At 64.9% G+C, this 136,928-nt stretch overlaps 4 protein-coding genes across 6 annotated transcripts in view; all 4 read right to left on the bottom strand.

Moving 5' to 3' along the window:
- Positions 1–334: 334 nt before the first annotated feature.
- Positions 335–18,095, bottom strand: PARVG (parvin gamma). The gene is made up of 13 exons (XM_045834947.1): positions 17,683–18,095; positions 15,959–16,053; positions 14,802–14,866; positions 13,430–13,532; positions 12,413–12,556; positions 11,551–11,666; positions 9,981–10,036; positions 9,489–9,511; positions 7,104–7,162; positions 6,859–6,927; positions 5,174–5,275; positions 831–903; positions 335–559 (listed from the first exon to the last, which is right to left on the bottom strand). The coding sequence occupies exons 2-13, from the start codon at positions 16,038–16,040 to the stop codon at positions 450–452; spliced, it is 1,002 nt and encodes a 333-aa protein (XP_045690903.1). The 5' UTR covers positions 16,041–16,053; positions 17,683–18,095; the 3' UTR covers positions 335–449.
- Positions 18,096–21,228: 3,133 nt separating this feature from the next.
- Positions 21,229–91,006, bottom strand: PARVB (parvin beta). Of its 2 annotated transcripts, none has more exons than XM_045834888.1 (13): positions 90,783–91,006; positions 55,405–55,494; positions 52,901–52,971; positions 47,421–47,523; positions 45,803–45,943; positions 44,605–44,720; positions 41,817–41,875; positions 40,030–40,049; positions 33,918–33,979; positions 31,211–31,279; positions 26,166–26,267; positions 23,399–23,471; positions 21,229–22,078 (listed from the first exon to the last, which is right to left on the bottom strand). In XM_045834888.1, exons 1-13 carry the CDS (start codon positions 90,895–90,897, stop codon positions 22,002–22,004), a joined length of 1,098 nt encoding a protein of 365 aa, XP_045690844.1. In that variant the 5' UTR covers positions 90,898–91,006; the 3' UTR covers positions 21,229–22,001. The 2 variants fall into 2 exon arrangements, with proteins under 2 accessions (XP_045690844.1, XP_045690845.1); XM_045834889.1 differs by lacking the exon at positions 90,783–91,006 and adding an exon at positions 70,939–70,963.
- Positions 91,007–107,151: 16,145 nt separating this feature from the next.
- Positions 107,152–126,752, bottom strand: SAMM50 (SAMM50 sorting and assembly machinery component). The gene is made up of 15 exons (XM_045835153.1): positions 126,562–126,752; positions 122,622–122,732; positions 120,850–120,951; positions 119,036–119,123; positions 116,841–116,947; positions 116,142–116,272; positions 115,849–115,936; positions 115,194–115,322; positions 114,606–114,677; positions 113,819–113,905; positions 113,524–113,594; positions 111,924–111,991; positions 110,642–110,788; positions 109,870–110,011; positions 107,152–107,360 (listed from the first exon to the last, which is right to left on the bottom strand). The coding sequence occupies exons 1-15, from the start codon at positions 126,580–126,582 to the stop codon at positions 107,315–107,317; spliced, it is 1,410 nt and encodes a 469-aa protein (XP_045691109.1). The 5' UTR covers positions 126,583–126,752; the 3' UTR covers positions 107,152–107,314.
- A 5,127-nt stretch (positions 126,753–131,879) lies between these two features.
- PNPLA3 (patatin like phospholipase domain containing 3) overlaps positions 131,880–136,928 on the bottom strand; it is an 11,939-nt gene continuing 6,890 nt past the window's right edge. The window contains exons 5-8 of one of the 2 annotated variants that reach the window (XM_045835170.1): positions 136,414–136,474; positions 134,737–134,955; positions 133,811–133,872; positions 131,880–132,819 (exon numbers count right to left, since the gene is read on the bottom strand). In XM_045835170.1, coding sequence (XP_045691126.1) covers positions 132,799–132,819; positions 133,811–133,872; positions 134,737–134,955; positions 136,414–136,474 — 363 coding nt within the window. In that variant the 3' untranslated portion in view covers positions 131,880–132,798. Of the gene's footprint in view, positions 132,820–133,739; positions 133,873–134,736; positions 134,956–136,413; positions 136,475–136,928 lie in introns of both variants that reach the window. The other variant, XM_045835169.1, reaches the window with a different exon arrangement.

Here is a 136,928-nt window from a genome sequence, read left to right on the forward strand (position 1 = left end):
CTCCGGCCATGGGATGGTGATGCGGGCGCTGTCACCCCAGGCGGCGGCAGCTGAGTGTGGGCAGGCCGGGGCCTCTGGCCGCCAGCCCTGATACCTGAGAGCCCCTTCTGCCCACAGAGCAGACCCTCCAACCCCAGGCAAGGTCCCGTGGCGGCGGGGCTCTGGCTTCCCCAGGGGGGACGGCACCTCCCACACCCAGCCCCACGGGGAGCGAGGCGGCGAGCTGGGTCAGCAAATGTTCACGCACATGTGATGGCCCCTCCCGGGACCCTGGCAGGCGCCCAAGTCCCTCCCAGACATACATCTGTTAGAATAAACCGAGTGAGGCCAGGGGTCGGCTCAAAACAGACCCGCTCCTGGCGGGTTTACATAGTCAGACAGACAGAAACAGGATACAGGGGTGGGGGGCTCCAGCTGGGCAGAGCAGCAGCTTTGGGAGGGGCAGTTGGTTAACTTGGGGGCCCGCGGGGCATCCTGTCCGTGCCTTCTCTCAGCTTGTGCTTGCGGAACAGGCTGTAGAGGACCCGAAGCATGCTCTTGGAGTCCTTGTTCACGATGGCTGCGGTCAGAGGAGAGGGGGGAGGCCGGTCGGGCCTGGGCAGGGCAGGGGAGGGGCCGCCCCCTCACCCCACAGACCCACCTTCCCACCCTGCTTGGGACCCAGGGGCTTCCCAGGACGCGGGGCTTCTGTGCTAACTCCCGAAACCCCGGGCAGACCCGGCAGTCGGTCATGCATGCGCGGCCTGAGTTCCCCGGGACCGCTCCGTGCACCCCGCCCAGGGCTGGCTGCGCAGGGGACCGGCCGGAGCCCCGCGGGGCCGCACACACACCTTCGGCGCTGACGGGCTGGTCGAGCAGGCCCTCGGTCTTCAGCAGCTCCAGGGCCAGGGTGACGTTGTGCACCTGTCATGACGAGACCCCATCAGATGCTGTCAAAACGAGGCCACCCCGGTCCAGGCCCGCCCCTCACCCATGACATCCGTCACACATCAGGGAGGCCGCCTCTGGCAGTGATGCGGTCATCCCCGAGGAGGACAGCCTGCCTGGGGGTCAGGGAAGGCTTCCCGGTGGAGGTGGTGCCTGGAGGTAAGGCCACCAGGGCAGGGGACTTGGCCGGGGGTAGAAGCATGGGTTTGCCCTGACCTCTTCTGAGGTTACCCCTGACCCCGAGGCCACAGGTCCCCTCAGCACCAGCTCAGTTGCAGGGGCAAAGCACAGATGAGGAAACCAAGGCTCCTTATGGCTAAGGGGCTAATCTGTACTGACGAGACAGAAAGTGCTAGAAGTAGGTCTGTGTCACTCAGACACCTGTGCAAAGCAGGGCGGAGCTGGAGGGACTGCCTCTGCCCAGGGCAGGGGGCCTCAGTCCAGCTCGGTCACTGGGCGACCCCGAGCAAGCCGCTCGCCCCCAGGCCTCCCCTGCTCCCCTGCAGGGCGGGGTTACCACCACAGCCCCCACACCTCGGTACAGGACACGGCGTGGGGAGCCCCGTCATCCTGGGCTCAGAGCAGACCCTCCGCTGGGGAGCGGTCACCTCCCTCGACACATCTGGCCTCTCCCTGGGCCTCCGATGCCGCCAGACGGAGCCCACCCTCTGTGTGGGGCGGCAGCCGGAGCCGTAGGGAGAGGGTGGGGGCGTGGGACGAGCGAGGTCTACAGCTGGCCATGCCCCCGACTCACTGGGGCCTCAAGCACGTCCTTCCTTCGATGGTCTCGGCCACCCGAAAGGTCCACTGTGGGGGCTGGACATCCCAGACAGGTGGCCAGCCATCCCAGCCCCGCAGCCCACTTCCAACATGCCAGGCAGTTCCCATGGCAACCCAGCCAGGCGCCTGGAGGCCCAGGTGGCAGCGTGGTGGACGGAGCCGGCAGGCCCATGCAGGGTCCGGCCCCGCCCAGGCCGCCTCCGGTCACCTGGTGGGTCTGGTCTGGGCAGGAGGGGTCCTGAGAGCTGGGTGGGACCTCCGTGCATCGGCCCCCACCAGGTCGACGAAAGTCACAGGTCAGACGAGGCCCACACCCTGGCTGGGCCTCAGGCCCCCACCTGTTCCCGGGAAACAGCCCACCTTCCAGCTGGGTCACCTTCCAGCTGGGTCTTTGGACTCAGCCTGGAGCCGGCACCTGCCGTCCAAGGGGTCTCTGACGGACGGGACTCGAAGGCACCGCACGAGATCTGGAGGTGGGGCCAGGAAGGCACGGCGGGGGCCCGGCCTCAGCTAAGGCTGCCCCGCACGTCCCTGGGGTGGGGGCTCCTACAAGGGCCCGCGGGTGGGACGGGTGGGGGTGCTCAAAGCCCCCGAGAAAAGACGAACCCCGAGGGAGATGGGGGCACCGGGCAGAGTCCGGGGAGTATCTTCCGCCCGCCCCCGCGGGCTCCTGCTGCGTCCCGGGGCGCAGGGCTGGTGTCCCCCCGGCAGCTGGCTCAGCGCGGGGCTGCCCGGTGCCAGAAGCCGGCCCTTCCTTGGGGCCTGGCAGGCACGGAGAGCAGGTCCTTCTCCACTGGGGACGGTTGGCGTGGGAGCACCAGAGGGACAGAGTGGCTGAGCCGGGGTTGGTCCAGGACGGGAGAGGGTGCGGGAGCGGCAGGGAGGTCCCCTCTACGGTTGGCCGGTCAAGAAGAAGAAACAAGCTGCCAGAGGTGGCCACACCTCTGGGGACGGAAGTGCATCTTCGCGTGACCAGATCCGAGTCCGCCCCCCACCCCATGCTGTAGCTGTGTCCCTGAGTCTTCTCCTTGGACAGGAAGCTTCTGGAAAACGAGCATCGCCATTGCTCTCGTCCACATCCTCAAGGACGCACAGAATGTCAGGTCAGAGCAAGAAGGAGCCACGGGAGCGCTGGCCTCACAGCCCCACCTCTGACCTCTGACGGCAGGAGCCGGGCAGGGGTAGAGGCGGGAAAGTGTCTCCGCCCACCCTCGGGGGAGGGGCGGGAGATGCTGGCGTCAACAGAGCAGCTGGACGTCCCCGCCCGCAGGCCTCCACGGAGCCTCGGACACATCACGACCCTTCGCGACGGCGCGTGTTCTCCCGCGCTGTTTCACCGTCGGGCCCGTCTGTCCGAGCCTCTCGGGAGACCACTGTCCGGGAGACACGCGGTCCACTCGTGCATTTCCGAAGTAGCGATGGAGCGTGGACTCCGCCCTGGCCTGGCCGCGGGCAGCGCTGAGCTGCTCCGGCCCCTGCAGCCGGTGCCTGGAGGGTCGCTGCTAGCGCCGCCCCAGCAGGGCCATGCGCGCTCCCTGCTCCCGTGGGTCGCTCCGGCTGCCGCTCCTCCTCAACGGCGCGCTGCCCGAAGCGGGCGGAGCTGCCCGGGCTCCGGAACCGTCTCTCGCCAGGCTCTGCCCACAGCATCGTTTTCCTCCCGCGCACCGTGGGACGGGATGGAGGTGAAAATGCTGAGCTCCGCCTCGGAGCCGAGGGGAGGTCCCGACCCAGGCGGGAGGAGGCGTCCGTCCTCGGGGGACAGTGTTAACTGCGCGTGGGCGGCAGCGAACGCTTCCCGGCTCCCGTGCTGTGGTTTCCGCGGGGCAGACGGTCTGTCTCCTCCCTCCGACCCCGACAACGGCGATCTTGCTATCAGCAAGGAAGGTCTGAGAAGGACAGACCCGACTTCCCCAGGCCACTCTGCCGGCGGGCGTCCCGCCTTCTGAAGGGCTCTCGCCCTGCCCCCCTTACTATGGCTGCTATGCTCAGCACATCTGTCACAGGTCCCCGCGGCTGGGTCTCCAGGAACCTGCTGCCCACATGCATGCACGCCCCGGGGGCAGTGCTAAAGCAGCTGCCTCTTTCCCCCACGTTGACTGACGTGGCTGGTCTTCGGCAGCTGGTTCCAAAACCATGGATTTGGCCAGTAGGCTGCATGGGGACGTTTGCCCCAGCTTGTAACTGGGGCTGGGAAGTGCACAAGATATTGAGCATGGGTCTAGAGGTCCCCTCGACACCCGGGTCACAAAGCAGGGGCCCCTGAGCTGTTCTGGGGCTCAGCCCGCATGCGTCCTGGCCCGGTCCTTCCGCCTCCTTCTCGCACGGCTCACGGGTCAGGGTCCCGTCTCCCGGATGCAGGGCTGGCACCGCGGTCTCAGCCTCAGCGTGGGTCCCCCTGAGGCCCCACGCTGGCCCGGCAGCGTGGAGGGCCAGCCTCCTTCTCAGCCACAGGGAGGCTCCGTGCCTCCACCCCCTTCGGGGTTCCCCCCGAAGGAAGGAAGCAAAGGGTGAGGCAGGTCTGGCTTCGGGGACAGACGAGCCTGGACGCCACTCTGGCCTCTGCCCGAACCAGCCATGTGCTCCCTGGACCCCTCACCGGACCCCCTGCACTCGGTTCCCGCCTACGGAGACGGGCAGGGGACAGTCCCTGCTGACCGCAGAGGCCGGCTTGCAGGGGGTCAGTGATCGCACCCAGCAGGCCTGTGGGGGAGCCCGCGTGGGCCCCGATTCGGCGCCCACACACTTTGCAGGGCCCTCCCGTATCCCCACCAAGGCCGCGGGGCCTGCTCTGGCCGAGACCGTGAGGCCAGCCCCCGCCACAGGGGTGAGCCGCAGACAACCGCCCCGAACACTGGTGCTTCGGTCCACCGCTGAGCCCCTGCCAACACTGCGCCCTCCCCCCGGGGTCCCCGCCGCAGCTGACTGTGTGGACCACATCCTCATCCATGTCACAAGCCACCCACCCCTTACGCAACGACTTCCCTGATGTCTTCAGGTCACACGAGCCGCCCTTCCCTCAGATCCCTCGCTGGCCCACGCGCAACGAGCCAGCACGCCTCCCCGGGGCCCCAGAAGGCCGCGCATCGTTGAGAGGTTGCAAAAGCAGGCCCGGCATGGCATTGGCTCTGGGGCCCCCGCAGCGCAGGGCCTGACCCCAAGCAGAGCCTCCCGGAACGAGGGACGAGGTGCATGGTGGGTGGGTGGACAGGTGGGCGGGTGGATGGACGGATGGGCAGGTGAGTGAACAGGAGGAAGGGGGAAGGGGTGAAAGGATTGGGTGGACGGGCGGACGGGCACGTCGGCGGAGCAGGGGGAGGGGGGGTTGGCAGACACACGGGCACACGGACTTCCTCTCTGAGCTGCCCTTCACCCGGAGGTGACCGGACAAGGGCGGGCCGTGCCGGTGCCGTCCCTGGGCCCGCTCAGAAGCAGATCTTTGGAACCAGGAGTATCTCTGGCAACTCACCATTTCTGCAGGAGAGTTGGGCGTGAGGTGGAATTCCTTCAGGTGCAGGAAGAAGCCTTCCAGCTGTCCGATCAGCAAGAGTAAGATGACTCCATCTGCCAACTACAAGGGGGGCGGGTCTGGAGGGGAGGCACGTGGCCGGCCAGGGGACCCTGCTCTGCCTCTCAGGCCGAGTGGGCCCGTGGAGGTCACGCAGCCTCTCTGGGCCTCAGCGTCCTCCTTGGGAAAGGCGGCCAGCACCCTGACCTTGAAGCCTCGCCGTGGATGCCGGCCTCGGCGAGCACAGAGCGGCTGCCGGAGGCCTGGCACCTAGTCCGCGCCCAGTGAGAGGAGCTGCGGCCTGCGCCGGGGAGCCTGCCTCCTCTCATCCTGCCGACCCCCCACATCCCAGCGGCGCCGGCGAAAGCGGAGTTCAGTGCTGCCATCCTCCGAACACTGTGGTGTCACCGGGGGAAGGAGAAAGATGACACAGGCTGACTAGCAAGGTGCCCTGTTCGCACTCGAGTGCGATGTAATGAAACGCAAATTCATTACGCCCGGCACGTCCCCGGGGCACACGGTCATGATCTCATTCATCCCTTGCGGTTCCGTGAGGTTGGCCTCCTTGTACCCGTTTTAAGAGAAGAGGAGCCTGAGGTTCGGAGAAGGCCAGGCCCCGGGGCGCACAGCCAGCGTGGAGGTGTCCTCAGAGCCCGGGGCAACACGTGTCCCTCCGCTGGCTCCACCCTGCCGTGTCCCCACACCACACCCCACGGACTTCCCCTGTGGCCACCGTGTGAGGGGGTGATGAGCACAAACTCTGGCCTCAGCGGGCTGGGGTTCAAATCCCTGTGTGACCCAGGATGAGTTCATCAACCTCTCTGGGCCTCCATGCGCTCATCTGTGAAACCGGAGAGCACCAGTTCCCAGCTCAGGGCGTGTTGGGAGGCCTCTAGGAGATGAGGTCTGTGACGTGCTTCGCTTGGGGACTGGCACATAGTGAGGGCTTTGCTGGCTTCAGCTGCCAGGCCCCGGAGGCGAGTGCCCTCCGACCTCGCTGGCTGACGTCAGGGTGTGTCTGAGAAGTCGGCAGCTCCGGCTGAGATTGCCGGAAGCCGTTCAGTCCCCCTGGGGCCGGACCGGACCTCTCCACCCCGGCCACGCTGCGGAAGCACAGCCCAGGCGGCCAACACCTGCCCCTCCCCCCAGCGCCACGCTGGCAACATGCCTCTCGGCCCTCCCGATGCCCGTGTCGAGGGAACATGCGTGGTGCAGGTCCTCCCCAGGACGATTTGGTGCGTGTCAGCTCACGGCCTCGGGGTGGTGTTGGCACCTGCCGCGCCAGCACCCACGCAAACCTCACCAACACTGTGGCATGCACATGACACAGGCAACGCACACGTGCTTTGAGTCTAGTGTGTGCCCGTCTACAGTTAATCTCGAAAAACTAGCTGAAAGTGCTCATGTCACCGTGAAAAGTAAGGCCAGCATTGAGGGGCCCCTCTACAGTGGGACCCCCACAGTGTCCCTGGCTGGCGACGCTGCCTGCCAGCCACACCCCTGGTTGGAGAGGAGGACCCCAAGGCCCTGAGGGGTGACACCCCCACCCCACCCCCGGCTGCACATGGTGGGCGGCTCCCAGTGCCCTGTGGGCCTCTTCCCTGACAGCTGTCCCTGCCCCGGGCGCCCCGCGGCCGAGCCCCTACCTGCGTGTCCAGGTCCTGCACGGACAGGCCCAGGCCCTCCATCTTCTGGTTGATGAAGGTCACGATGGCCTGCCCACGGAAGAACGCAGACCCCAGGCTCAGGCGTGAGGCCTCCCCGCGTCGGGGACCAGGAACCCTGCCCGTCCCCGCACAGCACCCAGCAGGAGCGGCCTGGGGCCCAGTTTCTTGCACCCGAGGCCGAGGCAGGGGGGAGGCGGGCGGTGGAGCTCTCTGCTCTCTCTCACCTCTTTCACGGCCTTCACTTTCTCCGGCGCCAGCTTGAACAATTCATCAAAGACGTCTTCTGCAGACAGACCCAATAAACACCTCATTACAATGCTGTTATCTTGGAGCCAAACAGGGGCTTTTTTCCACAAGTTTCTCTGAGTAATCGGTCCAGAGGGAACTACAGTTTTAGCTTAAAGGTCTTGAATTTAAAAACAGGCCTGGGTCCCAAGTCACCGCTTCCCTGGCTGGGGGGCTAGGGGGCGATCGTCGCCCCTCTCTGGGCGTTGGTTTCCTCGCCTGCAAAGGGTGGCCCACTGTACCCACCAGGCAGGGCAGTAGTTGCAGGGATCGGAGCGGGCCTGGAGGCTGGGCACGCAGCCGAGCCTCAGCGAACGGCCCTCTTTCCCGCGCGGGTGGACGCCCGGCGCTGCGTGCGTTCGGCTGCCACCCCTCCCAGCTCCCAGCTCCCTGCTCCACCCACACGTCCTCGGGGGCTGCCACAGGCGGTGAGCGGGGGTCAGGTCCAGACTGACACTCGGCCTGCAAGTCCCCTCGTCTGTGGTGGCAGAACAAGGGCACGGAGCTCTCCCAGGTGCCCGGTCCTGCAGCTCAAAGACGGCCAGCGCCCTCAGTGGCGGCGCCACCCCGTGGGGTCTGGGAGCCGACCGGCATCTTGGCGGCTCGGGCTCCGGTCCAGCCTCAGACGCCGTCTCTGCACGACCACCTACACTGTCACCGTCCTCGGACGTCACCCTCCCTGGTGCCCGGTGCCCGGGCTCTGAGCGCACACGGTGGGCAGGAGAACGGCCTTGGGTTCCGCCTCTCAGCAGCCGTGCGCCCGCAAGCGAGTCACCGCTTCCCTGCGCCTGCCTGTCCCTTTGGTAGCAGACGTGGAAGAGGGGCACCGGCGGGTTCGTGCCGTCGAAAAGCCCCGTCAACCGGTAACCACAGTGCAGACACCAGTGTCCCTCCTGCCCTGCGGCCGGGGAGACTGTCACTGAAGGAGCCGGGAGCGGGAGGCAAGGGTGTGCTCGGGAGACACGGGCCGGGACACGGAGAATGCGCTGGACGTGGTTGGCAGCAGGCCCTGCCCTGCGTCCCTGCCCCTTACCGGGCGGCCCGTCTCCATGCTGCCCCTGAGCAAACTGGGCTCCGTGGGCAACCCCACGGGTCCTCACGCGGCCCTCCACACACACACACACACACGCACACGCACACGCACACGCGCAGGCAGGCAGTGCTGCGCCTCCCCTCACCTCCCTCCCCCGCCAGCCTCCCTCTGCCCGTCCTGAGAGGCCCCTTGTGGGGTTTATCTCCATCTCTGCAGGCGAGGTGCCCCTCAGAGGACCCCCTGCCCGTACCGTCTGTGTCCTGGGTGGGGAGGAGTCAGGGAGGAAACATAATGTTAGGGTGGATGAGTGGATGCATGGATGCATGGATGGATGGATGGACAGATAAACATTATAGGTGGATGGTGGATATATGGATGGTGGATAGTGGGATGGGTGGGTGGGTGGATGAAGAGATGAAGAGCTGGCCTGGCCGGCTGACTGAGGAAGGAAGGGAGGAGGGAAGGAAGGAAGGAAGGAAGAAGGGAGGAAGGAAGGAAGAAGGGAGGAAGGAAGGAAGGAAGGAAGAAGGGAGGAAAGAAGGAAGGAGGAAGGAAGGAAGGGAGGGAGGAAGGAAGGGAGGAAAGGGCTGGGTCAGTCCGTCGACTGGTGACGGGCTCTGTCACAAGAGCAGCAGCCACACTGCGGAACAACCACCGTGAAGCGCTCACACTATGTGCTAAACGCACGTACAGACCTAACAGGTGGGTGCCCTTATTGACCCCGTTTCGCAGGCGAGGGGACTGAAGCACAGGCGGACTGCGGGATTGCCCAGGTTCACGCGGCTGATAGATGGGGAACCGGTGTTTGGACCCAGGCCTTCTGCCCCAGAGCCCGCACACCGCACAGCCCCACCACCCTGCACCCACAGGAGCAGAGCCACGGGGAGGAGCAGCCAGGCCCACGCCAAGACAGGCAGGAAGGGGCACAAAGCGGCCAGAAGAAAAGCCCAAGCCACAAACGCAGGCCACAGAGGAAATGGGGGAGGACACCCAGAAATGAACCCCTCGTGGTTTTAACATAGGGGGCCCCAACCCCCAGGCCGCAGACCAGGGTGGCCCCATTAGGGACCCAGGGACCAGGCCGCACAGCGGGGGGTGAGCGGCGGGGCCAGCGAGGGAGGACTCCCATTCAGGTGCCCCCCGCCTGAGCCCCACCCCCTGTGCCCCTCCCGCCCAGCCCGTGGAAAAATCGTCTCCCCCAAAACCTGCCCCCGGTGCCACGCAGGCTGGGCACCGCTGTCTGAACGCGCATCGGACACAAACCGCTTTGCTCGAGCCACGGAGTACTCACTTGCGGGCCGGTCCGTGTCCGCGCTGACGGGCAGACGGTGGGGGAGAAAAGGGCGAACATGTCGTTAAAGACAACTTGACACGTACAATTTTTTCACGTGACGGGCCCGGGCCCGGGCCCTGGCGAGGGGGACGGCAGAGCTGGCTGTCGCGTCCCCGGCGGCTCTGTCGCGGGAGGGCGCCCTCCCCCGGGGCCCCTGCACCCGCGCGGGTCTGGGTTCGGTTCTTCTGGGGGTGGCCCCTCTAGGTCGGGGGGCGGGAGTGTCTAACACGGCCAATAAAGTGCACAAATCCTATGTTTACAGCATGGGTGCTTGTGCACACCTGTGTGATCCTCACCCTCAGGGAGGTACGGAACCTTCCCGGCACCGCCGGGTGTGCCCTCCTGTCCACCCATGGGCCCCCCCACGGGGCGGGGAGGACAGGCGGAGCGTGAGCACCCCCACCCCGAAGGCCAGGCAGGTCCGCCCCCGCGCCTGGGCCCGCCCCTCACCTGCACTCGGTGAGCTGCTCCACGGACTTCTCCGACTTCAGGCCGCTCTTGGTGCTCTGAGGGGGGAGAGAGGGGAAGGAGCAGCGGCCCCAGGAAACTCGGGGCCCCCTGCCTGCTGCTCAGCCTTGTGGGGGCCCGAGCAGTCCAGAGGACCCCAGGCGGCCCCGCTGCAGTGTCCCTCTGGACCTCCCGGGCAATCTCGGCACGGTGGTCCGGCTGACGGTCCTTCTTCCACGGGCCCCGGGCCCACGAGGACTAGGACCGAGTCTGCCTTGTTCCCCAAGTGTCCCCAGAGTCTTGCCCGGTGCCTGGCTCAGGGAGCTCGACAACTACACCGATCTGAATAGTGAATGAGTACGAGTGGGTGGATGGATGATGGATGGATGGGTGGATGGACGGACAGATGGACTAGTGGATGGATGGATGGGTGGATGGGTGGGTGGGTGGATGGATGGATGGATGGGTGGATGGATGGGTGGGTGGATGGATGGATAGATGGGTGGATGGATGGGTGGATGGGTGGATGGATGGGTGGATGGATGGACAGATGGACTAGTGGATAGATGGATGGGTGGATGGATGGATGGGTGGGTGGATGGATGGATGGATGGGTGGATGGATGGATGGATGGATGGGTGGATGGGTGGATGGATGGGTGGATGGATGAGTGGATGGATGAGTGGATGGATGAGTGGATGGATGGATGGATGGATGGGTGGGTGGATGGGTGGGTGGGTGGATGGGTGGATGGACGGACAAGTAGATGGGGGGATGGATGAGTAACTGAACGAGTGAAGACATGGAGTCCCCTCCAACTTACAGAAGGAGCATAAACAAAGCTTATGACACTGCTCGGTGGATCACTCTAATGAATGGTTTTGAGAGAAGCAGGAATCACTCAGTTGGGGGAGGCTGCATTGGCGCACTCTGTCGGGTCACGTTACAGGCGTGCCCCGGGCTGGGACGCGGGCTGCTCCCTGGGCACCCGGAGCCTGGGGGCCGGGGGGGACGGGGGGCAGACGAGGCCCCATCTGCGGCACTGAGTCTGAGAGACAGGTTCTCGGCTTCGGACCCCTTGCCCTCACCCCGGCACGAGCCACGCACACAGCAGACAGAGCACCCCTCGGGGTGGACGGTCCTCCCGGGACCGTCATCACAGCCATCGGCTAGTGGACGAGAGACCATGCCGAGGACAGTGGTTAGGACTCGGTGGCGTCAGGGCTCCCAAAGGCCACGGACAGATGGCCACTGACGGCCCACGGGATGTGACCGCCAGCAGCCGGGACCTTCATAACGCCCGCCGGCAGGGGCCACCTGCTGATGCGAGTCACCAACCTCCGCATGGCCCCTCTGGGTCCCTGCCGCCTCCCCTGGCATCTCGGCATCCCCCCCAAGCCCCGCAGCTCCAGCTCCCGCCCGGCACCCGCTGCTGCCCCGCTGGGGTTGCACAGTTCCCACGGTTTTCGGGAGCACACTTGGCTCCTCCCCCTCCCCCGCAGCACCCCCAATCCAGAGGGCAATGAGGGGGACCCAGGAAGCTCGCTCCACGCAGTGAGCCCCCTCACCTTACCTCCAGGGTGATCACCTCCACCTGGACGTCGGTGGGGAGGGGCAGGCTGGGCCGGAAGCGCTTGGCCAGAGCCACGAGGAGGCGCAGGGTGGCCAGCAGGTCCTTGTTGAAGACGGCTGGGAGGGGAGAGGGACTCGAGGTCACAGCTGAGGGACCACCCATACCTGGGACCCCAGGGGGGTCTCCCTATCGTCACGACAACCCTCTGCAGACCACGGAGATGGGTGTCCAGCCTGCCGGAGAGCAGAGGCCTGGAGATCGACACTCAGACCTGACACAGCACCCTGGGCCCCGGGGACCCCACCTCTGCGAACGCAGCCGGCCCGGGCACAGCCCCCCGGGGGCCAGGGTCAGGCAGGGAGGTGCTCTCCAGAGCGCGGTCTGCTACCACGGAAAACAACCTCGCGTCCTGTCCTACGGCGGGGACACCGGCTGGACAAATGGCTAGATTGAAGCCAAGTGTGACTTGAACAGGTCACCAGTGTCAACACTGGTCAGCCCTGGAGGGGCCGGCCCTGCAGAGGTAACCGAAGCAAGTGTGTGTGGGAGGGGGCTGGGGGGGCCCTCTCGCAGGGCCGTGGGCGGGCCATGGGCCGTGGGACTCTGTGAGCGGCGGCCGTGCCTCGGACCAGACCGTGCACCGCCCTCGTGCCGTGTCGCTGCCGTGACGCCCTCGGGGAGGGCCCGTGTGCTCCTCAGCTGGGAGCTGACTGTGCACCTGCCTGCGGCTCTGCCCCCTTCCAAGCCCCCAGGCCGTGCCCTCACCGTGCCTGGCAGATAAAGGAGAAGCCGCCCCCACTCCGAAGGAAGGCCCCAGGCCCCCCCGCCCCACCCTGCCCTCTGCTCCTCCGAGCCCAGGTACCGTCCACGCTCCACTTGAGTGGCTGCTTGTCGTCCCCCTGCAGGCTGCGGTTGGTGGCCTCCAGCACGGCCTCCAGCTTGCGCCTCTGGCTCATGGCGGTCAAGGCGATCTCCTCCACCTCCAGCTTGGTCCCCGCCAGCTTCTCTGAGTTTGGGAAGGGGCCGTGGAGGGCAGTGAGGGCAGGAGAAGGGGAGAGAGGGGGAGGGGAGACAGAGTTTGGGGCCCTGCGGGGCAGGGGGGGCACAGCCAGGGCACCTCCTCCCAGAGGCAGAGCCTGGCTCTGACCCCGGCCCACCTGGGCAGACCAGGTGTGGGACGGGAGCAAGCCCCGCCCCTCACTTTGACCACTCCCGTGCCCGCCCCCAGCTGCCCTAACTTCCTTTCTGCAGGGCAGTGTTAAAGTGCACCCCCCGCTTTCTTCACCGGGAGACCTTGGACGAGAGCCCCGGTTTGCTCCTCCGTGAAACGGGGACAGTAACCTCACGGGGCTGTTCCGGGGATTAGCCCCACCTGCTCCGCAGGAGGGGTTCAGGCAGCCTCAGCCGGGGCTGTGGGACTGTTCCCGAGCCCCCTTGGTAAACGGCGGCTGTCGGCTCGCCAAGGACCAGAATCAGACCCACGGGCCCCCCAGCACCTCCTGGCTTTGTGCAGAAGGCAGACCGTGGGCCAACTCGACCTCACACCAGCAAAGGGAGACAGAGGGCAGGTGGGGAAGGCCCGGGGGCCAAGAAGCCCCCTGAGGGGGCTTTCTGGGCCAGAGCTGCTGGGCCATCGCTCAGCTTGCCATACCTCCAGCGGCCGGGGTGGCGTGGCAGCCCCGGGCCCACGCGGGTTTGTTTGGTATCCCCGGCAGCCTACAAACGGCAAGCACTACATGGGTGCTCGCGAGGTGGAAAGTCCAAGATTTGGCAGAAACGAAGCAGGAACTGGGGCCCCGAGCTGAGCCACAGCGGGGGATGAGGCTGGGCGAAGAGCTCACCTGCAGGGAGCAGGTGGGGGGCGGGGGCTGCCACTCACGGAAAAGGTGGTGCAGGATGAGCCCATCGAACAGGTCCTCCTCCAGGCTCCGGACCACAATGTGTTCGGGCAGGAGCTCGGCGTTGATCCACTCCATCAGCACCTGCGGGCCCCCAGAGGCTGCTGGCCCGGGGCCCCTTGCCCCTGGCCCCTCACCTTGCACAGCACTGCCCTCATCCTGGAATGCCCTCTTCCCACCTGCCAACTGCCACCCATCCTTCAAGGGCAGGTCCGACGTCACCTCCTCTAGGAAGCCCTCCCAGATCTCTCAAGCTGAGTTCAGGCCTGCTCTAGGCTTCTGAAGCCCCTCTGCTTCTCTCTACCACAGCCCTGGGCGCCAGGGGGCTGTTGTGGGTCCTGTGTAAGGTGTTAGCAATACAGGGCTGCCGGCGTCCCCTCCCAGGCCCCGACCTTCACCACTGTGGGCACAACGGCTGCGGCTCCCCTGGAGGCCAGCCCCGCTCTGGCCGTGCTCCTCCTCCCCGGGCAGGCACTGTCTGCGGTGCTGCCCACACTGGCCTCCAGCAGACCCAACCTCCTGAGGCGGCTACCACCTGCTCCGTCACTCACCCTGGGGGCGGGGCCTCTTCTCCCACCTTACTTCCCTACTTCCCTTGTCACCTGTGATTGTCACCTCCCAGCTCAATGGCCTGCACCCACGTCCTCATGTCGGGACCAGAGTTTGGAGGAGCCCAAGACAAGACAGCATGTCGGCCCCCTGCCAGGTTTTCCAGAAGGGACCATGCGGGGTCCACTCAGTGTCCCGGTGCCCGACAGGGGACAGGTGGGAGGAGGGAGCGGGAAAACGGGAGGGAGGGGAGAAGGGAGGGCTGGAAAATGGGCCACAGACCCTCTGGGTGTGGAGGCGGTGCCGAGCGGGAACCCCCCTGGAGGGGGCAACAGGCAGGCCGGGTGGAGCCCGGCGGAGTCGGGCAGAGGAAGACGGGTCCCTGAGCCTGCGCACTGCTGGTCCTGCAGCCTGGGATGGAGCCGCGCACTGGGCGACGCCCCTTCCTGCCTGTCCGCCAGCTGCCTGTGGCCGTGGGGAGCTGAGCGAGCGAAGGAGCCCAAGCTTTGGGCTGATGGCCTGGGCCGAGCCCCAGCTCTGCTGCCAGCAGCCACGTGTCCCCCATGGGTCAGCTCGCCTCTGAGCTTTGGTGTCCCCTCCCTGGGATGCCGGGGACTGCAAATCCCTCTCGGTCCCAAGAGGCTTGCTGGGATCGTGTATATAGAGGTATACAGTCAGTGCTCAATAAATGTGCCTCCATGGAGCCGTTCCACAGGTGTCTGGGGGCCTGGGGTCAGAGGGGCAGGCTGGCCTGCCGTCCCCACCCCAAGAAGACGAAAGGAAGGTTCAAAGAGGTTGCCTTACCTTTTGCAATTCTTCAAATTTGGGGTCCTGCCGGGAAGTGGGGGGCAGGAATTTCTTCTTTTCTCCTGGAAGCAGAGGCAAGCGTGACGTGTGTCTATGGACCCAGAGGGGCTGCAGCAGCTGTCTCCCTGCAGGCCACCGGTCCACCTGTCCCCTTGACCACAGGGGGACTCGGTTCTGCGGCTTCGCACACGGGCGCACACGGGTGCACACATGAGCACAAAAGTAGTCACACACAGTCACCCCCACACACCAAGGCACACACAGGCACCTAGGACACACAGCGACACACACCCACAGATGCACACAGACACACAGACATGTGTACACATAGACACACACCTGCACACACACAGCATAGACTCAGGCACACATGCACTTGCACACAGAGACATGCCAACACACCTGCACACACACTGCACACAGACACATTGACACACCTACACACACACCAGAGACACAGACGTGTGTGCTTGTACACACAGACATGCTGACACAGACCTGCACACACACGCCACAGAGATATACACCAACACACACCACACAGACTCAGGCACACATGCACTTGCACACACACAGAGACACACACCTGCGCACACACACTGCACACAGACACACCGACACACACCTGCACGCACACACCATAGACAACACACACTGACACACACCTGCATGCACACACACCACAGACACAGACACACACTCACACACACAGACATGCCAACACACACCTGCATGCACACCACACAGAAACTCAGACCAGAGGTCAGATCTGTGCCCAGACTGCGTGTGACGCTCCGTGCCTCGGTTTCCCCGCTTATACAAAGGCGGTGAGAGCACACCCCCTCGATGAGACAGAGGAGATGCTGCCTGCAAGACGTGCTTGACGCCTCAGCACCCTCCTCCTCAGCGTCCCCATGAGCCTGGAGCTGGGCAGGGATGAGGGCCATGAGGATAACTGCGGAAGGTTCCAGAAGCACAGAGGGGGTGTCAAGTATAAAACGAGAGGTGTAGGCAGGGGCCGAACAGAATGGGTGCTCGGTTGCAATTTGGAAAGAGAGCACGTTCCCGGGCACAGCCTGCTTGGTTCTGCGATGCGGACCCTCCCCCTCCGCCCTCCGTGACCCCCACCCCACCCAGCCCCCCTGGGCACACACCTTGTAGGAGCTCTTCCTGCGCCACCTGCGAGCCCTCCCTGTTAGGGAACTGCAGCAGGAGGTAGAGGGAGTCGTTATCCATTCTCCTTGCAGTCCTGGGGGCGCAGGGGACAGAGGGCGTCACTGTCTGCGGAGCCCCCAACCCGCTCTGTGTTATTTCTTCCAGACCAGGGGGCAGGGGGCAGGGTGGGGCTGGCTCTGGCAGACAGGTCACCGTGCCGCCTAGGCAAGGGGTCAGGGCCCCCGAGGGCAGCAGGCAGCCAGGACTCCGGGTGGGAGAAGGCACTTGGCGAGGGCACCGCCGAGCACGGGGGCCAGGGCACCCCCAGCTGGGCACAGAGCAGCCGGCCCACCCTGCCCCTGCAGCACAGGAAGCCCCCAACATACACCCCCCCCCCAGGGCACCCACAGTCAGGACAAAGGGGGCGGCCACTCCTCAGAGCTTGACCAATCCAGGAACCCCTGAGCCTAAGGGGGAGATCTGGGGGCCTGTGGGGGAACATGCGGATGGGTGTTACCCACAGACCCTGAGCCTGCGGTGTGGGGTGCGGGGCCCCAGCCCCAGACAGCAGGGCACAGAGCAGCACCTCCAGCCCGAGTGCCACTGCCCAATGGGCTGGGTCCTCACTCCAGCCTGAGCGCTCAGGGATGGCCTGGCCCAGCCGGGTCTCCAATTCCGACCAAGGCTCCCTGCAGTGGGGCTCCTTCTCGGGTGGTTTGGGGGTCTCCCACTCATGACAGCACCCACAGAGTGTACACGACCTCCATCTCGGGGGGGGGGGCGGGGCGCCAGCTCACACCAGGCCCAGCCGGGCCTCCTTCCTGTTCCCCTCCCGACTTCCTCTCCTGCTCGCGGGCAGCCCTGCCTCCGTCCTTCCCTCTCCTGCCCGGGTCCTCCCCGAGTTCCCAACCCTGACAGGCATCTGGGGCCCAGGCGCCCCGTGGCTGGGCGGTGGTCAGGTCCAGCCCCAGCGGCAGGGCCCCAGAGTTGTGCTCAGAGGCCTCCACGGGGCCAAAGGCCCCACACCCCCCTCCCAACCACGTTGCACTAGCAGCCGGCCTGGGGCACCCAGGGGCCGTCCTGTCCTGAAGTGTGGGGGGTGGGGCGGGAAGAACACTGTTGCTGGGCTGGCCCTGTCCCCTGCACCCACAAGCCCCCTCTTGGGCCCTGGGGCCTGGTGCGAAGGCTGCGGCCAGAGAGGAGGAGGGAGGCAGGCCTGGGCCTCGGGGAGCCCAGCTTCCAGGCCGGCTCTTCCTCACTCCGGCTGTGTGACCCCGGGCAGACACCCTCCCTGCTCTGGTCCTGACGCTTCTTTACAGTGAGGGGCCGGGCTGCATGCCGGCCAGAGGCGGCCCAGTGGCCATCAGCAGCCCGGGCAGTCCCTTCTCTACCTGGGCCTCAGTTTCTCCCTCTGAAGACTCGGGGTGGACGAGGCCCAGGGGAGAAGCTGTGGCGAACAGAATCGGTTCACCTGGACACGCGAAGAGGCAGAGCCCTCCCGCCCCTCTGGGCCTCCGGGCAGGAGGGGGTGGCCCCTCTCAGCATTGGGGGACAGTGTTGGGGGTGGGGGGCCACTTTGCCGGCTCCCTCTGCGGAGACTGGGCTCTCTGGGGTCAGTTCCCACGGCCCCTGGGGCCCTCCCTGTGTGAGCTCGGACTCCCAAGCACTGGGGACACACAGACTCTCGGGGCCCAGACTCTCGGGGCCGAGATGAGGGACTCACCTGGCTGCTTCCTCCGCGCAAGGAAACCAGGGCCACGGAGCTGAAACAGCGGCCCGGGCTCCGCGCAGAAGCAGGTTCCGGGTTCCCTAGGTCAGCAGGGGGCTGCAGGGCCCCAGGAGGCAGGGGCCTGGCGCTCACTTCCTCCAGGCTGGGCCGAGGCTTCTGCAGGGCCCCTGGGCCGGCTGCGGCCGCTTCCTCCCGCGGGGCTGCAGGCCTGGTGCCTCCAGAGCCGCCACTGCAGGCCCGCCCGAGAGCCCTGCCCGGGAGCCCACGACCCGGCCACACCTCCCGGCCCCCTGGGCGCCTCGAGAGCAACTCAAATTTAATGTTTCTTCTTCCTTTTCCCGCCCCCCACCGCACAAACCCAGCCTGCTCCTCCCCCTCCCCCAGGCTTCTTGTCTCCAGACAGCAGCGCCAGCCACCCCGCCATGAGGCCACGGGGTGGAAGTCAGCTTCCCCCAGCCCCCACCTGGCCGGGGCCCCTCCCCCTCCCCTGGGCCCCACAGGAGCCCCCTGCTGGAGCTCCTGGCTGCCAGCTTCTTCCACACCCTAACTCCCACCCACGTTGTTCTCCACAAGCAACCAGAGGACCTGCTTCTCGACCCAACTCACTTGAAACCCACCAATGGCGTCCAATAGCTCTTAAAATAAATCCACCAGCCCTGGCCGAGTAGCTCAGTCGGTTAGAGCATTTTCCTGCTATGCCAAGGTTGCAGGTTCGATCCCCAGTCAGGGCACATGCACAAATCAACCAAGGAATGCCTAAGTTAAGTGGAACAACAAATGGATGTTTCTGTCTCTTCCTTCCTCCCTTCCTTTTTTCTCTCTCTAAAAAAAATCAATAAAATTTTTAAAAAGCCCAAAGAACAGAAAAACGCAGTCTGCACAACCCAGCCCTGGCCTGCCAGCTCTGTCTCCTGGCCCCTCCCGCCCTCAGGCCCAGCCAGGCTGACCCCCTGCTGTTCTTCCTTGACCTCGCCCCGTGCCTGTCCCTCTGCGTCAGGGTCCCCACACTGGCGGTGAGGACGCAGGATGAGGCAAAAGGAGGCCCGTGGCCCCGGCTGTGCGCCACCCTGCCCGGGGCCGAGGCTGCTTGTGCTTCAGTGTCACACCCGAGAGCTCAGAAAAGAGCGGTCTTGGGCTTCGACCCCTCAGTGTGCGGTGTGTGCAGAGCGGCGGGGAGCCCCGGGGGAGCCCCTAGCACCTGGGGCCGCAGGGCTCTGGGAGCTGAAGGTCAGGCGCAGGACCTGACCCCGAGCCCGAGGATCACCGCGCAGCCCAAAGGGCCAGCCTCGCCCGTGACGGGCAGGGCGTCACGCCGTGGGGGGAGAGAGGGACTCTGAGACTGGGATCGTGGCCTGCGGAGAAGTCCAGGGCCCCCACATGGATCATGGTGCCGGGGAGGCAGCCCCGCCCCCACGTCGGACGGGGGTAGGGGGTGGGGCGTGGGGGGGCTCTCCCCTGCCAGGAAGCTCCACAACGACCCCCTCTGAGGCACCCACGCCGGGCGAGGGGACGCCAGTTCCTCTGGCCCCCACCCCTGTCCTCCCTCCCAGCCCCCGGACTTAAAGGACGGCCAGTTCCAGCAGACAAGCACCAAGTTAAACCGGAGAGAACCGGAGGCTTGTGTCTTTCCAAAAACGCTGCAGACGCTCGCTCCTTTCTGTCGGCACGAAACAGCGAACCGAGTGCGGAGAGGGCTGCAGGCTGGGAGAGCCGGGGAGAGGACCCCCGGCCCGGACGGGCCGCGCTCGTGACAGCGACGCCCTCGCTGCGGGGTCCGTCTGAGGCCCGGGGCACCGGTGGGAAGGGCGGGACGACGCTGCTCCCCCAGGCGGCTGCTGAGCGTGGACTTGGCGTCGGCCTGCACCGAGCGGAAATGGGCTGTTCACACAGGAGGTCTGCCATCCGTGGCCTCTCCCCGGGCCGCTGCAGACTCCGCTGAGGGCAAGTGGCCATGTAATTAACGTCACCGTGGTTCCCCGGATGCTGGCCACTCGCAGGGGACCCTGACGGAAGCGGAGACCCCCACCCTCCACTGGCAGACGCCCCCTGCGGAGGGGGTGGCTGCACTCGAGGCCCTCCTGAGTGCGTGCTGGTCACGCCAAGGCGTCCACACAGGAGAAAGGGGACAAAACAACGTCTCCAAAAGACAGAGGATTACGGGGTGCAGGGCCCGCCTCCACTCCACGTCAACCCAAAGCCCTCCCTTGGCCCGCGTCCTTCTGCAGAAGGTCCTGACGCGCCCCTTGGACAGCTCCAGCTGCTCTTGGGCCACTCCCTGGGCCCCTGCCTCCCCCAGCGACCCTGGGGACCGCATACATGCGTGTCTCTCTCTCTCCCTGTGGAGCACAGGCAGTGGCCTGGCTGTGTCACAGGGCCACACAGACCCTCGGAGAATGTCCCCTGAACAGGAGCGACCCGAAGGTGCGGGAGGGTCAGGGGCTGACGCTGGCCCACGAGAACCGGCAGTGCTCCGTCCTGGTCCGTATTCGCAGAGGCCCCTCCCAGCAAAGCACAGATTGGCACAGGCCGCTCGGTGTCCCTCGCCCTCCGGCCGGAGCAGCATCTCCCGTGGCCGGTGCCGCTGGACGCCGGCAGCCCCTGTTCCGGTCAGGGACGGGGCAGAAGGGCCGCCTGCCCCACACTGTTCTTCGTGACCACTCACCCACCGCTGAGACCGCCATCTGTCTGTCCCCCCTCTGCCCACCCAGGGCTGGGCGCTGGCTCCTGCTGGGTGGGGATCAGCGGGGTCACGGGGCCCAGCCCCTGGCCCTGAGCGGGCACAACCAGTGACCACCAAACAGAGGCGGCAGCGGCCCGCGCTCACGGGCTCCGTGTCGGGTGAACCTCCCGCTCTGCCCGCCCCACACGGGGCTCCCCTCACGCGCGTCCCTGGCCCAGGAGCCGTCCGGGCCCGCTGGCCCACAGCCCGCGCACGAAGGGCCGGCTTCCTGCCGTCGCCAGGCAGGCCGGGTCAACAACACGCCAGGGTTTGAGTGGCTTTTATTTAACATCCAGAAATCCAAAGTAAACATGGCTTGAAACGATTCAGGAGACAGTGGCGCGCTGGCACCCCCGGGGGCGGGAAAGGAGGTGGCGGCTTTGACTCAGCAGAGCTCCGTGTGGCACCCAATGAGGACAGGCACGCTGCGCTCTGGGTTCGGTGCTGCGGTCGTCCAGGGGAGACGGGGCTCCAGGCGGGCGCCCCGAGGCAGTGGGGGCCGTCACAGATGCACCCACAGAGGAGGACACAGACAGGAACTGCACCCTCGGCCCCGTGGAGCCCTACCCCGCTCCCACTGAGTTCCTGCGGACCGGGGTCCCTCTCCAAAAACACTCAGTTCCCTGAAAACGTGCACCCCAGAACTTTCCAGAATTAAGGAAAGTTTTTCTGCTACCCCAAGAAGACACCCCACTTCCCTGACCCCCGGAACTCAAGCCCATGGGGACGATGGGTTGATTGATCATGCAGAAGGCTCCGTCCCCACAGCAGAGCCCCCCCCCACCCCAACTCCGGGCCCCACCCAGGCCCTCCCAGGCCCTCCCAGGACCCCCCGCCGAGGCCCTGCGGTGGACGCTGACCCACACAGGGACGTGGGAGGAGGACAGTGAGCCTCCCACAGCTCCCTGGGGGTCCTCCGGGGTGTGCGGAAGGCACGCCCTCACCTGTGCGCCAACAAGAACGCAAATAATTTGGATAATGGGTCACACCCTCCTCCGGAGCCTCGGCCTCACGCAGTCAGCCGGCAGGAGGTGGCCACCTGGGTGCTGAGGTGGGACAGGACACGCCCCCGGGCCGGCTCCCGCCCAGCCCAGCCCCACGGCAAGAAACACAGTCATTCCTTCCACGCGTCCGTCCCTCCCTGTGGGCAGCTGCTGGCTGCTCATCCGGGTCATAGACGCCGGGGCAACGAGGAAAGGAAAATGACCCAGGGCGTCTGGGGAGGGGGGACTCGGGGGAAGGCTCCTGCCGCGGCAGAAGCGCTTTGCACCAGACAGGCCCCCTTCCGAGGACAGCCCTCCCGGGAGGGGCCGCCTGGCCCGCCACAGGCTGCTGCGGCCCCAGCGGCGCCGCTGTCCGAGGGGCGCGGGGTGCCCCCCCCGGGGGCCTGAGGGGTTGTTTGGTTCCGGCTTCGTTGGCTTTTCCCTGCTCGTGTTCCGATCCAGGCCGACAACCTGACTCAGCTCCCGGAGGAGCCCCCGGTGCGGGAGCCGGGAGCCCCGAGTTCAGATCACGCGGAAAGGAGGTCGGCCGGAGGGCGGGGGTGGGGGGCGGAACTGCAGGCCGTGGGGAGGGCGGGGGCGCCCCGCCGAGCTCACTCCATGCTCTTGTACTTGGTAAACAGGTTGTAGAGGACCCGCAGGGTGGACTTGAGGTCCAGGTTCACCACGTCTGCAGAAGGAAACGGGGGGCCGTGTACGGGGCGGCCGAGCTCACGGGGAGCCCTGCACTTGGGGGGGGGGTTCAGGGCCGGGTGGCCCGCCCACGGCTGAGCACCGCCGCATCCGGTCGCCGGGGACGGTCTGGGCAGCACTGTCCTCAGACACGGGCCTCCGCGAGAGCCCCCGGCCACCTCCGTGGGGTGCGCCCCTGCAGCGGCCAGGACAGGTGCCCCTTCGTCCCCTCTAGGGTCGTCACCAGGACGAGAGTGACGGCCGATGACACCCACATGGGGTGGGGTCGACAACAGCCAAGGACACTCGCAGGGGACCAAACGGTCACCGGCTAACCTGTGCCTGCGGCGGGGTCAGGCGTCCAGCGGGGGCGGGGTGGCGGCCACTGTCCTGCCCTGCAAGTTTGGGCGCATAGCCTGGCCCACCCCAGGACGCTTTGGGGATGACAGCTGGGGCCCAGGCAGTGTGGCACCTTCTTGGGTGGGAAGGGCCCTGTCCTCCTGGTAAGAGAGGCCCCAAGTTCTCAGCCTCAAACGACCCTGTGACCTCAGCAAGTGACTGGGGGTGGGGGCTGCATTCATGGGTCACAGGATGGAACCCCTGTCCCTGGACGGGCCTTAAACGCTCCACCAAGGTGGGCATCTAAGGGGTCATGAACCCGCCCCACCCAGAAGTCACGCTGCCCCCAGGGCAGCGGGGGCCCCGGGCCAGGAGCAGCCGAGCCACCTGGAAACTGGTGGGAAGTGGGACTGGCTGGGCCCACCCCACTGTCCCCACACAGAATGTGTCCTTGAAGAAGCTCTCCTCGGCTCTGGACGCCCCCTCGGGAGAGAACCCCGGGACAGCTCATCTACCCGGCGGCCAGGAAGGGCGGGGAAGAGGGGCCTGGCCGCCCGCCCGGCTCAGCCCCTCACTGGGCAGGAGCGCACTGCACCCCACTCTGAGCATCGACCTTCGCTGCCCCCCGGGGCCCCAGCCCGGCAGCCCTAACCTGCAGGAAGCCCACCCAGGCTTTCCTTCCGAGTCGGGAGACGGGTGCCCGCCCCCCGGCCCTGCCTGAGCGCTGGGCCCTGGAGAGGCCGTGAGACCCCGAGGCCCGTGGGACAGGCCGAAGCCTCCATGTCCAGTGGTCACGGAGGAACCAGCGCGGGTGGCTCTGTCAGCATAGCCTCCCCGGTCCCCCGACACCAGGACCCCGGGGCTCCCAGGGGTGACCCGGGGTCGGCAGCGCCGTCAGGACAGGCGGGTCCGGCCGCCCACCAGCTCGGAGACCCAGCTGTCCCTCCCCGGGGGGGGGGGGCCTCGGCCGGGGCCTCACCTTCCGGCCGCGCCTTGGGCTTCTTGAGCCCTCCGTCCAGCATCAGCTCGAAGGCGAAGGACACGTTGTGGACCTGCCAAGGACGCCAGAGTCATTAACCCCCGGGCCACGGCTGTCCCCAGGCCCGCCCGCCGCCCGCCCCCTTCCTCCCGAAAGGCCAGGACGGGTGCAGGCGCGGGCGGGGTGGGTCTCTGCAGTGACCACGGGGACCCAGCTGCCTGGCGCAGGGCACGGGCAGGCAGAGGTCTGTTGAGGGCAACACACGCTCACTTTTGGTGCTCCCTCCCCTCTCAGGGGTCTGACGGGCGGCAGGGGGGGCGGTGGCCGGGAGACGCAGAGGCACAGAGCCTGCGCTGAGGGCTCGGGGTCCCCGCGTGTCTGCCCCGGGGCCTGGCACGTCCATACCACGAGAAGGGACAGTGGCCCCGTTTTACAGATGAGGAGACTGAGGCCTGGAGAAGAGGAGTCACTTCCCAGGGGTACCAGCCCTGTGCCCTGTGCCCTGTCCCCAGCAGAGAGCAGCCTCTCTCCCTGAGCCCCCAGCCCCTCGCCACCAGCCGACCGCTGCACTGGCCCGGGCCCGGCAGGCTGCGGGTCGAGGTGGAGATGGGGAGGAAGGTCGGGGGCCCAGGAAGAAGAGCTGGGTTTAGCCGCGTTTGGGTATCAGCCCGACTTGGGAGCCAGCATCTTCTCGGTGCCTCCCCGGGGTCCCCCCAGCCTGGAGGCTGTCCCCCGCACCCCCAGCACAGGCGGGTCATGGATGGGGGTGTTGTCGGTGTCTGGCCCCCAGCAGGTCAGGCCCGAGACCTCGGAGGAGAGGCGGCTCCTCAAAACCGCTCAGCGCTGAGCGTGAGTGGGTCACAAAACCTCCCCACCCGGCCCCACGGGGACGGCAGTTCAGGGGGCGCTCCCTTCCAAGTCCCCGCGCGGCCCCTCAGCCCCGCGGTGCTCGGCCGGGAACCAAGAGTTCCCTCCGGCTTTCTCCTCAGTCCGAGGAACTGCCAGGCAGGACGCGGCCACCGCCCTCCGCCTGTCCGTGGGGGCCCTGCCCTCGCCCCTGAGCCCGGGCCCTGGACACGGCACACAGAGCATGGCCGCGGGACCACCCTCCCCGCCTGTGACTGCGGAACAGCACAGCTCCCAGGCCTCGGGGACCAGGCCGCACACGGAGCCCCACAGCCCCGCAGCCCTGCGCCACAGCGGGGAGCTGGCCCCGTGGCAGGGCACCCGGCAGCCCAGCCTCCCTGCCAGGGGAGGGGTTTGGGACACCCCGGCCGGGTGAGAGAAGCCCAGAGCGCTCCGGAGTGGAGTAGGCTCCTCCCCTGCGGCCCGTGTGACTGACCTCAGGCTGTCTCAGGCCTCCCCACATTCCGTGTCCTCGTCGGGGACAGAGGGAAGCTGATAGGGGTGCAGGGGAAAAGGACTTTGAAACTGCAGAGCACTTTCTGGTCCCTGCTTCTAGGGATAACCTCCAAGTACACCGCAGAGAGCGAGGGGCACTGTGGAATCTTCCAGAAAGATGCCGGGTGGGCATAATGGCCAGCGCAGAGTAAGACCCCTCCGTGGCTCTGGAGTGAAGAGCTGTGGGCGGCGCCCCAGCCCCGGGGGGCGGGGGGCGCAGTCGGAGGGTCTGCAGGAAGCGAGGGGACCCGTCTCGTTTCTCAGACCCACTGCGGTCGTTGAGAACTCGGGCCCACCAGGCATCTCCGACCTGAACCGCGGTCTCCAGCCTGCGAGCGCCAGAGCAAAGGGGCCCGGGGGACACTCAGAGAGCCGCCCCTTTGCACCCTGCCACCTCTGTCCGCCGTGCCTGCACTCGGTGCCCGGGGGCCCAGGTGTCGGGAGCAGCCTGAAGGGGGCTCGGGTCTATGCAGCCGGGAAACGTGGCCTGTGAGCTAGCTGCTGGTCCAGGGTACCAGAGGCTTCATAGCCTCAGGGCTCAGGAAGAACCCCCCGGGGCTCAGGGACACCTTCGCTCCCTGTGAGGGGAGAGGGGAGGGGCAAGGGAGGGGCTCACGGGCCGACAGGATCCCCCCCAACCACCCCCGGAGCTGGCCTCCTCCCGAGGAGATGGCCTCTGGCCGTCTGCCTCTCCGACGCACAGGTCCAGCGCTTTGGGGGAATGAAATGACTGGGGCCTGTGTGTCCATACGGTCAGCCCACGTGCCAGGTTTCCAGAGGCAACCAGTCCTGGCGGATGGCTGAACTCCGGGGGCCCTGGGCAGGGGGCAAACGGCCCAGCGACACAGGGCGGGGACACCAGAGAACCAGCCGCCCAGACGCAGAGGGCAGGCCCGCTGACCCAGCCAGACAGCCCCAGCTGGGGGCTTTTCCTAAAACCAACCCCCAGGAACGAAACACCTGTGTTCAAGACGACACCCACTGTACGAACAGGGGAAAACAGGGGCATGCTGACTGCGCAACAGGGAGAAACCGCAGACAGCGGCACCACGGCCACTCCACGGGGCCCCGCGCGGCCCCCGAAGAGGGCAGCTGGGAGCCTCAAGATACAGCGGGGACCCCAGACGTGACACGGGCGTGGCAAGAACAGGGGACGGATAAGGCACTGGGCTGACCTCAACCCGCGGGAAAGGCCTGGGACAGAACGGGCACCGGGCACGGCCGGCAGGCTTCCTTCCGGTGCGGGGGGCTGTCTAACCGCGGCACCACTTGCGGGGCAGCTCTGCGTCTGGAGAAGGTCACGCGGCCCAGAGAGAGCCCTGGGGCCCACCCTGGCACCCCTACCCGGACGCGGGCGCGCACGTACCTTCTGGTCGAAGCTGTCCGGGGTCAGGTAGAAGTTGTGCAGGGGGACGAAGTAGTCCTCCAGCAGCCCCATCAGCAGCACCAGGTACACGCCGTCTGCAAACTGCAGAGAAACACTCGGTGACGCTCCTGGCACACACGGCGTCGGCGGGCACCACTACACGTCCACTCGAAAGGAGGAAAATGCTTTAGAGCAAAACGGTCCGTCCCCGGCTCGGGCGAGAGGACCTGCCATCAGGGGGAGCCAGGGCAGGCACTGCGCTGGGGGCTGGGCGTGGCCGTGCGTGTGTGCAGGGGTGGGGCGGAGCCGCATGGATGGGACCGTGGCTCCAGGACCAGACCGCCCGGCCACGAGGTGCGTCCCCCAGCACTGACTCGGGGACGACGCAGGCTCCCTCTCTCAGGTGGTGGGCGGGGAGCCGGTGGACTCAGTGGCAGCCTGAGCTGTGCTTTGGGGCATGCATTCCTGTCTGCTCACTCGTCAGCTGCCTGGGCACCTCCTCCCGGCTGTGCTCAGGGCACAGACAAGACTGTCCCATCCCGGAGCCTTTGCGTGTCCCCAGCAACTAGTGTCCTCCCCAGCAGGGCCCTGAAGCCCCGGGTGGTGCTGGCGGGGGAGGCTGCGGCCTCACCTGCGAGCCCAGCCCCCCACCCACACCTGGCCCAGAACCACCTGCCACCCCAGGAGGGAGTCCGGGAACCCAGACAGACCCTCGTGAGCCGGGTCATGGGGCCATCACTCCCTTCACGGGAAAAGCACTTCAGACCGACGAGGGCAGAGCGGCTTCAGGAGGGGCCGAGGGGAGGGGACTGACAGACAGACAGAATCACAGACGCCCACTGTCAGGAAGCCCCGGCCGTGGGAGGGAGGCAGGGTCAGGATCAGCCGAGTGGGGGCTTCCGGGGACCAGCGCTCCAGGCCCCGGTGGACGGTGGTTTGATTGGCAACCGGCCCACAGCCTGCGCGTCACGGGTCTCGTGCTTCCACCCCAGGAAGACGTCACCCACGTATCTCCATAAGGAGATCAGAGGGTTAAAAAAAAAAAGTTTGTGCACCTCGATGAGGCTGTTTTCTGCTGCCCTCTGGGAAGCGCCCTGGAGTTTCCCCAGTGACACTGCACAGCACGCCTGAGACACCACCGTTTCCATGGAAGCAGAGGCGGCCCACGAATGAAGCCACCGCCCACTTCCCCTGCCTGGAGGTGCAGCTGGGCCCTCGGGGCGAGAGGGGCAGGGAGTCTTGGCTTATTTCCCCGGCGTCTTCCAAGCCACCCCTGGCCCACCTGGTCCCAGGCAGGCAGAGGAGATGGTAAGGGGCACCCCGGAGGGGACGCCAGGCGGAGAGTGGCAGTCTGTCAGCAATGAGTGGGACCCTCCATTTCCACGGAGCAGGGGTCCTGGGGGCGGGCGGTGTGCCCCAGTTCAGAGACCTGCTCCTGGGGGGGGGCCCAAGACACCTTCCCCGTCACCAATGCCAACCTTGAAACGCGTCAGTCTCCAGGTAGCCTCACCTCACCCGCCGTCTCCATGCAAACACGCGGAGAGAAGCTCAGAGAGGCGGAGCGCCAGGGGCTGCCCGGAGCACACACGGGGTTTCCACAAGAAGGGAAAACACACTCACACGTGCACTGCCCCCCACCCCCCGGGCAGGAATCTGAGCCCAGGTCTCTCTGGGCCCCCCGCATCCAGACTGAACGATGAACATGCTGGGCTGGCCAAAAAGTCCGTTCATGCTTTTCCCGGAGGACGGCTCTGGTAGCGCTAAGCTGTCTTTAACTTCATCCAGAACAACTTTGTCAGATTGGGTGGTGCCAGCTGTCCAGTCAGCGCACACTTAAAAAACAGCTTACCGAAACTGGGGGGTTTTTGTGTAGCCATTTTGATATTGAAGATGGAAGAAAATAAGCAACATTTTGGCATATTATGCTTTATTATTTTAAAAAAAGTAAAAATGCCACTAAAATGCAAAAAGGTTTTGTGCAGCATATGGAGAGGATGCTGTGATAGACCGAACCTGTCACAAGTGGTTTGCAGCCCTGGCTGGGGTGGCTCAGCGGACTGAGTGCCAGCCTGCGAACCAAAGGGTTGCCGGTTCAATTCCCAGTCAGGGCACACGCCTGGGATGCAGGCCAGGTCACCAGTAGGGGGCTGGGAGGCAACCACACACTGATGTTTCTCTCCCTCTCTTTCTCCCTCCCTCCCCCCTCTCTAAAAATAAATAAATAAAATCTTTTTTAAAAAGCGGTTTGCAAAGTTTTGCTCCACGGTTTTGTAGACCAGCTGAAGTCGACAGCAATCAAACCGAGACATTGGGAACAATCAACGTTCTACCACACACTGAAAATATCCAAATCCAGAACGTTTTGGGTGAAAATGAAAAATGTGTCTTCTAGTTTATGGAAACCACACGGACTTTTTGGCCAACCCCATCTTTATTAAAAATACGCCATTCCACGGCAACGAAAGGAAAGAGTTCTCTGCATTTCTGTGGCCACTGACGTTTTCTGGTGGACCAGTGGTTGAAAATTCCTTAAGACACTACGTTACACACTATGGTGTAGAAAAGGAATGGAGATTCCCATTGAGTGACTCAGCTTCCAAGCCTCCGTCTGTCAGTGCTGGCGCGCGGGAGACCGGGCACAGGACAGGCGGGAACCGCCAGGAGGACATGGCTCTCCGCTCTGAGAGGGAGGAGCGCTCCGGCCGTCCAACCCCCACCCCCCGCCGGGCCCACAGGGCGCCTCCACCTGCTCCGTGGTCCCCCTTCCAGGACTGGACCCCGAGGGGACAGAGGAGGACTGAACAGCGCCGCGCCGCACAGACGCTCCCTAAGCCGCTGGTCACCAGGGCAGGAAACGCCCCGTGGTCGTCGGGGGCGGGGCTAATGAAGCGCAGCCTCTGACGCACAGACAGCGGCTGTTAAAAGGGCTGAATACAGACGCCAGGCCAGGCAACAGAGACGAGAGTAGACAGGAACACACACACACTCACACGAAAAGATGCCCACAATATACTGGGTAACCAAAAGCTCATTACCAACAGCACAGGACACTCCGCTGCCATTTAGAAAGTACATTTATGCAATGAAATAGCTAGAAAAATACACATCCACTCGGGAACTACAATGACCCCTGGAGAGGACGGTGGGGGAGGCTGTGGGGAGGCAGGGAGGAAGGGCCAGAGGCTAAGTGAGCAATGTCAGCGAAGTGCTGAAAACAATCAATGTGTTCGCACACAACACACAAACACACATGCACATTAAAACCAGGCCTCTGGCCCTGGCTGCTGTGGCTCAGCGGATTGTGTGCCGACCTGAGAACCAAAGGGCCACCGACCGGTTCAAGTCCCAGTCAGAGCACAGGCCTGGGTTGCAGGCCAGGCTCCCAGTAGGGGGCACACAAGAGACAACCACACGTTGACGTTTCTCTCCCTCTCTTTCTCCCTCTCTTCCCCTCTCTCTATAAATAAATAAATAAATAAATAAATATGTATCTGAAGAAAAATAAAAACAGGCCTTTGGCTCTCAAACACACACCCACGCAGAGAAAAGCTCCGGGCCTGACCTCTCGGCACAGCATCTGAGGGCGACGCGTCACAAAGGGTTTTTATTGGGTTGGCGCCCCTGCATTGTCAGACGTTTCCACAATGAACCTGAATTACTTTTTTAATTAGAAAAGCAAATGAGAAAAGTTGGAGAGAAAGAAATGAACGCAAGCGCCCAGGGCTTTAAGAAGGATCAGCCGTGCATTTCAGAAGCTGCTTCCAAGAATTCGCAGCTCCGACTTCCAGCCCCAGCTAATCCCTAGAAAATTATATCTTGTCTTGAACACCTGCTGCGCGCTCAAAACACAGTTTCCCGACGCTGCGCTTGTTCCGCGTGGGGGTGGGGAGGGCTCAGCGGACCCGGGGCCCACGCGGGGCGGGGGTTGGGGATGCCGACATCCCGCACCGTCCAGAATCCACGCGCTGTGCACCGCAGTCTCACAACAAAGGACGCCGGAGAACAGACGCCACTAAGAGGAAATGCACGTGCGGTTCTGTGCCGCAGGGTCACGTGGCTTGTTCACAAGATGAGCCGTCGTGGGCTGTGCCTGCATCCGTGTGGCCTCACACGAGACACTGTAGGTGTTACCAGTGTCACCGTCTCACTGACGCGAGACACCAAAACTGAAAGATAGTGTGAGAAAAAGTATCTATCCACAAGTACAATGACTCATTCCTTAATAACAAAGAAGCAGCGATAGGATTGTTGTGTTAGTAACGAGAAACATCAAAAACTTCTCCGATACACTCGTCGGACCAAAATCCACCTGTAACCGGACCGAGGCGGGCGGTCCAGACCCGCGGTGTTTGGGAGGCCGCGGCACCTCTCACGCCTGCGGCAGGAGGAGATGCGCTGCGCCTGTTCTCCGGGGCTGTTTAGTGAGCATTTGCTGGGGGCCGGGGATGGAACATTCTAGACTGCGGGACCGGCACAGACAGAGGCTCTTTGGAGGGTGGTGTGGCAGCTGGAGGGCGTTAGGGGCAGAACTGCATGGCCCCTCAAAGACAGGTGTCGGCCTCCCAGCCCCCCGGCCCTGGGAGTGCAGGCTTATGGGAAGCGGTCTTTCCAGAAGTGACCGGTACAGATGAGGTCAGCCTGGTGGGCCCTGACCAAACGTGGCTGACGTCCTTACGAAAGCAGGAGCCTGGCAAACACGCACACACACGGAGAACCCCTTGTGACGGTGAGGTGGAGACCGGGGTGACGACAGCCACAACCCCACGGATGTCCGAGGTCGCCAGCCGACCCCCACCCCCGCCCCGCAGCCTCCAGGGCTGGGAGGGAACGAACGTCGGCCGCCTGAGGGCGCCGGGTGCTGTGCTTTCTGCTCCGACGGCCCCAGGAGGCAGAGACAGAGGGTGGCTGGGGCTGCAGGGCGGGCACTCCTGCCGGACGCACCGGGTGTCATGTGACGTGTGCTCACGGGGCCCCCACCCCGGGGTCACAGCGCTGGCTGCACACGACGCAGGACGCAGGGCCCTTCCGCCCAGCACGCGGCTCACCTGGGTCTCCAGCTCCGTCACCTCCAAGTTCAGCTTGTTCAGGTGCTTGTTCACAAACGTGATGAGCGACTGCGGGGGCAAAGGGACACAAGAGCCGTGAGAGAGGCCCCGCTCCCCTGAGCTCCCCCTGGGCCAAAATAAGCAGCTCATGCTTCACACGGAACGTCCCGGTTTCCAGGAGATTCCTGTGCTCCGGCCCCTGGTTTCAAGGGCATGACGCCTAAAGCCGTCCCCGTGGCAGAGGGAAGCACAGGTCTCCGCTCGCACGGTCACACGCTCCGTCAGAGCTCCGCAGCCCCGAGGGGAGAGACAGCGCCCTTCAGAAGGACACAGCTGTCAGCGGGAGGCGACTAAACATTTAAATGTGCCCTAAATGTCACCGTGGACGTGAAAGATGGAGAGAGAAAGGCTGCCTGGGGCCACCACCACCCACACCCCCCCCACACCCAGGCTTGATCTCGGGGACAGGCATTTGTAAACTGTCATTCGTGACTTTTCTCAGCAAACAGACCCCAGTTTGATGGAAACTCGAGCCCAGCCCCGCCCCCCCCGCCCTCCCTCCCCCGGGCGTGATGTGGTTTCCTCATTCCTTCCGCTCAAACGTACGGAGCAGCTCCCACGGCCACGTGCTCCGCGTGGTGCTGGGGACCCGGAGACAGCAGGGCAGAGCCCCACCCTGGAGACCCCGTGACCTCATTCCCCACATGCACCCCCCCGTGACAGTGACGCAGAAGTCGAGTGATACGGCAAAGCCCGCGAGACGGGAGGAGAGGTCTGGCGAGCACGCGGGAGGGCGTGGGGCTCCCTGCCCGGAAGTGGGGTGCGGCAGGAGCTCTGTGCCGGGCCTGGGGCGGGGGTGGGCGGAGCGGGCGGAGCGGGCGCCCAGCCGTGAAGACCTGGGCACACGCTGTGGGCTCCTCGGGCCGTGGCCGGAGGTGGGCGGGATGGGAGAAGGCAGGGCGGGGCGGGTCTGGGAAGACCCGGACAGCGGGGCGGGAGCCTCTGCCCCCATGTGCAGCTCTCGGTGTGGGGGCGGGAAGCCGTGGGGCGAGCGGAAGGATTTCGTCTCCCTCGGTGCGAAGGGCCGAGTGCCCGAGGGACGTCTTTTCAAAGGATGACGTGGCCTCACGGCTGCTGCTGGTCGGAAGCTCACCCGCGTGCACGACGGCGAGTTCAGCGCACTACGGTGGCCGCGCACTGCGCGCCGGACCCTCCCACACACATGGTCACGCTTTACGCTCGTGCACCCTGTGAGGGGGGGCTACCCCTGTCCCTCCTTGACCGATGGGGAAACTGAGGCACGGCACGCAATCTGGCTCAGGCCACACGGCGGCTAAGTGAGGGAGACGGATTAAACCATCCGCTGAGCCAGGGACGCCAGGGCCAGACGCGGCCGGGGCGGGATGGGGGGCACTGCTCTGAGGTCCCACCGTGTGGCCCCGCTGACCCGAGGGCCCTGGGAAGGCTCCACCCCGAAGGACCAGGGGGGTGACTCTGTGGCCTTTCTCGGAGCACGTCCGGGAACTGCCGACCTCCCGGCCCCGGCCCAGACCGAACGTTTGGAAAGTCCTTCCCCCCAAGCTCCCTCTCTCCGGGAGGGTTCCAGCACCGCAGCATTTTAACGTCTCCGAGAAACCCAGCAGTAGGAAACCTGCTCTGGCTCTCCAGGGCCCGCCACACTGCAGCCAAACGGCTTACCAGAGACGGACGAAGGCCACGGGATCTCACTCACACGTGGAAACTAACGAACCACCTGAACTCACACGCGAAACAGAGACCGACTCGCAGACGGAGAGTGGATGACAGCGGGCGGTGGGGGAGGGGAGGGGGGAGGGGTCGAGCAAAAAGGAGAAAAGACTCGGGGACACGGGCAACGGGGAGGCAACTGCTGGTGGGGGGAGTATGAGGGGGCTAAGCGGTAATGGAAAAAATACAATAAAGACTAAATTTTTTTAAAAAAAGAGACCTGTTTGGGGAGATTGTCCCCTGGGTCGCAGACAGAAATGGCCACTCCCCAGGCGCCCAGACACGGAACTCCTCCTGGTGGGGGAGGGGACAAGCCCTCCTGGCAGAGCCCCCCGGAAGCTCGTTACTCCCCAGCCCCCGACTCCAGAGGCTCGGGTTCGAGTGGGCTTTTCCGTCCGTAAGTTCACGGGCAGGCTGCTGCGGGGGTGGACGGCGAGGGGCCTGCTCCCAGTGCTTCTGTCTGGGGGGTGGGGGGAGCGGCCGGCCCAGTGCACGCACAGAAGGCCCCACCCGCAAAGGCCTCCCGTCGGCGGTGCGCGCAGCGTCGTGCCACCGAGGTCAGCAGGCCCGCGGGGTGACCCGCTCAAAGGCTGTTCCGCGCTGAATAAAAGCCCCGCGTTGGAACGAACCGCCACGTGGGCACTGGCTGGGGCCTCACTCGCAGACGCGGGCGAGCGGGCTGATACCCAGCGAGCGGAGACGTCGCTGAGTTAAAAAGCTGCCACTTTTACACACTGGAGTTATGGTTCGAGGGTAATTACGGTTCGACCCGTGAGGCGAACCTTTCAGGGACTTCACACGTCCCCCGCCCCTTCCCCTGGGCACCGCGTCCCCCGCCCCCCTCCCCCCGCCGCTCCTTGTCCCCGCCCCCTTCCAGCACCGCGTCCCCGCCCCGCCCCGGGCTCGGCGTCCCCGCCCCCTCCCCGGCACGGCGCCCGCCCGGGAGAAGCCAGGCGCCTACCTTCTTCACCACGTTGAGCTTGTCCGGGGCGTGGTCGAAGAGGGTGTCGAAGGCATCCCGCTCTGCGCGACAAGGAGACACAGGGGTGAGGGTTTACGGAGGTCACGGGGCTGCCCCACCCCCGCCCACCTGTCCCAGGAAAAGGCAGCGTTTGTCGCTGGGGTGTCCCGCCTGCCCGGAACCCTCCCGGCTCCTGCCAGAACCGAAGCGCAGGTGCCAGCCAGGAAGGGATGCTGCGGGTTCCTCCTGCCGGAGGGTCTGTCCTCCCACCGGACTCACAGGGACTGGGGGTGCGCTTTCCCACGTTGCTCGCCCACAGCAGACCGGTGGGTCCACCGGGCCACCTCTCCGCCACCCCCCAGCTGCGCATGGCTGCCCCCCACCAGCCCTGTCGCCCCTGACGTGGGCGCAGGCAGCCACAGCCTCTGGCTTAACAGGCCTCCTGCCTCCTCCGCCCCAGGCCCCTCAACCCATTCTCCCCAGAGCAGGGCACGCTTTTTCAAGTGTAAATTAAATTAGCCCATTTCTGGCCTCCTCCCCATCGGACAGCTGCTCATCACTCTTAAAGCAAAAACCAGCCTCCCTCCCACCAGGGCGAGGGGGACTCAGATAGGGCAGCGTCACCCTGACACCCTGGGCTTCCCCGGCTTCCTGGCAGCCGCTCTGCCATCGCCCACCCGGGGCCTTTGCACCTGCCGCTCACCGGCCCCCCCTTCCTGCAGGCACTGTCAGAAATGGCCGCCTCTGAGGGGCGTTCCAAGGCCGTGGAACGGCTCGGCGCACTGTCCCTCCTCTTATCTAGGTGCATTTTTCGCAGCAATTAATTGCTACCTGAGAGCTTGCTTCGCTTTCCTCTGCCTGCCCCCCCCCCCGAAGGGCCAGTGCCCTGCACTGTGGCTTGGTCCCCGCACTGTGTCTGGCTCCCAGGACAGCGCAGGCCCGTGGCCCGTGCTCAGGACAAAGGGATGAACCAGAGCACACCCTGCCCCAGTCTCTCTCTTTCAGGGGGGCCCCCTGCGTGGGAACGTCTGGGAGCTTGGGGCAGCCCGCTCCGCCACGCCACAGCCGTCTGTCTCCACCCAGGCGAGCCCTACCCCGCTTTAACTCCCACGCACGGGCCCAGCCACCCTCCAAGTTCACACGGGATCAACCCCGTCCCTCTCCAGCGAGCGGCGGCTGGGGGCTAAGTCGGAACTGCTCTCGGCTCCCGGTGGGTCGGGAAGGAGCGGGGCTAGTGGGCACCCGGGGCCTAGACCTGGCCTGATGCTGCCACGGCCGAGCCCAGGGGGCAGGAGGGGACCCAACAGAGACCTCTACCGGCTGGACCCCAGGTGGGAGGGCTGGAGTCGCCAGCGTGGACGCAGGGCTGTGAGGGGTTGCTGCCGGGGCAGGAGGGCAGGAGGGGGGCATTTGGAAGGGCCTGGGGCTCCTAACTTCTGTCCTGAAGGAGCCACTGTCCCCCCAAGGTTTCTGGGGTCTGCAGAGAAGTTCTCTGTTACTAGCCAGGGCTTAAGCTGAACCCCAGAGTGGAGCTTGGCGGGGCTTGGAAAACCAGCCTAACGGGGCGTGGGCTGGAGGCACCGCCAGTGTGGGGATGGCCGGGAGGGCGGACCAGAGCGGCCCCGGGGTGGGGGGTGGGTTCTGCAGGACTGTCCAGCCTGACCCTGGGAGGTGGGGGAGGGGCCGATGAGGAGAAGGCAGGTCCCAGCCCTGTCCCCCGGGCCTGGCCCCGAAAGGAAGGTGCTCTGTGCTCCGTGCTCACCCGAGGGCCGGCTGCAAGGGGCAGCTCACACCCCAGCCCAGCCCAGGGAGCCCCCTCCTTGGCTGCAGGGGGAGGGAAAGGCGGCGAGAGGCCTAGAGGAAGGGAGAGAAGGAAAGGGTATGTGTGTGTGACATGCACACCCGTGGACGTGGTGTGTGCGTGCCCGGTGGGGGTATGGGGAAGGACCAAAAAGCACGGAGCCTTTCCACCACCGCAGCCACTCCCTCTCTGATCCGGCACGTCAGAGCACACTCAGTACAGTCTGCTGGGGGGGCGGGGGGTGGGTGCTAATCTTTACAAGCAAAACACAAAATGTAAATGCAGTTTGCAAAGAGCCCAGCAGCCGAGCAGCGCTTGACGTCAGCAGGTATATTTAGCTGGGCCACCGCTGGGCTGGCAGAGCCGGGGAGCAGAGGTGGCATCGGAGCCGGTCACCCGCGGCTGGCACCCCGTGGGCCCAGGGCCGGCACGCTGTGGGCTGGTTTGGAACCAGACCTGGGCTCAGACCCCCGCTGCCCGGCCCCAGAGTGCCCTGACTGTAAGCAGGTGGCCCCCTCCCTACACCTGTTTCCTCCTCGGTGACACTGGGGGAAGGTGCCCTTCCCACACCATCGATCTGGGAACGGAGGGCCGGGCACTCTGTCCCGGCAGGCGCCCCGTCCCTGACAGGCCCCCCGTCGTCCTGCCCCAGACCCTCACCTCCCTCCGCTGGGGACAGTCACAGAAATGAACAGGGAGCACAGCCCTGCCTTTGCGGGGGGGCACTGGTGGGGGAGGCAGCTGGGCACAGAGGAGACAGGTGACCCAAGAGGCCAGGAAGGACACGGAGAGGGGCCAGATCAACCAGAGCATGCCGGTGTCCGCCAAGTTCAACTTCAGGGATGTCTCGTTAGGTCCAAATAAAGTTATTTTGTTTGTTTGAGTGGAAGATTTATCCGTAGTTCTGAATTTCCGGCTTCTCTAAAGAGCTGGAGGCTGGGGCTCCATTCGCACCCGGCACCGACACGCCACCCACGGCAGTGGGGCGGGGACCCTGCAGTTTGCCCCAGACCCCACCTCTCCCCACTGCCACCCAGCGGAGGCCGAGGGGCAGCTGCCAGTGGTCGGTCACTGGACGTCCCAGCCACTTCCCCTTTCCGCGTAACCAGCCGGGTCCACGGAGGCGCATCACACAGGAGCCGGGACGAGAAGAGCTGGGAGGGCGCTCTCGGCAGAGGGGACAGCCAGCGCGGAGAGAGGCCGAGGAGCCCAGAGCGGGTGCCCGGCAGCGGCCTGTGAGGGGGTCGGGGGGCTGGTTCCCTCGGGGTAGGGGGGACTCCCAGTGAGGGACTCGAGTGGGCTGTGACCAGGGGTGGTGGTCTGCCCTTCCAGCTGCGGGATGGGAACAAGCTCGGCTGGCAGGAAGGGGGGGGGTGATGGGGAGGGGCGGGAGGGGAAGAGGAAGAACGCTTCTGTTCCCTTCTCCCCCACCTACCCGGGGAGGGGGATGGCCGCCTTCCCAGAAAGGCAGCCAGCAACCCCGTTGCCATGGAGACCAGGCTGCAGCTCCCCAACACCCCTGGGGAGAGAGGGGCCTCCTGTCCCACCTCAGCCAGTGCAGGGATGCTGTCAGGAGCTGGGAGTGGGGGGTGGGGGTGGGGGCAGCGTGGACGCCCCCCCCCCCCGGCTCAGAGTGCTTATGAGAGACACACCGTGGCTGAGGACAGGCTCCCGGTGAAGCTCAGGGCAGCCGCCTGCCCGAGGGGGGCCTGCCTGGGGCCCCGAAGGCCCCCGGGTGATGCACGCTGCGGCAGACAGGGCTCTGGCCCCCAGGACGCTTACAGTCAAGCAGCCTCAGGCGAACGGGAAGTGGACAGGGCCGGAGGGGTCCCCACGCCGCCCGGGCACCCCGAGTCTGCCAGGCACGAGGCAGGGCCTGACGCGAGTGTGCACGGACACGGGGAGCAGAGCAGCGTGGTTCCCGGGAGCACAGACGTGCACAAGGAAGTGACAAGGAGGGTGGGCGCAGGACAAGCCAGAGGGTGGTCCTTTGGGGCGGGGCGGTTTGAGAAGTCACCTGGGTAAGTGCCGTTTGAAGGAGAGCTGGAGGAGCCGAGGGAGTGAGCCATGGGGGGGGGTCACCTGGGGGATCTAGGGGGAGAGAACCCCAGGCCCGGGGCTCTGCAGCGTGAAAGCTGAAGGGAGCACGCCCCAGGTGCAGGGAGGGAGCCGCAGGCGGGCTGGGCTTGCAGGGGGAGCGAGGAGGCCAGAGAGGAGGGGGCATCCGGAGGGGTGGCCTGAGAAGGCATTGAAGGTCACGCAAGGGCCGTGGCTTTGGCTTAACACAAGGAGGGGGGCAGAGGAAAGAAGAGTTAGGGATGCGGGGGTGCTTTAAAAAGCCCGGCCCCAGCGACAGTGTTCAGGAACCAGCTAGAGGGGCCGGCTGGGGACCAGCACCACCCTGGGGAGAGCCCACCTCGGAGGGCGAAGGCGCCCACAGGAGAAGGGCCGGCGGGAGCCCTGCTACACCCCCAAGGCTGCCGGTCTGGGCCACCGGGAGACCTGGCGCGTGCGTCAGCGGAGCCACCGAGGAGTGGAACTAATTGCCTGCCACGCGCTAATGGCCTGTTTGCACTCGTGCGCAGGCAGGAGCCTGTGAGGAATGAGGCCAGCTCCGCGGCTCGTGGCTGCACTGTCCCTGCCCCCAGCCGGATGCCCGGCCAGCTCCGCGCTCATCAGCCCGGCGGTGGCACCCACTGCCGCACCGGGACACCGGGCCCTCACCCCAGAGTCCCATCCTGTGCACCGACCCCGAGAGCCCGCTCGCATTGGGGCCAGGGCTTCTCACCCAGCGTCTGTACTCGGCACAGTTCCACACAGCCCCCAATGGGGCCGATTCCCCCCGAGTTCCCAGACCTCGAACCAGGCCTGTCCCAAACACGGAGTGACAATACCAGAAACCAGATGACAGCCTAAAATGCTCCGAGGGCCCCACTCGTCACCTCGTCACCTTGTCACTTCTGCGAGGGGTCTGGACCCCTCCCTGCAGAGATGAGACAGGGATGAGACAGAGGGGCGCACTGCACCCCCACAAGGGCCCCCATGAGTGCCAGGCTGCCCACGGTGCCGGTCCCCCGGGTGCCCCACACATGCGCGGCACCCCAACTGCCGTCCTGGGACCTCAGCGACGGGACACAGGACGGTTTCCTTTTCTCTGTCCTTTCCCCCCTTTTGTGTAAACTAATAAAGACACTCAAACAACCTGAACTGCTACTTAAAAACACAGGGAAAACGGCATCTCCCAGGCCCACCCACCTAACAAAGCTTTAGGCACGTGCATTCTTCCCACGGGCAAGGACTTTGAGAACCGAAGAGCCCTCTTTGCACCCTGCCGTGGGCCCCGCAACAACCCGAGGGGACGGCGCCTGGTGGCCCAGCGGTGGAGGACTCCAGGCGAGCCCCGCACCCTGAGGCCCCGCAGCTCTGGGACCAGCTCTGGCCAGCAGGCCCCCGGGGGCGGGGTGGGGGGGGGACGTGCAAACTTCTATTCGGTTCCCTCTCTGCCTTCTCACAGCCACCACCCCCCCGCCCCCACACTGGAGCGCTTGGTGTCTGGGGGTCATTCTGCAAAGCAGTGAGCCTGGCTCGGGCTGCCTCTGGGTTTGAACGCTGCCACGAGCTGTCCCTCTGTCCCCTGTCCCTCGAGGAGGGGCCGATGGGGTCGTGGGACTGTACCAGGACAGGGCCACGGCCGCTGAGAACAAGCAGTAATCACCGCCCCACAGAAGGAGCCGGGCCGGCCAGTGCGGCCCGCACCGTCATCCCGCGGATCCCCTCGGCGACCTTGGGCTGACCCGCATCTCAGAGGAGGAGCCGAGACGGGGAGGAGCGGGCCAAAGGACGCCCAGCGGGCGGACACCACAGCCCAGGCCACCCGCCTCGGAGGACGTCCGCTGAGCCAGAGGCTTCAAGGTGGAAAGGCCGCACATGAAAGCACAGAAACCCTCTCCCGGCTAATCACGCTCTGCCCTCCCCTCTGTCCTTCCCACGCCCTCTCAGTCCCCGCAGGCAGGCGCGGGCACGGGCCACAGCCCAGACCGTCCCTGACCTCCCTTCCGCCGCCCGCCCCTCCTCACCGCCTGGCCTCGCCCGGCCCCGAGAACTAACACAGCCCACGGCACGGGCCCACGAGAGCCACGAGCTTCCTCTGGGTTCCAGAACTGGATGGAGGGGGGGGGGAGGGGGCGAGAGCAACACACACAGGGGTCCTGCCGCCCCTGATGTCTGAACTCCGGGGGTTTTCTGGGGTGACCCCAAAGTGCCCTACGGCCCCAGACTCCCCAACCGCATCCCGCTCCCGGGGTTACTTACCAAACCGACCCATCATCGCCCTGCAAGGAAGAAACAGAGAGAGAGAGAGCCATCAGCAGGGCCCCCAGGCCCCGGTTTGGGGGTGCTCCCCGTCCTGCTGAAACCCCCAGGGGCCACACGGCACTTCCCATGAGCTGGACTTCACACGTCCAAGGACACACCCGTCCTCGCCAGCTGGACCGCCAGCCCTGGCGAGAGGAGAGCGCCCCTCCGCCTCTCGGCGCCCGGCAGGGCGCCCGGCACACAGTAGGCCTGCTGCGTGCCGATGAGTGCCGTGGACTGTGGAAGCCGCTCGCCCACCCGTCACCTCTGACGACAGAGCTCCCCCGCCCCCCGCACCCCCCCTCCTCTCAGGTCTCCCTCAGCCTGCCCGTGGCCCGGCTGCCCCTCCCCCCTCCGGCCCAGGACGGCCTTCCTACTGGCCCTGACCCACGACCTCAAGGATGCAAGCGTGGGGGTCCCAGGGGCCCGTGGCCGCTCTCCCTCCCTCAGGACCCGGAGGGCACTGGGTGGGGGGACACCCAGCCCCAGGAGAGAGTGTGAGGAGGGACAGGGCTGCTTTGGTCACCACCCCCAGACAGGCCCGAGACCCGCCCAGCTGAGCCCGGCACGGACTGCCTGCACAGGACTGTCAGCAGACACAGTGGCTGTCGTTTCAAGGCGCTCGGTTTGGGGGTGGCGTGTCCCACGGACAACGCCGACACCGGCCCATCCTGCTTCTCCTCCAGCTGCCCCGTGTCCCCCCTCCCTGCCCCCACCCCCCTCCACGGGCTTGGCACAGATGGGCACACCCCTCGGGCCACGGCCAGCGTCCCCCCCCGCCCCCACCCGACAGCGCCCACCCCAGGAGCGGCCTCCCGTGCCGGCACCGGGCTTTCAGAGACCACCCATGGGAGTCCATGACCCCGTAACTGATCAGCCCGAGAGCCGAGAGCCGCGCGGATGGGTTCGCCGAGACCATCCATTTTTAATGTTCTGTCTCGTCCAAAACAGGTGTCGCGGAGAGGCACAAAGGCCATGAATTTTAAAGACGCTTAACACGGTGTCACACGGGCCCCCAAAGGCGACATGCAAGATGGAACGTCTGATTTGCTCCTCTCGGGAGATCGGAAGCCCCTGGGGCTCCGCGGCCAGCGCCCTCGGGCTGGCTCCGCGGGGCAGAGGCGGCTCCGCCCACCGGCCAGAGGTCGGCTCTCACTCAGCCGCCCGGCTCCTCCCTCGGCCGGAGCCAGGGTGGGTGGTGGGTGAGTGGGGGTCCCTCCACTGGCCGAGCGCCAGCTCCCTCCCTGTCCCCTCTCTCAGCGTCCCCAAGGCCACCTTCTACCGTAAGGGGAGACAAGCCCACCGGCGTCTCTGGGGACTAGCTCATGCTGACACTGAACCCTGTGGGGTCAAGCACTCCCACAACAGGGAAGTTCAAGGTTACACATTTCTCTTCGTCCTCTGCTTCCTTGTAGGAGGCTCTGAACGCGGTTAATTATGCCTTTCCTTGTTTGTTATTCTCTGTCTCATTCCAGGAAAGATTCCAGGCGGTCCGAAGAGGCCCTATGCCGTATATTTTTGTTTACATTTCCTACTTGGGGAGAAATGACAGGTCTAGAATTTCTCATTTACATTCCAAACCGAACCGCTCGCCTGCCCTTCCTCAAAAAGAAGGAAAATAAAAAACTTTAAAGGAAGCGTGTGGAGGGTGTGAAGCCAGGACAGACACTTGGATGGAAATCCGATCCTACGGTTCAGGGACGTGGTGTGCTGGGTCCCTGGGACAGGGCCACGGGTCCACTTACTCGGTGGTCGTGGTCAGCTCCTCCGTGACGTGGCTGGAATGCAGCAGGCCTTCCCGCTTCTGCAAACCCCAAAACAAACACATGAATACGCCACCGTCCAGGCAGGGGGAACACCCGAGGGGGAGCGCCGTCGCTGACGGAGAGCCGCAGCCGTGGGCAGGCGGGCGGTCAGGGCCAGGAGGCCGCCTCAGGGGCCACGAAAGATCCAAGTGCCACGTGCAGAACACTCAAGCCATGAGAGGGGACCAGAGGCGGGGCCCCCTTTGGTGGCCGGAAGCTGCCCCCAACCTACCCCCGCGGGTTCCCCACATTGCTCTGAGAGCTGGCAGCTTTGGGGGTCTCAGGAGGAACGCCCAGCTCCCAGCCCCCACATTCCCGGCTCTGCGTCCTGCACCTGGGTCAGGGAGGGGCCCCGGGGAACACATGTGACGAGGGGGAGCCCCTAGGACGTTGCACACGCGAACTGGATTGAATGGGGTCCCCCTAACGTCGTGGCCATTCCGAACCTCCAAACACGACCTGGAAACAGGTCTTTGCAGATATAACTAGTCAAGATGAAGTCCTACTGGACGAGGGTGGGTCTTAGACCCGACAGGACGGGGGTCCTCTCAGAAGAGAAAGGAGCGACACAGAGACGTGGGCGGAGAGGAGAGAGGCCCCCGAGACGGTGGGAGCAGAGACCAGCTGGGCAGGCCGACGAGCCAGGGAGACCCTCGGGCCGCCAACAGCCGCCGGAAGCTGGGAGAGGCCGGGGGAACCCTCCCCCGGAGCCTTCGGAGGGACCACGGCCTCCGGAACTGGGCGGGAGCGCACGTCCGCTGGTTTGACGCCCTCGTCCAGGGCGAGCGGCCCCAGGACACCGACAGTGTGCGACACCCGTGCCCCGGAGCCGGCAGTGTGAGGAGGACGGCGGCGGGCGGCGGTGCGGGGGCAGCCTGTGTGCCACGGGGCCTCGGAGTGCGGCTCAGCGGCCAGCTAACCCACCCCCCGCCGGAAGCCCCTCCTCGAACCCCTTCCAGGGACAGGGCGCTTAGCCCCTGCTGGGCAGCCCGCCCGAGGTGGACACCGCTCAGCAGAGACGCTTCCTGGGCGTGGCTGTGTTCGGCCTGCAGGGACCCCTCGATGCTGGCTCCTGTCACCGCGGTGACCACACACAGGTGGGCGGGCGGGCGGCTGCCGGCCCCCTCATGGCCGCACCCCGACTGACTCTCTGGGGCGCCCACCGCGGGGCCCAGGACAGTCTCCCCACGTATACATCGGCCGTGCACTGGGCAGGCACTGGGTGCCGGGCGCAGGCCCAGTACCAAACAGACGAGGCGGAGTGTGTTAGAGGGTTGTGGTGTGACCTTGGTTTTGCGGGGGTCGTTGTGGCGCAGAGACATTAAGCAATGTCCCAGGGCCACCGCCGGGTGGCACCGAGGCCCTGGCCTCCTCCCTTCCCCCCACCAACTGCCACCCTCCCGCGCCTCCCGCCCTCAGCCCGGACAGTGGGACGTGGGGCACAGGCCAGGGGCCCGCAGGGAAGGCAGGCGCTCTGCACTCGGGGAATCGGGCGGAGGCCTGAGGCCGGCCGGCCCCCTCTGGCCGAGGCCCAGGGAATCCTTCCGTGACCCTGGTCCGGGAGGACGCGCCAGCGAGTGCTTGCCCGGGTCAGGGAAGCTTTCCACAGACACAAAGATTTCCTTGGACCGGAGCTCAGGCCTGAAAGGAAATACCCCAGTCACCGAGCCGCACGGCTCTCGGGGCCCCGTGGCTGACGTGTGCGGGTCTGCGAACCACGTGCCCGTGTCCTCAGGAGGCCTTTCCCGGCTGCCCCGCCGGCTGCCTGGAGGGAGCGTCCCAGGTGATGGCAACAGGAGCGGTCCCCTGTCCCCAGTGCCACCGCCGCTGACCACAAGCATTCCTCTTTAGGATGTAAGAGGGGCCAGCTGGCAGGGGACCCTCGCCAGAGGCCAGGGAAGGGCATTCTTGCCCACCAGGTCAAGGCCAAGCTCCCAGGTCACGGAGGGGTCACAGCATCGGGAAACGCGGGAGCAGCCGGAGCCTGGCAGACCACGGAGACCACGGGCCCCGTAAGTTTGCCACCCCGAGGAGAGCGTGGAGCTGGACACCCGGACCCCCGGGTTCCGAGGGTCACCCCAACGGTCTAGCAGAGGCTGCTGTTCCTGCCGGACCCAGGCGGGTTTTCCTGCCGGCCACCCCGGTAGGCAGTGTGGGGTGCCAGGCACCTCGTAGGTGCTTAACACACGTGTGCTGGACCGAACTGCCAGCACAGAGCCGGGGCAGGGTCTGTCCCCCTTCCCCCAGGACGGGCCGCCTCCTGGTTACACGTCTCCAAGGGAAACCAGAGAAACAACCCCGGAGAAGGCCATGCGTGGGGGCGGCAGCGTGGCGCAGACAGAGCAGGGGCGCGCAGCTGTACCCGGGGTGTCTCACGCGTGGGGCTCCTCCTCCTTCCCCAGCGAGCAGCCAGCTCCGCCGACAGGGCTGCACCCCGACCGCCTGGCTTTCGAGAGGAACGAACGTGCCTCACAATGTGGCAAATTAAACCCCGACACTCCGATGCCTGGGAGGCCGCCTCTTCAAATCACTGCCATTGTTCCCGCTCCAATCCCGGATCCCGACGGCGGGCCGAGACGGACGTCTCGTCCGGAGGGAGAGGGAGAAGGCAGCCTCTTGCGGGTGGGCATGGGGAAGGGGGAGAAGAGGGGAAACGCAGGAGGGAAAAGCCCAGCTGCCTCTGTGGCAGCGCCGCGGGCGGGCTGGCTGCCCGGCGCCCGGTACTCACCCGCACGACCACCACCTGCACGGACACGTGTTCGGGGAGGCGGATCGGGGCCCGGAAGTGCGTGGCCAGCGACACGAGGAGGTGGAGGATGGCCACCAGGTTCTTCCCGTGAATTGCTTGTGTGGGGGGGGGAGGGGGAGGAAAGAAGGAGCAGCTTTAGACGGGTTGCATCGGGACCCGAGCCCACGTCCCAAAGGCGATAAAGGTGCCGCGTGTGAATGAGACCCCAGGGGACGAGCGGGGTGGGGGGGGGGAGCCACGGGCCGCGGAAAGGGAACGAGAGCTAATGAGCATCCTAAGTGAGCTGAGTCGCAGCTCCCACCTAATGCTTTCCTTCCCTGTTGGCTCAGGCGACTTGTGTGGCCACTTCAAAGAGCCTGAGGCCCTTCAGAGGGAGGAAACGGGGTGGAAAGGTCGGGGGTAAACAGGCTGTCCCGGCCTGCAGCTGTCACAGGGGTGTGCACGGTTATCTCGGCCCCTTGGAACACCGTCTCCTGGTGCAACCAGCGTCCCGCAGGGGAGGCCAGGAGGGCGGTGCTGCTGGGGGACGTGAGCCGTGACTGCTGCCCGCCCCGACCCCTGGACTCCTCTCCAGGACGGGGATCAGGCGCGCCTGCCGTCACCACGCTGTGCGGGGCTTTCCGGCGTCCAAGGCACTCCATTCCCCACCCACAGGGTCCTGCCAGCCGCAAGGTCAGCTCGGGTCTGTCTGAGGTCTTGAGGTCAAGGAACCAGGGGCACATGTCACCACAACGAGGGGAGCGCTTTGAAGCCACACCTGGGCTGCCCTCCACTGAGGGTGGGTGGGTTGGGGGGAGGGAAGCCAGGAAAAAAACCCTCCGGTTTCCTTGGTTTAGATCTTCACCTTCCCGGCTCCTGGCTCGGCTGGAGGTACGGTGACGTCATCCTTCCTAACCCGGGCACGCTCCGATACACACAGCCTGGGGGCCGGCGCCAGCCCTCCCTGCCCTGGGGGGCATCGTGCAGCTCCCCTCTGTATCTGGGGTGGGGCCCTTTGCGAGAACCCCACCCGGCTTCTCCGGTACAACCCAAATTCCCGTCTGTCCCCCGAAGTCTCTCCGGTGTACCCAGCCAGAAACAACCGCACTCTGCTCTGAGGTTCGGGGGGGATGGGGACAGAAACTGGTGGCTGTGACTGAGGCCCTGAGTGGGACGCCCCTCCCCCGCCGCCGCTCACCGTCCACGGTCCACTGGGGCGCCCAGCCGTGCGGCCGCAGCAGGTCCTGCACGGCCTCCAGCACCGTGTGCAGCTTCTGCTTCTGCGCGATTTCTGACTGCGTGACCTCGGCCACGTTCAGCTTGCAGCCCGCCAGCTTTTCTGCGAGGAGGAGGAGGAGGAGGACAAGAGCGAGAGGCAGAGGGTCAGGCAGAGCTGGGGGTGCTCAGGACCGCCCGTCAGGGGGGCTGCGACGAGGTCCCCTCCCCGCCGGTCCCACGGCGGGGCCCATCACCTGCAACCAAGGGGGTTTCAGGGTGCTCAGCAACGGGACCCCGAATCTCACGCCGCCATCCGCGCTCCAGGATGAAAAGGGGGCGGGGGAGAGGGAGGAGCAGTGGGCGTCCCGGCCGCTCACAGAAAACGGACAAAACGATTCAGGGTGCAGCGGGCAGGCACGGGGGTGGCCTGCGGGGGCGGTCGGGGAGGGGAGCACACCGATCAGAAAATGAGAGGGCCTGCTGTGTCACCCCCTGCCCCCGCCCCCCCCCCGCCCCCCGCAGGCACCCTCTGCTGTAACTATGGGAAAACATGGCCCCGCCCCCTCTGCAGCCCGAGTGGCCCCGCCCAAGGCCGGGGGCGGGGCCTCCTGTTGACTCCGGGAAGTGTGTTGTCCCACGCGCCAGGGGACGCAGAGTCCTCAGAGGCCACCCTTGCAGAGCATGTGGGGCCCTGAACATTCATTACAGCTCCTCGGGGACGAGAGACTGTGGAGCACACAGCTGGTCCCTGGACGGAGCCGAGGCCCAGAGACCCAGGCAAACACTGGACCCACCTCCTGCCAAAGGAGCCGCCCCCGCCCTTGGAGGTGAGGCGACCACAGGGCGCTCCTCACTGACTCGGTCGGTCGGTCGGCTCGGTGGCCGTGTGACCGTCACCCAGAGGAACTCGGGGGCTCAGCAGCCCCTGCTCTTGCTTTTCATGTCTGTCTCTTTTTTTGTGACCACTTACTGGCTCCAGACGGCACGCCGGCACTGCCCACTGCTCCGCCTGCGTGAGCTCAGCGGGGAGCTCCGACCGTCCACGGCCCGTGACACAAAAAGGGCTGCCCGCCTGCCCCCACGAGTCGCAGCCCTCACTGCACAGCCCGCTCACAGAACGCCCTCTGGGGACCCGCCCACACCCGCACCTCCCGCCTGAGGGGGCTGCACACGGCCGGGGCGCAGGCCGGCGGGAGGGCGGACCCAGAGGACAGCGCCCTGTGCGCACCCCCGTCAACGCTCCCCTGGATGAGCGCACCCCTGCCCGTGCTCCCCCTGCCTGCACGCGCCCCACAGCACGGAAAGGCACAGACGGTCTGGAAGCTGTGCATGGCCAGCTGCCGCCCGTGGCTGGGAGCTCTGGTGGGATCCCCCCCCCCTCCCGAGAAGAGATGAGAGGGCAGATGGCCTGAACCCCGGGGACGCCACCCGGGAGCTGTGGGCTCAGGTGGGACCGAGGCTTTGAGTCCCCTCTCGGGGCGTGCGGCCCCGGCTGCTACCTGGAGAATCGTGCGGCCTGGCCTGGGGGTGGCCCTGCGCTGGGGCCCTTGGGGGGGTGCGGGGCACGGCGTGGGGGGGCACCCTTTCCTCGGACTCACCCAGGAGCTTCTGCAGCACCTGGCCGTCGTAGAGGTCCTCCTCCAGCTGCTTCACGATGATCCGCTCCTCCACCAGCACGTCGTTGACCCAGTCGATGAGGACCTGGGGGGGCGGGCACACGGCAGGCTCAGCAGCGCCGGGCGGGCCGCCACGGCAATGACGGGGTCGCACGGGGAACCGAGGGCGCCACCCACGGCACGGGGCCCGGGCAGGCCAGGACGGGGAAGGCAAGCTTCTCCCAGGCTGCAGGGGGCCGGAGGGGGCCGAGCCACCCCCGGGTGGCCAGGGGCTCCCGCGGGGATTCGCAAGAACCGCCCTGGACTGGGCCTCCGCCAAGCGGGAGCTCGGGGGAATGGCGACACCTGGTCACCGCGCGTGGAGGACGGGGGAGTGGACGGGTGAGCGTGGGGAGCAGGGCACCGCCAGGCGCAACGCGGGACGGGCCGGCCACAAAGGGTCTGTCTCCTCCCCGCCCACGAGCCCCGCTCGGAACAGTCCCGGGTCACGCGGAGCCCAGGGCTGCAGAGCGAAGAGGACCGCACAGGGTCGCCAGCTCCGGGCTCCTCCTCTTCCCAGCGGCTCCGAGGAGATAGGATTCACACACCCCCTGCGGCCCCGTGGGTTTCCGCAGACTCACAACCCTGCGCCACCGTCGCCACCGTCCCCGGAAGGACACGTCGACCCCCCGGAAAGAAACCCGGCACCTGTTAACAGCCACTCTCCCCCTGCCACCTGCCCCCCGTTCCTTCCGACCACTGAGCTGCGCTCCCTGTGCCCAGACCTGCCCGCTCCGGACGCTCCGTGTGAGGGGGGTCGCAGGACACGTGACCCCCCTGTGCCTGGCTCCTTTCGCTCAGCGTGGTGTTTCCGAGGTCCGTCCCCGGCGCTCGGGGTGTCAGTACCTCGCTCCTCCCTACGGGCGAACCCCAGTCCAGGGCACACGCGTGTGTGTGCACACACACACACACACACACTTGCTGGAGCCCCTCGTCAGCCGGGGCTGTCCCCGCTGCGTGGCGGACGTGGGTGCTCCGATGTGGGCGCACACGCGTGGCACGTGGGCACGTGGGCGCGTCTCCAGGCCTGCCCTCCCCTGAAGCCCTCGCTCGGCCACTCTGCCCGCTGCACCCACGGGTGGTAGTGTGCCGACGAAGACAGCTCCGAGGGCGGGACCACCCACGGAGGGCCGGGGCGCCCACGGACCGCGATGCCCTGGGCCACGGCGGCGAAAACCACTTCTCCACAACGTCTAACGGACGCCTGAACCGGCTCGGTCAAAACCAGACGCCGTCCCCGGGTTTTCCGCGCAGAACTAATAAACCGGCCTCCTCGGCGCCCCTCGCCTCTCGGGAATGGCCGTTCATTGTCGCTCTCGGAGACGACCAAAGGGCACACATCCAGAATCCAGCGTTCCCTGGCACTCTCTGACACACGCAACCCGCAAAACTGGCCACAGAGCCAGTTTCTGAGAAGTATACGGTGTTTTCCGTTTTCCTGCTGACGTGGAGTTACTAGATCAGGCGCACAGCCCCTGCAGGGCAGAAGCAGAAGTAGATTAAAGGCCAGTCCGGGGCGGCCCCGGGCACTCTGGTCCCCCAGGGGCCTGTCCTGGGAGAATCGGCCAGCTCTGTCTCCCTCCCAGGGGGTCAGGTGGCGTGGGGACACGGGACAGGGCTCTGGCCAGTGACGGGGCGCCATCAGCTCCCAGCCAAGCTGCCTCCCCTCCTGGCTTCCGCCTTCCTCTCTGACCACCCTTCCAGTGTCCTTGGAGGATGGGGGGGTCCTCCTCATCACCTTCTTCTCCTCCTGATCTTGGAAGGCAGGTTCCTGCCCTGGCTGGTGTGGCTCAGTGGGTTGAGTACCAGCCTGCAGACCGAAAGGTTGCTGGTTCGATTCCTGAGCAGGGCACATGCCTGGGTTGTGGGTCTGGTCCCCAGCTGAGGGCGTGTGAGGGCATGTGAGAAGCAGCTGACGGATGCGTCTCTCTCCCATCAATGTGTCCCTCCCTCTCTTTCTCCCTCTTTCCCCTCTGCCCCTGTCCCAGAAACCCTCAAGCCCCACTTTTGCACCAACTGGTGGGAAACAGCCACCCCCATCAGTTTCAGGAACCTGGACTCCACCCCCAAACCCCACTTCTGCCGACCTCCTCACTGGGTCCACGTCTCACCCCCTCCCCTCCCCGGCCCTTGTGAAACCCCCCTGCCTGGACCAGCGCCCCAGCACAGACGGACCACCTGCCTCCCCACTGGTGTTCTTCAGGTCCCCCCAGCCCACCTGTGCCTCAGGGCCTTTGCACACCCCACTCCTCCACCCTGACCACGTACGTCCCCTCCCCCGCTGCCCGGCCGGCTCTCGCTCACCCTCCAGGTCTCCAGCTTCTGCATCATTCCCTGACGGCCCCGCACCCCCAGGCCACGTCCCCCTCACACCCGAGTGCCATCCCCGACCCTGTTTGCACACGCGTGCCGAGACACGGCTTCGTTCCCGGCGGTCCGCCCTGTCTCACCGTGCGTTCTCCGAGGGCAGGACCTGCGACCCTCTGGTTCACGGCTCCGCCCCCGGCACCGCCCAGCGCTCACTGCAGGAATGGAGTTCATTACCAGATTTGCCGGGCGCCGGCTGTGTGCCAGGCTCGGGGACTAACTACGACGGAGGGGCCTCTGTCCTCCAGGTCCTTACATTCCCATCAGATGCCAAGGTCAAACAAGAGGACGCCCTTCAGGCTGTGGTCGACGTTGCAAAGACAGAGGCCTCACGCACGCCGCAGCCAGGCGGTCACGGCCGACACCGACCACTGCCGTGCTCGGTGCCAGGCCCGCGGCGGCCAAACGGGGGACAGACCCAGGGCAGGTGCCCAGACCAGCTGCAGAAGCGCCGGCCGACCCAGCCAGGCCTCCGGGGCAGGCAGCCGCGGCATTCCGTCTGGGTGTCTCCTCGGCTGACACCGACGCCCACGGCAGAAACCACAGCCGGGACGGGGCGAAAGTCAGACGCTACACCACAGGCCAGGGGCTGGCTCCGCTCTGGGGAGCAAACGCAGGCCCCTGTGGAGGAGTGACCTCCCGGGGGCCTCCACCCTGCGCGTCCCGGGGCACCGTCTCCGCCCCGGGTCGCAGCCTTTCCCTGACTCCGGGGCTGCCTCCTTCGAAGCCCCGAGTCCTGTGGGCCGCACGTCCGGGGCGGATCTGAGCGACACCCTTGGCACGGGCTCTCGCGCACATGTCACGACGAGCTTGCTTAGCCCAGAATACCAAACAACTCTCCCTCAACTCCTTCTGAATGCTGAGCGGGATCGGCGGCCCGGCTCCCTGCGGCTGTGACAGTTACATTTTAATCGCTTCCAAACGCGCTGGCCGCTGCGGAGCCCACGGGGGGCCGGCCGGCTGCAGCACAGGCGTGCCTCCCGCAGTGCCGAGAGGAGCGTCTTCGGCCCCCCTGCCCGTCGTCACAGGGGCAGAGGGAGGACAGAAGCGGAGCAGAACAGCCAGGTCGAGTCCCGTCCGATTCACCGGGGAGCCAGACGGGAGAGCCGCCGGGGAGAAGAGCGGACTCCAGGGGCAACGCAGCCAGCCTGCTCTGGGCCCCGACGCCCTCGGGGGTGGTGACGGCCTTTCTCCGGCCATGCATTTGGGGGAGTAAGGGGCTTGCCGTTCCCCTTCCCAAAGCCGGGAAAGACAAGAAGTGTCTCGCTTGTAAACTGTTCCCCACCCTGGTGGCCAAACGCTGTGTCCCGTAATCCGGGGCGTTTCAGGGGGAGCCGGAGGAAGGATCGAGGACGGGACACCAGCCCAGGTGGCGTCAGGGCATGGCTTCTGGGCTCTGAACCTGTGGGTGGGGGGGCCGCTTCTCACTCCGTCCGGCGCACCTGCCTGCTGGCGCTCTCGCAGCACCAGGCCTGCCTCCGGGCCACGGCGTGGGGTCCTGTGTGGGGCCCTACGTCAGCCCCGGGAGAGCGCTGGGAGGGAGCCCCAACGGCTCTCCCACGTTCGCCGGGCTGGTTCTCCACCCAGGAAGCCGCACTCCGGAGCCCAGCACACCCGTCGCCCCGGAACCCGCCCTGTGCGCAGCAGAGGCCCAGACGGACTCGCCGCGTGAACCCAGGGCCTGTTCCCCAGAAGCGAGGGCCGATGTTGGCGCTGCACTCGGCGACAGCCTGCAGGCGGCAGGGTCAGCAGCACGCACGCACGTGCGGAGGGAGGCAGGGCAGGGCCGAGGCCAGAGCAGAACCGCTTGCACAGCAGCGGACAGAGAAAGGAAACGGGATTGGCCATTGGCCGCGCTTCCTCGGGAATGTCCCGCAGGTCCCAGGACTGGGACTCGGCCAGCGGTCAGGATGTCACTCGCACCTCACCTGGCCCGCTCCGGCCTCCACGCGGACCACACCCGGCACCGAAAACCACGGTGTCCGAGCCGAATCCCGACCAGGAACCACTGGGAGGCGGCCTGGCTGAGGCCCCTCAGGTCCGACCAGCCAGAGGAGGCCACTCTCCTCCCCGACACGCAGTTTGCTCAGAGTAACACACTGGTGCCACTGGGGGGAATCATCTTAGTAAGATAAACGGGGCATCGACATTTTTGGGTGGGTCCCCAAACTGGCATTTTCCACTTTGGTTTTTAAAGGAGGCGCCTTGCACAGGATCTCCTCCAGCCTGTCTCAGCCCCTGCGGAGACACAGCCGCGGTGCTGGGGAAGGAACTCTCTGAAAAGCACTTCAAACAGAGTGTCTGCCTGCCACGAGCACCGCCCGACACCGAGCGCCTGGGTCGCCGGAGCCGGCCTCGGGCTGCATGCGGGAGAGAGCGATTTCCGCGGCTGCCTGCCCGGAGCTGGGGCCGGCAGAGCAGGCAGCCCAGGGCCCCCGCGCGCCAGGGTGACCTCCGAGGCCCTCCTGTGGTTCCGACCGGGGCAATGCAACCTGCCGTCGGTGCCCAGACGCGGGGGAAGATGCGACGGACAAACCTCAGCGCTGAGCTGCGGCTTAGAAACCACGCCAGGCGGAGAGCAGCCACGAGGAAACTCGGAGTTGGAAGCCCCCCTTGTCCCCGCATCCTTGACTTTGGGGAACGGTGCAGCCATCCCCTCGTCTAGCTCGTGCCTGCGCTTCCAGACGCTGCAGCAGCCCGCCGCCTGCCAGAGCGGGGGTGTCCGCATCAGACCATCCCCGAGCAGGGGCAGCGGGGCCTGCTGGGCAGGGTCGGACACCCCTGAGCCCCCGCCATGTGCGGAAGGCGTCTGAGCCCTGTGTGCTCGGGGCTGCGAGAGGCCGCCGGCTGCTCCTCCGGCCCAGCGCAGGGGGTAAGCCCGTGGCTGTGAAGGCCCCTGGGAGGTGTCCTCGCTCTGACCTGGGCCCCCTCCTCCTCGCCTACACGGCGTCCCTCTCCGAACGAGGCAGGAGGAAGGCTCCTTCCTCACCAGAGCCCCGACGCCCAGCGCTTTGCCCCCCCCACAGGAACGCTCCAGCCAGGATGCCCCTCCTTACCTTGACCAGCTCCTTGAACTTGGGGTCGTCCTTGGAGGTGGGGTCGATCATCCTGCGCTCCTCGTTCTCCTCTGCCGGGACAAGGGGGTCAGGTCAGCCGCGGGGGCAGGGCAGGCGCACGGGGGCGGCCCAGCACCAAGGGGGCAGGTGGCTGAGAGCAGAGAACCCCGGGTTTTCTCAGCGAGGACCAGTCACACTGGCCATGCGTGGAGGGACAGCCCAGGGTGGGATCTGCCCACCGGAAGGCGGATGGTGGTACCCCTGCGCCTTCATCTGCTTCTCCCTGAAAGGGGCGCAGTCACCCCCTCGCTCTGCCAGCCTCGCCCCTCACTGGCTCCCCCGTCTGGTGGGAGGGGCCCTGGGCGGGGCGGCCACACACGCAGGCCGGAGCAGACCCATGGCGGGGGGGGCCGCTGGGAGCAAACACACACGCTGGGGAAGCTGCCGGAAGAGGACGGAACAAAAAATATTAGGGGCAAAAAGCAAAAAAAAAAAAAAAGGAAGAAAAAAAAAGAGGTTGATGTTTTGCAGCAAACTGTGTTCATCCTTATTCTGTTGGTGCATTCACCTGTCTGTCTTTCCCTGCACGCCCTGGCCTTGACCCAGGGGACCTGCGAGCCCCTCCCAGGAGCAGTGACGAGGCGGTAATGAGGAAGGGGGACCGCACCACGCACAGACCGACCATGGGAATGGAAGAGGCACGGGGTGGGGTGGGGTGCTGCAGGCGGGGCCGGGCCCCCAGGATACCCAGCGGGAGGGGGCCTGGAAGCGGCGGAGACTGGGGTCCTGGGCCTGCACCGGCTTCTTCGGGGCGGGGGACCCGGTCCGTGCGGGTGGGGGTGAAACGAATTGGAGGGACAGCGGCTTCTCAGCAGCAAACCTAAACCCCTGACAGAGTGGGGAAGCTACTTTTGGAGACGTGCAGACCCGACCCTTGAGAGGTACACTGCAGGTGACACACGGGGGACCACTGGGGGGGTCACCTGGGGGGCCCAGGGGACGTCCCTGCTGAGGCCCTCGGCAGGCTCCCCCTTCTCTGGGACGGAGGCTGGCATCCTCCGTGCGGGCGCTGAGGACCCCCCCCCCTGCCCCGGGGCCCTGGCACACGCCACGCCCCACCTGCCACCCCCCCCCCACCCCACAGGCCTTCACCCTTCAGAGTTCAGCTCCAGGTGCTGCCTGAGCCTCGGGGGCCATGGGACCCCACGAAGCAACCTGGAGAGCCCCGACACCCAGCCCCCAGGGCAGCTAGTTCAAAAGACAGGGAGAGGAGGGGGTTGGGCCCAGAGACAGGCAGGTTCAAGGCCTCGTTGCCAAAATGAGAACCTGCCACACACTGAGGACGAGTTTGCTCTCGGCCCCCATTGGGCCAGAGTGGGGAGTGACCGTGTGCCCGCCCCGGGGTTTCTGGTGGTCCCAACTGGAGCGGGGGGTGGAGGGGGACGCTCCAGAGGCCAGAGGCCGGGGGGTGCCAAGCAGCACCCCACGAGGCACAGGACCGCCCCACAGCAAGGACTCATCCAGCGCCTACTGCCCTGGGGGGGCCTGCTCAAACCTGGGCTGAGCGCCAGACCCGCAAGCCGATCCCATCTCCTCCCGGACAGAGCCGCCCAGGGGCGCCCGCCGGCGCAGCCGCGCCAACAGTGGAGAGCCGTGCTCTTCCGAGAGGAGAGGGAGGAACCTCAGTGCACCCGCGGGACCGCGGCTTCGGGCTGAGCGTGCGTCTGCATTTCCACACGCTCATGCAGGCCGGGCCGCGCCTCGCCGTGGAAACCACAACAGAGGGATCCTCTGGGACTTCCCTTCGAACCGGGGCTCGGAAGCCAACAGAATGTTCCACCACCGCCTTCCAGGGCGATCAGATCCCAACACGCGCTTCAAAAACAGCGTGTCCGGGCTGTCGCCCCACGAGTGCCAGGCTGTGACGTGGCCGCCAGGACCAGGGTGCCCTCAGCCGGTCCCACCCAGCAAGCTCCAGGCCTGGGACGGCGCCGGCTTGCTCAGAGATGTGGGAGGGGAACATCCCGCGTGTGTCTCAGTGTCTGATGCTTTCACATTTGGGGGCCTCGTGGGGCCTTGCAGACTGGAGAGGCTGCCCCTCCCGGCGCCGGCTAGTTCCCGAGACAGCCAGCACGCGCCCCTGTGCCGGCCTTTCCCGTGCAAACTCTCGAGGGCCCACACCCCAGTCGCCTCGGTTACCGGGCTGCACACTCCCGGGAGACAGCCGCTTTCCCGGGGACCGTAAGGACCAGGCTCAGGCACCTCCACAGCACTCCGGGCCCCAGAGCCCCCTGTCGCTGCCCACCGCAGCCAGGCCTGAGCCGCTCGCCCCACCTTCCCCTCCCCCACCCCACCCCCAGGGAAACCACAGACCAGCTTCCGCCTAGACCCTCCCTCCTAGTGCCTGCCCGAGTGCCGCCCCTGCCCCGCCCCCGCCCCGCCCCGCCAGGAATGGTCCCCCACCCTGGTCTCACAGCCCACGGAGGGCGCGGAGTCCCCCGTACCTAGCAGGGTGTCCTCAGGGTGCAGGTCCACCGAGGCAGGGGACATCGGCGAGTTGATGGCATTTTTGCCTTCCTCCTGCAGGTCGCTCACTGCGGGGGGGGCGGAAGGAGAAAGGGGACACCGGTTAGCGAGAACGGAACGCCGCGGCCTGCCGGGCTGGCAGCGCGGAGAAATCAGCTCCTGGTTTTCTGAGCGCTGAGCAGACTCGCGCACGGGGCCGGCCGCCCAGAGGAGTCTGGGGAGAAGGGATCCGGACCAGAGCCTGTGCTGCGAGGCCCCCCTTCCCTCCCCCGCCAAACACGCCCCGTCCCTGCCAAGCGCTGCCAGTCTGTTCGCACCGCTCTGCAGAATACGTGACTATGACACGGAAGCTTCTGGAAGCCTCCGGAGCTGCCCAAGGCTGCCGAGACGGTCAAAGCGTGAGTCCCAGCGACAGGGCCAGAAGGTAGAGCTCCCCGTCCCCCCCTGGAGAGCTGTGTCCCACGACGGTGACCCCCGGTGTGAAGGCCCCTCCCAACGCGTCCCTGGGCAAGTGCAGAGATGAAAGCAACACCTTTCTCAAGGCCACGTTCATGGGGACAGAGCCCTGACAGTCTGATGGCAGGTGCCGCCCGGGGTCGGGAGCCCAGAATGTGCCGCAGAGGCTTCGCACTGGAGGCGCCACGGCCTCCTGTCCAGAGACACATCCCGGCTGCGTGTGTGTGTCGGGGTGGAGGGTCCACGGAGCCCAGGGCGCCCAGAAGCACAGCATGGATCCCACAGTGGCGGAAGGATCCCTCGCTCTACGCGGAAGGATCCCTCGCTCTGCGCGGAAGGATCCCTCGCTCTGCGCGCAAGGGCGCTCTAGAAGACACCTGCAGTCACATCCACCAGGGGGCGCCCCCGACACGCAGGGCACTGACACCCTCACCTTGGGCCCCGCGTTTCTTCCACGGACCACGACGGTGACTTCCGGCCTCGGCCCCAAGGTCAGATTCACTGGGTGCGGTGGGGGCCTGGGCACCTGCCGCCTTTCACAGTCCCCGATCGCACGCCACAAAACCAGCCTGTCCACCGGTGACGGCCAGTGGCAAGTGCCTGGGCCTTCCCCTCTTTGACAGACGTCCTCAGAGGTGAAAACCTATTTCCTCCTTCAACACCACTGCCACTTCGAACCTGGAACACCTCCAACCCGGGCACCGAAGTGACAGGTGACAGAGGGGGAGGGGGACTCGGCACGATGGCTCGGGAACTGGCAGGCCGTGGAGATCGCCCCCGGCTGGCAGCGGTGCCACCACGCAGGTCCCGGTCACCTGGAGGAGGCTGCTCCCCCAAGGGTCAGGGCCCCCGGGAGGGCCGGGGGAAACGGGGAGCCGTGTGCCCGGCTTCAGGCAGACACGGAAGGACCGACCCCGTGCGAGTCCACAGACATGGGGCCCCTGGCGAGGCCGCATCCAGAGACAGAAAGGAGGGGGCCGGGGGCCGGGGGGCCGGGGGAGGAGAGGCTGTCGCTTGGCGGGCTCAGAGTGTCAGCCTGGGGAGAGGAGAACGTTCTGGAGACGGACAGCGTGGATGGCAGCACAGCGTGAATGGACGTTATGCCCCTGGATGACACCCTCAAAAATGGTGAAGGTGGAAAATGTTATGGGGCGCATGTTGCAGCACCGTTGAAAAGAAAGAAGAAAGGGGACCCTGCCACAGCATTTCCGTCTGGAAGCCAGCCCCGCGGCGGGTGGCATGCGCCCCGCCTCGGCCCACGCGCCGTCCTGAGAACCGGAGCCGGACTCGGCGCGAGAAGCAGCCCGAGCCCAGCACCTCCACGAGAAACCGATGAGCAGGGTCACTGGTGAGACCCCCCGGCCTCCCTGCCCTACAGACACTCCAGAGACCCCCGCAGCTCGCCTGGGCCACGTTGGACAACAGAGATGAAATTTCAGCTGTTATTTTTACTCCAGAACAAAATACAAAGGATTTAGCCAGAAAGGTGTTTTCAGAGGCAGAAGGGGAAGGAGGAAAGGGGTTTTGGGTTTTGGTTTTTTTTTAAGATTTTATTCATCCATTTTTAGAGAGGGAAGGGAGGGAGAAAGAGAGAGAGAGAGAAACATCAATGTGCAGTTGCTGGGGGCCCTGGCCTGCAACCCAGGCATGTGCCCTGACTGGGAATCGAACCTACGACACTTTGGTTCACGCTCAATCCACTGAGCTACGCCAGCCAGGGAGGAAAAGGGTTTTCTTCACAGTCGTCATGCAGACAGGCGTGCACGTGCGTGGGTGAAATGCATGCACACGGAAGACCCCGGGCTCCCCGGTCCCTCTCCTGGGCCGATGCCACAGAGGGGGCACGGAGAGGGCAGGGGGGCCCTTCCAGTCAAGGAGAGCCGTGACAGTTACGTTCCCAGCCAGGGAAGAACAAAGACCCCGGTTTTTTATAAGCGGAGGGTTACACAGGTGGGCTTCAGGGCACAGGTGAGCCACGCAGGTGAGCCACGACCGAGAGCCCACGACTCCTCTCGGAAAGCCCCAGGCTGCCACGCGGGCCGTCCACTCCTGTGGACACAGGACGGGCGGGAGGGGCGGAGGGGGATGTGAAAAAATGCAGCAAGCCAGAGAGTGGGGGGAGGGAGGAAGGGATTGGCGTTTTCAAAGCCCAGAAACTGGGTCACAAGAAAACAGAGCGATTTCCACACGCCCTGGAACATCAAAGATAACGCGGAACAGGGCCCAGGGCCCGGAGTCGCACGGCCTTAATCGATGAGAGATGCTCTCGCACAGCCCCGCCCGGGCTCTGGCTCAGCCGGAACTCCGGAGGGGCTGGTCACGCTAACGCCCAGAGGTGGACGAGGCCGCGGGCCAGGAGGCAGGGGTCTCACGCAGACCGCAGGGCCAGCCGCCAGCTGCCGGGAGCCTGGGTCTGTGGTCACAGAGCCCCGGGTTCCCATCGCACTTGGCCCCATGCTGGGATGTGGCTTGGAGCAAGTCCCCTCGCCTTGCTAAGTCTCAGTTTCCCCATCTGGAGTGGGGGGGAGGGGCAGCAGTGCCTGCCTCCAGGGGTGTTTTGAGGAACAAGGGGGATTGAGGGCACTCAGCTCCTGGCTCGGAGTCCAAGCTCTGGGCTGGGTGGCAGGTGCGGGTACACAGCGGCTCCGAGAGGGGTGCCAGCTGAGGAATGAGAGATGAAGAGGAAGGTGAGGTTCCTCGTCCCGGGGAGAACCATGGAAGGCTTCCTGGAGGAGGCAGCAAGTGAGTGTGGCCTTGAAGGATGCCAGGAATCCAGAGAAGGGACTTAAAGACTCTGTCAAAGCATACGGGTGACATAGCAGAGCCGGATTCTGAAAGCGGACCGTGGCGGCCACGTCGATGCCGAACCACAGGCAAGTTCTCAGACGCCCTCAGGACGCGGCTGCCCTTCGCAGCCTGGGTTCTCCGAGGGGCACTCGGCTGAGGAGCTTTTGGTCTGAGCCTGATTCCCATCTCCTGCGGGTCAGTCAGATGACTGGAAGGGGGGGCTCCCCTTGAACCACGGCTTCTCCCCAAGGACCCCGGTCGGCCAGATGAGTGGCTTTCCACGAATCCCAGGAATGTTTTGGTTTTTAAAGTGCCGGTCCGTTTGCCAGAAAGAGAAGCACTTCAAAGACGCGAAATCCCAGCTGTCCTGAGTCACGGAGAAAGGTCCGGATGTCTGGCGGGCGTGCGCGGTGGGCGTGGGCGTTCAAAGGGACTGGGCCCGACGCTGCGGCCGGGGGTCCACGCTGAGTGTCGGCCGCTGTCCGCACGGAACCCAGCAGCCAGCCACACACACCCGCGGCCACCTCCCGGGGCCACACTTTGTGGCCGTGGGCCACACGGTGGACACGGGCTGGGGAGCGCCAGGAGGGTCAGAGGGAGGGGGCGTGGGGGCCAGGTCAGCAGAGAGAGCGGGGGAGAGCATTCGACCGCATGAGGGCCCCATCGGGGCCGGCCGCAGTCACCGGCTCTCGGCAGTTTTCAAGTAAAGCAGGAAATCCGGGGTTTGGTGTAGAATCTCCCAGTTTATGTCAACACATAACTCAAATTCTGTGGGCCAGCCAGGGGCCAGCAGGTCGTAGCCTCAGGTCACAGTGAACGTCCTGCTTGTCACTGGGAAAGGGGAAGAGGGCCGCTATCATCTCCTGAGCACCTACTATGTGCCAGACACCTCCCCTACTGTCCATTCATCTCATCTGCTAACCAGCCTATGAGGGAGCGGCTGGGCCCTGGCTGGGCCGGCACCTGTCAGAGGTGAAGGCACCCGAGGCGCACCACCAGCGAGCCCTGAAGTCAGGACTGGACCTGGTTCGACCTGGTCTTGCACTTCACTGTCCCCAGCCCAATCTCACAAAACTTGAAGCCTCCACTGACTGGTCACCTCCTCCGGGAAGCCTTCCTGGGTGCTCCACATCCACCCCAGACTCCTTTCCGCCCAGCTCAGGTCACACAGCCCTGTAACTATCTCTTTCCTGGGCCATCTGCCCACACCAGTGCTAACTCAGCGCCTGCACACAGTGGGTCTTCAAGTGTCTTCGAAGAGCAGCACCACGAAGGGTTTAGAACCCTGGAGCCAGTCTGCTGGTTTCGGATCACGGTTCGGTCGCCGACGTGGACCAGCTGGGTGACCCTGGGCGGGCTCCGCCATTGCTCCGTGCCTCGGTTTCCACGGAGACCCGGGCTCCCTCCACAACTGCTGGCGCGCAGCAGGCACTCAATCAAGGCTGGCTTTTAGCGTCCGTTCAATGCGTACATGTGTGTTTCCAAACTCCTTCTCTTTCCGTCACTCCACCCAAAGGTTGGGCAAGGCTGGACGCGAAACCGCCGCCCCCGGTCGGAACGGCAAACGCACAAGAAAGAAGAAAGAGACGCGAGAACGAAGACCTGGCCGCCCGGAAGCGACCCCGCGGGAGCCGCCCTTTCCACCCCGGGCCAAGCGCGGCGCTTCCAGCTTTGATTTTCTGGTTTTAATCTTGTTCTTTGGCTGGGTTTCACTTTATTTATTTATACCTAGGTTCTTTCCAAAAAAGAAAAATGCTTTTAGGCAGCTTTCTCTTTTTTCCCTTTTGACATTATGAGGAAAACACGACGGTGGAAGCGGCTGGCTTCCGGAGCAAGGGTCCCCCCCCCCGTGAGGGGTCGCAGGGAGCTGAAGGCACAAAGGCTTCCCGGCTTCTCGGTCCAGGGGCTCCAGGTCGGGAAGCGGGGTCACCACACGCCCCCTGCAGAGATGCGGGGTGCGGGGAGCTCTCAAAGGGATGCTCACCGGCCAGGGCGGTGAGCGTGGCCCCGGGAGACTGCAGCTGGGACAGCCCCATTTTTCTAAGTGTGTCACCTCGGCACAGTGGAGAGGCTTTGTCCCCGGTGGTGGCCTGGGCACCCTGTGTTCACGTCCTGGTTTTTTTCACAGGGAACAGAAGATCCGTGAGACCCAGCGGCGGGCCGGTCTGAGCCGGATCAAAGCGAAAACACCCACAGAAACGGCGCCCGGCCCCCACCCACAGCCGAAAGGACTGGGGAAGGCTGGGTGGGGGGGCGGGTGGCCTCAATCTGGGACACTCACCCAGCCCCTTTCGAGAGGGACCCACTTCTAGTCAGTCACCACTGATCCTCCCCAAAGGAGCTGAGTGGTCCTCACCGTCGGAGGGACAAGAAAGGCGGGCGCAGGAAGGCGCAGCTCCTTCCACTCCCCACCGGCCCCCCCCACCCCCGTCCCTGACTTCCGAGTGTTTCGGAAGGAACCCGTGAAATCTCTGTTCAGCGGCCCTCCTCGGGCCTCCACCGAGGAAGGGAGGGCTCTCTGTCCGTTCCACTCCCCTCTGCGCCCAGAGGGGCCGGTTCTTGGCAGAAGTCGTAATTCTTCGGGATCCTTAAACCCGTCGGCCAGCAAGGTCTTCATCACAGAACGGCCCCTCTAAAGATAAATCAAACTGTTCTGCACGGGACGACCTCGTGGCTCAGCGGAGTTTAAATAAGGCTCCCACAGGCCCTGAGCGAGAACAGCAGCGCCCACAGACATCGCGGCGGGGTGGGGGGGGTGCCAGCGGGGCGGGGGGGCGGGGCTCAGCGCTGCGGGGAGGCACCTCCCGCTAGGACAGACGCGCGGGTCAGAACCAGCTCCGGGCGAGCTGTTTCTGGCGTGTCCCGCTTGGAAAGGCCTTGACATGCGAGGCGACGAACTCCAGGTTCAAGCTCAAGATGCTCGGGGTCACGGTGGGCGGAGGGCAGCGTTCCCGTCTGGGGTAAAGGCAGGGGGGACAGGCACCCCGTGCTCTTAATCCTTTTTGAGTTGGGTTTTCTGTCTCTTGCAAATGGAGTCCTGTCGGATGCCGCAGCCCTTCCGACACGCAACACCAGCCCCGTCGCTCCAGGGTGGGGAGCGCCCCACAGCTCCCACCACCTCCGGGCCAAACCCAGTGGTACCCAAAGGCTCCTGGTGAGCGGACCCCTCCTCTCATCGCCCCAGCTGCAGCTCCTGTGCTTCTGCATCCACCTTCCAAAGAGGCCATTCCAGTCCCCTCTGCCTCCAACGCCCTCCACTTTGTACCTGCTGACTCCACCCCATCCCCCAGGTGCATCAGGAGAGCGCTCCCTGCACCCCCCCACCCGGCGGAGTTAGGGCCCCCCCCGTCCCTTGACTCCCAGAGCTCCCTGTGCACAGAGGCGCTGTGAAACCCTCTTTCCCGTCACGCAGTTGTGGGGGTGTGCCCGCCTCCCGGCCCCCCGAGGAACGAAGGGCGCCAGGTGCCGTTTATGACCTCGTACCCCGCACAAAGCCCGGCGCGTGGCAAGCATTCAGTAAATATCTGCGACATGAGCGCGTGAAGGACCCACCAGCCAACGACCGCAGGTGTTCGCACAGGCACGGCCCCCGTTCAACGGGGGCCGCGGGTGAGAAACACAGAGTCCGACGGACAGTCAGGAGGGCACAGACTCTTCTCGCAGACCACTCCTCCACCTGCCCCTTCACTGGGTGGATCACGAGTTCCGATCCAGGCTCCGTGAGTCACCAGGAACCCAGTTGCTGCAAGGCAGCCACCACGCACAGGGTGAGGGCTCCAGGGGGCACGTCCAGACAGTCCCCAGCGGCAGCAGGGCCACCGGGGGCGAGACCACCGTCCGTTTCGGGACACGCAGGTCCTCGAAGGCCCCATGGCTGAAGCACAGACACGGACACGAAAACGCCGAAGTCACACAGACCACCCCCTCGGCCCAGAGAACCCGCCCCTTTGCCCCCCCCCCCTCACCCCGGGCACTCGGAAAACGCGAGAAGCCGCAGAACACAAATCGTCTGCGAACGGAAGAGGAAGAAAGACTTCCAGGCGAAAGTTCAATGTCAGGTTTTGCGCCAGAACCACCGGTGAGCAGAAGCCAGGGCTCGGGGCGGGGTTGGGGGGGGGGCGGTGTCTCCCTTGCAGTGGACGGCCGGCCGGTCCTTCGGGGATGAGTGCCGCCTTGTTCGGCGTCTCGGACGGAAGCCAGTGGGTCAGCACGCTCAAGCCGCCCCTGTGAACCCAGCAGGTGGGGCCTCGGGGCCGGAAACGCGGTGAGAGCCGGGAAGGTCTGCGGCTGCACCAGCCCCCACGGGGCGGCTCCCGGTCCCCCTGCCAGGCCACCTCCTGCCACGTCTCGAGACAACGCCGGTCCTGGACCACTGACCCATCGGGTCCCTCCTCCGCCCACGGACTGTCCCACCCTCTGCTGCCGCCCCCCCAGAAACACAGCCCGAACCCCTCTCCGTGGCCCCGCTCACACCCCGCCCGCCCGGCGGCCCAGCAAGCCACCTTCTAACGCCTCTGCGAACTCCCCTCTGCTGGGCCCTGTGAGAAGGCAGCCCGCCCGGGCCCAGGGTCTGCCACCGCCAACAGTGCGGGGCGCGGAGGCCTTGGGGGCTGGGAGAGGACTCAGGAGGAATGGCCACACACCCCTGGGCACACGCCCTAACTCCTGTCTTCTCCGTCTCTCCATGGCAGGGGGATAATAACCAGACCCCCCCACCATCAAGGTTGTCATGACAACCAATTTAACAAGCGGGTGTGCGTGGAGAAGTCGTCAGCCCGGCTACACACGGGGTCTCCCCACCCCCTTCTTGCTTGTCATCAGCACCTGCGCCGGGTCCCGGCAGGCGGAGCGTCTACAGCCGTCCGTTCAGCAGGTCGGCCCGGCAAACCACCAGAGGCGCCAGGTCCAGCCGCAGACTCACCGCAGACCACCCAGCCTCCGGAGTTGAGGATCCAGAGGCTGTGTGGGGGTCTCCCTGCTGGATTCTAAACACCTAGAAGCAGAGGTCCCGTGCCGGCCCCCCTGAGCCCCAGAGTGGGGCCAGCCCACAGCAGAGATCCCACGAAGGTGCACTGGCCAGCCTGGGGCAGAGTCAGACCGAGCCCGGGCAGTCTCCCTCGGGTGTCCGCCAGCACCGAAGCGTGGAACGGCCGCCGCAGGAAACTGCCCAGGGGACCGCAGGGACAGGGGCCCTCAGGTCACCAGTCTCAAAGAATGCAGGCATTGGGGCATCCACCTCCCCGCACCGCAGGCCTGGTCGAGTCCCGAAGACCCTGGGTTTACTGCTTGGGCATCGTCCCACGGCGGCCGAGCATTTAAAACAGACACCCGCCAGGGTGAACAGAACTTTGTCTGTACAGACATGTCAGGGCAGCAGCCGGGCAGAGCTGGCAATGCAGCCTGGCCCCCCCAACCCCCCCCCACCAACTCTGAAAAGTACAAGTGCCTCCCAGAGTCCGCCGGGGCCCGCGGCCACCCACACCGACACGTGGCTGGCAGAAGTGAGCCCCAGAGCCCGTGGGAGGCTTGGAAGCACAGCCCAGGGGACTCGGGGGAGATCAAGGTGCAGGCGCACGCGCCGGAGGCGAAGGCTGGCGGGCAGGCTTCCCAGGGACCGCGGGGGCCGCCACCACTGAGTGCGTGCCCTCCTGCGGCTCTGCGGCCCCTGTCCCTTCACCCCACCCCTCTGACAGACAGACCCCTGTCCCCGGAGCCAGCCCCCTTGACCTCCCAAACTGGCCATCCTGTTTTGCCTCTCGTCTTCTCACCCTCCCCCCTTTAGCTCCAGGGCCTGGCCGCCACTCCATCCTGGCCGATGTCACCCTGATCGGATGGCAGGCCCTTTGACGTGAGCGCCCCGTGTCCTCGGTTTGGGGGACGGTGCCTTTGTCGCGCGCCTACCCCTGGATGACGGTGCCGGGGTTGAAATCAGTTTCGACTGCCAGCCGTGGAAACCTGTCACCAATCGGTGATGAGCGAGAAAGAGTCCGCAGGGAGCAGAGGGCGGGGGTGGACAGTGACACCCCAGAGAAACTCAGAATTCTCCAAAAGGCGACACTGACGTCCCCGCCTGCCGAGCTGAGGGACCTGGCCCGCCCCCAAGGCTGGGGGTGGGGAAACTGCGGGCGGCTTCCAGCAGGGGGCGCACCCGAGGAGGCCGACACACTGCATGGACTTGGGCAACAGAGGGACACGGAGCTGGTGGTGGCAGGAGTGAGCCCGGTGGAGCATGCGCCACTTGCTGTCCCTGGGCTGCAAAACTTGTATTAATTACTCTGATCGCTAATGTGTCTCATTGTATCCAGGGAAGCCCAAAGTGTGCTCTGCTTTGAAAATAAGGAAATTAAACCATTAAGGCATTAAAAAAAAAAAAAAAAGACTACGTGCACCTGCCACAGAAATAAACGCTCAGTTGGGAGCGAACTTGGAGAGACGCAGGTGGAAAACACCAGAGGGACGGCGCCCTCTAGTGGCCCCTTTCCATCTGTACAAGTGCAAACCCGCAAAGGTTTCATCTAAGCAAGTCTGGCTTTTGGTGGTGGGGGGGGTAACCCCAGGGCTAGCAGCTCCGTTCCCACCTGAGGCGCTTGCGGGGCCAAGATGGCATTTCCGGGGCCTGCCCAGGTGCAGACAGCCCCACCCACCCTCAGGGGGTGCAACACTTCAGGAGGCAAGGGTGGAAGACCCCCACACCCCAAGACCCAGGGGCGAACCCAGAGGGGGCACCTTTGGAGCACAAGCCCCAAAAGAGTGGCTGGGAGACAAAGGCACCACGCGGAGAGCCCCTCCCGCCGCGCCACGATCAGGCTTCCACGGTCCTTTCAAACGGGATCAGTCGGAGGCACCCACTGGCGTCTGTGACCGGGTCTGTGGCCTCGGCGCTCTGCAAGTGCACAGCCCAGGCCTGGTGCCTCCCCAGCCCCGCGGGGTGCATGGCCCAGCAGGGACACCCGGGGACCCCTGGGACGCCCAGCGAGTGAATGGCGAGTGCCCGAGTGAGAGGGATGCTTCAGGGCCCCGGCGCCCCTGTCTGGGGTTCGTGGTTGGGGCTCACAGGAGCCACGCCCCACTCCCGCGTTAGGGCCTCTGCGGCAGGCTGGACAGTGCCCCTCCCCCCCAGGGTCCTCGTCTCATCCATGGACCCTCTGGCCTCACAAAGCAAAAGGGCCTTGGCAGGGCGACTGAGTGGAGGGCCCTGAGGTGGCAGATTACCCTGGGTTCATCCGTGAGCCCCATGGCTTCTCAGGGCTTCCAGGAAAGGGGTGCAGGGGGGCCCGAGCGGGATGCTCTGGCTGCCCCGGGCTCTGAGGACCATGAGCACTGCCTTCGGGTACAGGGAGGGGGCGTCCTTCGGCCTCGGGGACCAGGTGGGCGGGGCCCGGCTTCCGGACCCTTCAGAGGAGAGGATTCGCCTGCGGCCACCCACCGGCCCCCACCTCCAGCCCCCACGGAGCCCACGGGGAGGGTTTCCTTGGCACGGAGGGACAGCGCCGACCCCTCTGTCCCTTGGCTGTCTCTCCCAGTGTGGGCACGAGATGGACACCCCGGGCAGGAGCCACTGCAGCCACGTCCAGTCCGTCCATCCTCGTGACCAGCCCCTGGGCCCGGCAGCTGCACCCACACCGCCCGTGGGGCTGTGGCAGGCAGGCGGAGGATGGGGGGGAGACAGGGAGGGATGCCTCGTGCTCTCCCACCCTGACCCCCTGTGGCGGAGACAAGGCGCCAGTGGGGGTCCTCCTGTTCCGCCCTGCAGGCCAGGGTCAGCCTGCCCTGGGCCTCACCCTCTGGGGCTGCAAGAAGCTCAGCCACCTGCTGAGGCCCAGCCTCCCACCCCTGGTTGTCCTGGCAACCAGGCTCCACCCCTTCCCAAGGAAGCCAGGGGGCCCCCTCGCGGGTGAGTGCTCTGGACACTGGGGACGCAGCTGGAGCGGGGCAGGGGGCCAGAGCAGCCCAGTGTGTAGCCAGCGTCCTGTGCAGCTGGACAGCTGCCGCCTGGAGGCCGCAGCAACCCGAGTCACAGGGCCAAGGGACCGTCTTGGCCAGCTCTGCTCGCCCAGGCAGCCGTGTGGGCAGCAGGATCCACCCAGGGGCTCAAAACTGCAGGGACAGTCCGGACACGCTGGGCTTCCCTCTGCCCATCCTCGGGAGCCTTGCCCTGGCTCCAGGGGCAGGGGGCTGGCCCTTTCTCGGGCTCTCCGAGGGCGTCCCGGGTCACCCGCCTGCAGTCCCCTGGGTGCAGCAGGAACCTCGCTTCCTTCCTGCCCTGAAGTTGTCACACTCTGTTATCAGTCTGTGTTCGAGACAGCGGTCTGTCTCCAGCTTGGACAGACAAGCCCTGAGCACAGGGTCCTGCCTGCACCCTCGGAGCCCAGCACAGGTCCGGCACCCAGCAGGCCCTCCAGAGATGTCCGCTGACACCCGGGGAGGGGTGGGTTATACCACCGTGTCCCTTGGAGTCACGGGGTCAGTGAGAAAACCTGTGAACTACTGAGCCCAGTGGGGGCGGGGGGCACCGGACGGAGCAGGCGCTCAGCAAAGGCTCAGCGAAGGAGTCTGCGGGCCTACTGTGTGCGGGTCAGTCACCCGCACGGCTGGAGGGGAAGGAGCAAGTGGTCACCCCACAGGGGCCCCTGCTTCCTCCTTTCTGAGAAGCTCCCCCCAGCCTCCACCGTGCCTTCTACGAACGATGACTGTCTCGCAAGTGTACCCCAAATTTCGGAGGCCCGCCCTGCCACCCCAGCTGCACGGAAACGTCGAGTTTGGAGAAAATAACGGGTGGGGGGAGGCACGTGTTTCTCCTCTCGGGCCCCATTGTCCGCAGCCGGCATTGCAGCGGTCCAGAGCCCAGCCGGGGAACGGAGGTTTGGCGGCACCCATCGGGTTTTCGCGTCCACCCCGCCCCACTTAATAGCGGAAGCCTGGCTTCTCACACACGTTTTGTCAGACAGCCGTGACGGGGTCTCCCTCGGTTCGCTCCTGCTGTTCCTCACCCGACTCAGCCGCTCACGAGGGGGGCCCCCAAAACACGGAATTATTTTCCGGAGGGCGGGCCCCTTGTAGCACAGGCCTCCCCAAGAAGCGAGTGTTCAAGGCGCTCATCTGTACCAGCGCGCCAGCTCGTGGCGTTGTGAGAGGCTGCGTCCAGGTTCAGTGCATTGTTTTTGAAGATTCTTTCACGGCGTTTGCCTGTTGCGTGACGGGTGATCTACGAGCGCACGGCCCACACCTCGCTGAGTGCTCAGCAGTTTCTGCCCCAAACTGCCATGACCCTGTGCCCCACCCTCCCCGATCACCCGATCTCACCCTGAGAGGGATGTGTTTTGTTTCCCCGGATGAAAAAAGTCCTCAAAGGGGGACGTTTTGCCCATGTGGAAGCAGTGAAAACAAAAGAACAGCAGAAGCACTAAAAGGCATCGAAGTGGATGGGTTCAAACACTGCTCTGAGCGGAGGAAAAACCGTCTCCATAGGTGTATTGATTGCATCACATGGAGAGCACTGGGAAGGTGATGAAGTTTGAACATGTAAGAATAAACACACAATTTCTTATAAATAAATTCCGGGTTTTGGGGTCCCCCTTTACACTGTACGTGTACTGACGTCTGACCTGGTGCTGGCCAGGCAGGGCGCAGACTCAGACGCAGGCCTGGCCCTAAGGGCCTCGGCACCCAGGAAACAGATCACAGAGGAACGTGAGAAGCCTGCGGACCTCAGAGAACAAGGATGACAGTCCGGGGAGGCTTCCTGGAGGAGGCAACTTTGAAGTCGCCTCTTCCAGGAGCCTGGCCTGCAGGGAGGAGGGAGAGGGCGCCAGGCTGCCACCCCCACACTCCCAGTGGGCAGGAGAAGTGTGTCCGTCCACTCTGGGTCGTTCTGCAGCAGAAGAAGGGCCAATGAGCCACTGAAGTCCCAGCACACTGCCGGCCCCTCACTCTCAAGTGCCCTCCTCTTGTCCCGCCCCTCGCCCAACTTGAAACGCCCCCCCCGACCCCAAAGGGCAGCGACAGAGGGCGTGGGGACAGAGACCACTGGGCGAGCGCCCCGGAGGAAGGAGTCTGCCTCTCCCGAGGGCCCGCCCGCCACACGCACTCAGACATGAGCTCACCCGGGCTGCGCCAGCCCAGCCGGGGACGCAGGCTCCGCTGCCCAAGGTGACCTGCCCGAGGAGAGGCAGCGGGCGGTGACGTTCGCGCTGGCACCGAGCCCACCCGACGACCGAGCCCCGTCCGTCCGCGAGAGAACAAACACAGGAAGTCACGGGCGGTCACGGACCCCTGGGAAGGTGACCCCAGCAGGCGACGAGGTCAGGACGGGGGCAGGCGGATGCGGCCGGCAGCTGGCGGCGACCCGGGAGCCTGCCCTGGGCCGGCGTGGACGGCCACCGCCCTCCACACAGCGAGGGGCCGCCTCAGCCGTCACCGTGTCACCAGTGGAGGACAGTGCCCTCGGCCCCGCGGCCGCTGGGTGCGCCCCGGAGGCAGGCACAGGTGCACTGAGCCCCGTGGGAACCGAGTCCTCACCGGCAGCGAGGACGGCAAGCCTGCAGGCAGGGAGGGGGCAGCCGTGCCGGCGGCGAGAACTACACCAAAGAAGACCTCTCTGGTTGCAGAGGCGGAGCTGGGGGTGGGGGGCAGGTGACCACGGAGCCACAGCGCGCCAGGCGGGGGGGCACTCTCAGCCCGGGCCCCCGAGTTTTGGAGCCCAAAGACCACTGATCTATCAGTGAGGCTAGGGGACCTCCCAAGGAGGCGCCTGTGATGCAGCCTTCAGGTCCCGGCAGGGCCCGTGTGCACAGGGTGCCCAGGCCCCATCGACCCTGCCCAGGCGAGGCCCTCAGACTTGGCCTTCACCATCTGCCACGGGTCACACCAGGGTCAGGGGGGCGGAGCTAAACCACATCTCACTCCCGCGTGCTGGGACTCCTCCCAGGGAAGGGGCGAGAACTCAGCAACCCAGCCCCTCCCTTAGCAAGAGCCAGAGGAAGGGAGCCCAGCCCAGCCCCTCGGGGGTGGGCCCCGTCCTCCCAGAGCCGCCGAGCCCCTCCACAGCTGCCCCCTCCCTGCACTGCCCTAGAGGGCCGCTTGGCCTGTCCCTGTGAGGTCTGCTGCCCCTGGGGAGCCGCCTCCGCAGGGGAGCTCGGGGCTCCTGCATTCCCGCTCCCTAGGCCCCTCCTTCCCCTGCGCCCTCCTCCTGCGGCCGCAGCCCCGCACACACGGGCCGGCGGAGGACCGCAGCACGGGCGGATCCGGGCAGACAGCGGCCTGTGGCCCGAGCGAGGGAAGCCTCCCATTTCCATCAGCGTTGGACCGGACACCGGCGTCCCTTTCTCCAAAGACAGGCCAGGCAGAGCCCAGAAGGAGGGCGTGCCCTTGACTGCACCGGGCAGGGAAGGAGCGTCGGCCGGGGCTGTCTCAGCGTCAGAGCCACCGGCACACAGTGGCGGTTCACACAGCCACCACGCCATTCGGGCCCCGGCAGGCCCCCGGGGGACGGGAAGCTCAGAGCTCCGGCTGAACCCCCGACTCCGGGACCAAGTGCTGGCCGACCTCGGGCGGGGGAGCCGGCCTCTCCGGGCGTCGGCACCCTCAGCTGTGAGGTGAAGTTGTTCTGGGGACCGCACGGGGCAGTCCGTGGGGCCGAGACAGCAGGGTCCACGCCACCTGCGCCGCTGTCCCCATTCCCCAGGTGGGCCACCGAGCCTCTGAGGGACCGCGGCCTGCCACACCTGTGCCCAGGACGGCAGAGCAGGGCTCGCCCCCCCACCCCGGGCTGCCCAGAGCAACGCTCCATCCACCGACAGCTGCGTCCCCAGGAGCGAGGAGAACGCGTCTCTTGTCCAGCGGTGACAAGGAAGGCCGGAGCCTGGCCACGGTCCGCCGGTTAAAGGGGGAAACAGAAGCAAAGGATGGCTGACGAGAAGCCCACGCCCCCAGACAGAGAGCCCCTCACAGAGTCTTCCCCGCAGCCCGGCCCCAGAAACCCTCCAAAGGCCGTCACTCCGGGCCTCGAGGCCCGAGGGGCCACCAGCGACGGACACGTCCCGACGCTCCCCGCTCTGCGAAGCAGGCGCCCGCCCCTGGGGCCCCTTTCCCTGTCGCCCTCACACCAGCGTCCTGGCCACCTTCCAGGGAAAGGCCAGCGGCCGGCCAGCGGCCACTCTTGCTCAAACAACCCGCCCCCCTAAAGCGGAGAAGGGACCAGGGGCGGGGGTGGCCCAGGTTCAGCTTCTGCAGGAAACGAGGATTAAGAAAGGGCGGGGGGGGGAACTCACTGGTGTGGGGCTGCGGCCGGTGGCGGCGGCGGAGGTGCAGACAGACCGGGGGAGGCCGGGGGCCTCGGCGGGGACTCAGCAGGGGACTGCAGAGACCTGTGCCACCTTCCTATATGGCCTCGGGCAGGGACACCACCATGACTTGCAGTTCAAGGAAAAGGCCCTTTTAGGGAGACTTGGAGGAAGGGCAGAGCTGCCCGAGGGGCTGGGCGGCCTTATCGATAGGAGCCCGGAAACTGCGGCGGGTCATCTCTATCTCCGCCGCCACAGGCCTCCCCGCCAGCCCGCTGCCCCCCTGGGAGGGCAGACCCCCTGCCTGAGGAAGGGGGGGGCGGGCCCGTGCCCCGGCTGCCTCTCCAGACCCTTCACTCGGCCCAGCGAACAGGGAACCACAGACTCCGGCCCCAGATAGGCCTGCTCTCCACCCGGCCCAGAGACCGGGCCCCGGGCAGGGCGGTGGGAGGCCCTCCCCCCTCGGGTAACCCCCCCCACCCCCGTCTGGCTCTCTGTCCCCACCCAGAGCAGACGAGCCGTGACCCAGTGATGTCCCCCATCGCCCACACTGTGTCTCCCGGTCGACCGCTGCCTCAGGGGGACTCGCCCTAAAGAGGAACCCTTATCAGCCCGTTGCCAGGACGACGGGAATCAGATACCAGAAACAAAGCCCAAGCCAGGGCAGGCCGGACTGAGCTGCAAAGGCCGGCGGGCTGCCCTCGGAGATCCCCTCGGGCAGGCGGAGGGGCCGGGGAGGCCCTGGAGGTGGGGGTCTGCCACTCGCTTTGGCCACTGGGCTTAGCCCCACCCCCTTCAGTGCATTTGCCCAGGGGAACCCCCACTCTCGGCCACGCCCTGCTCGGGGTGGCTGTGCACCACGTAAGGACCGTGAAGACGGGACTGGACCGGACTCGGGAAGGACCACACGGACCCGAGAGCCTCACTCTGGTCGCCGGTCACTCCCCTCCCCACCCGCCCCACCACAGCTTCCTTCCTGGAGTGTTTATCTGGGTCTGGCTGGCGTGCGACCTCGGGGTCCCACACCGACCTCACGGGAAGGTCGGTCACCACAGAACCGAAGTCTGCTGGTCCTCCGTCCCCGTGCGGCCAACCATCACAACCCCCACCTCTCCTCTCGGTGACCGAGCCATCGCTCCCACCCTGGCCTGCGCTCGGGGCACCCCGGGGTGCCCCGCCTGCTGTCTAGGTTTCCCATCCCAGGGAGCTGCGTCCCCGGGGGACCTTTACCCGGGACGGTGCCCCTGGGTGCACCTGGACCCCGCCCTGGCTTCTCCCAACCCCCACCCACAACTCGGGGATTTCTGAGGGGGACCCCCGGGGCTCCCGGCTTCCGGCCCCCTGCCCACCACCAATTTCTGTCGCTTCTGGCTCGGCCCAAGTTTCTCCTGCCCGAGTGTCCCAGAGTCTCTTAGTGAAAGCCCTTCCTCTCGCCTCAGATATCAGCGATAAGGCCCCGTGACCACCCCCACCAAGGTCCCCCTGCAAGGGGCCAAGCCACAGTTCTGAGTCCTGCCCCCCCACGCCCCACCCCGCATGCCGAGAAGAGACAGCGCCGTCACAGAGGGAGCGGGGCCGGGACACCACCACCGCCGCCGCCACCCCTCTGTCATGTAGCGCAAACACACCACGAGGAGAGTGACAGGAGCTATTTAAAGCCGGATGACAGCAGTCTCGGCATCTGTTTGGTGACACAGGCGCCGTGCCTGTCAAACAAGCCACGTGAGACTCCTGAAAGGCAGGGACCCGCCGCCTCCTGTTTCCAGCCGCCACGGCAGACACCGAGTGCAGGCTGCTGCCGACGGGCGCCCGACGCCCCCACGGGTGACGGCGTGACGGGCGTCTCCTCCCCCGTGACCACGGGAACGGGGCACCGCCCCCGCTCACTCAGCTCCCCCAGGCTGACCAAGGGGGTTTTATTGCAAAGGCCTGTGTGTCAGGAAAAAAAACAACCCCCGCTGTTTTCCATGCGGCTGAAACAGCACGTAGACCAAACCTGCCAAGAGGAAGTTGAACTGCGCGAGCTTAGATCCATGCTCGAGCTCCACACCCTGGGCAAACACGAGCCTCGGGGTGTTTTCCAGGAAAAGAAGAAGACCCTCCCCCTCCTCCTCTCTCCTTCCTTCAAAACCTCGGTGCGAACCGGGGAGAGAGCGGAAGGAAGATAAATCGCGATCGGCCTCGTGTTCACCTCCACGGCCCCTCACCTCTGGAGACCACGGTCAGAGCCGCGACGGTGCCCGGCGGGGTCCGGCTCTTCCCAAGCACAGAGTACTGTGGGGTGAGCTGCGCCCCCCAAGTCAGCCCCCCCCTCGGAACCTGGGACCGTGACCTTATTTGGCCATAGGGTCTTTAGAGACGAAATCAAGCAAAGGTGAGGCGCACAGCATCAGGCACCCTCTCGGGAAGAGGGGCACCTGGGCGCAGACACGCAGGGGGAGGACGGCCACGGAAGACAGAGGCGGAGGGCGGGGGGGGGGGGCGGGGGGGGCGTGGCTACAGGCCGAGGACAGCAAGGCCTGCCGGAGCCACCAGAAACCAGGAAAGGCGAGGGCAGGCCCCCCAGACCCGGCCCCGCCGAGTGCCCAGGGCTGAGACACAGGGTCCCAGGCTCACTTCAGACGCACCATCGAGCACAGAGCAGGGCCCCGCTCCCCCCGCTGGTCTCCCGGACTTGGCCCCGGGCGGGCGGGCGTGACCCCGAAACCCGCCTGCTCTGTGTACGCAGAAGGTCGCCCCCAGGGACACAGCGGGCCAGCCCTCCCCAGGCCGTGCTCTTCACCCAATGCAGCACGCCCTCCCCCGGGGTCTCTGCATTTTCCACAAACACACAGATTCTTTGTAGCAGCCACCGCTGCTGCACAGCCAGTTGGGTAGTTTTAGAACCAAGGACCCCGTTATTATGGCTCGTAAAACCGCCCGTCGCCCCGACAGATGCTGATGGAGCGCGCCACCCCGGGCCGAGTCCTGCTGGCTGCACTGCATCTTTCACAAAATAATTTACTCGGCTAATGATCGCAAGTCCCCTAATTTAATTTACTCTTAAATGTGTTTAATTTTCCCACAAGTGGAACGACAAGCGTACAAGCTGAGCATTTTTGCCAAGCTGGAACAAGCAGCGAAGGAAAAAAAGAGGTGGGGGGCGGGGAGAAATGGCAAGCGCGGATGCCAGCCGACAAGCGCCCCGCTGCCAGCCCGCACCCGCCGCCGCCTTCCTGGGCACCGATCCTGTCCCCGCACCTGGTGCTGTCCCCTCCCCGGACGGGGACACGGGGGCGGAGGGGCAGGATAACCTGCCCAGTCAGTCGGGCGTGGGGGGTAGGGGACGCCAGAGAGGACAGACGCCGGGCAGTCCGGCCGCAGAGCCCACCCCCTGGCCACTGGCTGTCCCGTCTCTAAACCCAAACTCAGTCGGAGGGAAGCCAGGTGCCGCCAGGGGCTGAGTCGCCCTCCCTGAGCGCCAGGGCGACAGCGTGCCTGGCCCCGGGCTGACTCGGCCCTGCAGGGGCGGGCGGCGCGGCCACACTCCGGAGCTGGGCTGTGAGGCTGGCGTGGCTCCGGGCTCAGAAAGGTCGAAGTCAGACGAAGGCCAAGGCCGTACAGGAGCACACGCGGGCGTGCGCGGCAGCCCCGCAAGGGAAGCACAGGCGCACCTGCCGGGCGGGAGGGTCCACACGGGGAGGGACACAGGCCACTGTCTAAGCCGCTGACAGGCCCCCGGGTGCTTTGTTTCATGATACTTTAAAGTGCGCACACGTGTACTCTTTGTATGTGCGGTGTAGGTCACAATATATTTTCATTTATTTGTTTTTTATTTTTTTAAGATTTTATTTATTTATGTTTAGAGAGAGGGGAAGGGAAGGAGAAAGAGAGAGAAAGAAACATCCGTGTGTGGCTGCCTCTTGAGCTCCCCCTACTGGGGACCTGGCCTGCAACCCAGGCCTGTGCCCTGACTGGGAATTGAACCAGCGACCCTTTGGTTCCCAGGCCGGCGCTCAATCTACTGAGCCACACCAGCCAGGGCTCTTTGCATTTATTTTTTAAATTGTGGTTAAGTACACACAACACAAAATTTACCACTTTAACCATTTTCAAGTGTGCCCCCCGGGGTTGTAGGTGCATTCACGTCGCCGTGCGACCCTCCCCACCACACCTCCACCCTCCCAAACGGAAAGTCTGTCCCCATTAAAAACACGGACCCCCCCACCACGTGCCTCTCCCTGCCCCCGGCCACCGCCGTCTACTCCCCGTCTCTGCGGATTTGACTGGACCTCGGGGAGGCGGAGTCTCCAGCACCGGTCCTCCGGTGACCGGCTTGTTTCACGGGCCCGACGCCGCACGGCACGGCCCACCCACGGCGTGCGAGAGCACCCGTTGGGCTTCCTTCCTCTGCCCGGCTGGGCCACGTCCCCCCGCGGGGAGAGACTGCGTGTGTGTCCATCACCGGTGCTGGGCGCTCGGGGTGCTGCCACCTGTCGGCTACGGCCGATCACGCTGCTGGGTCACAGTGTGTTTTTCGGTGACCGCGTTCCCAAGGAGGACGGAGCTCAGACGCACACTGGGTGCCTTCTGGCCCCCCACGCCCCCCCCCACGCCCCACACACGGCAGCCCCGGACCCCTCATCTGCACGCCGGGCCCTGCCCTGCCTCAGGGGCTCACCGTGAGAGCACCGGCAGCGACGACAGCACGTCTGCCGGCCTCTCCACGGTGAGCGGAGACCACGGCGCAGTTTTTTATTATTTCCGAGGGGCGGGGCCCGAGGACGGGGAGGAAGGCGGGGATGCGGGTGTTGCCCCCGCATCGTCAGGTGGGGGGGGACAGTGGGGGCTGGGCCCCCGTGTCTGCGGATCCGTCCGGCAGCCATGCCCGCGGAGCCCCCACCACGTGTGGCACTCACGCCGCGAGGCCTCCGTGCCTCGCTCCAGTTCAGTCACCTCAACTGGACTGCGACCTGCGACCTTCGACCTGCGACCCACACTCACAGCCTCCCCAGCTGGACACCACCGAGGCTGTCGGCGCGGCGGAGGCCAGGCGGGGCCGCTGCCCGTGTCCTGTCGAGGTGGGGGTGACCTACCCGAACCCCGAGGCTGAGAACACGAGACGCTCCTTCTCCCGTGTTTCGGGGAGGCCAGGAGTCTGAGACCGGGGTGCCGGCGGGGCTGCGCTCCCCCTGACGGCTCCAGGGGACGGTCCTTCCTGCCTCTGCCTGGTGTCGCCCGATGGTGGCTGCGATCCCCGGCGTTCCTTGACTGACGGGCGCCTCGCCCCAATCTCGGCCTCTCCCCCTTCCACGGGCCCCAGTCACTGGATTTGCCCCCCCCGCCCCCCCCCCACTCCAGGATGGCCTCAGCTTCACTGCTATCACGATCCCTTCTGCAAAGATGCCCCTTTCCAATAAGGACGCACTCAGAGCTTCCACGGATTCGGACTTGAATGCATGTTTTTTGGGGGCGGGGGACACAATTCAACCCACAGCAGAGACCTTCACTCTGCGTGGGTTCCTCTCTCGGCCCTCCTTGGGCCGAGGCACGCAGTTAACGTAAGCAACGTGTACCCTGGCGTGTGTTTCGCTCACTCATCACGGGCTGTGCCGAGCACAGAAGGGGCCCCTCCCACGGACAGTCCCACGGGCAGGGGGTGGGGAAGCCCGGCCCCGGCGCCGCCTGGCCCGCCCGGCAGCCTCACCGCTCTGGGTGCACCGAGACCCGGAACCACCCACCTGGCACAGCCTGCCGGCCTCCTGGCGGCCAGCGCCCAGCGACGGAGTCACAGGCTATTCAGGGCAGCGGCAGCTGAGCCGGCAGGCCATCCCTTCCAGCAGGAGTGGGCAGGCCCCGCTGCAGCCGGGCACTGGGGCGCCAGGGAGGAGCCTGGGCCAGCCAGACTCAGGCGTGCTCCCGGGGCCCGGGACGTTGACAGGGAAACTCACAGGGCTCCGAGGTCACGACGGGGGCGGAGAGGGTCTTCGAAAGGCAGAGGGTCCCCACCAGGGACAGACAGAGGCTGCGTCCGAGGCCGGGTCTGCTCGGGCACTGAAGCCCACTCGCTCGGGGTCTGGACGGCTGACCCCGGGGGTCTCGGGTCCACCTTCAACAGGAACGAAGCGCCGGCGGCCGCGTGGGCTCCGCCTGGACTCCCCGGGGCCCCTGCCGCCCCTGGAGTGTCCCGCGAGGCACTCGCAAATCATGCTTCAAACGGGACCGTTGCGACGCGGAGGGAAACAAACACGGATCGATGGCCCTCGGCCGCCGGAGAAACCTAATCGACCTCGGAGGGCCGCCCGGGCCCCGCCGCACGCTCACGCGGCAGGTGCTCTCCCAGCAGTCAGAGCCTGTGCAACGACACCCGCATGTAATCAGACGGGGCTCACCGGGGGAACGGGCCCTGCAGTCTGGTGCAGCGCCCGTGGCGGCGAGCGCAGGGCGGAGGGAGCCGCGGTCCCGTCTTTGCTGGTGTCGTCCGTGGTGACACTGACCTCGTGGAGCTTGTGGAAGTCTGGGGGTGGGCACATTCTCTCCGAGGAGAACGGAGGCGGCTTCTTGTCCGCTCTCAGGGCCTCACCTTCCTCCTCGGCAGAACGAGACTCGATTTCCACTTCATTTCTCCTAGGAGGCGGCCGGGCCCAGCCCAGAGCGCAGCCCCGGAGCCACGCAGACCGGACCTGCGGCCCGGCTCCCCCGGCCAGGCGTCTGGTCTGGGACGCCTCGGTGTGGCAGTCACCCAGCCCTCAGACGGCTCGCTGGCCGCCCCGGCGACAAGACGTGGCAGTGGGCTAAGGGCGCAGGCGCGGCCGGACCCGGTCAGTCCCGTCTTCCCCGGCCGACTCGGTGGAGGGGGCGGACGGCGGTGGGCGGACAGCGGTGGGCACCCACCCTGTGAAGCCGTGGGGGTGGGTGGGAGCCGCACACGCAGGGCCGAGTCGCAGCAGCAGCAGCAGCGGCGCCAGGCCCCTGGGTCCGCTCACGGCCAGCTCCGCCCGTCCTTTCTAGGACCGGCTGCCTCAGCCAGGCCACTTCTTCTGGAACAAGGCGAGCGGGGTCCCCATCACTGGTAATCCCGCCCGGGCCGCTCTGCCCACGGCCGAGACTTCCCTCCGCACAGAGGCAAGAGGTGTCTGGGGAGCCTACCGCAGGGCCCCGGGCCCCGGCATCGGTCGTGGTTTCATTTCGGTGGGGGGAGGGGAATGCCCTTTACTGGGCTCCCAGGAAGGGGGTGTGCACGCATCTCAGGGGTGGAGAGGGCCCCGAGTGTCCACCGGGAGACGGACACAGGGGGCCAGGGCCACACCCTGCCCTAAACAGGGACCCCCGGCACTGAACGCCCCCCGGCCCCAAATGACCGGCTCTGCCTGCCCCACGATGATGCAGCCGAGCTGGGTCGCCGGCCTGCTCGACAGGCCTCCTCTGTAGAACTAAACACACCTCCATCGAGGACCTCAGTTAACCTGGAAACCGCGGAGCTCAGGCTGCGGCTCCCGCCGTCCCGGAAGAGGGCCCTCGGCCTCCAGGCCCCCAGCCACAGGCTCCACGCAGTCCTGAACCACTGGTCGCAGTGCGTCGGCACCGCCCCCCCACGGTCTGGCTGGCCGGCCAGTGTGCGGGGGGGTGGCCTCCGAGGTCGGCACGCCACTCCGGGCAACCCTGCTACACAGCAAACCGCCTTTGCCCCTCCTTTCGCTGGGTGTGTCCCAGGGGCTGCGTAGAGAGATAATGTGTCGCCAAGGCAGCCGGCCCCAAGTGGTTTAACAATCAGTGACTGTACCATCCTCTGTGCCCGGAACCCCGCCTCTATCTGACTCGCCAGGGGGCCATCTGACAGACGAGTTCATCCACCTCCGGGCGGGGCCGTGAGCTCACCCCCCTCCCGCAGTCGGCCCCACCCCCATCAGCCAGGACCAGCCGGGGGCTCGACCTCCCCGCTGGTGGTCACGGACTTCCAACCCTGAGGGTGCGACCCCGGGGAGGAAAATGGCAAGGACCAGGAAAGGGGGCGATGGAGGAGAGGCCCCCGGTGCAGGGAGACGGCGCTGCCCGGGCAGTTCCTCCTCCAACAGCACCCGAAGGTGTTGGCCGCCCAGGGACAGGTCTGAGCCGCACCCCGGGACCCAGAAAGCACGGTGAAGAGAAGTGAGAGAAGAGAGACACCGTGTCCGTGGATTGAAAGACTTCGTGTGGTTAAAAGGACCAGACTCCCAAAGCTACCTTCAGGGTCAATGCCGTCTCAACCCAAATCCCGACAGCGACTTACAGAAGCAGGAGGACGTGCCCCGAATTCACGTGACTCTCAAAGGACCCCGAATCAGCAGACCCCCCCCCACCCGGGGCAGCGCCTGCCGCCAGACAACCTTTGGAAAGAGGAGGAGAACTCGACAATCCCAGGAGGGTCCCCACCCCCATCCCAGGAGGGCCCCGGGGTAAAGACCCTCCTTGGAAACACTCGAGGGCACTGGTTTGCGGCTGGAGGGACACCCCGCCAGGCTCCGGGCTCCACGCTCAGCAGCAGGTTCTTTTCTAGCCTCTTTATTGAGACAGAATCACAATCCACACCGTCGGCCCTTTCAAAATGTGCGGCTCGGTGAGTTTTCGTATATTCACAGCTTGTGCAACCATCACCATCAATTTAAGGGCATTTTCATCACCCCCAAAAGAAACCCCATACCCCTCAGCAGTCACTCCCCGGCCCGCCTCCCCCCAGCTCCTGGCAACCCGGACCAACTTCCTGGGGATTTGCCTGCTCTGGGCATTTCACATCCGGGGAATCCCAGAACATGTAGCCTTTTGTGTCTGGCTTCTCCCACCGCAGTGTTTTCAAGGCTGATGCGCACGCCTGGCCCATATTGGTCCTTTGTTTCCTTTTCGCGCCAGACAATACTCCATTGTCCAGACGGCCACATTGTATTTACCCATTCAGCCCCTGGTGCGCATTCGGGCTGTTTCCACTTTGTGGCAATTACGGATAACGAGCAGAGTGCCGGCTCGAATCTTGAACAAACACAACACAAACCTCCTTCAGTGCCGGCGCTCAGGTTCCCATCCAGCCCGCTAAGTGTTTACGAAAAGGACATGCTTTGTCCCCCGAGTCACCGCCTGCACCAGACTGGGAGGAGCAGCCGGAAGGCGGGGCTCTGGGGAAGGACGACGAAACGCTAGTTGCAGACACGCGACCCTGCAACAAGGCCCGAGGAAAAGGGAGTGAGGCGAAGCCCAGCTGCACTCAGTAACACTGAGATTCCATGTGCTGCTCCAACGAAATGTCAAATCATTAAAATCCCATTACACTAATAATATGTTTTCTAGATAGACTTCCCGAAAACACTTCCCCTCGCAAAGCGCCGGTGCTCCCGGAAGCAGCCATGCGGGGCGTCCGAGGGTGAAGGGTGCAGCTCTCAGGGCAGGGCACCGCGCCGTCCCATCTCTGCCAAAGCTCGCAGTCTGGACCGACCGGGCGACAGGCAGGATTGACAACTGACTTCAGGGAGGGGCCTGTGCGGCTCCGGCCACGCACCAGCAGCCCAGCCCCGGGCCTCCCATGCTCGCTCTCCCCGTCTGACGGTCCTAACAACGGGGACAAGAACAGGGGCGAACACCGATGGGCGGCTCATTACCTGCCCGGCCCCGGCATTTCCCCGGACGCGGTGCTGTAACTAAACGTTGGAACAAACAGGAGGAGCGGGGCATGAAGCGGACACCGGTACGCCCAGGGGCTACCGGAGGGTCCCGCTGGCTTCTCCTGTTCGTTTCATAAGCACCCACCCGTCCACCCGTCCCCCCGTCCCTCCAGCAACCCGTCTGCACCCCCGTCCAGTGTTGCTGCTGCCATAAAAACCACCACACGCTTAGTGGCTAAAAAAAAAAAAAACAAAAAACAAATTTATTATCTCAGAGTTCTGGGAGTCCAAGGTCCCAAATGGGCTTCCTGGGCTAAAATCGGCAGGGCCGAAGTCCCTTCCAGAAGGTGCGGGGAGGCCTCTCTTGTAGCCCCCCGAAGGCGGAGGCCACTCCCCTGGGCCGGCTGGCCCACCTCACGCCCCCTGCTCCACCGACGCCCCTTTCTCTTATGGCCACACTCCTGCCCCCTCCCGCCCCCGCAAAAGACCCTCCAGTCCGCCCGGATAACCCAGGGCAACCTCTCCACCTGCAGACCCTTCCCTGAACCACAGCCGCAAAGCCCCTCTCGCAGTGGGAGGGAATGGGCTCACACCGTTGGCTGGTCCGGGGACGCGGGCCTGCTGGGGGTGGGGCATCATTTGGCCTACCCCACCCCATCTTGTTTTTTATGCTTTTCCAAGTAAGTTGCCGGCGGGCACACCTCTGCCCCGCAGGGACCACACTGGAGTTCAGGTGTGTGCTGGCAGTTCTTCCTGTTGATATGTCTTCCGAGGAAACGTGCACGCAGTGAAATGGGCGTGTTCAGTGCCCTCGCGGTGAGTTGGGACAAATGCGTGTGCCTGTGTCTCTCGAAGCCCCATCAGGACATAGGACATTTTCATAACGGAAGTTCCCCTGCGGCTCCCCGGGGAAGGCCCCGCCCCCGGCCGGGAGGCAGCCGCGGGAGATGACCGGGTCCACAGCGCTTCCTGCAAACAGCGCCACACCGGGTGCGCCTCTGGGGTCGCCCTGCCCGTGCTGGGCGCGGTGGGCGTGGCAGTCGCCCTGTTTTCATTGTTTTAGCACTTCGTCCGTCTTCTCGCCCCGCCTTCTGCCCCCGTGACCATCCCCCGTCCGTTTCCCCTTCTCCTGTTGGCGGGACGCCCGGCCGATGACACGTTTCAGCCCTGTGGTATCGTGACCCAAGCTGCTGCGACCCTCCTGCACCGTCCTCTTAGGGACGCAGGGTTCCACCTCCCTGAGGACGTGCCTCAGATCAGAACTGCTGGGTCACAGCTTTGCAAGAAACCACCGAACTGACCCCCTAGGGCGCTACCGCATGGAGACCCCCTCGCGCGCAGCGGGCCAGAGAGGCCCCCCGGCTCCACGTGCTCGCGGAGGCGGATTCGGTGGATCCGCTGGGCGCGGAGAGCGCCCCCCTCTGGTCCTAACTTGCGGCTCATCTCGCGGTGACTAATGACGCGGACGTCTCATCCAGGCGCTCGTTGGCCAAGATTCCTGCATCTTCCTCACTGGAGTGTCCGTTCAAACCTTTTCTCTCTCCTTCCCTGGGCCGCGTGCCTCTGCACAGTGGGGCTGCTGGAGTGCTCTACAAATCCTGGACACCAGTCTTCCCTCAGGCGTGTGTTTGGGGAGCGCGGGGAACGGTGACTTATAATGAGAAACACACGGACTTGGCCTTCGTCCCGGTTCCTGGCTCAGAGCCCCTGAAGCCCCAGGCACTGCCTAAGTGAGAGAGCGGCCAAGGTGTCTTTGGTTATATTAATGAGGGGAGACCCTAGGTGACCTCGGGGAGGGGCTGGTTGTCAGGGGAACCGACTCTGTGATTCCAGAGCTGGTCCTTGAAGTCCCACCGGGAGGGGACCTGCGGGGCGCTGCTGAAGATGGAGCCCGATCACCCACGGCCCATGATGTAACCAATTGCGCCCGTGTTACGAAGCCTCCAAAGAAACCCAAAAGGAGGAGGTTCGGAGAGCTTCCGGGTTGGCGACCAGGGGGAGGGGCTGGAGAAAGGTGCCGCCCACCCCCTGCCCGGCCCCGCCCCCCCACACGGCCCTGTGCAGCTCCTCCACCTGGCTGTTCCGGAGCTGTGTCCTTTTTATAATAAACGCGATCTAATGAGTAAAATGTTTCTCTGAGTTCTGTGAGCTGCTCTGGCAAATTAATCAAACCCGGCGGGGGATCCCCTCATTTAAGGACAGTCAGTCACAAGCCCCTCAACTCGTGGCTGGCGCCTGCAGGGGGTGGCAGGCTTGTGGCACGGAGCCCTTCGCCCCTGGAATCTGGTGCCGACCCCGGGCAGAGAGTGTGAGAACTGAGTGGAATGGCAGGGTCCCGGGTGGGAGTCGGAAAACTGCTGGGTGGGGGAATTCCACCCCGCCCCCCCCCCGTCGCCGTGGCAGCCGGGGATCGGAAGTGGCCCTGGCGCCAGGGTCGTGCGCCCAGCGAGAACCACAGCACGTCCCTTGACAGCTCACTTAGCCCTCCCCCGCCCCCAGGACCCTACCAGTTAGGCCCTCTTCGGAACAGAACAGGACACTGAGGCGCAGGGCGGGGAAGCGCCTTCCCCAAGCTCAAGGCCCCAGAGGGCAGCAGGGCCAGTCGGGCCCCAGGATGGCTCAGCGGCTGCACCCTCACGGACGGCCTCTCGCTCACTCAGCAGACACACAAACTCCACCCCGAGTGACCCCGCACAACCACACACCAGGCCTGGGGGCCCGGCGAGCGGGCGCCCGGGCACCGAGCCAACGACCTCTGCAGGGGCGCCCAGGACTCGTACAGCCCGTGGGCCGGGGGGGCCTCCTCCACCCCGCCGAGGGCCACTCGGGAGCCCACAGGCAGGCAGGGGACAGCGGAGCCAGGCAGAGGGACCATGTGGGCCGGTGGGAGGGGCCCTTTGGTGGGAGGGGCCCTTCGGGGAGGGGCCCTTCGGTGGGAGGGGCCCTTCGGTGGGAGGGGCCCTTCGGTGGGAGGGGCCCTTCGGTGGGAGGCGCCCTCCGAACCCTCTTTAATGTTTTAATGACGTAATTTTGGAGAGGAGCTTTGGCCCACGTGAAAGCATGAAAACTCGTAGCTTCAAAACAACGGGCGTCAGCCACGAACACGGCCTTCCCGGGACACCGCTCTCCCACCCCTCTCTGGCCGACCAGCAGGGAAAGGTTTGAAGACCGAGCCAAGAGCCGTCACATCAGACGCCTGCTCAGTCCCAGCACCCCTTCCCCCGCCCGACACAGCCTCAGAGTCCTTCTGAACACGGAGGCGGGCAGTCGTCTACTCGGAGCTGCGTCTGCTCGCCTGCTCTCCGGTGGAAACCACCCCGCCCCCACCTCCAACCGGCTCCCAGGTCCGGCTCTGCGGCCACACCCACACTGGCCCACGCTATCAGAAGCTAACACTCGCTGGGCACCTGCTCAGCGGCGGGCAAGGCTCCGACTCCTCCCTCGAAATCTCCTCCTCACATCAGCTAAGGGTCGCGGGGAGGTGGAGCGGCAGCCCCCAGAGCAAGGGTGAGCACTGAGACCTGTGCACCCGCCCAGCGAGCAGCACCCCCCAGCAGGCACAGGCTGCCCTTCTGGGAACCAGCGAGGCCCCTTTGGGCTTGGGCACGCGGAGCAGGGGTGCCCTCCACACTCCCCCAGCTCACAGAGAAGGAAGTGAGGCCCCGAAGCTTTCCAGCTCAGAGGGTGCCCTACAGCCCCAACCAGGTCTCTGCGGCCCGGACCCTCCGCGTAGGTCCCAGACCAAGGGACTCCGTTGCTGCCCCAGGCCCATCACGTGTCTCCTCTGGTGCCGGGAGCCCCAAAGGCCGGACGATGCCAGGACCAGAAAGTGGGGCTCTCACCTGGGCGAGCGGCACTAAGAAGGGTCTCAAGGACACAAACGCCCCTAAAACTCCTCGAGTCGATGGCGTTCCTGGTCTCCATTCTCTTCCCTCCACAGCAGTCGGTACCGACAAGCAGGTCAGCACCAGGGGCCAGCGTGTCTGGGACGCGTCCTGAGCGTGTACCGGAGTCTTTCGGCCCCTGGGTGACCAGCTAAGCTGAATGCACTCATCAGGAAGGAAAGCAGTTTCACTGGGAACCCGGAAAGTTTCCGAGTGCGGAGGGAACGTGCTTTCGCAGACTGGGTCTCCGTGCGACGGGGCCGCGAGTTTGAAAACAAGAGACCAGCCGGGGGAAGGTGCCTGCCCTCTGCCCACCCTCGCGGTGGGGAGGCATCCATCACACGGGGCCCCCCCGACAACCCCCAGCAGGTGCTCAACCACTCCTGTCTCATAAACACCCCTTCATTATTCTGACGACTGGACAGGGAGGGCCACGGCGGGCAATCTGGGGTGTGTGATACATATTAATTCCACCGAGTGGAGACGGGATTTCAAAGCAGAGCTCCTCTAACAAGGGGGTTGCCAAGGCGACCTGCCTCTGCGGGATGCAGGTGCAGCCGGGAGGCCAGGAGAGCCGCAGAGAGGGAGTGAGGCCGCAAAGCCACCACCCCGGCCCGGCTTGGTTTCCGCTCCCCACGGGGTCCGAGTTTCCAGGTTTTCACCGGCCGCCAAACACAGCCCAGCGCGGCGCAGGCGGCCTGCCTCTCTCTGAACGCCTCCCCCACCCCCGCCGTGTCCCCCCTCCCCCGATGACGGTGGGACAAACAAGGAGAAATGGTGGGCTGGAAGATTATAATCAGAATAATCAAAGGAAGCTGGACCAAGCCCCACCAAGCCCTCCCCCCTCGAAAGCCACTTCCTCTCGGCCGGAGAGAGGAAACGGGACAGCGATTTCCACCCGGCTCTCTCAGGAGCCCGACACACCACATGGGAGCCGGCCCGAGCCGCCCCGCGGGCAGAGGCAGCGCCGCTTGAAGAAGAGACATTTGGTTTGGAGAAAAGAGCGTGGAATTGTTTTCCTCTTTGGTGGGAGGGTCCACAAAGACCCTCACGGGCTCAGGGGAGGCCAAACAGGACTGATCCTAGCTTGCCTTCCCATAGAACATTCTAGAGTCCACCGTGTACACGGCCCTCCCCTCCCAGCAGCCGCTCTCTTTCCCTTCGCAGAGGCCAGGGGTCCGAGCACCCTTACCCGTGGCTCTGTCAGGGCCTGTCCGTGGCCAGCTCCACCACGCGGGTGCCTGGGAACGTGCCGCGTTCCCGGAGTCCGCCCTCCCCGGGCCGACCACACTTCCTCTCCGTGTCTCTGGCCACAGGGAAGGGAGCTGCTATTCCCGTTTTATATTCAAAGGTAGGCGAAGAAGCTGTTGGTATCTGCTCCTGGACAGAACGTGGAGATCACTTCCAGGTCACTACTGTCCCGAAGCTCTCTGTGCGAGGCGTCCTGACCGGGCACAGCTCCACCCCCCACCCCCCACCCCCACCCCGGGGTGCTTCTGCTCTGGGCCAGGGAGCTGGGGACAGGGGCCTGGAGACTGCGTGCCTCGTCCCACCCCGCAGGCCGCTCCGGCTCACCAGTGGCTGACCACGGCTGACCACGGCTGACCACAGCCCACACGCCACACCACGGCCCAGCCACTATAAACCGCACGCGTGTCCCCAAAAGGAACCAGCTGGGACCTTCTCTAGGGCCACTGGGGGGGAGCCCCATGTTGCCCCGCCGGGCAGTTCCTAGCCTTCCTCTACTGCGGCCTCCAGCCGGGACCCAGAACCCCAGGTCCAGGCGGTGTGTCCCCCGCCACCCCCCATGGCTCTCCATCACCACACTGGCCTGGCCCTTCCCCCCAGGCTCCTGAGGACAGGCCAGGTCACTGCCTGTCCCCAGCTCCCACCCCACCAGATGAGCACCAGGTAAAGACTCTTTTATCTGTTTCCTAAGCCCTCCAAGCTCCCGGGCACCACCCCCTCCCCGCTACCCTGGGACAGAGGACAAGGCAGGCCATGTGGGTTCTCTCCTTCAACATCCTGAGCTGAGAGCCCAGATGCCGAGGGGGGCAGGCTAGGCTCCCAGCAGGGCACAGGGTCCTTCCAGACTCTGGCATGGAGGGCCCTGGGGCAGTGCCCCGGCACTGGGGGCTGGTCCACCCGCCCTGGGAGCCACCGCTGGAGACGCCCCGGCGAACGAAGACCAGGGGTCGCCCCCTGAGCCTCACCCTTTGAAAGCGTCTGATTGACTTGGGGCTGGAAGACTCAGTGCTGTGTGTGTGTGGACGGCCAGTGTGCTGCAGGGCGCCTCCCAGCACCCTGGCCTCCAGGTACTGGAAGCCAGGGTCAGCCCGACCCCCAGCTGTGACCACCCAAAGTGTCCCCAAACACTGCCACTGTCGCCCGGGGCAGAATCACCCCCAGCTGGCTTAAACTACCCAGGAGCGGCTGCTGAGTCAGGCTGTGTTTCCAACTACAAAACGAGGGGTCACTCCTACCTTGCGGGGCTGGCTTACGAACTTATCACAGGGCAGGGAGTCAGGGGGCTGCTGTCACTCGACAAAGGCCGGGCGGTCCGAAGGGAGCCCGCGGGATGAACAGACAGCGGTTTAGGACCAGGAGGCGTCTCTCCCGAGTCACTTAAAGTCACAAAAGGAACAAGGCTTCCAACCTTCGGCTCGAGGTCGCGGTCACCGAGCGATGTCGCCAGACCTGGTTTCAGGAGGCCCAGTCAACACCCTGCTCGTCCATGAACTCTCTCCGCCTCCAGTGCGTGGGAGGCGGCCAGGGTCCGCGGCCCGGAGGAGAAGCCACAGCTCGGGGGGTGCGCGCCTGCGGGGGACTCATGGGTGAAGGAGGGGGGGCCTCCGACACACACCAGGAACTGTCACGACTCAGCAGTGACACAGCAGACAACGCAATCACAACGCATGAGGGCCAGTCGTCACACCGGCGGGACTCCCAGACGGCACGGAGCACCCCCCGAAAGGACACGCACATCATGCGAACCTGAAACTGCTCTGAAATGTACCTTTCCCCCCCAAAACTAGGCAAATTGGGACTTGAGTCCCCTTAATGTCCCTCCCCCGAAAAGGAGGGACAGAGCCCCTGGGTGGCTCTGGCGGCCGTGGCTGGGAGCAGGCCCGCGCTGGTCACAGGTGTGCGCGGGGCCCGGGGGGCCGGTGGTGGGCGCCTGCCTGGAGCAGACTCCACCCCGCCCCTTCCCTCCAGGACTCCACGGGCCGCCGAGCTGGTGGCCTCACCCCCTAGAGGATTCCACCCATCTGCTGGGGCACCCCTGGGGCGCCCCTTGCCCAGCGCCTGGCCAGATGGACCCAGGGGAGCTCCCATCTGCGGTCACGAGGGGGCCCTCACGCGGGGAACCCCTCCTCGCACCTGCTTGGCTTGCCCCCCTGAAACCAGCCCAGCTGTTAGTACGCTGCTCCTGAAAGTCCCCAGAACCTTCTACCACGGGGAGCTCTGTGCTTTTTTTTTTTTTTTTTTTTTTTAAGTGCTCCTTGCCACTTTTCCCGATGCCTGGGTTAGTCACAGTTCCATTTCCTGCCCCAGGCCACCACATGACGTGATCTGGGGCCCTCCCTGGGACGCGGGCCTTAATCGCCCCGTGAAGCGGTCCACAGACACTTCCAGCAGCGGTTCCTCGGCCTCTCCTGAAGCAGCCGCCCTGGGGGAGGGCGGGTGGTCCTCGGGCACGTGCCCCGGTGCCCTGTCAAAACCACGAGCTCCGCCGCCAGCCTGGGCGGGGTCACACGCCCCGGGCTCCCCGCACCTCTAACCTCTGGGCAGGGCTGCCCCCGCTCCCTGACGAGGGCCTCCCCCCACGCCCACGCGCCTGAACTCAATGTCAACTTTCTAACAAAGGAGGAAATGAAACCCGCAGTGCAGCTGGCAGTGCCTGGCAAGCCCCAAACCCCCTCTTCCTGACCCTTGGGTGGCAGGCAGGGCACCGCCACCCCCAGGGCCCCCAAGTCAGGGCCGGGACCAGCTCGGGCGCCCCGTGAACGGCAGCGAGGGCCAGTGGCCAGGGCGACGGGCCCGCAGGGACCCTGGCAGCCCCCAGCCATTCAGGGCCCCACCACCTGTCTTCACACCTGGCCCCCGCCGAGGTCCCCGCCCTCTCCCTCCCCCACAGCCCGGACGGAAGCCTCTAGGCCCTTCCAAGTCCAGCCTCCCCCACCCCCCCACCCCCAGTGCTGCGTCGGAGCCCAACTACAGTCCGCAGCCTCCGGTTTCTGTGGGGGCCCCTACGGGTGCCGGGCGCCCCACCTGGAGAGCCGAGGCAGGGGATCCGGCAGCCTCACACGCCGGGGTGCGTGCGGCGCCTTCTGCTGGGCTCGGGTGGACTCTGCTCCTCCCGGTGCGTGGGGCTCCGGGGTGCAGGTGCAGAGGGGTGAAACCAGGGTGGCCCCAGCCCCCCCCCCCCAGTACACACTGCTGGTCACCTCAGAGCAAGGACAAGCAGAGCTTCCCCCTGGGACTCGGGGCAGGCCCAGACCTCAGGCACTCGCTCCTCGTGTTCCAAGAGCATCCAGAACATTCTGCTCGCTCGCTGTTCGGTGAAAGGTGCCTTTCTAGCTCCTTCTGGTCTCAGCCCCAACATCACCTGTGCTGGGGCCTTCCCCAGGCACTCTGATTTGTCTGGTTACCTTTTCTTTAAGATTTTATTTCTTTTCGGAGAGAGGGGGGAGGGAGAGAGAGAAACACCAGTGTGCAAAAGACACATCAGTTGGCTGCCTCTCGCACGCCCCCCACTGGGGACCTGGTTCACAACCCAGGCATGTGCCCTGACTGGGAATCGAACCAGCAACCTTCCAGTTCCCAGGCCGGCACTCAGTCCACTGCGCCACACCAGCCAGGGCTGGTCACCGTTTCTTCAGGGACCCCGTATCAGTGCGCGCGGTCTGTTTAGTACAGTTGGCTCCGGGCTCCAGGGGAGCCGCGCCTGCCTGGTCTGGCTTCCCTCCCTGGGGTCCCCCAGCAGAAGGCGCTGGGACAGGGAGCGTCATTTACGGCTGTGATTGCTCTCGGGCACAAACAGGAATTGAAACGATGTCGGGGGAAGGTGAGGATGCGGGTGGGAGAGGCAGCAGGAATGACGAGGAGTCCGAGACCCGCCTTCGTCCTGTCCTCAGGAGGCGTGGCTTCCCAGCGACTCACCAGGGCCTCTGGCCCTTCCACGTGAAGCCGGAGAGGGGGGGGGCAGCCAGTTTGCTCCCGAGGACCCGCTGAACGGGACAAGGCCCCGCCCTCCCGAACCCAGTCCTCCAATTTGTTCCAGGCGTCCCAGGGGAGATGCCCAAGGCAGAGGTGCCTGGGGACTGCCTAGGGGGCAAGTCCGGCTCCTGGGTCTGCCCACCCCTAACTCTGGGGGCTTGCCGTCCCCACACCCCGCCCCAGGCCAGCCTCTCGCCCCTCCCCGCTCCCATCCCCCACCCCCCACCGCCGGAAAATTCAAGAACGCAGCCCCGGGAGAGGCCCCGGCGACAGCAGTGTGTTTAAAGCACACACACAAGGCACCAGGGGTGACGCCTCTTGCGACTCTAAAAAACGTGTAAGGGAAGGCAGGTAGTTTTTTTAGAATTGTTTCCACGGGCACACGAAGTACAACCAAGGGCGGGCAGGGGTGGAGGGCTCTGGGGTCCCGGAGAGCAGGACCCCGCGGCCTGGAGCCCCGCCTCCGCCCCCCCATCCCAACACGCTCCACACAGACCGCCGTGCAGGGCAGGTCTGCACGCCCCAAGGACACCCGCAGGCCGGCCGGGCCCGGCCTGCATAAGGGTCCAGTGAATGCTCGCGGGATGGGGGTCGCGGCGCAGGAGCTGTAGCACCCGAGCGGCAGGCGAACGGCGCTCAGTAAATGGCGACTCCAGCCGGGTGGGGCGCGGGGCTGGGCGCGGGGCTGGGCGCGCGCGTGCCCGAGCTCGCCTGACGTGGGCTCCCAGTCCTGCCCGCAGCAGGAGCTGGCGCGGCGTTTCAGTGACGCAGGAGCCCAGGAGGGGCTCGGCGAGCCGCCGCCGGAGGGGGCAGCCTGGCTCCTGGCGGGTTCAAGCGGTGTTTAAAGGTCTCGGAGAGGAAGAAGGCGCAAGGGTCAAAGCCTGTCCCAAAGGTCGCGGCTGCGCGCCACGCTGGACGCGACTCGGGGGCGCGTGCGCGGGGTTGTCCGGTCCCGGCGGGGATCGCGGAGGCGCGCGCGGGGACGGGAGGTCCCGGCGGGGATCGGGGCACGCGCGGGGACGCCTAGTCCCAGCGGAACTGGGCGGCGAGCGCGGGGACGCGTGGTCTTGGCGGGGCGCAGGCGCAGGCGCAGCTGGAGGCCCGCGGCGGGCACACTCACCCTCCCTGGACTTCTTCTTCCTCGCCAGCGTACCGCCCAGCTTGCCCAGGAACGACTCCTCCTTCTTCATCCTCGGGGGCCTCAGGGGGGACGAGCGCAGCAACACCGAGGACATGGGCCGCGGAGGCGCCAGCGGCGGGGCGGGAGCGCAGCGCTGGGGGAGCTGCTTAGTAGCTGCCCGGCCGCTGCCCGCTCTCCCCGGGGAGTGGCCGGAGGGCGCGGCCCCAGCGCCAGCCCCCGCCCCGCCCCGGTCCTGCAGCGCCCGCTGCTAGAGGTCCGCCTGGACCCGGCGGTGTGGTCACCGCCCGCAGCCCACGAGGCCGTCCCACACCGCGCTCTCACTCTCGGCGCAGCGAAGGGGCGGTGCAGCTCCGAAGGCCGCGGCTGGGGCAGCAGACCCCCGGGGCTCACCCACATCCTTTTGTTGGGCTGATGCTGCCGGGGAGCTCGGGGCTCGGGACTCGGGTGGGCGGTGGGGCGGGGGGGGCAGCGGCGGCCATGGCGTGGCCCACGTGCGTCAAGTCCCTAAACCAACAGGCACTTCGCCCGCTCAGCTCCTGCCCAGAACCGGACCTGGGGTTGCAGGAACCCCCGGGGACTGTCCCCGTCCTAGGGGAGCGGGGGATTTTTTCCTGGGGAGATGACATCCTGTAGCCACAGGAAGCAGCTGAGCCGGGCTGCGGGGCCGGAGTTCGGCCGGAGGGGGGGCGGGGGACAGTGTGGGGCGCCAGGAAGGGGAGCGTGGAGACCAGGGCCAGCGAGGCTGGCCTGGGAAATACTGGAAGCTGGGGAAGGGGGCTGGGTGTGCGCTGACGCGATCCCATCTGTGTCCAAAGCTAACTCACGGCTGTGTCGCCGGCGAGCGGTAGAGGAAAGGCCGGGGCTGGCAGACCGGGTCCGGGGCCCCCGGGGACTTAGGAGACAAGCGCAACAGGTCGGAGCCCCAGACTGGGGGGGGGCCCCCACAGACGGGCCGTCCCAGGAGGTCCGACCTCCGACCTCCGAGGGTGGGAGAGTCTGCGTCCGCCCCGCGGGTGGGGCTGTCCCCTGTCCCTGCAGGTCGGCGTCGGCGGCGCCTCACGGCTTACCTCGCTCCTTCAGCTCCCTGCAGCAAACCTGGACAGCAGCCGCCCAGACGCCGGGCCCCGCCCTTCCGCTGCGGGTGCCCGGGCCGCAGGGACAGAGCCTGGCCCTCCGGAGGTTTGTGCCCCACGAGAGCGAGGCCCCAGGGACACCGGGTGCAAGAGTCATACCGTTAGGGACCCCTCAGGGTGGAAGGGGGGGGAGTACACAGGGGCGAGGAGGCTGGTCGGGAAGGGCCATCTGACGGGGTCAAGGCAAATAACCTCTTGTCCGCCCGCAGTAGAGGAAGAGAGGACTCGGCTCGCAGAAGGGAAGGGAGAACAGGACCCTCGTCCCTGGGGCTCTGACGGGGCAGGGCAGGGACAGCACGCTTCCCTTTGGGGACTGGCGGAGGGCAGGGAGGGGAGCCAGGGCTCGGACCCCGAGCCCCTGGGAGCGTGTGAGCGGGCCTGAGTGCCGCGGAGGGCGAGGGAAGCAAAGCCCCAGCCGGGGCCGGACGCGGCAGCCGCTGCGGCGGGCCAGGCCCGAGCTGCCCGGGCTGAGCACGGAGGCGGCGGCGAGGGGCGGGGGGCGGTGAGAACGGCCTGGCGGGGCTGCAGCGTTCGGACCTTCGTCGGGTGCCAGGGTTTGGGACAGGGGAAGGTCAGAGGTCTCTGAGGCTTCCCACGACCCAATCTGGGGTGTCTCGAACCAAGCTGGGGAGGACCCAAAGGTGGTGAATTGGCCACTGAGATCCCGATGGGATCCGGGCAGAGTCAGGCCAGACCTGCACTCTGTGTGCCGGAGGGACGGTGCCAGCTTGGGGGGGGGGGGTCTACTCTAGAGACACGCACAGACAAGGTGTTACATCTCGGGGGGCAGGCCAACCAGTGATCCGCCGGCCGCACGTGGCCCAGGATGGCTGTGAATGCAGCCCAACACAGGACCATCAATTTACCTAATACCTTATGAGACTTTTTTGTGACTACGTGTCGCAATGTACCTAATGTGTGGCCCAAGACAACTCCTCTTCCAGCGTGGCCCAGAGACGCGGAGAGTTTGGACCCACCCCCACCCCCCGGCAGTGTTTTGGGTGGTCCACCGGCACCCCGCCCACCCGGGCGCACACCCAGACCCCACGCAGAGCCTGGGACCGAGAGGGAGGGAGCCGGAGAGCAGCCCTGAGAGGGAAAACGGAGACGCCCCGCTGCTGGGCCCCGGGACCAGGAGGCCGAGGAGGCGTCCGGTGCACGGCGAGGCCCCGGGAGTCAGTGGTCGAAGGTCCCGTCGGTGTGTCCAGCTTCCCGGTTTCCGCACAGAAGTTACAGCTGCTGGTTTGAACGCTGCAAGGTGGGCGGAACCCTCCCTTCCACCCATGGCGGGACCCCGTGGGAGAACTTCTCTGGAAGTGGACTCCCGCCCCCTGGCAGTGGTCCGCCTACTTCCAGCGGGCTGCTCGCCAGGGACGGGGGATTCTTAGTTGAAAGAGGAACTGACCTGGGCCTCGCGTGGTAGTAGAGTTCCTGGAATTTTGTAGACATCTTCGTATAAAAAGCATACTCATATTGTAAATGCAAGTGTGGTGCTTGTTACTAAGAAATTCACGCAAAGCAGCTCCTTCTGGGACAGCAGTGTGGTGCCTGCCTCCCCCCGCACCCCCGCCCCAGTGCGGGCCCACCCACCTCCCCCTACCCCCACCCCAATGTGGGCCCACCCGCTTCCCCCCACCCCCGCCCCAGTGCCAGCCCGCCACTGAGTGTCCTGCTCCCACTCCTCCATCTGCCCTGCACCTCCTGGGCTGGAGGACTGGATGATTTCTTGTCAAATGCAGCTGGGAAGACTTTTAAAAATATATACATTGTGTTAGTTGTAACGGATTTGTTTTCTCTCCTGTGTGCTCTAGAAGAGAGTCAGGAATGGATTAGTGTGTGTGTGTGTGTGTGTGTGTGTGTGTGTGTGTGTGTGTTTCAGGGTTAGAGGAAGGAGTAACAAATGATCTAACCCCACAGACTTCCCCTCCTTCCTGGCCGGGCCCCTGGGGAGTTTATAAACGCATTCTCCAGCATTCTCCAGCATTCTCGCTGGGGCTGTCATCGAACAAAACGGCTTTCCAAACTGCTTTTCAGAGCAGTGAGCACATACTCACTTGAGGTTTGGAAAGTGTTGGTTTTCAATTAAAAAAAAAGAATTTGCCCTGGCTGGTGTGGCTCAGTGGGTTGGGTGTTGTCCCACGAGGGGAAGGGCCGCCGGTTCGGTTCCCAGTCACGGCACATGCCTGGGTTTCGGGCCAGGTCCCCCGTAGGGGGCGTGTGTGAGGCAGCCAAACAACGTTTTTCTCCCTTTCTTGCTCTCTCCCTTTCCCTCTCTCCAAAAATAAATAAAATCTATTTTTAAAAGAATTTTTAACAAGAAGCAGAGAGAGGGCCTTAGTCCCCATCAACTGTCTCCTGTTGCTTAGCCTGCTACTCGCGTCTCTCCCGCCATACCCTACGTCTGGAGCACAATTATAAACATCAGGTTACAAGCGGCGGCCCCTCTTAAAGAAAACCAGTCGCTTTGCTTTTGAACCGTGGCTCTCAGAGAGGCCACTGTCTTTGAAGCTTAGTTAAGGGCGAGGAACCAACACCCCAGGAGCGCGTGCGGGCCCCACACTGTGTGACCTCGGTCGGCCTGCCCCGGGAGTGGACAGGCCTGGGCGGTGCGAGGGTGTGATTCACCCACACTGGTCACCGGAGGCAAACCAAACACACTGTCCTAAAAGTCACGAGCCGGGAGAACGGATGGACTGACCAACTGATATAGCCCTACAGTGGGACACGATGGAGCCGTCCAAGGGAAAGGAGCACAGTCCCAGCCCGCGTGGCTCGGGCTCCATGGGGTTGGGTGTCGTCCGCAAACTGAAAGGTCACCAGTTCGATTCCGGTCAGGGCACATGCCTGGGTTGCGGGTTCAGTCCCCAGTTGGGGTGCATACAGAAAGCAACTAGTTGATGTTTCTCTCTCACATTAATGTTTCTTTCCCTCTATTTCTCCCTCCCTTCCCATCTCTCTAAAATAAAAAAGCAGAAATAAATTTAAAAAGGACCAAGAGCACAAGCGTATCTCAAAGCCATGGTGAGCAAAAGAAACTAGACATCAGAGTCCATGCTGAGTGAATTCCCTTATTCAAAGTTCAAGTACAGGCAGCCCCTTTTCCACCTTGAGAGTGGTCACCCTTGGGGGCAGGGGCACCTCCGGGTGAGGCGGAGGGGCTGGGTCTCGGTCGCGGTGGCGGGTACACAGGTGTACGCCTGGGTACAGGTCCCGGCCACGTGCACGGAGGAGTGGGGCACTGCACTGCCTGTCGGCTAAGCCTCCGAAGTCCTGGGGGGGAAAGGAAGTAAGCAGATGACACAGCTCAGCAGGGTAAGGTGAGGTCTCCACCTGACCCACTCTCGTTCCGGACCAGCTTGCCCCTGAAAGTACCACGGCGGCTCGCTAGGCGCTTCGAGAGCCTCGCACCTGGGGCACGCTTCCCCTCGCTTCCCTTTCTTACAACGAAAGAGAAGGGATATCTTTCAGAAACCTAAAAAGAGCCGTTCGCTCTTTGGGGGAGGGGAGGGAGCTCCTTCCAGGGTGGGCCATGGCTGTGGGATGCGTCCTGGTGCTGCCCAGTTTCAAACCCCCTAGTGGAGGGTCGGGGAAGTGCGAGGAGCAGTGAGGGGAATGGGGCGCTGAGTCAGTGATGGAGCCGGCGCCCCGCTGCCCCAGGCGATGCTTGGGAGGAGACTCTGGGGCAGCTTTGGAGGCGCGCTGTAACTGTGACACCCGGCGTGGCCCTGTGCACGGTGTTCTTTCACCAGTGTGCTGACGCACCGTGATCTGGCCAGAGGGTAACCTGTGGTTTGCGCTGTAACCGCTGGGAGCCTGACGAGATGACCCAACTTGCCTGGAATTTTAAAGCTGTGCGGGTAACGCTCTGTCCCCGAGCGAGCCAAACACAAATCACCGACTGCCGCGTTCCACAGCCATTTGCTCAAGTGATTTTGGAAACATCAGCAGACTCTGCGACCGGGGAAGTTGGATTTGCATTTACTAGCAACTCCTCTGAGTTTTGTTTTCGCAGAGTAGGCAAATTGCACCACATACGCCCTTGGTTCCCATAAAGATTTTCGTAGATGAGGAATGAATGAGAAGTTGGCGCTGGGTTATTGATTCCTAGTCTACTAGGGAGAATGGGTAAAGCCCCTAAAAGATCATGCATTCAGAGAGCAAATCACTTAAAAACAACAACAACAACAACAAAAAACCCAGTGCATCTTATACAGGTGAAAGAATAAAGGCAGGCCTATTAGACGTTCACACTTTAGTCCGAATTCCTTTCACCATTCATTTGCCGTATGTTTATCACCTGCCTGCAAAAATAAAAGGCTTGGCTTTCCTCCTCCCACCTAACTTGGGAGCAGCAGGGAAGGAGAGCTGTGCTTTGGGTGCAGGGGGACGATGAAGAGTGGGGCACTTTGGGACAGGGAGCTGGCTGCAGGCTGCTGGGGGGTGGGGCAGGAGACCGGCCACCCCAGCACCAGGAGAGCATCGCTCGGGCACAGTGGTCCAGGGCAGGGGTCTGCAAGGAGCCAGACGGTGAATACTTTCGATGCTACGAGCCGTACAGCCCGTCCCAACTGCTGAGCTTTGCTGCTGGAGGCGGACGGTGGCCACGGACAAGACCTAAGCCCGCACGTGCAGCGGTGTTCCAATAAAACTTTATTTACCCACTCGGGAATCGGATTTCCTGGCGTTTTCACGTTGTGAATTGGCCTTCTTCTGATCGTTTTTCAAAACATTTACAGCGTCAGCTCCTCCTCAGCTCACGGGCCGAGCACGCCCGGGCGCTGACCCAGACTCGGGAGCAGACAGCACCCAGACAGACTCTCACGCACTGCGCGTTTTGGCCTAAAAATCCTGACAGGGCTAGCGACGACGGCGCCACTAAAAACTCAGTGTTTAAAAGATGACAGTGATTCAGACCCTATCGTGTCGAACCCCGAGGGGGTATACAAAACCTTCCTGGCGTTAGAGATATCAACACGGCACTCCCGAAAGCGGGTCAGTAAGGATTCCTCTCCGATGGTTTACTCTGTAAGCCTTTCCGCAGTGGTGTGCACAAAGGCAGGGGTGCGCTGCGGCGAGGCCGGCTTCCGGGGCGATGGAGGCCCCCTGACCGCACCCTTCGACGGTACCAGCCATAGCGGAGCCCAGCTGCTGCCCTGAGGAAGGGGATCCCCCGGCATGGGCCGGCGCCCCTCACAGGTGTGGGGGCGTCACCCATGAAGCGGTGTCTGCCACTTTGCCCCCTTATGTCCTTAAGTCATTCCACGAACACCGAGGGTCCGTCGGTGAGAGGTGCAGTCCCAGGCCCGGGGCCCAGGGTGAACCATCGAGGACGGTGTGACCAGTGGATCCCACGTTCTGATGGCGGGGACTCGATCGGCAATTTAAAAACCTTTATAGAGACGTGTGTGCCCTTTACATGTAGGTGTGTGCCCCTGACACTCATTGTATGGAGATACAAACGTTTATGGGGCCCTGGCTGCATAGCTCAGTTGGTTAGAACATTGTTCCCAGTAGGCCGAGGTTGTGGGTTCAATCCCCAGTCAGGGCACATACAGACTCAACCGATGAATGTGTAGCTAAGTGGAACCACAGATCGACGTCTTCCCTCTCCCTCTCTCTCTCCCTCTCTCTCTCAAGTCAATACATTTTAAAAAATCAAAAACATTTATGGAAACCCAACTTCAAATACTTTGTCCAGGGGAAATGGCTGATTCGAACGCTGCTTTTCCGTCAGTACGAAGTGTAACGACCTGATGTCTCCGTGCAGCAAAAAGAACAGATTTCAGAGCTAATTAGAACACGCGTGAGTGAGCGCGTGAGCGGGTGGCTGCCCAGGCCCAGCACGGTCGTTAGCGGAAAACACGGCCGCCTACAAATGAGACCAGTGCCGACGCGTTCAGGTTCACGGCCGGCACCTGGGGGTCTGCTCCGAGACCACCCACCCCCCGCACGCCCCGGGGGCTTCACTAACAAGGATCAGAAGGCTGAGCGGCAGGAACTCATTACGCTGTTGAGTGGGGAGCCTGCTTTTAAAACGTCAGGCTCCGCGCTGCCTGGTGAGCTGTCTGCAGACGGTCAAAATGTCAGATTCGCGAGGAAACCAGTAACACGCCCGGCTCGAAAAGCCTGTTCAATTACCGGTGCTGTTTGAACGCGTATTATCAAGAACAATGGGAATGCAGAGCTGAGGTTCTCAGGAGCACCCGCCGAGGCCCTGGCCCTCGGGGTGGCCGGCCGGCAAAGGGTTCCAACGGCCAGCTCCAGCAGCAACTAAACACGCGTTTTGTGCAACTCAGTGCTGTACTCTTCTTGCAACCTGAGAGAAAATGCAAAGCGAGTCTTTTTTCCCAGAAGCGTTATGTCTTGCTCAGAGTAGGTACTCAGTCGGTGTTGGATGAGCCACACGTTTCTTTGTCTGAAGGCAGCGGCCACCCCGGTGTCCACAGGCAGACAAGCGGGTGGACAAGGTGTGGCCTGTCCCCCCACACACACATCCGGGAGACCCCACACACGCCGCCACACGGATGGACCGTGAGGACAGCGCGCCGACTGGAACGGGCCAGACACGCGAGGCCGCGCAATGCTGGGGCACTCCACTCGCGAGAGGCTCCGAGGGGCAGAAGGAGGACGGGGGTCGCCAGGGCCGGAGGGGACACGGGGGTCATGTGGGGTGGGAGCGGGGCCTCCGTTGCACAAGACGGAGAGAGCTCCGAGGTCCGGCTTCACGCCCCCAAGCTGCGCACTGAAAACGGTTGGGATGGTAAACTGTATCTTATCTCTATTTTACCGCGATTTTTTTTTTTTTTTAAAAAAAAGCTTGTGTCTAAGGCCCAGAACAAATGAGGCTGGGACGCTGGAGGTAATTTAGTGCCCTGAAAAGTACCGCCTTGGGCGGGAGAGGAGACGCTGAGGGTGTGGACGGAGGCGTGGCAGGGGGGAGCAACGGATCCACTGAGGAGAAGTCTCTCCTAGGAACGGGTTCGCCAGGGCCCCAGCCCTGGGGGACAGCGAGAAGGAGAGGGGAAGAGACTCACGGCACCCCAGCCGAACTGCCACCAGGGAGCGGCTGGCCTCTCAGAAGAAGGGGTGCAGATCTTCCAGCCCCCCAACCCCCCCTAGGCAAAGCAGGCCCTCCCCCCTCCAGCTGCCCCAAGCGAGCGAGGGACCCACTGGCCCCCACAGACAGGCAACACTGTGCACCCCAGCGAAGGCGGGGGTGGGGGTGGGGGCCTGCGAGTGGAGAGCTCCACCCAAACTCGCCAGGTGCGTGGATAGGGGCGCGGCCGTGGCGGCGGGCGGGTGGGAAGGACTGCGCAGGGTTCCCCTGCCGCTCGGGATGGCCTTGGCGTTCGCACCCGTGCAGATGAGCTCTTATCAACTGACACACGGCATGGGAAGCAGGGTTCCCTCCCATCGCCTGGTGGGTGACAGACGGACGGACGGGTGATAAGGACGGACCTACTTCAGTGCTGCCTGCGAGGGTGTGGCAGGGGGCGCGGGAACACTCAGAAACGGAGCTCTGCTGCCCAGCCCCCCACGCCTGTGCACACACCCCGTGGAGAGGAGGGGAGAGGGGTGTGCGGGGTGGGGGGTCTCTGGGAGGGGGGCCGGGGGGCGGGTCTCAGGGGAGGGGCTGCGGGAGCCAGCTGTCCTGAGTCCACGGTCCCTGTGCTCCTCAACCTGAAATGCACGCAGGGCCCTGGAGGAGGGCCGGGCCCGAGACTCTGCATTTCTTCTTTGCACATGTATCTTTAGCTAGAGCTGACCTCAACGCTGTGTCAGTTTGGGGTGTACGACATAGTGATTCAACAAGTGCACACCTTATGTAGGAAGTGACCGCCACAGCCAGGCCTGCACCCGCTGTCGCGGTCCCTCAGCATCACCGGGTCATCGACTCCGCTGCGATTCCCTGGGCTGCTGCACCGCACATGCCTGGGACCACGTGCCCGCTTCTCAGTCCCTCCCCCGCCCGCCCATCCCCCACACCCGCCCAAGGTCACGGCCACAGGCCGCTCTTGTATTGAAGTGTCGCCGCCAGGCCAGGACGCCACTTGTTTCCTCAGAAACGCTGACGTCCGTGACGCTAAGGAAACGCTACGTGAACGCACGAGGGGTGTTCCAGAGGAGCGAGGGGCCGGGCCGCGCCTATCCGAAAAGGAACGGGGTTCGATCCCCAGGGCCCCAAAGCTCTCCGGCCTTCGCAACGTATTTTCCAATTATTTAGCTACTTGACTCAAATAATTACTTTTTAAAAGGCGGGTGCTGGCCCCTCTGCTCTGCCCCCGACTTTTCCTGAAAGGGTGACCCCGTGCCAGCCAAGGAGGGCAGGGTGTGGACCCCGGGGAGGGCGGAGGCGCCCCGGGGCCATCTGCAGGAGGAGGGCACAGAGGGGCCATTGTGAGGGGCTGGCCCGTCACCCCCTCCCCCCCGCCGACGGGAAGGGTCCCCTTTTCAGACCCAGCTTCTCTTTGGTCAAAGAGTCATTGTCGCCCATGCGGCCGGGGCCCACGGACACGGGTCTCCCGTCCTGACCCCGCCCCTCCCCCTCCCCCTCCCCTCCCCACGCCTGGTTGGAAAGAACCTTCTGTTCCCTGCCTGCCCGTCCTCGCCCCGCCCCCGCTGGCCCCGTGCTTGCCCACCGCGGCCGCTCACCCCCCCCCCCCCCCCCGTCAGGCCAGTCCTGCCATGAAGCTCGGTCGCTCCCGCCGCATGTCGCGGGGTGACCGCCAACATGTTACCGCCTGCATCGCTTCTCCCCAAAAACATGTAGGCACCCTCGCGACAGCTCCCGGGAAGTGGCCTTCTTTGGAAACAGGAAATCTCTGCCGCGGTAACCAGTCAAGCGGGTGACCACGGGTCCACGGCACTGGGAGGGCCGCGTGGGGATGGCGGCCGCACGGAGCCCAGGCACACCGGTGGGGGGGTCACAGCGACACCCACCGGAAGCCGAGGGAAGGTCAGGCGCCTCCGGAGCGCGCGGCCGGCCGACCTGGATTCTGGACGTCCGGCCTCCAGAGCCGGGAGAGGCAAACGTCAGCTGTCTCGGGCCTCGGTGCAAGGTGCTTGGTTCCGGGGGGCCTCGACTGCCCCCCACCGCCCACACCCACCTCTGTCGCAGCCCCAGTCCTGCAGGAGAGGGCTCAGCGCCCCCTGCCACCCACCAGTGCAGGCTGGGCCCTTCCCCGGCGCCCCCTCCTCCTCCCCTTCCAGCTCTCCCCGGTGCCCAGGGTTCTCCCAGCCCCTCTGGGCTCCCGGCCCCACAGCTGCACCCCCAGCCCGCTCTGCCCCGCGCCACGCCCTCCACCCGACACCCGCTTCCCCAGACACCCTCCCACTCGCCCAGTCCCCCCGTCCCCACGTCCCCACGCCCACACCGAGTTTGCCGACCAGGGTTAGCTGGCCTTAGCTGGCCGGGCTGTGGCTACAAGGGACCCCGGCGCTCAGGGGCTGGAGACGCAGGGCCGCTCCCTGCTAGCCCATCGTGCCTGTCCAAGGTCAATGCACCTGCGCTCCCTGTGGTCCTCACTGCTGGCTGTGTCCAGGAGACGCCTGAGCAGGGCCAGTCCCCACGGCAGAGGGGAGGCCACCCCGTGGAGTGGTCCCGGGCACATCCAGTCCCAAGGGTGCCGAGAGCGGTGGCCCTAAGGTGACCACATGTCTGGGGTCCCACACTGCGGTCTGCCGGACTTAGTGGATTCAGCCAGCGCCCCGCTAGGGACGTGGGGGTCACCAGGGGCTCCTCCTTCTCCCAGACCTGTGACTGGCGGAGTCTGGGTGGTCCTCCCTCCGCATCCTCTCCTGGCCAGCCCGCCCGGGGAGCCCAGTCCAGGCCCCGCCCTCTCTCTCCTGGGCCAAGGCCGGGCCATCTCCCGACCAGCAGCGCCCACCCTGCCACAGCCCTCTCTCCGACTTCGTTTTCACAGGCACCCCCACCGCTGGTCTCTCCTGGGCCTGGGGGCGGGCCGTCCGAACTCCCGTCCCCTTTGACCTCTCCAGCTGGGCCTCCCCTCTCCCCCCACACAGGGGCCCGGTTCCCCGAAACAAGCCACCGCCTGGCAGGTAGGCACCCTCTTGCCCTGGGGACCCTGCCCAGGTCACTCCTTCCACCTGATGCCCTCCTGGCCCAGCAGGTCGGCTCCTCCTTGGTGACTCTCTGTTCCCAGGGGGCGGGGGGGGGTCCTCCTGTTACTGCAACTGTTACCCTCTCTGACTCCTTCCTCCTTCCCGCCCTTCCTCCCTCCCTCCCTGTCCCCACCCTCCTTCCTTCCCTCCCTCCACCTACCCGTCAGCGCCAGCTGGAGGACAGAGACCACCCCCCCCACCCCGCACCGCTCCCCATTGGAATCATGGGAGGTAAAGATGGCCCAATAGTTTTAAATGGTTAAAAGATACCAGCACGCCCTGGCTGACAGGTGTGGCTCCGTGGGTTGGGCATCCTCCCACAAAGCAAAAGGGTTGCTGGTTCGATTCCCGGTCAGGGCTCATGCCTGGGTTGGGGGTTTAGTCCCTGGTCAGGGGCGTGTGAGAGGCAACTCATCGATGTTTCTCTCCTTTTCTTCTTCCCTTCCTTTCCCTCTCTCTAAGAATAAATAAATAAAATATATTTTTTAAAAAATCAACAAGAGAAGGATGTTTCCTGGCAACTTTCTGCTTAAAAAAAAAAATTCTTGGCCCTATGCAGATTTTCATATAAGAATAATCATGTCCCTTGAAGAGATTTTTAAATGTTTGATCTTTCTTGAACTTGGCCACTCATTATCTGGAAATGCTGACCCGGGGTGGTTAAGGAGTTCGTCCGTAGCGGGGCCCTGGAGACGGCCGCTGCCGCCAGAGGTTTCCGCTCGTCACTGGATTTTAAACGTGGGCACCTGTGCAGAACCCGGAACGTTCTTCACCCAGAAGCCTTCGCCTGCCCGTGTGTCTGCTCACGCCTTCCTCATTTCAGAGATACACCGTTCACGTCTCCAAGAGGCAGGCAGGCGGGCACTCGCTTGCAAGAGACTCGCTACCTGCAGCTCCAGAGTCTGGAGGCAAAGCTGCTAACAAGAGCCGCTTTTGCTCCCTGAAAGGACCGGCCCTCTGAGCTGAGCTGTGCTCGCAGCTCAAACAGTCCTGCCTGTTTCCCATTATCTTCGCATCCCCATCTCACTCGTGAGGAATGCGAGCTCGAGGGACAGCAGCCAAGCCTGGATCAGCCCCGGCTGGGGTGGCTCCGTGCATGGATGGAGCGCTGGCCTGGGAACCGACAGGTCGCTGGTTCGATTCCCGGTCAGGGCACATGCCTGGGTTGTGGGCTAGGTCCCCAGTTGGGGGTATATCAGAGGCAACCAATCAATGAATCGATGTTTCTCTCTGTCGCCCTCCCCTCCACTCTCTAAAATAAATAAAATCTCTTGAAAAAAATAGAAATTACATTATAAAATACACAATGCAAATGATTCTTAAAAAAAGACTGGATCAGTCTCCAGCCACCAAAGAACACACACCTTCCCTCCTTCATCCCGTCTGTCTCCAGGGTGACAGGTTCTGTGTGCGAAAGCTGCCTGGCCACCGCCTGCGCCGCGGCCAGCTGACCAAGGCCAACATCACGGTGACCAGTCTCGTGGGCGGCGTGTCCCCTGGCAGGATGTGATGGGAGGACCCTTCCGTCTGGGGTCCCCAAACCCCTAACTCCGTAAATGTTCTCACGTTTCCCTGGGAACACCACCCGACGAACCCCAGGGGAGGGGCAGCGCCCTACAGAATCCCCGCCCAGCCCTCCCGGCCACTGCCAAGGTCGTCCAAACCTGACCCGCCCACCGCCTGGGGAGCCACGGAGGCCCGAGGACTCAGTGTCCTCAGTGTGGTGTAACACCTGATGTCAGGAAAGGACAGGAGGTGCGCGCTAAGGAAATCTGAGCAGGGTAGAGATGTCGTCAGTTAGTAATAGCGGGGTCCCATCGCTTCATTAACTGTAACACACACCCCCAGACCAGCAGAAGGTGTTAACATGGGGGGACGGGATGGGGCTTCCGGAACCGGCAGGGCGCAGGGAGACACACGGGCCTGGAGACAGTGACAGGGAGACGGACAGGACCACAGTGGGGGCGGCTCGTGCGGCCCCCGGGGCCTGAAGGGGTCAGAAGGCCGAGGAGGGAGGGGGCTGCCACTGGCCCCCCCAGCACACTGCTTGAGCCGGGGCACCTGGTCGGCCCCCGCCCCGCCCCGTGTGGACTCCCGCCGTAGGGCCCCCTGCTCCTCAGGCCTTCGGACGCGGGATGGGTCCCGCCCGCAGCTCTCTGGGGTCTCCCGCCTGCGGGGTGCGCCAGTCGTCAGCTCCTTCCCATGGCCTGCTCCACACACGGGCCCCTGGGGAGCCCGCCCGGCCACCCGCTCCTCCCCCCGCCAGGACCCCTCCCCCGCCCCTGCTGCTTCCTCTCCCTAGAACGCCGCTCCTTCCCCCGCCCCGCCCCCACCGCCGGCTTCCTCCGGCTCCATCTTCAGGTCCCGGCCTAAGGGGCCCTTCCTGAGAAAAGCCTTCTCTGACCCCCACACTGGGACCAGCGGGCTCACCCCCAGCACGCAGATGGGTCTCAGACCCCTGGAGAGCCAACCCCGGCTTCCCTCAGGTGGCAACGGGGCTGGGGGGGGGGGTGGAGGGGCCTCTGGAGGGAGGGGTGTGGCCCGCAGGCCGAAGCCGCTTTGAACGACCGTCAGGCAGGGGCACGGGGTGAGATGGGGTCAGAGTGCAGGCACCCGGCGCCGAGGGGCCTTGGGATAGAGGCGGCGGCCAGGCTGTGCTCTGAAACAACACACGTGGGGCTCGTGCACCTAACCCAGCGCCTGGCGCGTGTGCGTGGGGGGAATGGACAAAGGGAGCGAGATTTCCAGCCCGGCTCTGTCCCCCCAGCACACGCCCGTCCTCCTGGGGCAGTTTCCTGCTCCTGGAGCCCGGAGCCTGGGACAGTGTTGGGGTTGGGGGGAGAGGCTGTGTTCGGACAGAGGGGAAACCGAGGCCCTGGCTGGGCGGAGGTTGTGGGGACGGACAGGAAGGGTCGGACTCGAGGGGGTTCTTCCGGGACGGCCGCTGCGGCCGCTTCCTGTCGGCGCCGAGTCCGTTTCTCCGGATCAAAGTTGACGATGAATCCTATTCCCGACGTCGCTAGCTCCACCGATGTCTGGGGAAACTCCGTCCCACTTGACTGCGACACTCCCACGCGGGGAGGGCAGCCTGTCGGTCTCACCCCTCCACGCTCAATGCCGCGGCCGTACCACCGCCCCTCTCTGCTGCGCTCTGGCTTTTCTAGCAGGACCTCTGCCCCCCGAGAATTTCTGGGGCATTACGTGTAGAGGAGCCATCCTTTCTGGGGACGATCACGAGATCGAAGACTTGGTCGCTGACTCAGTGCGGGAGGTCACCTTCCACTGCAGTGACAGATGCCTCTGGCTCGCATCCATGATCTCAACCACGAGACGTCAGAATATTTTAGCTGACCGGCCGGCCTATCCGTCTTGTGACGGATGCCGGAGAAACCGACTGCTGGAAAGGGGGGGGGGGGGGCAGCTGTCGGTCTCGCAGCTGGTCCAAATTCACAGCATGTGCTTCCTCTGCAAACGTGATTGCTGTTTATTCTCCGAGCCCGATAACGCTGCACGTCCTTCCGCACGAACGCGCTTTGTTCTGAGACGTTATCTAAGGACTTGGCCCAGGAGTTCGGTAATTTCCTTGTCAGGAAGACGCCACGAAGAAAGCCGCAACTCAGGCGTGGAGATGCGTCGCCCAGGACGACCGATGGCCCCTCTGAGGGCACCCTGTTCGCCCTCAGAGACGGGAGGGCCGGCTGGCCCCCCGCACAGCACCAGGACAGCCACCCACAGTGCGCGTCTCAGACTCTCCCAGTGCGGATGGGAGCACGCCCACGGCTCGCCCTGGCCAGTGTGGTTCAGAGGGTTGGGTGTCGTCCCGCAAACTGAGAGGTCGCAGGTTCGAGTGCCGGTCCGGGCACGCACTTGGGTTGCAGCTCTGGTCCCAGGTTGGGGGCGCACAAGAGGCAGCCACACATTGATGGTTTCCTCCCCCTCTTTCTCCCTCCCTTCCCCTCTCTCTAAAAAAAAATAAAAACCCTTTAAGATAAGCTAGAAATTCGAATTTTGAGTGCGAGCTGCCCCTGAGGCCGGAGGCCCACTCGGCAGAGACACGAGCCGCAGGTCGGGGGACAGAGGGGCGGGGAGCCGGCCCGCCCGGAGAGGGAGGAAACCCGACAGGAAGGCACTCACTCCAGCCGGGGCCGGGGGGCACCCCCTGCAGCCCTGGACATCGTCATACGGCGCCGTTTTTTCCTGAGAACTGACAGGAAATTTAACTTTAAAAAATAAACTTTTTGCACACGTGACTAAGTGTATCTCAGAACTGTGACGGTGAGAGGCACTGGGTGTGTCAGGTGGAACAGGCGTCCCCCCAAAATGTCCACATCCTCCTTCCCGGGACTTGTGACAGGCGTGACCGGAGCCCAAGGGGGCCTCCGGGCTGCAGGCAGCACTGGGGTGCCCACTCAGATGGCTGCGTGAGAAACCAGGACAGCGGCCTGGCGCACCGGGCGGGCCCAGCACGACCACCAGGGCTCGGGCAGGGTGGACAGGCGACGGCCCGAGGGAGCCCGGCAGGTGCCCGTGGGCAGCTGTGGGGGCTCAGGCCAGGCCGTCGGCCGAGGAAGGCGGGGAGGTCAAGACCAGGACGTCCGGGGGACCCAGCCCGGGAGCCCCTCCCGGACCTCCTCCTGCAGGATGGCTGTGCCGTGCTGTTTAGCCGCCACGTTTGCCGGCGTGGCTGGAGCGGCGGCAGGCCCCCAGCGCAGCGGCAGGTCCAACGGGCGTGGCTGTCGCTGTCCGGAACGCGCCTGCCCTCTCTGCCGCGTGTCCCAGAGCTCTCACGTGGTCCTCCCCCCCACGCCCCCACGTCTCAGTGGCCCGAACAGCCGGCCCTCGCCCTCGCCCTCGCCCTGCCACAGCCAGCACGTGCGGGCAGCGCTCGCCGCCTCCGCACGGGCTTCCCCGGGCGCTGCTGGACGCGGACGCTGGGAACCGGCGCAGACGCGCTGAGTCGAGGGAGGAACGGGGAGACCCTGCGGGGCAGGCACCCGAGCGAGGACACACACGGGGACCTGACGGCCTCCCGCCCCCGGGGGGAGCCAGAGAGCAGCCCTGGCCGGGAGAGCCAATCGCCTCCACAGGGCATCTGAGTGTGTGTCTCGAAAATTTATTGAGGTGGGTTCCCACGGGGCGACGGGCAGACTCGCTGGCACGTGGTCGCGTGGAGAGCGGGCCCGTGGCGCCAGGGGGCTCGCTGCCGCCCGAGTCCCCCCGCTTCTCCTGGGCGCGCTGGAGGGCGCTCCGCCGCGGCTACAGGAACCGGATCCCGGCCCCGAACTGGACGCCGTCACACACCCTGGGAAAAGGGCAAAGAGTCAGTGGTGGCGCCGGTTCCGCGCGCCCTGCCGCCCTCTGAGGCACCCCCGCCTCACAGCCCCGGCCCAGACGGCCCTCTTGTCCATGCCACCACCACCTGGGCGCCGATGCCCAGCCCAGCCCACCCGCCTGGCCGTCACCGGTCTCCAGCGACGGCGCCCAGTCAGGGAGCAGAGGCCTGCAGCCCGATCGGAGGCGCGGGATGAACCCTGGGGGGTCTGCGGCCGCACACCTGTGATTAACCCCCGCCTGCCCGCGGCCGGGCTCGAAAATGAAGACTAAATCCCGACAACGTCGCTCAGACGCCACCAAACCCTGGTGCTGGCGCCGCACGCGCACAGGGCAGGCGAGGGCCCCCCCCAGCGCGCCGGCGACCCTGTGCAGGAGCCACTGCCCCCAGCCGCCACCGGCTGCAACCTCCGGCCTCAGAACACTGCGCTCACGGCCGGCCGCTCCCCGCAGAGGACACCACCCCGAGGTGCATCTCTGAAACACCGAGTTCAGAGTTAGCCGGGGCAGAGGGAGGGGAGCCTGAGCCGGGGAACCCGGCCGTTCCTGTCAGGACCACGCGAAAAACAGGCCAGGCCACGGGGCTCCCCAATCAGCGACATTGACTTCTTGGGGCACAGTGACACCCAGTGGCCTCCAGCAGCCACGCAGCCACGGTGCCGGCCTGGCGGCTGCGCCAGCTTCCAGTCTGCTGGGCCTGGCCCAGTCCCTGGGGCCAAGGAGCGCCCGGGCAGGGGCTGGCAGCCCCGCCTGCGGCCTGCCGCTCTCCCGGCCGGCGGGCAGGGCGGCGGGCGGCCCCCAGAACTGGTCCTCGAGCCGGTGAGACACGGTGAGGCCACAGCTGAAACCCGCACAGGCACTCGTCTGCAACAAGACCTCGGCAACGTGCGCGTCCTGGCGTCGCTGGACTGACACTGAACGCCCTGAGCGCACGCCAGCCCCTGCGGCCGCCCTGGGCGCCGCCTGCGTCCTCTCCGGGGCGGGACTCAGCTGAGGCGGACTCGGCACGGAACAAGCAGGACAAAAGCTCTGGGGGCAGGCCGGCAGGACGAGGTGCCCCCCCCTCCCGCTCAGGGCCGGGGTGCAGAGGCAGCCCCCGCGGCAGTGTCCGTGCTCTGGGCCCGACGACAGAGACCCAGAGAGGCTGAGCGCCTCCCCCCGTCGCTCGGCCGCAGAGAGCCCACTCGGGCTGTGCGGCCGCACCCTTCCCGAGTGCGGAGCGGGGAAACAGTCAGGGCAGCGGCGCCCGCAGGCCCTGAAGGAGGGCTCTGACACCCGGGCGCCGTGGCAGCACTGCAGCCAGCACCGGCCTCCCGGTGCGAGGGGAGGGGGCGGAGCCTCCCAGGGGGGAGCGGGAGCTGGGGGCAGGCATGGGCCGCGCCTGTGCTCTCACTGGACGTCACTGAGAGCCCGCTGCTGCCGGGGCCGCCCTTGAAATGGCCCGTCGCCCACCACGCTGGGGTCGGAGACACCCACCACGCTGGGGTCGGAGACGCCGGGGACAGCATTCCCTTCAACAGCTGAGCCTCGGAGCCGGCTACGAGACAGAGAGCACCACCCTTGGTGGCAGCGGGAGTGTGGACAGAACGCCGAACAGGAAAACACAGCCTGCAGTGCTGGGCACAGAGAGGCGTGAAAGGAAGGAGACAACTAACACTACGCAGTGGGGGGCATGCCCGTGTCCCCCAAAACACGCGCACTGAAGCCCTGACTCCCGCCAGTGAGGCGGGGCCTTCGGGAGGTGACTGGGCTCAGAGGAGGCTGTAAGGGCGGGGGTCCCCATGGTGGGGTTTGCTTCCTTGTAGGGCAGCCATCTGCTGCCAGGGACCGGTCAGCCGGCACCCTGACCCGGCCCTCCAGCGCCCAGGGCGGCGAGGCGCTGTCTGAGCCCCGAGCCCACCTGTCCTGTGCCAGCAGCCCAAGCCGGCGCTGCACTGGACACGCACTGCACCGACGACACTTGTGGGTTCTCACAGTCGACACCGTGCCCGCCCAGTAGCGCAAGAAGTGCAGTTCATCTCCGTGGCTGTGAACGGGCCCGCTGCTACCCTCACCCGTGGACTAGGGAGCCAGCCCCGCCCAGCACAGTCACTGGGGGAGGGAGGCCACGGTGGCGGGGCCCCTGCGCCGAGAGAGCCGGGCGCGCAGCTCCGCCCTCCAGCCTGGTCCCGGGCCTGCGCAGCCACCCCGGCGACACCGCACTCCGGGTGCAGGAGTGACAGGGCATGGCGACCCCTCCGGCCGGACCTTGAGGGGCAACAGTGAGTGCAAGCAGTGCGGGGGGGGGGTGATGGGGGTGCACCCTTGTCCTCCAAACCGGACGGAGAACACCCAATGGAGGAAAACACACGCTTCCATCTTCTGCTAACTCTTCAAACGCCTTGACCGTCAGAGGCCCCCAACCAGACCAGATGATGAGCCGAACAAAATGAAGGCAGGTTACGAGAGGCGCGGCGGGGCCGCGAGGGGCCGGCACCTACCTGTCGCCCGCCTGCACGCCCATGGGGATGCAGTAGTTGAGCTCCAGCCGCGCGATGTTGCCCAGCCGCAGCACCACGCCGGCTCCGTAGGACCAGCGGATGCACTCCGCCAGCTTCCGGAGGTGCGCGCGGGGCCCCTCCCCTGGAGAGAGAGGGGAGGGCGTGACCGACGGCCGGCCCTGTGCTTCCCAGGACACTGTCCCCCGCCTGCCCGCTCCCCCGCTTGCCGGGGCCTCGGCCACGCTCAGAGCCAGGCCTGGCCACCAGAGGGGGACACCCGGAGCGGGAGGTGGCCCGGAGAGGCCAGGGGGTGCTCCTCCTCGCTGTCTCAGGGGCCAGCCTTCTCAAGCCTGCGGGCCTGGTGCACTCGGTCCCTTTGCCCAGATGGCACCCCCCTCAGACCCCCCGGGGGAGCCCAGCTCCAAACGTCAGTTTGAGGGTCTTCTTCCAGACATGCCCCGCCTCCCCCTAGCTGGACACGCCCACTGGGAGTCTCCCTGGCCCGCAGCCCCTTGAGAACGTGGCCAGACCGTGGCCGTGACGACGGGCAGAGGGCTGGTGCTCCAGACACGTGTGCCGGGTAAACAGAGACGGTTCCCGGCCAGACAGCGTCCCTTGGGTGCGATCCCCCTCCACCAACAACCGCGCTCTGGGCCAGCGTCGGGCATGGTGGGAGCACACGTAAGGCTCAGTCCTTCCACGTGAAGGCCACGTCTCGTGGACAGACACACAGCTGTCTGGACCCGTCTTGGCCCCGAGCAGCCCGGCTTACCGTAGTTGAGGTTGCAGAGGTTCCCCGCGTTGAGGAAGAAGTGGGTTCTGAAAAGCTCCCCGAAGCCGCCCTGGCCCGGCCGGAACGGGAGCGGGGTGTACAGGTGCAGGCCACCGGCCCAGTACGCCTCCCCGCCCAGGTAGTCTCCTAAATGGGGGGGTGGGTGCAAACAAAACAGGGTCTCACAGACGTGGCCCCGCACTGTCCCCACACAGCACCGCAGTCATCACAGTAACACTGTAATCACTGCGGATGGAGCCAGGCGCGTACAGGAAATATCCTGGGGATCACTTCCCAACTGCCTACCTACTATGCTGCACGCCCAAAACTAGTGTAAAACAATGAGAACGTGACAGTGCTCCTCTCCGGCTCACGGCCGGTGGGCACGCGGAGCGGCACGGCTGTTGTGGGAGCCGGTCGGCCGGACTCCCACCGAGGACTCGGCAGCTGCGCTCCTGGGCGTTTCCCTGGACGGACCGGAACCCGCGTCCGCACAGAAGCTGCACGTGAACGTTTCCGTCAGCTCTGCTCCGGCTGCCGAAACCCGGACGCCCCGGAGCTGACCGAGACGCCCGTCCACGGCCGAGAGGACACTCGAGCTGCGGTGCATCAAAGTGTCACTCCGCTGTCCACTCCACTGTCATACGGAGCGTCCTCCAGTGATACACACGCCTGGCGATAAGCTCCCGGCAGACTAGGAGGAACGTCGAGCGCACGTCCGAGAGCCACTGCGCACCGGCAGACCCACGGGGCGGTCCCCGCGTGCACCGCGGACGGAGCTGGCGGCCGCGTGTCGCCACTGGCTCGGTGGCAACGACAAGTGCAGCCCAGCAGCGCAAGACGCCAGCGGCGGGGCCACCGGGGAGCCCTGCGCTCTCCGCCCAACCTCCCGCGAACCTGACGCCGCTCTCCAAAGTGACACGTACGCGTTTTTAAAGTTACAGCATGTCAGCAGGAGAAGACCCACAGCCGTCCTTGTGAAAACCCTCTCCGCTCTTGGTCACTGGCGGAGATGCAGGCCGCGCGGGGGTAGGTGCGCAGACCCCGCGAGCACGGAGCTACGGGTCCAGCCGCCACGATGCCCACTCGGCCATCACCCGGGGGCGGGACCGCAGGTCGGCAGCGTGCACTTTGCCCTTGACAGGCTCCTACAATGCCCCGGACAAGTGTCGTCCCAGGCCCGCAGCGTGGCAGACGCTGCGCGAGGTGCGGACTCCACGGCGGCAGTTCGGACGAACGCACCCCTTCCCGAGCTGAGCCGCGGGCCGGCGGGGAGACTGACCTTCGCTCTGCGGCCCGACGCTGTGCATGCTGAAGCCGCGCACGCTCGTGGGTCCCCCGAGGTAAAACCTGGAACGGAGCGGAAGGGAAGGGAACGGCAGGCGTCAGAGGGACACCGTGGGCGACGGTCTCACGGCACCGCAGATGAGCTCCCTGGGTCCGGGTCCCGCGAGGACAGGCGTCGGGGAGGACGCACAGGGTGCGGTGGACTTCGTGCGTCCCTCCTCACCCTCTCCCCCACTTGCACCGTCCTCTGCACAGCGGTGCGTCCCCGCTCACTCCCTCCCCCACTTGCACTGTCCTCTGCACAGCGGTGCGTCCCCGCTCACCCCCTCCCACACCTGCACCGTCCTCTGCACAGCGGTCGTGTTTGAACGTAAGGGCCTCCCTACTGGCAGCCTCAGAGTTTCTGCTACTACCAACAGAGCCACAACGGACACCCTTGTACATACGTCTCCGCAGATGGCTACATATTTTTGTGAATTATGTTCACGAAGGTGAAGCTGTTAGGTCCCAGGGTTTAGAAATTAAAAAATTTTATATTCCCAAACACCTAAAAATGCTGAACTAGTTTAGGCTAAAACAACATCTGAATGCACGCCAGGCTGAAGAAGGAGCTTCTCGCCCTGGAGAACAACTGGGAGTGTTTCAAAGCAACCAGGACCGCCCCACCCCCTGCTGGCAGGAGTGTGAACTGCGGCCAGCCTCTGAAAAGCAGCCCCCACCCCATCACCCCAGCCCGTCCCCCTCCTGCTGCCCGGAAGACTGTCCCTGGGCTTTGGAGACCCGACTCCACGTGAAAACAGAATGAACACAGTTCCTGACAACACCACACTCTTCAGTGTTGTTCACGTGCCAATAAAGCAGCACTGAGATGCTGCTGATGAGAGACTTCTCCCGGCCTGGGGGGGGGGGCGGTTCACTCCACGATCTCCCTGACCCTTCCAGGAAGCAGGGGGACACGTCTGCACACAGAACGCAGCACGCCAACAACCCGGCAGGGGCGTGCGTGTAAACCGGGACACGCACACACAGACACACGTCCACAACATGGACCGGACAGAAGACGGCCCACATGTTAATCACTGATTATTTTTTTTTACTTCCTTAAATGTTTCTGCACTTTTATATTTCTGCAACCGTGCATGAACTGTATCCTTTCGCACCCAAAGGAGAATACAAATTCTTTAAAAAAGTTAACCCCCTCTCCCAAAAAGGCAAAAACACCAGGTGTGAGGTGTGCTGGGGGTTTTGAAACCAACTTAAGCATGAACACTAAAATGAGTGCTGGAACATTCGCTCTCCTAGATAAGCGTCTCTGGAATGTCTTACAAGAAACCAGCCAGAAAGAGCCAAAGGAAAACACCCGATCACCAGCGCCCCCCGCCAGCCCCGGCTGTGGGCTCGGCGGCCTGCGAACTGAAGGTTCGATTCCCGGTCAGGGCGCAGGCCTGGGCTGCGGGCCAGGCCCCCAGTGACGGGCGTGCAAGGGGCAACGGGTCCTTGTTTCCCTCACACGTCGACGTTTCTCTCCCTCTTGTTCTCCCTCCCTCCCCTCTCTCTACAAATAAATAAAGCATAAAATCTTGGTCACTACTCACCTGTCAGCAATACTTGATGGTTTATCACCGATGGGTACCAGCATTCCGCCCCAGAGAGATGCCGAAAAAACCTATTGAAACATAAACGAGCAGCCGTTTGTGTCCAGCATCCCTCTCCTCGCCGGGAGCGTCAGCAGATGGAGAACTCGGGGCCCGGGCCTGCTGTGACGGAGGGGGCGAGCCCAGGAGGGAGTCTGCGTCACCCAGACCCTCGGACTTGGCCTAAAAGGAGGGCGGATTGAGAGCTCGCGGCCCCCAGGTGATGCAGGTGCCGGCATTCCGGCCAGATACTCACAGAGTCCAGTACGAGCTGTTTATTCAGCTGCAGCTCAAAGTCTTCTTTTATGAAGTTCACGTCCCCGCCGGTGTAGCCGGCCAGCTCCTGGGGGAGGGGCCACCATCAGAGAGGAGCGGGGGACTCGCTGCCCAGGTTCCACCGCCCGGGTTCCGGGGCAGCCTCGCGGCGGCCACCACTTGTGGTCGCTGCAGCACCTCTGTCTGCTGGCGGCCGCGCCCAGCCCGTTCTCGGTGGGGCCGGGGCCTGGCGGGGGGACGCGGACCGCCATGCGTCCTGAGGAACCACAGAGCACACAGGTCCCACAAGTGACAGAACGAGGGCAACACTAACACCTTATCACAGAGCTCGTAGCGAGTGACACGGCTCGCGTGGCCCAATCAGGGCGTGAAGAAAACCCGCCAGTCTTCCACGATCTGGCACGGTGCGTGCAAACCCGATTTCCAGCTGCTCCTCTGACACTGAAGACTGGCCAGACCCAGCCTCGGCGCCCCACCCCGCCACCGGCTGGCCCCTGCCCGGAGTTGTCGGGGGAACCACTCACACCACAGCACGATGCTTCCCCCTCCACCCCCGACCCAGGCAGGGACCCGGCAGAGGCCAGAAGGCTCCGCTCACTCTGCGGTCAGCGAGGGCAGAGGCCAGGTCCCTGAGAGGGGACCGACACCCTCGCAAGCCACTCTGGAGGGACGTTTACGATTAGGAGAAGCTGTTCCATTGGAAAACAGGCCTCCCAACCCCGACCCCCGGCCCCCAGGGCGCAGGTGCGCAGGGGCAGGCTCGCTACCTGGTTGACTTTCAGCAGTGCGCCTCTCTTGGGTAGGATGGAGGAGTTCCGGGAGTCGATGACCATGGCGTGCTGCAAGACACCGGTGCCGCGGCCCTCAGCTCGGACGGGGCTGAGAAGCGGCGACCCCACTGCGCGCAAACGCTGTGCCAGGCCTCGTGCCAGCACTGCCGAGCCCTTGCCGCGCCCCACCCCACGGAAGCCCCGTGAGGGAGGCGGGAGCCCCATCCACGCCCCACACGAGGGGTCTGGGGGCGGGACAAACGCTCCTCGCTCACTCACCAGGGGTGGGCTGCGCCCCCACCGCCTGGCCGGTTCTCCAGGGGCTCAACCGGGGTCAGCCCCACAGCTTCACCTGTCGGCTCGCGCACACCTGCTCCCACACACCTGCTCCCGCTACCACCACCATCGCTGAGAAACAGCAACAGGCGGCGCCCACCAATTCCCCAAGCGACCGGCCGCACCGCGCTGGCCGCCCCATCTGTGACACCCCTCAGTCCGCCCTGATGGGGCGACGGCGGTGTCCCAGCGCACTCGGCGGCCTCGGCCCGGCCCCCCCACGCCCACGCGCACCAGCGGAGCCCTCACCGAAAGCGACGACTTCAGCGAGTGGCCGCTCTCCTGGCGGACGGCGAAGGACGCCGTCCTGGCGAGGCAGCCCAGCTCCCGCCACACGCCCTCCCACTTGACGGTGTGGCTGGTCCTCCACAGGGGGAACTGCAGGCACAGGGGCGGGCGGTCAGCCTGCCGGGGCCGGACGGGGGGGCGGCGCCGGACAGGCCTTATCCTGGGGGAGGGGGCAGCCCCCGGGCTGAGCGCTGCTGCGTGCACCTCTGTAACCGACGGGCTTCCTTCCACCCAGAGACCTTCCGGCACCCCCCCACCCGGCCCGTCAGCCCCTGGGGAGGAGCGAGGGGACGAGGTCACGGTGGCGTGAAGACCACCCTTCCCGCAGCCAGAGGCCCGAGCCACGGGGGTTCCCGGGGCCTGCAGGTGGGACCCGGCCTTCACTCTCCAGCTCAGGTGTTGCCTAGTGGCCTCGGAGGAGCCATGGGGACAGGCCCCAGCTCGGGGGGAGAGGGTGGAGGGCAATCCAGCAGCTATGCCAGTGTGGGAGGGATCCGGCCTCTGAGGGGTCACTGCTGTCCCCGGCCAGCCCCCACTGGCTGTCTCAGGGAGCCCAGGACAGGGGCGCCGTGTCTGCCCTCTGGCGCCGAGGACGGACAACCGGAGCACCACTCACACTGTACTCCGCCGAGACGCCCCGGTCCGTCTCCCGAAGCGAACTCCACGGGAACTGCCCGGTGACCTTGTACAAGTTCACGGAGAAGCTAGGGGGCAATGAGACAGGGCGTTACCCGCTGGGCAGGGGCCACAGTCGCCCACACTCGGCACGGCAGACGGAGAAACGCACTTCGGGGCGCCTCTTCGTGGGGGGGGGACACACACGGCCGGGGTGCCAGCCGGCTCCCCGACAAGCAGCCCCTCTGACGCGGAACTGGGCCCCTGCGCTCAAGAGTCTGCCTGGCTTCCTACTTTCTCTGGAAGTTTCCGGGCTGTGGTTTGAAGAAGGACAGGCCGTAGGAAGTTTCCTTTGTTCCGTAGGAAAACTGAAACGTCACCTTCTCCGCCCGGCCCAGGACGTTGGGCAGCTTGAGGCCGAGCACCTGGGGGGAAGAGAGTGGGGTTTGGGGAGGGGGGAAGGGAGGGAGGGAGGGAGGGAGGGAGGAAGGACGGACGGACGACGGCTCCCTGGGAAGGCCGGGGCTGGCGAAGGGGCGCCTGAGAAGCGGGACACACGACGGAGGCTGCGGCTCTGGCAGGGCCACCTGCCACCGCTCTGGCTCCGTAAAGCCTGTCGGTGCAGCGCGTGCGCCCGGTGCACCCCTCCCCCACCCCGACCGACCCGAGGGGCCGGCCACCCCCTCCCCCACTGCACTGGGAGGTGCAGGGAAACCAGCTGTGGTTGGGGGGTTGGGGGGGGACGGGGACAAGAAACTTAACGTGAACACCCCCAAACCATCCCTCCGTCACTGCTGACGTCCCCGCTGCTTTCAAACAACCCGAAGCTCATGACGCCGCTGCCGCCGCCAGGCTCTGGGAGACCGAGGAGAAGCTGCGGTGTCTCCTCTCGCGCGCGGGGGGGCAGGGGCGGGACAGGGTCTGCATGCCCACCCGCCCGTCTCCCCAGGACGCAGCCCCTCTGCGGGGCGGGAGAGCCCGGGCCGTCCGTACCATGCTGCCCTCGTTGTTCCCGACCATGGTGTTGTAGCTGCCCGTCAGCCTCCTCAGCTCGGTGACTTCGAAGGTCACGTCCAGCCCGTTGGGGAGGGCGTCGTCGCCTGGGGGAGGGGCAGGCGCGCCGCGGTGAGGGGTGAGGCCCGCGGAGCGTGCACAGGCGTCCCACTGCTGCAGGGCAGTGAGGGCTGCGTCTGCTTCACAACCCCCTTTGGCAACCCCGCCCGCCATTCTCAAGGTCAAGAACACGCTGCCACCCACGGTCACCCCCGCCTCCACGCCCAAGCAGCCGGCCCCGTCGCTGCGGCCGAGAACCCGGAACACAGACTCCGCCGCAAGGGCACAGCCCCGGCAGCACCGCTGGCCAAGCACGCCGGGTTTGCTTCTGTCCTACCAGTGGGGGGGACCCCAACGCCACCTGGGGTCTCAACTCGACCGACACTAAAATGGGGCATTCCCTGAGGGACCCCAAGTGGGACCCCTGTCACCCCGAGAGAGAAGCAAGAGCCGAGATATGCCCGCTCGGGAGGGGTCACTTCGGTCCTCCTTCAGGCTGGGGGTGGGGCCCGAACCCGGTGCCGCCTGCCAGCCACCGAGTGCCCGGTGCCGGGAAGCAGGGCTGGGCTCCCAGGCCGTGGGCCGCTCCCGGGAGGGAGGGGCCGACCCTGACCCCGGCCGGACAGGACATGCGCCGCCGCCGGGGGAACTGTCACACACGCAGACGCCCACGCCCTGGCTCCCGAATACTGATTCCGCTGGTCGGGGCACGTCTTTTCACTGTGTCCTAGATCGACAGATTCTGTCATTTAAAGCAGTTTCGGGTCCACAGAGAAGCTGGAAACACAGCAGCTTCCCTACCTCCCCGCACACACTTCCTGTCACTGACACGTGGCACTGGTGTGGCCGCGGCCACGGCCGACCTCACAGTCAGACGGTGCTTTTCAGTGCTGTGCGGCCTGCCCTCACGGGGTTCACTCCCACTGTGGTCCATTCTGGGGGGCCCACCGTCACCGGCTCACACAGAACGGCCTCGCTGCCCCGATCCACAGGTTCCTAACAGCGCCCGGCAATGCCGGCGTGCAGCCGGTGACCACTCGCCCAGTGGGCCAGCCAACCACGTACGTGTCCCCCTCGCAGCAGACAGGAGGGTGCAGAAGCCAGCGCCGCCACCGAGACCAGCCTCCGCGAGCAGCACAGACCTCCCTGGTCTGCCCTGGGGCACGTCGTTAAACTCCCTAGCCCGTTTCCTTAGCTGAAAATCGTTCTTTCTAAAAGAGTAACAGTGCCCAGGTGTCCGTGAGATTCATCCGGGTCACAGACACAAACCCTCACACAGAGCTGAGCACAGCATGACTATCACAGTGAGGGTGCAGCGGCGGCTGGCTGTCTCCCCGTGTCCTCTGCCCTCGCTCAGCTGGCATTGCGGCCGGATTGCTGGCCGCGCCCCCAAAGCCCTGCTTCCATCGAACGTTCATTCCTGCCAAGCCCTGGGCCAGGGCAGTGCTGTCGGGCTGGGGCCGCAATCAGAAGCGCGGTTCCAGCCGTAGGCGAGCCCTCACTCCCCAGCTGACTGCACTGCCCGGCTTCCCTGCACCAGGCTGAGCTCCTCTGGGCTGGTGGGGTCGGGGGGAGGGGCGAGCCCTTCCCTCCTTTCCTCCTTCCCAGCGCCCGGGACGGGGAACGTGGGTGCTGGAATGGTGCTCAGCCACCACGGGGACCAGAGGACGCTGGGGACGGTAAAGTGACGAGACCCCATGGGAAAACCACACTAGCCCCAGGAGACCGCAGGAGCAGAGCTGTGACAGCAGCCCCAGACCGTCTCCCACAGCAAACAAACACACAAACAGAAACTATAAACGGGACTCTGATCCATAGTGCCCCCCTCTTTTCAAAGCACACATTCAGATGGGGTCCACAAGGGCCCCCCGGACACCTGCTGGGCTGGGCGACCCCGAGTATCACCTGGCTCCCGCCCCCGGACCCTTCTCAGACCCCTGGCACCATCCCGGGTCCAGAGGACAGTGTGTTCACAGTGCGCCCGCCCTCCCCGGGCCTGACACACAGACCCAGTTACTCCCCGGGACTGCGGACCACCGAGGCCGGGCCGCCTCTGCCGGGACACGCACACCGCCTCCGTGACCCCGGGGGGCGGGGGGGGAGGGGCACCACGGAGCACGACACGCAGCACGCACCTTGGCACGTGTCGATGAGAACATCCACTTGCTTAAATATCCCCAGACGGAGCAGCTTCTCGCGGGCCTCGTGAGACTTCCGCATCACCTGGGCGGCGGGAGAGCCAGAGAATGTGTCTGTCCGAGGCCGGGAAATGCGACAGGGGCCCCGGGCCCGGGCTGGCGGTTGCCGCCGCGTGCTGGCGGGTCCCTGAGACGAGAGCGCCCCTCGACCAGACGCCCGGAGGAAGGGACAAGGCAGGAGGGGCGACAAGGAGTCCCACTGGGAGAGCGGAACGCAGGCAGGGTGACCACACCACCCCTTCTGCGCGAGCAGACGGACCCACGGGCCGCATGAGAGAGCACCCGGCCGGGCAGGCTTTCCCGGCGAGAGTCTGCACCGGCCGCCGACCCTCACGTCTGCAGAAAAGGGTGCCCTCAGGTCTGCGCCCACAGCGTCTCTAACGCATCCGAGTCTCCCGGCCACCAGGCTGCTTTCCCCGTCCAGAGCGGTCCTCTCCGCCGCCAGGAGGCCTCCCGGCCAGAGGGACGGTGGGGGTGGGAGGGGAAAGCACCCGGGGAGCCCAGAGGGGAGGACCCACCGTCGGAGCAGAGCGTGGGGCTTGCCCTCAGGAGCAGGGTGAGCCCGAAGAGCTTTCAGCGGCGGGGAGACGGTGGCATGCCGCAGGACTGCAGCTGACCACCTGGGCGGACGTGGGGGGGAGGGAAGTGGACACGGAGAGGGCAGGAGGGAAGTGGACACGGAGGGGCAGGAGGGAAGTGGACCCAGAGGGGGCAGGAGGGAAGTGGACACGGAGGGGGCAGGAGGGAAGTGGACACGGAGGGGCAGGAGGGAAGTGGACACGGAGGGGCAGGAGGGAAGTGGACACAGAGGAGGCAGGAGGGCTCCCACAGCAGGCCTGGCAGCTCAGGGCGGCCGGACACGCCCAGGGCACAGTGTCCGATGGGAGGATGGACGACGCCCAGTTCGGAGGTGGGAGTCCGGGGACAGTCACGGGCTGGGTGGGGCAGCTGAGAGGTGAGAGGGGCTACGGACAGACGGTGAGGCTCTGGGCTCTCCACTTCTCGGTGCCACAAGAGAAGTCGGGGCTGGGGGGCAACGAGGAGTCGGGTTTCCCGCTCGGGGTGGAGGCGTTTGCGGCGACCCCACGAGGAAAGGCCGAGTGGGCGGTCGCACAGTCAGGGCTGAAGCTCAGCGGAGAGGACATGGGTGGAAACGAGGGCGAGGGGCGCTCGGCTGAGAGGCCGCGGCTGAAACCAGCGGCGGACGAGCTCGCCCCGGGACCGGCCCTCGCAGGAACCAGCACTTCAGGGCTCGCGAGGGAAGGGGCTGCCAGCGGGCTAAAGTGGACGTGCCGGGGCGGGGAGCAGCCCAGGAGAGCGTGGGGCCCACGGCACCGAGGGAGAGGCGGCGTCGAGCGAGGAGGAGGAAGAAGACACAGGCACGTTCCAGAAGCAGCAAAGCAAGGAGAACACATTCGTCGAGACAGTGAGAGCAGGGAGACGCCCCTCCCCAGGGACAAGGGCGGATGCAAACCAGCGTAAGCCTGTGGGAGGCGCCTGCGGAGCTGGGGGGTCGGCCTGGGGCACCAGCGCCCCCTGCGGGGCGGGAGGTGAGGGCCAGGGCACAGAGGCTGGGGCGGGGGCGGGGCACGGGGCGGGGCACGGGGCGGGGGGCGGGGGCGGGGCACGGGGCGGGGGCAGGGGGCGGGGGCGGGGGGCGGGGGCGGGGCACGGGGCGGGGTGCGGACACGGGGGAGTCGCCGCATCTCCGGAAGGCAGTGGAAAAGTCACGGAGCGGAGAAAATACTTGCCTCAATCAGGTTTTTGGCCTTAAAAACGTCTCCGATCTCATACATGATGATGTCATCCTTCGTCCTTCCGAGCCCATCGAAGTGAACGTGCTGGACCACCACCTGGACGGGGCGAGAGGACACGGGCGGCTGAGCGGGGCGGGGCTCGGGGCGCGCATGGGCGGGGCTCGGGGCGGGGCTCGGGGCGCGCAAGGGCGGCAGGCAGAGGGCAGAAGACAGCGTCTGCCGTCACTTCCCAGGGCTTCCTTCCAAGGCCGATACCCACACTGCTTCCTCCCAGCCCGTACTCTGCTCGTTTTTCACACCTTTCCAAATAACCGGTGACTTGAACTTAGCCTCTGCTAGGTCTGTGCTTCCCGTGACAAGGCCGTGAGTGAGGTCTCTGAGCCCAGATGGCCAGGGACCACGTCGGCCCCAGACCCGGCGGCGCAGAGGCCCCTCCCTGCATGCGCCCCCCAGCGTCCCCCCGAGCACGGGCCCCGGCGCGCCGACTGGGGCCCGGCTTCACACCGCGGGCATCCCGCCCGAGACCTCGTGCGGTTGGCACAGCGCGGTGCCGGCTCCGAGCCCCGCCCCGTCCCCTCGCGGGACGGTACACTCTTCAGGAGTGGGGCCGCCGCTCGCTCACCGCCGTCCCCGCAAACGCCGCTCCGCGCAGGGGATGGGCAGAGGTTTGTGTAAGCTGTTCGAGAAAAATGCACCGCCTGCCTGTGGGGCAGGGTCACTCCGAACACGGGGTGCAGCCGCAGACGAAGCCCAGAGTCCTGCCTGCGAGGGGCTCCCGTTTCAGCACAGCCGGGAAAAGGGCAGCGTGTGTAACAAAGTGGGCGGCACCGAGTCACGGGAAAATAACGCCGAGATAACAGGGAGAACCAGGGCAATGTCTAACTCGCAGGTGACTGGAATACCACACAGACAGCATCTTCGTGTAGAATTAGAGAAAACGTGCTTACGTTTCTTCAGCTGTCTTCCATTTTAAAAACAATAAAGTTTAAGAAATGTTTCACTCGCCCTGGCTGGCGTAGCTCAGTGGACTGAGCGCCGGCTGCGAACCAAAGCATCGCAGGTTCGATTCCCGGTCAGGGCACATGCCTGGGGTGTGGGCCAGGTCCCCAGCAACTGTACATTGATGTTTCTCTCTCTTTCTCCTTTCCTTCCCTCTCTAAAAATAAAATAAATAAAACCTTAAAAAAAAGAAATGTCTCACGCAAGAGGCCCTTTCCCTGGGAGCGGGGAGCAGAGTGCCAACCACGGCACCAATGGAGCCAGTCTTTGAAAAGCCTTTTTTAATGACATAAATACAAGGTGTGTTTGTCTGCACTTCCCACATAAACAGTCTAGGGAAAACTACTTGTCTAAAACTAGAAAGTAGTTAAAAACTAGAAACTAAAACAGTTAAAAACCATTTTAACTACGGACACGCTACTTTTCTAAGTCGCCAGCCCTCCAACACAGTTAGTTGGCTACAGGCTCTTCCCACGAAGCCACACTGGGGTCGAGCCCCTCCCCGCCCCCCCCCAGGGGTTAGGGAGGGCATGTCTCCAGTGACAGCCACAGGGTCCGGCAGAAGTCCCGTCTGCTCGAGGGTGGTCGGCAGGGGGACGCCTGATGTGGGTGTCACAACGCGCAGTTTTCATTTGCACAGGGCCCCTAAGAGGTCACGTGGTGTGCTCACTATGGTGTTACAGAAGCCAGGCCTGCAGTTCTGTGATAGCAAAGGGGCACTATTTGTGCCGGGCCCTGTGTCCGGGGCCCTCCAACGGAATACTCACATCTTTGTTTTCGAGGATTTCCTGTTTGGCTTCAGGTTCGACTTCAACAAATTCAGCTTCTTCTCCTAACCCCCCAAACTCAGGCCCACTGGCTGGGAGCGGCTCCAGACTCTGAAAGGGAAGGAGGAACCACAGATGAACGAACTTGTAAGGTACAAAACCCCAGAACCTTGGTCTTCAGCTGGCGCTCCAGAAAACTCCGTACCGCGGCTCCCTCTGGTAAGGGGAAGCGGGTGGGGGTGGGGGCCAAGGGCATCAGCTGCTGTTGAAGCACAAGTCTTATGATGGTGGCAGGGGGTCCTCGGTGCCCAGTGGATTATTAGTAAATAAAACAAAGATGAACTGTCCAGTACTGAAAGGGTCAGGCATGAACCTACAATGACGGTGTCCTGAACTGAGGATTATGGCTAATGTAGTTCTGAACATCTGAGGCCCTCTTGAAAACGAAAATAATATCAAAATAAGACGTCACAAAGACATATATCAGGAAAAGGAAAAAATGCTTTTCTGTTGTTAGAGTTTCTTAATTTTTTGAAACAAAATTGGATACATTTTAGGACAACTAATCACGCAGGCTGGCATCCCAAGTTACCGTAATCCATTGCTCCGGGCCCCGATAGATTTGTTTTGGTTCCGAAAGTCTCGGTCACACTAAGAGCAAACTGCCCATACAATAAACAGGTCAGGAAGAGGTCACATCCTTCGACCTGAACTGCCACCGGCTCAAAGGTACCACAGTGTCTCCTGAACTCGGCCTCCGCGGGCCGTGCCTGTCAGTCCTCTCGGGGAGACACGGTAGTGTGCACAGTATGTGTACAATAGGGTGTTTTACACACGTGCTTGCCCAGCCACAGGGACCCCCTGGCATGGACCTAGAGGTCTCACGTGGCACCGGGTGACTGTGCAGACACGCAGGTTTGGGGGAAACCAGGCTACCTGCTTCTGTGGCGGCCTCCTGCCTCCGCCCACTCTCTTCGGAGAAGCACTTCTGAGCGCAGAGCACCATCAGACCCCCACGGTGTGCAGGGTGAGGGGACCCTGGACCGCGGTCACCTTCCCCCGGGACACCCAACGGCCTCTTGTCAGCACACCCCAGTAACATCTCCAGTCCCTGGAAACGTAGTGACCTGGTGGCACCCTGTCCTCTCTCCCACCCTCGCCCTAAAAGACCCAGACGGTCCTCAGAAGCGCCTACCAGTTAGGATCCAGCTAGACTTCTTCCCAGGGTGCACAAGGAACTCACCGCAAGGCCCACGTGCACCCCCCGGCCCCCACATTCCTGTCTGGGCACACCGTGTGCTCTCTGCGAGAAACAGCTCCCCCCCAAGCGGCTGAGAGGGCCACTTAAATGGCATCTCCTCCGTGCACCGGCCCCGGCTTCTCCGGGTAGAACCAGTCCCTCCCTCCTTCAGAGGGACACCTGGACATCAGGAGCTCTCAACACTCCTTCCTGCTCTGTCGTATTTTTACCTGCCCCGGTGCGTCAGAAGTGCTCAAGTATTTGTGAAATGAGCCACCGGATGGAGTTTTTTCTTCTGCGTTATTTAATAAACGTTGTCCGAGTGCCTGGCGCTCGCTGAGCCTCGGGCTGAGCGCGGGGACGCTGCGGGGACCGGACGGACCGAGTCCCCGCCTCGCAGCCCTCGGGGCGGAAAAGGGAAGACCACGCAAGGCAAAGAGCACACCATGCACTTCATACCCTTCCACTCTCGGGGTGTGACATTTAAAAAACGGAATCGTTACCGTAGTTCTCAAACATATTAACAAATTAAAATAGTAACTTTTCCCTGTACCATTTTATAAGGGTGTTCTGTATTTAAGCTTACATAGTGCAAAAAGTGCACCAAATCTGTGCAAGCTGTGTATGCAGAGTGTGCACTAGGGTTACGAACATACGCACGTATTTGTCCCATGTAATCTGAATGTTAAACACATATGCTCCATCCGGGCACAGTTTATATTCCATGACGTTTTAACAAATCCATCGAGAGCCCTACAATTTCAGAGTATGCAATGAGGCTCACTAAACACCTGCCAGACCCGTTTGCCTTCTTCAATCTGAAACCCAGACTGTAAGAGGTGATGTCTTTACGACGGTACAGTTATGGCAAAGCTCGATGTCCCACATTAACTGTTACTTATCCACCAAATATTAAGAACCTACTATGTGACTAGCACTTACAAGATCCTCATCCTCGTAGAATTTATATTCCAGTGTCCGGAAGAGTAGGCACAGTGTTAAATATTTGGAAAAATAAATTAAAATAAATATCTGGATCTAGCCTCTAACCTTTAAGCTGATCAGCCTACACCAGCCAGTCGAATTTTACTGAGCACCAGGTGCCAGGCGCAGCGCAAAGCAATGTAACTACAGGCATTGGGCGTGAAATAAACTGAGTGAGTTGTGACCAGCATCTTTAAAGTGATATAGACTACAGTCAAATGGAACCTATTTAAAAATTACAGGTATTTGTGTAAATATTGTTTCACATGTGCACGAGGGAACTGGACAGAGAACACAAAATGTTTTCCTACTGTGAGTCTTGACCAGAAAGTCCACATAACACTGGCTACTGGAACAGAAAGACCAAACTAAATTAAAACACTTCTTGTCACATTAATGAAAGCAGCAGCCATCTCAGCATCAAAGGAGCTCAACAGAAGCAGATTTTTTTTTTCCTGTCTCCCTAGCACACGCAACGGTGCCAGCACAGAGCAGCCCACGAGTCAGTATCCCTAGAATAAATGGTTGCTTGCTTTGTTCAAGATGCTACAAAAGATGCAAGCCCAGTAAGATGCAGTTCCTACTTGTAACATCTAGAAACTGAGAATCTAAAAGGGTAAGATAAAAATGGAAACAGATAAAACAGGGCACCGGGGGAAAATGTCAAGGAAGTGAGCGGCACAACCACATGAGCGGAGGTAAGGGGAGGTCTAGCCGGAACTCGGTCCTGGGTTCTAAAAGAGGGGAACATTGTGACAGCTAAAGACGGGAAGCTGTGGGCGGATGATGGAAGAGGGAACGTGGTTCGGCAGTGCCGTCCAGAGTGTGTCGGAAAAGCAGCGGTGTGTCCTTTGAGTGAAAGACCTGTCAAGTCCTGCTCCGGAGCCTCGGCTGAGAAGTCTGGGATACATTTTTTGGAAGACGGTGGACAACGCCTGGGAACTCGGGAGCAGGGCAAGTGAAACCACCCCTGTTGCGGTAGGAGAGTCCTTTTCGGGGCTGGGACTCGGGAGGTCGGAGCTTTGGAACACTCTGAAGCTCCAACACTGCGCCCTTGGACAAAATATTCCTTCTCGGGCTGTCAGTGAAGATGACGACCAAGGAGAACAGTTTGGCAAGCAGTTAGCTCGCGCCACGAACAAAGTAAGTACTTAATACTCATTGTCTTCCGATTCTCGCAACAGGCTGGTGAGTAGGCACTACTACCGCCTCCGCTTGAAAAGGCGGCACTAGGGCACCGGGAGGCTCCGTCTTGGACGGTAGCCTGTAGAAAGGGCTTCTAGATGGGTCTGGGTTGCATGGCTTCAAACGACACCTGCGGCTCCAGGAGGTTAGCGTGACTCCGGCAGCGGCTGATTGGGAGACTAGAAAAAGCGACCGGCGAGGAGACGCCTGAAACCGCTGTAGAAGCCAACGCAGAGAAGTCAAGCCACGGGGAGGAAAGCTTAACACTCTGCTCCAGGACATCACGGGAACTTCGCTACTCCTCTCAGGGCCACTGCCTCGCTGAGTGACCTTGGGCAAGTCAGGCCCCTTCTCCGAGTATCGGTTTCCTGCTCGGAGGTGTGCGGGACGCTCCGGAGGCGTCTTTACCGCCGCCGCGCCCCGCGCCCTGCGCCCTCGGGCCCCCCTGGCCAGGGGATCCCTGGGCGCAGCCGCGAGAGCGTCGCCACGCGGTGCCCTCCCAGAGGTCACACAGCCCGCTGGGCCTCTTACCCGGGCGTGCACCGTCCCCATGTTTCCCTCTGCGACCGCCGCCTCGCTGTACCGCCCGCGTCCAACCCAGGATCGGCTGGTGAGGGCAGAGGGCGGGGCCGCGGTGGCGGAGCTACCGGTCAGCGCGCCACCTACTAGCTGCCGGACGCGGCGCGCTGGGGGCGGCCATGATGTCCCTCTTTAGCCCCGCCCCCTGGCTCACAGCGCTTTAGTTCATTGGCTCTTTCAGAGCCTGTAACCCGGATGTTCTTGTGGACGCCGGGCAGCCCTGAAACGAACGCAGAGCGCCCAGTGGTGCTGCTGACAGAGCACAGTGCTGCGTGGGTCTCCGCTAGTGGCAGGTGTAGGGAGTTGCCTCCGGGACGGAGCGCACCATCTTCACCCAGGTGTCGCCCTTAGTCCCCCTGGCACCCCGGCCCCGTGGGTGGTGTGTTGTCCCCACGCTCATGCGAAGCGCCGAGGCTCCCCACACCCCGCATGCAGCCCTGGCCTCACCCAGCGTCGGAGCAGCACGAATCCGACTGCCGCCCTGGGCCCCTCCTGCTGGCCACACGGACCTTTCCAAGTCACTGACACTCCCTAGGGCTCAGTGTCTTTGTCAAAAGGAAGGTGATGGCCGCATCTGCTTCACAGGGTTGGATTATGGGCTCGCGCGTCAGAGACGGGGTGTAAAAGCGCCCGGCATGGTGCAGGGCACGCAGCGAGCAATGGGTAGTGACCATCATTCGTCCAGCTGCAACCAGCAAATAGTAGAGGGTCATCCCAGGGTTCAGATGGGGCCATTCACACTGAAGAACAAGAGGGCCTTGGGGCCTCATTTTTTTTAAAAAAGATTTTATTTATTTTTAGGGAGAGGGGAAGTGAGGGAAATAAACATCAGTCTTGTCTGAGCCCTAACTGGGACCAAACTTGCAGCCCAGGCAGGTGCCCTGACTGGGAATCAACTGGCGACCTTTGGCTTTGTGGGATGACACCCAACCAACTGAGCCACACCGGCCAGGGCTTGGGGTCATTTTCGTGGTGGAAACAGCCCTACCAAAAAAAAAACAACCCCACACTGTATCGTGATAAATGATAGTCACACGTTATGAAAAGTGCACGGAACGAAGGAAAGGAGCCAGAGAGAGCAAGAAGAGGGATTTTCAGTGTTAGGTGGACTCATCTGGCCACTCCCTTCCGATAACAATGTCATTCCTTTCTTTCCCCCTTGCACCCCGTCCCAGAGATCCTGACACCCTTTCCGTTTAAACCGCAGCGCCTGCAAACAAATGAACAAAACAGAAGCCGACGCACAGATACAGAGAATGGACTGCTGGTTGCCAAAGGGGAGGGGGTGGGTGAACGGGTGGGAAAATAAAAACACTTGAAAAGAAACAGGCTGATGCCACGATCCACCCTCTGGACTCTGAGCTTTATTATTTATTTACTTATGAGAGATGGGGGGAGGGAGGGAGGGAGGAAGAGGGAGGGAAACACGGATCTGGGCCCAAACCCACAACCTAGCAGGTGCCCCACCGGGAATCGAACCAGCGACCTTCCCCTTTGTGGGAGAACATCCGGCTGAGCCACATCGGTCAGGGCTGGACTGATGTGGTTTGATTGATGTGGGGTCCGTTGTCGGTAGTGGGAGAGGCTTCGGGGAACTTACAAAGTTTTCCCAGGGGAAGGTTTTCCCACTCTGCTCTAGAGCGGAGTTCCACACCCTTGAAAAAGACAGCAGACACTTAAGCCTCTAGCATCCCTGGGGTAAATAGTCCAAGTGCACATGTCCTGTTTGCCCGGAAAGAGGCAGAAGTCGGCACCTGCCAGACCCCTCACGGGCTGACCTACCTGTCTCCCCAGCCGGACCATCAGCCCCGAAGACAGAGTCTGGTCTGTCTGGCTCAGTCCCGGAGCGCAGAGGCCAGCACAGGGCCTGGCGCGGTTCAGGGATCAGTGAAGTGCCAAGCAGCTCCTCCCCCACTCCAGCCTTGGGCGGACAGCCTCGGCTCTGGGCAGGTGCTGCCCGTCCACAGAGACGGGCTTGAGAGCTGGGAGGGGCCCCGGGAAGGAGAGCAAAGGAGACGGGTGACCCCACCACTGCCGCACCAGGCCCTCCAAGATGCGTGCCGGCCCACCCTGCCTGATGCAAGGCCGTACTCCTGGTGCTCAGTGCAGTGCTGGCCCAGCGCATCGTCCGTGGGGAACTGAGGTTGGCACGGGCCTCCCTCCACCCTGGCCCCCGTGCTTTTGCTCCTGTCGCTCCTTCTGCGGAGGACGCCTTTCTGTGGCCCTCTGCCCAGGAGCGCCCATGTAGCCCTCGAGGCTCAGCCCACACCTGGCCTTGCCGCCCAAGACAGTCACCTGCCCATCCCCCAGCAGTGCCTCTCGCAGTGTCCTGGGGTCATGCCAGAGCCCTTCCAGGGTGATTGTTCAAGATGTGCTTTCCTGGGCCTCAGCCCTGACCGGCTGGGTCAGAATCTCTGGACCGCAGAACCTGGAAACCTGCATTTTGAAGAAGTATGTGAGGTCGCTCTTTTGCCCACATGGTTTAAGAACTCCTCGTGGGAACATTCTTTGTTTCTGTGTCTTTCCTCACCACTAGTGTCAAACGCCTTTGAAACAGATCTGCTAACGTGCCCACGGGGAACCCGGTCAGAAATCTTAGAAGAGACGCAGAACAGCCAGGGAGGCGGGGGAGGTGGGGGAGGTGGGGGAGGCAGGGCGCAGGCCAGAAGTGGGGGACTAGGATGCAGGTGCACACGGGGCAGGCAGGACAGCCCCCCACGGAGGGAGGGAGGTGTGGGGGGCCAGGGGATGGGGACTCCTGGAGGGTCTGGGCGGGTGTCCAGGAGGGGCACGTGCCGGCCGCCTGGCCTGGCGGGCCGTCTGGGAAGCCAGGTGGCCGACCTCAGCTGGGGGCAGGAAGAGCAACACTGTGGCTCCTCGGGGAAACTGGAGAGTCGAGGGAAGGCATTTTAAATATCACATTTATTATGCATTCTTTTTCACTTTGTTTACCTTCTAATCCTCGCCCAAGGATAAGTTTTTTATCAATTTTAGAAAGAGAGGAAAGGAGAGAGAAACTTTGACCAGCTGCCTCCCACATGTGCCCCAAACCCACAGCCCAGGCACGTGCCCTGAGTGGGAATCGAACCCACAACCTTTTGGTGTATGGGACGATGCGCCAACAAATGAGCCCGCCAGCCAGGGGTTATTACAAGTTCTTTTCAGGTGGAAGTAATCATATGTTCACACGGAAGTTCGGAAAGCCCATAGAAGCACAGCAGATAAAACCTGATAGCATCACATGATAGCATCCCAAGTAGCAGCATGACGATGACCGGGGACAGCATCTGCGTCTGCGTCCTTTCAGTCGTCTTCCTGTCACACACGCACACACACCCACCCACTTCGTTCCACCGAGGCCCGGCCCGCGCCCCGCCCCGCCCCGCCCCGGGCTATTCCAGCTGCTCGCCGAGTCAGGACCGCTGCTGCCCCGCACCAACTGGGCTGCAGGCAGAAACGCACGGCGAGGAGAGCCAGGGTCCCCCCTGACCAGAGGGGAGGGCCTTGAGGATGTCTTCATCTGCAGGAGAGAAACCCCCGCAGCGCTGGCGCTGGCGAGGTGAGGGCCCGCGGGCGTGGGCGGGGTGGTCATCAGGCACCCGTCCGTGGTGGCCGGGGGCTCGGCCGTTTCCAAGTGAGGACTGCACTTCCTCGCCTGGGAGCCTCCTCACAGGTTTTCTAAACCACGCTCGCTGCGGGGAGGTTGAGTGATTTCAGAAAGCATAAAAAAACTGAGCTTCGTACAGAGACAGCCGCTGAGTGCATTTCTGTCCGGCTGGCGACCACCAAACGCGCGTGTCTGCCTGGAACGCACGCCGGGCACCGGGAAAAACGCCGCTCAAGTGCGCTCGCGCCGTGGCTCCCACATGGGAAAGCTGACTGGGGGACTCGAGGCAGGGGGAGGCGTGCGGTGGGTTCCAAGGAGCGAGGGTGGGTGCCGGGCGGGGCCTCCCCCACCTCCAGACCAGCTCAGCGAGGGGACAGAGAGCCTTGTTCGGGGGGCCGGGTGGCGGGGAGAGCCCACCCCTCCCCAGCTCTTGCCTCGCTCCGGGGCGAGTGCGGCCAGGACCAGAGCCCGGCTGTTCACTGGCCCAGGACCCATGGCCGGGGTGGCGGGGGGGTGGCCCAGGGAGCCCCGCAGGGCGGCCTCTGTGCCGGGCAACCACCCTGCAACGCCCCAAGTCACCCCACCTTTCAGGAGTTCACGGCGCATCACGGCGCCGGAGGACCGGCTCCCGGGAGGCCTCCCCAGAGCCGTGCTCCCGGTCCGAGGGTCCGTCTGCGCGAGAAAGCGCCTCGTCTGAACTTGCTGGTTCTCCGCCTCCAGGACACTAACACGATGCAGGGGAGGGTGCAGCCTTCTGTCCCAGCATATGGGACTTTGAACTCACACTGATATTCTTTTCGTAACACTCAAATGTGTAAGGTCCTGTGCTCGCCAACAGATTGCCACACCTGGGAGTCGGGGTGCCCCGGACTCTTGCTTGCCTCCGTGAAGGCTGGGGCTGGGGCTGGGGCTGGGGCTGGGGGTGGGAGTAGGGAGGCAGTGGGAAGGAAAGGAAAGCAGACCAGAGGCGCAGGGGAAAATCAGCCAAGTTCAAGTCGAGGGCACCAGCGGAAAGGTGGCCCAGCCTGTTGCGTCCGGCTCCTGCCTGGGGGACCGGGGTGGACTGTCTTGTGCTTTGTGCCCTGGATTTTTTTGGTCAGGCTTAGCCTCTCACTGATTCACACAATGCACCATTCCACAGATAACGAGATTCCCTTACACTTTATACAAAACTCTTTCACAAATTCAGGTTGGGTCCAAAAGGTGCTCTAAAATGTAAACAAGTTACCGCCATCTTTCATGGCCCCCGACCGCAGGGGGCCCCCCTTGAAGAAGGAAGGGAGGCACACGCCTCTCCCCCCGCCAGCCCCCGGGACTGCACAAAGGGCAGCCGCGCCGCTGCCTCAAGGGCCCTCGGCCACACCCCTGCCATCCTCGGAACCTCGCTCTGGGACAGCGCGGGGCCACAGGACAAGGACGGTGGCGGACCCTCCACCCTGAGGGTCCTTTCCCGGCCAGCGGGGCTGACGGACTCGGGCGCTGCGGTACTGGAGTGCCTTAACCCCTGGACCCCCACGCCGACCAGAACCAGCTTCCTGGCGTGTCCATGGCCTCTGGTTTCAGTCAACTGTAAATGCAGCCCTGAGGCCGGATTCCATCTGTCACAGACACGGGACTTGAACAGCAGAAAGCTGCATGAAGGAGGAAAAGGTCTAGCCCCCACCCACCCCCCGCTGCAAAAACGTCCTAGACTTGCCTCCTGGAATAACTCAAAAACTCAGGCTTCCCCCAAGGTCCCTGCGGTCATTCCCATGCAAACCGGGTCCCACCGCCCGTACCCGAAACCCTTCTACACCTGCCAACAGCAGTAACCACTGAGACCCCTCTCCCAAGCACCCACCACCCATCCGCACTGGGCCGGGGGCCCCCGGAGCCTCACGGAAACCCAGTGAGGAGTGCCCCAGGGGAACAGGCGAGAGGGCCGGGCCCGCGATTTCCAGGAGGGGCTCCAACCCTCGTGACCGCCACCAGGCCCTCCTTGTTCCGGACCAGCTGCAGAGTCCGGAGCGGCGGGGTCAGCGGCCACGTCACGATGCGAGCCGCAGGGTGCCACCACGAGCCCGGGACTCGGCCGGTCTGAGGTCGGAAGGGAGTCAGCATGAGCGTGACACCCGCCAGGCTTCCGGAAGCGCTGCCTAGCACCCTGCCCCGAGCTACAGGTGCCGGCACCCGGGGCGGCTTCCCGGAGGCGGAGGCGCAGCAGGGCCGCCTGACACCCCTGCCCACGCCAGCCCCCTCGGCCCCTCTCGGCTCTCCCCCCCTAACCGGGTGTTCCCATCCCCGCTCTGAGTCTGCAGCCCCCTATGTGCACGGGTCTTGCTCAGCTTCCAGCAGATGCTGACGGACTCAGCAGCCCCACGTGTGACAGGGCCCCCTGCGCTGCGGGCTAGGCTCCTCGTCACCTGCCACCCATCGGACACTCAACGGTGTTTCCAGAACGGTACCCGCAGCCAGACCAGACGAGAGGGGTGTTCGCTGGATCCGGGCAGACGGGCTACCTGCAGGCCGGGAACAGGCGCGAAGTCACCCGGGAACAAGCCTGGCCGGCCAGGGACTGCAGCCACTGGACGTCGTCCGGGGCATCAGGAAGCCACGTCACCAGCCTGTGGGACCGAGCCCCCCCCCATACACACAGGTCGTCAGTGGGAAGGCCGGCTCACACAAGAGCCGCGCACAACCCCAGCGAAATGCAGCCGGCCCACCATGACACCCCTGGTCCGGGCACACCGCCGGAGTCCCCTCGGACCCCAACCTGACACATTCCCGGAAAGTGGGCTGGGGGCAAGCCGGCTTCCTCCCCAGCCCCTGAGTGAGGCCGCCTTTCGCTGGGGAAGCTCAGGGGAGGAACACAGAAGTCAAAGGAGGAGGCTGCGGTTCCCAGGTTTCTGCCTGTCTGTGGGGCTCGTGTGCTGGTCTGGAGTCTGGAGTTCGGACGCCACCCCCCGACCCAGCCCGAGCCTGGCCGCGCACGTGTCCAGCAGAGGGAGCCGCTGCAGAGGCCTGACCGCTGCCCCCAACCCCGATGGACTCCCTGCCCCCAAGACACAGAGAGGACCCCACGCCTGGGCGTTGGTAAGCCCCTGAACCTGAGGCCAGGGCAAGGCCGCGTGGGCACAGGGGCCCAATTCTGTAGGGCGGGGGAGGGGCCTGAGGACGGACTGAAGGACACACTCGGTGAACTCGCCAGAAAGAAAGCAGACGCCCCAGTTAGCGTGAAGAAGGCCGAGGAAAACAGATGCCCAGGACTCCCGCGTGGGCCCCTGTTGGCCTCTCGTCCTTCCCGACCGTGAGTGAAGTCCCCACACGGAAGGGCAGCCCTGTGGGAAGGGGTGGCCCCACGGCAGCCGGGAGAAAAGAGGCGCTGCACAGGGCCCCACCCGAAAGGCGCCCCCCCCGGGGACGGTCCCCAGGGACCGTGACCTCGACCCCGCCGCCCCAGGGGTCGGGCCCCAGGCTCAGGGCCCTGCGGACACTCTCACTCAACCCCGTGACAGACACGCGAAGCCCCAAGGCCCCCCCTCACCTGTGGACCGCAGCGACGGCGGACTGCACGGGCAGCGTGCAGGGCAGCACCGCGTAGGTCAGGGCCCTTACCGGCAGGGAGCTGCAGATCTTGCTCAGGTAGCCGCCTCTGGCTTTAACCATCTTGCTCAGCACTGGGGGGCACACAGTTGGGGAGCACGTCACGCACCAGAGCCAAATCCAAGCCGCCCACCCAGGCGGTGCTCAGAGGTTCCGCCCGGCACACGGGTTCCGGCGGCCGAGGAATCGGAATCCTTGGCCAATGCGGCCAAGCGGGGGACGCAGCCGCAGGGCCCCGGGCTGGCCGCGGGCACAGATCTCCCCAGGAACGGCTCTCTTCCCGGGGGCGGCTACTCCGGGAGGAGACCGCCGACTGCTCCAGCAGCCCACCGGCCGCCTGCAGCCGGATTCCGTCTCCTCCGCCTGGACCCCCACCTTCCGCTTCCCTCTGAGGCGACCTCATGACGCCTCAAATCGGAAGGGGCCCCTAGGGCCAGAGCGCCTCTGCAGCCAGGAGGCCATCCCGGTCATCTCCCAATGCCCACAGGAAGCCGCTCTGTGCACACACGTGTCCTCTAACCTTTGACCCCAGGGTCAAACGGACTGCCTCGTTCAAAGGAAAGTCCCAAACTGTTGGTTTGGGGGAGGGGGGTGATCAGGAGAGGCTCCTTGAGAAAGGAGGCTTTGAGATGGGTGCCCAGGCAGAGAGCGGGGTTCTCAAAGAAGGGGCCCACCCTCGGGGCCCCCCGAAATCCAGTGTGCCCGGACCCCAGGCGCTGAGAGCATGCCCAGTCCATTCAACACGGGCTCAGCTGGCGTCTGTTCTGTTCTGGCCATGCCCGCGGGGGTAAAGGGAGACTGGGCAAGGTGCCTGGGCGTGGGGAGGCGGGGCCCGAGGGTGGCACCACCTTCCCCCTCGAACCCACAGCAGAAGACCAGCCCCGGCTGCCCCCCCGCCCCGAGGCAGCCCACCCCCCTCCCACTCCCGGAGGCGGCACCTTCGGTGAGCTCGGGCGACACTGTCTGCAGGACGCCCTGGTCCCAGGGCTGCAGGCTGTGGCACAGGTGGTTCAGCAGCTCGTCCCCCTCTGGCCTCGTCCGCCAGCCAGCTCCCTCCCAGGGGGCCTCCAGGCCCCTGGTGTCCCGGGGCCCCTCGACAACCTCCAGCTCTTCCGGGGACAGACTTGGGCACCGAGGCAGGGGCCTGTCGCCAAGGCCTGCCGCAGACACAGAAGACGGACCGTCAGGCGACCCTGAGCAGCCGGGGTCTTTCCTCACCCACCCTCCCAGCGAAGGACGGAGGAGGCCAGCGGCCCCCGGGAGCGGCAGGCCCGGCGCCGGCTCGGTGCCCGGCGCGGGTGGGTGGGGGCGGGCTGTCGTAACAGGGGGAAAAAAGAACGCGGGGCTTCAGAGCCACAGCGATGTGTGTTGGGCTCCCACCTGACCCCTCTCCCGCTGTGGGGGCTCCACGGCCGCCTGTGGGCTCGTGAGTGGAAAGAGGAGGATGGGACGGATCTGCGGTGACTGGCCTCACACCGCTGAGCGGGCCCGCGCCCCAGGCCCTGAGGGAGGACCTCCGGCTGGGCCTGGCAGCGGCCACTCGGTGGCTGCCATGGCGTCATCCCTGCTTCTCGGCCAAGGCGTCAGGAGCGCAGACCGTGAAGCCACAGAGCCCGTCTGTGCAGGGCGGGATTTGAACTCAGGCCCAGCACTTCCGTCACACGACACTCACAATGGCTCCAGGCGAGGGAGTTGGGGCGGGCACCGCCCTGGGTGTCGGGACTCCGGCCCCTGGACCGGGCGCGCAGGGAGGCAGGCAGAGGTCCCTGGCTGCCCGGCCTCACCCTCGGCGGCTTCCAGCCTCGGGCTGTAAAGACCAGGCCCTGTCCCAGACACCTGCACTGGGCTCCCCAGGTCGCCCCTCCGTTAGTGCTCCCTCTAGATCTTCAGGGGGCCTCTCCCCGTCCAGGCCAGCTCTCCGCCCGGCATCCTGCCACGGACGCGCCTGCGCTCCTGCCCACGGGCTGCCCACCGCTGACCGTTCACTGCAGTGGCCCTAGCGCACGGTGTCCCTGGCACACCTACAAGGTGCACAGTAAGCGGTTTCTGAGTAGGTGACACGTGTGTGTCCTTTGAACCAGTGTCCTAAGTCTTGGCCAAAGGCTGACTGAGAGGACCAACAAGGGGGCCACTGTCAGCGCCGAAGAGAAACAGCTCCGGACACGCCGGACACCCGGTCCCACTCGGGGGTCTCCAGAGCTCGGCCCCTGCAGCCCGGACGCGCCAGGATGGCCCCAGGTGGCATCCGGTCCCGGAAAGGACAGTGCGCCAGTGGGCGTCACCCACACCTGGCTGGAGACAGCGCTTCTCCTTGCTCTCCCTGGGGCCCAGACCCAGAAGCCCTGTCCGAAGCCCTGGAGAAACTCAGCCGACGGCCTCCGGACGGGTGGCGGGGGAGAAGGACGGCGCCCTGGAGCCGTGACACCCCAGGTTCGCACCCCAGCTCTGCCCCGCAGGGAGTGGGCTGGGGCCCCGGCTCCCCTCTCCCAGCCTGTTTCCTGCAACTGAGTGAGCTGGCGTGACAGGCGGCGAAGGCCGGGGCAGCCCCCTCAGGGTCCCCACGGCCGCTGGCAAAGGCCACTAGATGGGCTGGTCTGTTCCCCGCCCACACGCACCGTTTTTTTCCAAGAACCTGGCCGCGTCCAAGTACCCCTGCAGGTAGGTATCCCGCAGCACCTGGAAGGCAAGCCGCACGGTTAGCCGCAGGGCGGGCGCCACTCAGCGCCCCGCCCGTGAGCTGGTGAGCTGGAGCCTCTGCAGCCGCAGCGAGGCCGGACAAGGGGCCACGCTCCAGGTGACAGCAGTGCCCCTAGCCTGAGGGACTCGGCCCAAACCACAGCCCTCCCGGGAGGCAGTGCTGGCACCCCAGCATGACAGGGGCCCTCCCGGTTTCCCCGGGACAGTAACAGCTTTCTCCTCCACGCGCCCGCGCTCACGCCACGCCATCAACCCGCCGGGGCGAGGTGCGTGCACACCCTGGGCCCCTTTGTCCCTGATCACCGCCGAGTGCCTGCAGCCCGAGCAAATCCTCACTGTCGGGGGGCTCGGGTGTGCAGGGCGACCGGCAGATGCAGACACTGTGCGGTTCGTGGCCTCGGCCACAGAGAAGGGTCACCTGGGTGACGCCAGC

Source organism: Phyllostomus hastatus, unplaced genomic scaffold, assembly GCF_019186645.2.
Source record: "Phyllostomus hastatus isolate PE091 unplaced genomic scaffold, TTU_PhHast_1.1 phas_contig_198, whole genome shotgun sequence".
In the NCBI taxonomy this organism is placed as follows: Eukaryota; Metazoa; Chordata; class Mammalia; order Chiroptera; family Phyllostomidae; genus Phyllostomus; species Phyllostomus hastatus.

Excerpts from the sequence above, each read along its gene's own strand:
- PARVB (XM_045834888.1), bottom strand. The coding sequence starts at position 90,897 with ATGTCCTCGGTGTTGCTGCGCTCGTCCCCCCTGAGGCCCCCGAGGATG. Across the intron at positions 44,721-45,802 it reads GCCCCAGTGGACCGTGGACG|CAATTCACGGGAAGAACCTG; the intron begins GTGAGCGGCGGC and ends CCCCCACACAAG. Across the intron at positions 22,079-23,398 it reads GCCCAAGGCGCGGCCGGAAG|ACGTGGTGAACCTGGACCTC; the intron begins GTGAGGCCCCGG and ends TTCCTTCTGCAG.
- SAMM50 (XM_045835153.1), bottom strand. The coding sequence starts at position 126,582 with ATGGGGACGGTGCACGCCCGG. Across the intron at positions 115,323-115,848 it reads GCGTCTCGGCGGAGTACAGT|TTCCCCCTGTGGAGGACCAG; the intron begins GTGAGTGGTGCT and ends CTGTGCCTGCAG. Across the intron at positions 107,361-109,869 it reads GGCGTGCAGGCGGGCGACAG|GGTGTGTGACGGCGTCCAGT; the intron begins GTAGGTGCCGGC and ends CCCTTTTCCCAG.
- PARVG (XM_045834947.1), bottom strand. The coding sequence starts at position 16,040 with ATGGATAACGACTCCCTCTACCTCCTGCTGCAGTTCCCTAACAGGGAG. Across the intron at positions 10,037-11,550 it reads TGGAGGTGATCACCCTGGAG|AGCACCAAGAGCGGCCTGAA; the intron begins GTAAGGTGAGGG and ends CTCCCCCCTCAG. Across the intron at positions 9,512-9,980 it reads GAGCAGCTCACCGAGTGCAG|CGCGGACACGGACCGGCCCG; the intron begins GTGAGGGGCGGG and ends TCTGCCCGTCAG.